Source organism: Pinus tabuliformis, chromosome 6 (assembly GCF_031772625.1).
Source record: "Pinus tabuliformis cultivar Carrire ecotype Pingquan chromosome 6, CPIR1, whole genome shotgun sequence".
NCBI lineage: Eukaryota > Viridiplantae > Streptophyta > Pinopsida > Pinales > Pinaceae > Pinus > Pinus tabuliformis.
Genome location: NC_142292.1, coordinates 917,669,765 through 917,813,943, shown reverse-complemented (window position 1 = coordinate 917,813,943; position 144,179 = coordinate 917,669,765). Strand labels below are relative to the sequence as shown.

The 144,179-nt window shown below is 38.9% G+C and overlaps 2 protein-coding genes across 2 annotated transcripts; one reads left to right on the top strand and one right to left on the bottom strand.

Annotated features, from left to right (window-relative positions):
- Positions 1-3,214: 3,214 nt before the first annotated feature.
- On the bottom strand, positions 3,215-33,013 carry LOC149261933 (ABC transporter C family member 8-like). Its single transcript, XM_089372371.1, has 4 exons — positions 32,952-33,013; positions 4,549-5,417; positions 3,621-4,363; positions 3,215-3,460 (listed from the first exon to the last, which is right to left on the bottom strand). The coding sequence occupies exons 1-4, from the start codon at positions 33,011-33,013 to the stop codon at positions 3,215-3,217; spliced, it is 1,920 nt and encodes a 639-aa protein (XP_089228497.1).
- A 34,626-nt stretch (positions 33,014-67,639) lies between these two features.
- Positions 67,640-137,152, top strand: LOC149261932 (uncharacterized). The gene is made up of 3 exons (XM_089423092.1): positions 67,640-67,896; positions 129,204-129,265; positions 136,756-137,152. Exons 1-3 carry the CDS (start codon positions 67,848-67,850, stop codon positions 136,801-136,803), a joined length of 159 nt encoding a protein of 52 aa, XP_089279218.1. The 5' UTR covers positions 67,640-67,847; the 3' UTR covers positions 136,804-137,152.
- The last annotated feature ends 7,027 nt before the right edge of the window (positions 137,153-144,179 follow it).

Genomic DNA, 144,179 nt, shown 5'->3' with positions numbered 1-144,179 from the left:
ATTTGTTTCAGAGAAAATACTATGCGAACCTGCCTGACCAGTTCAAACTTGGGCTTTTGAAACCTGAAATCTGTGAACATCGCATTGAAGTTGTGGTTTAAACTCATCGGATCATTCTCAACCTTGTTCTCATAGTCTTTTGGCAGAGCTGCTTTCGTCAGATCACAATCACTTTCCAATTGCGCAGAGAATACACAATTGTGACTCTTGATGATGAATAGATTGATATATTCTGTAGTCCAGGTCAACCAATACATTTTTCTCCCTGAGAAAATTCACAATCATAATCGATATGAATGGAACGAGGCATTATGTGACTGAATGTCGCATTCTTGAGTGATCTGACTGGAACGAGGCCGACTTAGTGATGTGAACCTCCGAGCAACGAAATAGAGATACGATGGCTAACAGTTTGAAGCAACATGAAATCGAACAATGCTATGGTGTTCAGAACCAAAATGATTCGCATTCAATGTTGCATAAAACTCCCACAATGGAAACATATGACCATCCATTATCTAATCAGCTCAAGTCATAAAAATTTTGACATACCACACACAGTCACGCCATTCTCGCAGCTCGGAGCACAACTTCAAAACCACCGGGTGCGGTGAGTGTGGAAATGGAAGCAGAGTTCAGGGCCTTCATTCAACGTAACCGGAGCATGCATCATACACTATGTCCGATATCATTCCGCTGGGCCATCACCAGAACGACCTTCAAATGAATATTCCGCGGCACTATCACCAGAACGACCTTCAAATGATTCGGTGCTCTCTCCCTACTTTAAAGCCAACCCCAACTTAGCCACAGATCCGAAGTAATTATCAAGTCACAAATAAGTAATTAAAGGAAAAGGTTTCCCAAGGGCAAAGCCAACGTCAAAACCAGGCCCATAGTTACGGCCGACGGATAGTTGGTTTCTCCTTATTTTCAAAAAGAGAACCGAGGTGAGGGCGACTGCTCTGAAATAATTATCAAGAACATTTCAATTCTAGAATTGACAGACCTAACTACAGAAAATTAATGAGCGAACCTTTTAGAGCCAAACTTGCGACTTGAGCATGACAAGTGCAAAGTTGACAGGGTTTCGACAATGCCCAGGTCTGGCCATAATGTGGAATTCCAAACACACAAAGGAAATTGGAAATCACACAACGCAGAGAAACTAGAGGAGGAGGCAATTGTAACGTATAACTCCGTGGTACCGATAATTCAGGTCAATAGGCACTCGTTTTCTCAAAAAACAGTAAGATCAAATGAACAGTTGGGTGCATATCTGAGCGGAAATTGAGACAGGGATAAAGTAGATTCCTTTCTACCTAACACAATTGGCGCAGTAGAATGTTATGTCAAGGCATAATATCTCAGGAAAAAATCGCTTCATACGAGGCTAAGGAATGATAGACTTGAGGAGGATAGGTAGGTTAGATGGCAGAACCCACATACAGAGATAGGCCAACCATTGGCTCAAATTGGAGCAGGTAGTACATCAGCTCTGATACCATGTTAAATACACACATGGCAGAAGGAGTATGAAAGATAAAACATGAGAGTACATTTTTTATTAACAAATGATATACATTTATAGTACATTGCGTGATTGTTGGGTTCCCCATCCCAAGGTCTCTTGGACTTCCTTAGTCTATTCCGCTTCCACACTAACCCATAGAGGATTAGGTGTCCAACAAATATTTTCTTACCCGGGTTAGAACTCTTCCCAGAGGGGTGGTATCAAAAAAGGTCATAGGTGCCCTGAATATTGAATTGATCATTCCAGAGAAAAAAGCCTTCGAAGCTCGCAAGCCCAACAACACAAAAAACCGAGCCCTTCCATATACAAAATCTCCACTACATAATGAAATGCTTGCATATACTCCTACCAAAAGACCACTATCAATATTTGGATTTAGTATTGCTAATGCAAGCCAATAGTTGGATGCCACTTGGCCAACAACAAAAGCTCCTTGTGATAGTACAATGCAGAGGAAGAGTAATGCCCCTCCCGCTACACGAATGTAATCACAGTATTGTTGCAATCCTATATCTCCCATTTCCTTCTCTTCTTCTGCAATTAATTGCCCTATGTTAAAGGAAATATCTTCGACAATTTCTTCTCTAACCAGGGCACTTGCACTCTTCATCCTCGAAAGTTCTAATGGGCTTATGTCAGTTTGTTGAGATCCAACTAAAGCAGGAAAATTCATTGATTTGGCAGAAGTAATGGCTTCTTTATGTGCATTTACAAGTTGCTCCTGTTGTTAATAATTGCTCATAGTTCCCGGTTCTCCACCTTTCATGACCGGTGAACAATGTCACATGGTTCGGGTTTGAGTTCGGGTTCAACAATGATTAGGTTCGGTTTGAGTTCGAATTTTTTGATGATGTTCGATGAGGTTCGCCTTTAGGTTCGTGTGTATATATATATATATATATAAAATGAACTTAGGATAAAAATTAAAATACTAAGAATATATATATAATGAATTATAGGATAAAATAGTAAGAAATCAACATCAGTGAACATCAAAAATGTTATCACTCACGGACATGGAAACTACAAGGATAAAATTACAAGTTTGAGTTGTGACATGAAGTTATGAGTTTTGATCTGTGGACTTGGTCAATGGCTATGAGGTTCGATGAGGTTCGCGGAACCTTAAAAATTTTAAGGTTCGCCAAACCTTAAAAATTCTTAAGGTTCGCCAAAATTCGAACCTCAAGATTAAAGTTCGACGAACCTTGTGACATAGCCTGTGAAGATAGATGAAATACACCACCATATTCAAAACTCTAGAAGGAAAGTAACTTGTGAGAACCCATGACATTTCTTTCGTAAACTTAATTGTCTGATTAAGGGCATACAAGATCAACTATGTGCTTACTAGGATTCTATCGACAGCAGGAAGAAATTCAACTTGATGGGTGACTAATACTACTGTTTTCCTTGCCAACGCTCCCATCAAACAGTCCTACAAGTAATTTAAAATTTAAAATGTATAAGAATCATAGATCCAATCCCTATCATTCATTGTTTCAAAACTGAATAACAAATTTGATTCCCTTTATCCATCTCAAAGAGCTAAAAATCAAGCCTCAGGGAACCAAACAATTAATTCATGGAACAGAATGGTTTCTCACATTAAATAGAGTTGAAGCTGTATGAGCATCAACTGCACCGAAGGGATCGTCCAATAGATAAATGTCGGCATCATTATATAGCTCTAGCCAACTGAATCCTCTGTTTCTGTCCTTCACTCATATTTAAGCCTCTCTCCCCAATCTCTGTTATGTCTCCATGAGAAAAACTGTCTATATCCTTGTCTAATGCACAAGCTTTTATTGCTTTCTTGCACTGAATTTTGTCCATTGATTCCCCATATAGTATGTTATCTCTGACAGTCCCACTCTGAATCCAAGCTGTTTGTGCCACATAGGCAACACTGCCATATACTTGAACCTGCATGCAGTGCAATCAAAAAGTTTTAGAAAGGAAAAAAATCCTGTATAAGTATCTGTGCTGCAAAACACACTGTAGAAAGTGAAAAAAACTGCATCTAGAATCTTGTTAAACTATTGAATGGTTATTGCTGCTTAAGATTAGTTTATGTTCAACTTACATCTCCTGAATTTTTTAGGATTTCTCCAAGAATTGCATATAGCAGAGAAGATTTCCCTGATCCCACTTTGCCACAAATTGCTACCTTTTCCCTCTTTTTAATTTGTAGATTTATTCCTTTCAATATTGGTGTTGGCAGTGGAGACTCTGGATCCCAGCTGAGTATACCTTGATCAATTTCGATGGTATACTGGGATCCAGCGAGTGATTTCCTCACAACGGCATCTGGTCCCAGCTCATCATCTTGTAAGAACTTATCCAGATGATCTAGGGAGACTTTAACCTGAATTAATATAGCCAAAACGTCGGGTAGAAGGGCCACTGGCTCTTGTATGACATGGAATGTTGCAAGCACTGTTAATATGGTTGAGGAAGTTAAGGGTGGATCACCTATGATAGCACAGGCTGCAAAAACTTTAGATGCAGTAACGATGGGTGACATCCAGTAGAGTATTACACCATACGTTCTATTAAACTGTGCATAAGACAACCATTTGAACTTGACATCTCGGAGATTTTCTATCAACTCTTTGAATTTTTCTTCCCATGCTTGTAGTTTGATTATTTTCATACCATTAAGAATTCCAGATGTTACTCTGAGTCTTTCACCCTGTGCAATCATGAACTCAGCTTGGCACTTCTGGAGGGATTTTGCCAGAGGATTATTTAGAATGACAGTGAGAACGATGATTAGCAAACCTGGAACAGTTGCCCATCCAACTATAGCAAAAAGTATGCCAATTGCTACACACATTTACAAAGGGGCAGTCCAACCCCAATGCAACTACCATGGAAACTCTCCAAAATGATATGCATCCACAGCTAAGTAGTTTAAATTTCACCAGTGGCATGTCTTTGTCTTCCTAGACTTGACAGCCGAAGATGTTTCTGATAGACAGCTGCCATCAAGGCTGAACGAATTTGCATACCCGTATGTCTTGAATTGAAGTACCAATGCCTTTGAGAGGACTCTATGAGCTTAACCACAAACAAACCTCCAACGAGAATAATTTTTTCATATTTGAAAGATTGTTTTCTACCTGCAAATTGTACAAAGGACCGCAGAAACAGAGGTCCAGAAATTGTTGCTGATGATCTCATAAATGAAAATACTCCCATGACTACTGTATCTTTCCAGTAGCATTTTGATAATGCTTTCATTATTGTCTGTTTCCTTAATGGTTCTTGGTTTCTCTGAAGTTCCCATGCTTCTGCAAATGCTCTTTGAGTTGTGAATGCTTCATCTTCAGAGGGTAAATGCGGTATATCCTTGAGTTCTAATGTTTTTGAATAGCCTAGATGTAGTAAAGGATCCAACCATTTGAAAGTCAGACGATTCAGAATGCAAGCTTTACTCAATGGAGTAACTTTAGTATCGGCTGCAATTTCCTTTAGCAGGGGATCTGATAAATCCTTAGTGCTGATGAAGGTATGGCATCTAACAGCTTTGATAGCACAGAAAAATAGAAGAAAACAGTTTACCCATGTAGTAATATCTAGGATTGTATCAGCTGAGAACGTTTGAGTTGTGAAAACTTTTGCTATAGAGAAGGAGGCTAATACTGTTCCTAAAACAAATTCAGTGGTCCACCAGGTAATGGCAAATATGGCTGGTGGTTTCTTCAGATTAAACTTTAACGAAATAGCTACCACAACCCATGTCAATCCGGGAATGCAGTACAGAACTGACTTCTGCGTTTTGTTATTCAAACTTTCAAATATAATGTGTAATGCAAAACCAAAGTTTGCGAAACCAATAATGGATAATAAAAAGAAGGCAACTTCATTTATAGCTGGTCTGTTATCATATATACAAGAATATCTCGAACAATATCTATGAGAAATGATAAATATCGTGAGAAAAATCAAGGCAAAACAGAGATTGATTGCAGTGGTAAATAAATTCTGCAGGAATCCAGTTAACCATGTGATTGTGTTTCCTTGTAAAGAGCAATTGTTGAGGCAGTAATTTCCAAGAAGGAAACGGAAGCTGTAGGCCCATGAAAAAGTCCCTGCATTAGTTAAAACTTGAAAGTTAGATCATAGAGCTGAAATTTAAGAGACATTGTTCTAACAATACCCAAGTCATGTCAAAAGTCATAAGAGGAGTCACTTTTCATTTGAAATTAGACGGATTCTTCCATAAACTTTAAAAGCAAAAGAGAATAGATTCCAAAGTATCCATCACTCGTTTATCATATAATTTTTTGTTACTGTTTCACAAATATTGCATGCAAGTGGTTTATATTGAAGACTAATGATAGAGGGAGTTTAATTTACTATTTCACAAGAAGTTTGTGGAGTATGGATTATCTCGATCAGAGAGGAAAACACACCTTTCATAATGGACCAAGCCATATCTGACAGTCTATTTCTCTCCAGAATCGGTGATCTTCTGTTGCAAAGTTGAAAAGTTATTTAGTAAACAAAAATCTATAGCCAACAGGAAGCACAGCTAAATAGATTTTATACTAGTAGAAACTATTATAATTGACTGTTATTATTCACACACACAATTAAAACCAAAGAGGAAAGGGAAGAAAGAAAAGGCCGAGCAAGCAAGCATAATCCCCTCACAACCTATCAACGTGTTGTGGCCACCAACAACCCCCCTCCTTATTTAGTATTAGCAATAACACTAGATACGTGGGGACCCTTAGTAAAAAATTCAAAAGATTCAATTAAAACTCATGTATTTTACTCCTTAAGAAAACATCACATCTCGCAAAGAATGATAGTACATTTCCTTATGAGTAAAAATGATAAACTGCGAAAGTGCGGCGCGAATTCCATCGCATCGCATGCATTAAGAAACGCTCACATTGGAAAACTTTAAAAAATCGCCGATATCCGATATGCGATAGCGGATATTGCATATCGCAATGTCGCATGAAAAACACATAACCATTTAACAATTGTAACGATCTACGATTTTGCGATAGCACGATACTGCGATCCTCGGTTTTGCGATAGCGTGATCAAGCAACCCTGCGATAACACATCTTAATGAAATTTGCGATAATGCGATATGCGATGCGAATCACAGAAACATTCCATCGCAGATTTTCCCCGGCTCAACATTCAAGAAAAGCTTTCCATAAACCAAGAACTGGATACGCGCTTTAATGATAATTAATGAATGATACGCCAGTTGTTAATGAAAGACGGTTTTGTGTTTTTCGAAGAGTCAGTTCACGTCAGGTGGCATGTTTTTGTACATCCATAGAGCTTAAAGCTTTCTTGTCGATTTTTATTATCATTACTCTCTCCTCATGTGTGAACTGCAGGAACGAAAAACAGAAGTAACACAAAAACAATGTGCAGGAAGCCATGAAGGAAAAGGGTAAAACTCCAATGCTCAGAGACAGAGAAGAGATGCCCTCATAAACGGATACCACATGCAACAGAGCCGCAGATTCACAGAGCACTGCTGAGCTATCCATTACAGATCTTTCATTCACAACCATGGTTGAATGAGTAGTTGAACAATGCTGATATCAACAGGTGGTTTAACGCTCAAGGTCAGAAGCTCACGAAAGCAATATGTTTACAAATTTTGAAGCTTATACTCAGTGAAGGAAAAGGCACTAAAGGCGAAAAACGCATCAGAGAGGCCCGGATCAAAGAACGGAGGCAGTTTCCGATGCGCGATTAGTGCTAGGCAGTTTCCGATGCGCATCGCTGAGAAAATTGCTCAAAAAGCAAAGCCTCTAACTGCTCAGTCACTTGTAAGCCCGGAAAACGCAAGAAAGCAATGGTAAAGAACAAACTGGAAACATAAAGCTGAAAGAAGAGGCAGAAGCAATTCGAGGATTAACCAAGTGGAACTTGGATTATTACTGGGCATACACAGTAAATCCACATAGCCAGAGGATGACTCTCGAGTATATCATTGATTTCGCTGAAAAGATGGTGCCAGCTCTTACCATTTCTGTTTGCTTAGCTCAACCAAAAGCGGAAGACAATCAGCCGACTCTACCCAGGAAAATATTGAATGCTCGCAACATTAAGGAGCAAATGCAGAAATAGTTAGATATTAGATTTAATTTTTAGAAATAGTTTTGCTTAGAAAAAGGGCGGTCATTTAAACCGTATCCTGAATATGTGTAATTAAGTTATTTAGTTAGTGGTATTTAAACCCTTCTCATGCATTTAGAGAAGGGTCTAGAAATTTATCAAAAACTTGTCCTCAGAACATGCACTTTTGCACCCTCAGAGGAGGTTTTGGTGAATGAATGGATCAAGATTTGTTGATGTTTGCATTTGATATCTGCTAGTGATGTTGCACTTCTGTACTCTTAGTGGATGTTAGAGCAAGGAGAGATAAATCATTGTTGCTTGAAGCTTATGAGTAGGACTAGTCATAAATGGTACTTTTATCTCTTGACCATTTCTGCTTATATGTTAAAGTGATATACAGTTTTTAATTGTTTATGTATTATTGCATGAATGCTTGAGTTATCATTTGGCACTTTTGTACGATGATAGCTATTTCTTTATGCCTAATGTATGAATAGCTCATTATGCGATATGTTGTTCACAACTGTTTCGTCTAACTTTTTATGCGAAATGGTTCATCTTGATTGATTTCCTTTTTTATAATCGCTGCATGATCTTTATTACCAGTTGTTATTTGAAATCTCTTTAGATCGCATAATAGAATAATAACATCCCGGGTTAGTATAGATTTAGATGTGTTGTTTATTAGATTACAATAGCATAGAATTAGATTAAAAGTTTGAATTAGAATATCTTAGTTAGGAACTGTTAGATCAACAACATCAAATTCTACACACACACACTCATAGATTGGGAAACTGGTCCCATTATCCCCAATCGGACCCGCTATACCAAACGGATAAGGAGCTGCCAACCAAGGTCCGGACCAGGCAGGTATCCCCCTTGTTGTCGATCTGATTTTCGGGGCTTCAACACAAAGATAATGTTAGAGGGGAGGCCACTACCTCTAAACCAGTAATACAAGTATTTAGCAAACTGATATATAACAGCCAGACATAATAATAGCACCAAGAGATGATGTTCCTGACTAAGTGTGGATATTTGTATAACTTTCATACCCAGATATGAAAAAGTTGACTTTTATATGCATAGTGATTTACACCTGGTAAGATATATATAATAACCCCAAATCTGTTAATCCTGGATTTATTCACGCCTAGAATTGTTTTATCCTCTCCACATCTGGTGTTTTTTTCCCTCTCAACGTTGCTGCTAGTTTCACATGCAACTCTAATCAAATGCCAACGAAATTTCATGTACATTGCTATTGCTAAATATAATATGCTACATGAATACACACAGATTGTCTTATAAACAATTTGCATATATTTCTATAGTTTTTCATGAAGTCTGCTACAAGAACTATCTATATAAGAGCATCCTGGGATTATACCAATTGGTCGAAGTTCGATCTTCTCGGAGAAAAACCAATGCAGCGCTCTGATTCTCAGTCCTTTAGCAGATGAACAATCATGATCTCAGGGACGAACAACTATGAGCTCACACTGGCAAATCGTTTAAAGGATGGATCAAGAGACTAAATTTGGACTCTGTTAGAACACCAAACTCCAAGTCCAAACAGTTCTCCCATAAATATTACGGTGTTTACAATTACTTTGCTAGACCTCTTGGAAAAGAGAATCAAGCCAGACTCGAGAATTAATACATTGTCTAGACTCAAGATGCCATTAGTTGCCATCGTCAGCACTTCTGTAAACCAATTTGGAGGCTTCGTTCATGGGGATTACAAGTTCCCACATAAAAGTTTAAGCTGTAAATATCTATAAAATCCAAGAGGAAACGCGAGCAATTTTTTATGTTTTGAATGGATTCCATCAGCCAATTCAGATAAGACAATGTCCTTTCAGTCTCCACTCTCCATCTCTGACTTGTGTATAAAGTTTGAAGTTCTAATAAAATAAGAATTTGTGTGAATATACATAAAAAGTTGTGCCCTAGTTTAACTAGGAGGAATTGCTCGGAAAGTTATGGAAATTCTGGTCATATTTAAAGAAAATTCGGCAAGGATTTTTGTAAATCCAAGTTATAGTGGTTAAACTTCAAAATTTTATGTATCCAAGATGTTTTTGATGGTGCTGAATCTATTTCCACCATCAAAAACACTATTCAAACACTGCTTCTACAAGAGTTTTTGAAATTTTTTGCCTGAATTCCAACCACTTTTAACGGTCGCCCGGGCAATTCCTCCGCCTTGATAGACGACTCCAAAAGTTGTGGCTTATGTCAATGAAGCAGCCTATTTCAATGAACCACTCACCAGTTTCAAGACTTTTGGACTTTTTATTATTGGAAGAGCATCTACTCTACCTGCATAATGCAGTGAGCAGGGCTGACGGACAAGTTTACCTATGAATTTTACAAGTTGATATTAACTGACAATCTTACAATAACTTGAACCCCATCCCCAATCCTGACAATGATCATGACTGTGGTGGCAAGCAGAGTGTGGCTGTTCCTGGGAGATGTGAACAAAGATTGCATTAAACCCCAAGACGACAGCCCGGGTGGGACAGACTATTAAACTCCATTTTGACAGTCGTGGTGGGACATATATTGTACCTGGTAGATTCGGACATAGATTTCATTTGGCCTGGAATTTTTTTGTTTTTTAATGATGTATTTGACCGCTTATAAAAAAAAATAGCACGTAAACAATTCCAGCGTGCTTAGTTTAAAGCAGTGTTAAATTTGCTTGGAAAATAATGGAGATTTTCTCACAATTTTGATAAATTTAGCGGAATTTTTTTGGAAATCTGGGTTATAGATATGGAGCTTCAAGATTTGGGATGTCTAAAGATTTTTGATGATGCTGAATCTATTTCCACCATCAAAAACAAGATTCAAATACTCCAATTATCAGATCTTTGAAAAAAAAAACATATCCAATTCCAATGATATTTGGTCGTCCCATAAAATTTAATCCCCGCTAGACAACGCCATTACAGAGACATATTTGCTAAAATTATCAAATGGACTTTAATATTTCCATCAAAACCATCACATTTTTTAATAGGTTTCAATACTATATGGTTTGACTGAGACTTCTGCAGTTCCTTTTCATGTGGTTCTTGTCAGGTTAAGCACCTTGGTTTGAGTATTCACTTGAGATAGCAAGGAATTTTGCATGAGGAAATCTTTTTTCAGGAATTGAAGTTGCCTCTTTTTATGTATAGATTAGTTGTTATAGAGTTCAAGCTTTAAGATTTTGGGTGTTTTAAGTATTTTTGATGGTATTGAATCTATTTTTATAATCAAAAAACAATATTTAAGCACTCTTTGTTTTATAAAAAAATTAACAGTGTTCTTACAATTTTTTACCATCAAACAAATTTGAGACTTGGTAGACCATGCCCTTTATTTTTAAAATTGTATTTGACAGCTTATTAAAAAAATGAGCACGTCAACCATTACAGATACATATTTGCTAAAAGTATCAAATCAACTCTGGATCTATAACAATCCATTGATCTCTATCCACCAACAAATCCTTTGTCTTGACCTTCCACAACTCAAAACTCTTGTCCATTGAATTTCTAGATCTCTATATTTCCACTATTCGCCATCTCCTTTCACCGCAAGAATTGATCTCGCAAATCTCCCATTGTAACAGGGTCTACCATTGATCTGGAGGATCCAAAATATGTTCAAAGTTCCAAAAAAAATCTTAAAAATCAAAGTTGTCATATGCTTTTAAAACCAGCTTCATTGCGTAGATTTTGTCGTTGTAAATCCAACACAACTTGAATGGGAAAAAAAGGATATCGTATGACTACGTTACATTCAGTCAAAGTTTAGGTCCAAGAAAGGCAAAAAGTCAAAAGTCAAGAGGTGAAAGTCAAACTCAATGCTTAGGGTTCCACCAGTCAACGATCAACTAAGGGCAAAAAGTCAAAAGTCAAGAGGTCAAAGTCAACACTTCTGTAAATATGGCCAAATATATATGTTTTCAACCGTTGGACCAAACGGGAATTAATCCCGTGACTTATGCTCTTCAAACTCTACGTCTTACCATTCAGCGACAGTGGTGGGTCTTGTTATGATTATCCCAGCACTTATATTTGAATGGGAGTCGTCTAACGAGGCGGAGGAATTGCCCGGACGGTCAAAAGTGGCCGGAATCCGGGCAAAAAAAATTCAAAAAATCTTATAGAGGCAGTGTTTGAATCATGTTTTTGATGGTGGAAATGGATTCAGCACCATCAAAAACGTCTAGGACACCTAAAATTTTGAAGTTTAACAACTATAACTTGGATTTACAAAAATCCTTGCCGAATTTTCTCTAAATATAATTGGAATTTCCATAACTTTCCAAGCAACTCCTCTACCTCATTAGACTACGCGATTTGAATGGGATAATATTTATTATAACCAAAACAAAATGGCAGAGCCCACCACACCATATCTACCTCCACGCATATCGAAAATCCATGGCAACCAATAAATCCCATGCTATCGGGCCATAAATGAACGGCGGCTGTATATGCCCACCGTTCGATTTTGCTAAGGCCGAAATCAAACGGTGGGCATATACAGCCGCCATTCATTTATGGCCCGATAGCATGGGAAATATGGCTCGCCAAAATCCATGGGCCATAAACATTAATGTGATACGTTGTATGTGGTTTGGTGTGGGGTGGCAGGTCTTTTGACCCTGTCACCATAACCTTTAAAAAAATATTATGTGCTATATATGTAAAATATAGCACCTCCCATCGTATATCAAAGAAATCACCCAATTTGTGGATTAAACCTCTAACCAAGAGATTTATAAGCAATGCACCCAAGCATTGGGCCATATATTGGTTTTTTTTACAATTTATGGTGCCCATTCCTTTTGAAGTCGCAGCCAAGAGTGTTTTTGGCCTTTTGAGGCCATTTGGAAACTTTTTTAAGCATGGGAAGAGCCTAAACGAGGGTTTTGAGGCCTTCTGAATGCACTAGTAGCATTATTTTTATGATTTGGAGCTTAGATTTTGATGTACAAGCATTTTGATATTTTTTCATAAAGAGGCCTCCCCATTAAAGACCAATCCCGGAGACGTAGGCTTGAAGATAGTCGAACTTCGTTATCCACATGCTCATGTCATTTTCTCTTATGTGGTTTGTTGTTAATGTTTGTTTGCTGCAATATCCTTTCAAGTTTCCTATGTCAGTTAAATTGAGCTCTTTTTAATGGTGATTATAATTACATGTAAACACTTTTAAAAAGTTTATGAACCAGTATCAATTTTAATAGGGATTTCAAATCAGGTAGTATCAGAGTGGGTTATTGATAGTTTGGTTTAAGTGTGCATGATCACCAGGAGCAAGTCAAGGCGTGGTGAAGGAGAACTTGTTGAAGGAGATCCAAAAGTTGGCTTGAGAAGAAGGACAACTCTAGGAGAAGTGATGGTTGAAGAAAGAAGAGGTGATCATCCTTTCGGATATGATGCAGGCTTTGTGGATGTTTTCATGACATTGTGATCCATAGTTGAGGAGATGTACCATGAATTTAAAAAGTCGAAAGAGGAAGATAAACCTAAAGATGAGGAATTCTAGGCATCATTGTTGGGTGTGGAGCCTGATTATCTTCTATATTCAAAGGTATTGCCACATTGGACCCCAGTTCGAAATGGGGGCGGCAACGCCGCCCGTAAAATATTCGCTGCAGGGGGGGTCCAGACCTTTGGGAGCCCCCCCCTGGCGGGGGGTTTCGAGGGCAGTGCCCCCGAAGCTAAAAACAACTGTAAAATTGCCTTGTAAAAGTATAGTAATTTCTAGTCAATCTGGGCCGTTCATTAGGCGGATGATCTGACAGTAGAACTTATGTTTAGTTTAGGGTTTTCTGCCCTAGAAGGCAACCCCTCTCTTTGTATGAGGGCATTGTATTTGAGGGTGCATAATAGATGTGTATTCTGTGAGCGAGAAACAGAGAGGTGAGACTGTGAGAGAAAACAGAGGATATTACAGCGGATCTGCTATAGGTTGTGTCTCTTCATTTTGCTGGATAATAGAAAGGAAGGATTGGTTGTTCGGGTGGACGTAGCCCAAACTGGGTGAACCACGTATATCTGTGTCTCTCTTGTTTTATGCATTTTCTGTGTCTATATTTCTGCAATATTTTATGTGTTCCATTGCTCCATAATATATAATTTTCTAACAATCACATTCACAAAAGCCTAAATATGAAGGACCATCTAATTCAAGGAAAAAGAGAGAAATTGATGATGATAAAAAGATCATTTCTATTCTCTTTTTGGTGGTCAACCTGAATCGTCTCCTCAAAAACCTTTGCTTAAATTGGATGTGAAATTCGACTTACCAATGTATAATGGTGAAATCGATGTTGAGAAACTTGATAACTGGATTAGACATATGGAGGTGTATTGTAGTGTGCAGTAGATTTCTGACAATGTGGTTAAGATTCGGTTGGCTTCAGTTCGTCTAGAAGGCACAACACTCATCTGGTGGCAGAGTAAGTTACAACATGGGACTCAACAGATTGGTAAGATTTTTCCATCATGGCATGATTTTGTTTTTGCACTTAGAAAGCAATTCTACCCGTTGGGATATAAGGAGAAAGCCTTAATAAAATGGAAAAGTATTAAAGTTAGGAGAGGACAATCAGTGTAGGAATACATAGATGAATTTAACAAGAAGGCGCTATTGCTTGATATTCCCTTACATACACAAGAAACTCTAATGAAATATATAGGAGGATTACATGAATATATTCACAATATTGCATTCATGTTTAGTCCTACTAACCTAGATGAAGTAGGAAAATCTAGAGTTGGTGTATCATTGGAACCAGTGTCCAAAAAAAAGCGCAAAGGAAAGGGAAAAGCCAAGAGGACAAATTCCATTAATATGGAAGAGGAGAAGCTCTCTTGTAAGCATTGCAAGAAGGAAGGGCATGATGAAGAACATTCATGGAAACTACACCCTCACAAGCGACCAAAGTGGTCTATAGGAAAGAAGGGTAAGAAAAAAGTTGCAGCCACAATAACACCAACAAATTTGGGTTCAGAATCAGGCGATGGGGCTCAAATTGCAATAGATTTGGCAACTAAATCTGATGATGGTATTGATTTTGATCATTATTGTGATAAGAAGAGATGCAAGTTATTTCACATAAGGGTCATTATGAAGAACAATATGATCGACCCTTTGATTATTAGTGGATCTCAAGTTAACTTAGTTTCTGAGGAAGTGGTTAAGCATTTGGCATTAAAAACGAAAATGAATCATAAACCTTGTACGTTGAATCAGATGAGTAAAAGTCATAAGTTGCAAGTAACTAAGCAGTGTGTGTTACAATTTGCAATTACATCTCAATTTGTGGATAAGGTAACATGTGATGTAGTACCACTAGATGCATGTGGGATGGTCTTAGGTAGTCCATATTTATATGATCAGAAAGAAATCTTCTACAGGGAACAAAATCAATATCACTTGTTTAAAAGGGGAATTGAATATATTGTGCATTCTCGTCCTATAAAGGTAAATGAATCTTTTCAAACAGTGGAACAATTAAAGAGGCAACTTATGCAATTAAAACTATGTTTGTACCATCAATGACACTTAATCAGAAAAACAAATCAGAAAAATGTGCTTAAGGAATCAAAAATTGTACAACAAGTATCGATCCATGATAAGTCGAGTTGTGTTCCAGTTATGAAGAGTCAGCAAGGTGCAATTTCATTTATGTTAGTATGTTCAATGTTGTTATTCACCCTGTTTATATTCAGCAATATGTGGTTGATAACAACAAACATGGATGTAGATATGGATGGAAAATGGAACATTGTGCTTTGCAATTTTTATGTGGTATTAATGATTGTGTTGATGAGTAACATATATAGATTCAGAACAAGTTGTTCCAATGATACCAGGCAGGTGGACAGACATTGTCTTCACCTTCAAATAGAGGAGACAACCTTTTGGTGGTCCGAAAGGTCTTAGTGGGGAGGAGTGATCTAGAGGATCCAAAATATGCTCAAAGTTCTAGAAAATGCTTAAAAATAAAAAGTTGAAAGATGCATTTAAAACTAACACCATTGTGTAGATTTCATCATTCTAAATCCAACGAAACTTGAACGAGCGAAAAATGATATCGTATGATGAAGTTACAACCAGTCAAAGTTTAGGTCCAAGCGGGGCAAAAAGTCAAAGGTCGACAGGTCAAAGTCAAAGTCAATGCTCAGGGTTTCGACAGTGAATGGTCAACTCATGGTTCCGGTGGTCAAGGTTCCAGGCTCAAAGTTTCAGCCAACACGTGGCGCTTTTAGAGCTCGATAAGTGTCACTATATGGTTGGTTGAATATAGACCCAATGCAAGGTGACACGTGGTCTTTACGGATTAGCCAAAAATATACGTGATCGACCGACGAGATTCAATCCCGTGACCTATGCTCTACAAACTCTACCCCTGATCTTTCGGCTATGGATGGTGTGTCTTGTTATGACTATCTCGTTGCTTATATTTGAAGGGGATAATGTTTTAAGTATTGGGGTTTTCACAGTGCATTATATTAGTTATCATTTTTTGGGATTCAATTGCGTTAAGTAAGTCATTCATCTATGACCATTTCCATGAGAGGTAGTCGTAATTGACTAATTTCTCATGATTTTTGAATAGTCCACTTAGCAATGAGTCAGTTATGACTACCTCTCATGGAAATGGTCATAGATGAGTGACTTACTTAACGCAGTTGAATCCCAAAAAATTATATCTAATATAATGCACTGCGAAAACCCCAATATTTAATTCAAAAGAGTGAAGGGAACTCTACTTAAATGGTTCATGAGGCACAATACTTGCTAAGGTTTTGCAAATGGGGTAGCAAGCTAAGTGGGCTTGATTGTGGGGAAAACTCCACAATTAAGTGCGCTCGAGCCAGAGGCGATCTGGGATGGGTGACCTCTTGGGAAGTCCTGGTTACTGGGTGCAAGCCCTGGAAGTGATGATTGACGCTATGTGATTTATTTCACTAGTTTCAATCCCACTTCTTCACCCCTATGAGCATCACCTGATGCAATGAGTGCTAAGTGGACTATTCAAAAATCATGAGAAATTAGTCAGTTACGACTACCTCTCATGGAAATGGTCATAGATGAATGGGATAGTGTTTGTTAACCAAAACAAATAGCGAAGCCCACCAAGATTGGCAGCCCCGCCATACATATCTACCTCTATGCATATGGAAAGGCCACGGGCCATAAACATCAATGTGATATGTTGTATGTGGTATGGTGTGGGGTGGTGGGTTTGTTGACCACCATAACCTTTAGAAAATTATTATGTGACATATATGTAAAATAACCTCCCATCGTATATCAAACAAATCGCCCGATCTGTGGATCGAACCCCCAACCAAGGGCTTTATAAGCAACGCGCCTAACCATTGGGCTATAGGTTGGTTTTGTTGTATGATCTATAGTGCCAATTCGTTTTGAAGTTGCATATGAGAGTCTTTTTGGCTTTTTGAGGCCATTTGGACACCCTTTTGAGCACGGGAAGAGCCTAAATAGGGGTTTTGAGGCCTTTTGAACACACTGGTAGCATTATTTTGACGATTTGGAGCTTAGATTTTGATGTAAAATAATTTTGAGCATTTTTAATAAAGAGGCCTCCCCACTGAAGACAAGGCTCGGAGACGTAGGCTTGAAGATAATCAAACTCCATTATCAACATGCTGGTGTCATTTTCTCTTATGTGGTTTGTTGTTAATGTTTGTTTGCTGCAATATCCTTTCAAGTTTCCTATGTAATTTAAAATTGAGCTCTTTTTAAAGGTGATTTTAAATACATGTAAATACTTTTAAAAAGTTAATGAACCTGTATTAATTTCGATCAGGATTTCAAATCAACCATAGGCCCGAATAAAACCCCTCAACAGCAAAGGCATCCCGTTGAAGACAAAATAGCTCTTATACCAAATTTAGGTTTTAACCATGTACATAAATTACCTGCAAACAATTCTTAAAACAGAAAAATATATAATGGAGAGAACATAAAATGAATATACATAGAGATTTTCCCCTGGATCCCAAAACAAGGAATACCAGATTGATTTTTCATTATATTTTTTTCAATGTTACTATATATATATATATATATATATACATGTGACGAAGCATTCATAAACCTCAAATCCATTGATTGCTACCATTACACATATGTACTATATCCTCATTATACAAGAACCAATGAATCGAAAATAAATTACTTCAAGTTTGTATTTTGTAGTTTGCATTGGCCAATTTATTGCAAATCATTCAAATAAATAAATCAATCAATCAAGAAAACAACTTACCAGTTTGCAAATTATGGTTCATTTGACCAATATCTCTGGATTGCATCCAACTCGTTGTTATTCACATGATTGTTCAATAGCAAGCTTGAAGTCCCATGAATTTGTCACATATCTGGTTATGTCCTTATTGAAAGGGTTCAAATGTTACTAAACTTTTGTTCTTGTACATGAATTCCAAAAAGGACTTCTAATTCATCTTTCTTTGTCATATATAGATATACTTTGTTGAATGCGTAAGCATAAATGAATTAAGAAATAATTCTATGGGTTTTGTGATTGCCTTTTGGTTTGATCAACAACTCCATATCTCTGGATTGCATCTAACTCGTTGTATTCGCACGATTGTTCAACAACAAGCTTCAAATCCCAAGAGTTTGGCACAAATCAGGTTATGTCCTTAGTGAAAGGGTTCAAATGTTAATAAACTTTTGTTCTTGTACAAAAATTCCAAAAAGGACTTCAAATTCATCTTTCTTTGTCATATATAGATATACTTTGTTGAATCCACAAGCATAAATGAATTAAGAAATAACACTACAGGTATTGGGATTGGGTTTTGGTTCGATCAAAAAATAGAGGTGACAACAAGCTCAATATAACTTATATTATCACTTAAAATCAAACCTCAAATGCAAATGGATTCAATTACAATTAGAAAAAAGACTTCAAACCTGTTGCACTTTAGATTATGATCAAAAAATTGCAATCTTGGAAAGTGTAATGTTAAATAGAGAATGATTCATTTGATTCTCACAGTGCACACATGCAGATCTCATTATAACTTGTGAATAATACAGTATTCAACCAAAGTCAACGATATATATACTTAAAACACTTATAATCACAATATTTCCATATTTGTAAAGTGAATTTGATCAAAATCAAATCATAGATATCTTCATCACAAGAAATCTCACACTAGCTAGCATACCCAAAAAAAAAGTATTAAAACATCAATCAACAGATTTGAAACCTAGCTAAATGAATGCATGAGAAGGAGGGGGACAACAGAGAGGACAACAAGCTAGATTGTGGGGTCCTCCCAACAAGCTGGATTGTGGGGTCCTCCCAACCAGCTTGTTACCTCTTGAAATAAATCAAATTACAAAATCACAAGTTGAATAAAAACTGAAAAGTAGAACATGGCATGAATTCTTACATTGAAAATATAGCTCAAAATTCTACATCATGGATTCTCAGGATCCAACACCAAGAAGAGAGTTGCTTCCCGCTCTAAACTAGCAACATAGTTTTTCAATAACATCCTTTCCCTCTTTGCACAAGGCTTTATAGAAATATTTACAATACAATTTTGGCTCTAGGCAAGCCAATCCATTAAAAACAAGGTGAGCAATTAAATCACAACAATTTCCCGCCAATGGAGATGTAGTACAACCATTATTTAATCAAGGAAACGCAATTTCTACAAATCTAGGAAAGATCCTAGAATTATGGAAAGATTGTTTTTTTTCACAAATTTGACCCAAAGAATCCTTCGTATCTCCTAAACCATGGAGAATTTTGAAAAATTGTTTAATGGGAGCCTAATTTTCCATATTTTTTTACAAAACCCATGTTCCAGAATTTTGAGATTTGCCTTCATCTGCATGCAAATCGAGGAGGAAGTTGGAAATTTGAAAACCGGGGTGAATTTGGGGGCTGAAGTGTTGATTAATCTCTAAAAATTCATCTGTATGACCTGGGTGTGTTTTGACTGTTGTGGGAGCATTAAAACACCATTATGAGCACAAACCAAGTGTTGGTTTCCTCCCAGAAGTTTTTTAATATGTTGATCCCCAAATTAGTGCAGAAACTGCACTTTAGTGCAGGAACAGGTCAGTGAAGGATAAGTGCACCTCCGGCTGTCAGATAGGCTCCAAAATAGTTCCAAACACATTCTTGTATTGTTAGCTAGCATTTGCCTTTGTGGCAAGCTCAAATGATAAAGCGGTCCATATATATTCTAATTCTAGTGCGGGATCTTTATGCAGTGCAGGAACATGACAATCTACATTAACAACATTTTAATGAACATTAATCCTAAGAAATGCATATAATGAAAGCTATTTTTTAGATAAAATACAAATCAAGCACAAATCTTCGTTATTGCATCAAAAGAGTGTAAAAGTTCACAAGTTGGTAAACAAGGAAATAAGTAGGTATCATATGGGTAAAAAGATGCATTAGATACAACAATTTTGGGGCCTAACAATAGTACACATCACAACAATTCCAGGAACTTGGTGACATGCACTTCTTCCAACATTTGTCCCATTTTCAACTCAGAAAATTCCTTTGCTTTGTTGTCTTAACATTGGTCTAATAAATATTTATCTTTGAAGAGTGCTTAAAATTGTCTCCAAGGCAACTCTTCTTCTCTTATTTCCTTGACATTCTTCAAATCTTCCCACCATATGTTTGCTTTCCCTTTCAAAATATATGTGTCTATCCTTGCCTTCATGTTCTCGGAATAGTTATGGATTCTGAAGAACTTCTTCATTCCGAGCACCCAAGCCTCTGCATCCTCAGATCTCTTCATTTCTCCATCAAATGTGGGTGGTTTGGCCTTCTCGAACTCTTTTGGCATATAGCCTCTTTCTCCTCTTCCCTAATTATGGATATGAGAATGATGGTGGTGATGGTGTCTTCTGGTAGTAGAGATAGAATGTCTACCAAAATGATGCCCATAAGTGCTCGTCCTTCTCTTTGGGGTGCTCAATGGTGCATTCCCCCTCACAATGTCCTCACTTTCCCTTCTGTGTCAAGTGCAAGTAGGGGATAATTCCCCTTCCTAGAATCTTGTCATGAATAATATATATATATATATATATAGTGTTGAAGAGTCATGTCTCTAAGGACATGACCATTCCTGAATGGGTACCTACCTAGTTATATAATTGGGACCCTCAGTTATAATCAAATCATCTCATATCTTCTTGTGTGTATTGTTGATGTTCTATCTGCAATTATTGTCAATGGTGATAAGATGTTGAAGTAGTTGTTGCAAGCATAGAACACACCATAAAAATTAACATGGTATTAGAGCTTTGGTGGAGAATTCCTCAACGAAGTGTTAAAATTTTGGGGTTGTTACTTGTTACAATCTTTACATACAACATATTTAATTTTTACTCCTACATAAAGAATGGAAGAATTCCATAAATTATGGTGGACAATAATTCCTGGTAAATATGTCTAATTACCCAAATATAAGGAATGCAAAGAATTCCATAAAATATGGTGGACAGTAACTACTAGTAAATATGTTATAAAGTATGTATCTACTAATAGTAATTTTTGTTTGAACACTCTTGAAGACTATATATGTGAATATGGAATAAGGAATAACTGAAAGTTTATGATTCAAGCATATGTCTTTTGAAGTTAGTTTTCTCAAATAAGACTGATTAAGACCCTCTTTCATAAACCTTAAGTGGCATTGGCAATAAAGAGGTGACAAGAATGAAAAGCTTTCAACTTGACATATTACTTGGCTCCTAGATTGATAAAGCTTTCCATCCATAACATACTATAATGTGAGAACTAAGTTTAAAGATCGATGACTTCTTGAATCATTTGAATGAGAGTTATGCATCATCACTACAATATTATTTGAAGTGTCCTTTGTATTACAACATGCACCTTAAACCAGAAAGAGTCTGATCGTATGAAAGAAAATTGTGTAGAATAGGCACTGGGCCACCTTCATGAATTAGACAAGCTTAGGCTCGTGGTCTCCTTGAGTGAGAGGGAGTAAGGTTCGCTAAATATTTTCTTTAACAAGATTTTGAAAATGTATCCTAGATGTATAGGAAACAAAGGATTGCTGCTAGAATGGCTAGTTATAAGACAATGTATTTTGAAGAAGCTCTTTAGCGAGTTGTGTACCATCATACATCTATATGCTATTGGGAGGAGCACTAAGGCTCCCATATATGGATGGTTAAGTTGTCGATATCCTCACAAAGCCTTAGGTTAGGCAAATTTCTTGGCCTTCAAAGAGCAACATTCCCTATATGAAGGGATCTTAATTGAGTTGGACATTGAGATTTGGGAGCTCCTAGGGTCCTGGGGTACTTCTTGGAGCTATATGAGCATAGGGTGAGTGGTTCACCATCCCCTATGGAACGAGCATGTGAACACAAGGTGAAGGGTTCACCTTCCCCTGTGGAGTACATGCCCTATTATATGAGCACAGGGTGAGTGGCTCACCCTCCCATGTGGACCCAACATGTGAGCAAAGGGTGAGTGGTTCAACTTCCCTTATGGAGTACATACCCCAGTATGTGAACATAGGGTGAGTGGTTCACCTTCGCCTATGGAGTACGCTATATAAGCACAAGGTGAGTGACTCACCTTCCCCTGTGGATAGCCCAACATACATCCTACCCTTACAGTATGGGACTCTTGGGAAGCACCTCTCATTTGGCCAATCAGTTGGGAAAAGTACTTAGGGTTAATTAGTACTACCGACGGACGTGTCAGGTACTACTGTATTCCCTATGACTAGGATGCATGATGTTTAATACTTGATCACTAAGGATCAAACTTGGTAGGAATTTTATCCCTGGACATGATGACTTGCCTCTATCATTTTGGTGAGGATGGCAGGGTCTTATGACACACCCTATTTCAATCCTTTCTTAGTGAACTATGATATCAATCTTCAACAAAGACGAGACAAGTTGCAGAGATGGAACATGATGGAAAAAATGTCATAGCAGCGGATGGATGTTGATAGGTGGAATTCCTCCCTAGTTGAGAGGGAGTGTTAAAGAGTGCAACTAGGGGCTAATTCCCCTTCCTAGAAGCCTGTCATGAATAAAAAATAACTATAAATAACTATAAATAATAATAATCATAAATAATGCATAATTAACTAATATTAAGTGTTGAATAGCCATGTCTCCAAGGACATGACCATCCGTGAATGGGTACCTACCTAGGTATATAATTGGGACCCTGAGTTGGAATCAAATCATCTTATATCTTCTTGTACATATTGTTGATGTTCTATCTACAATTATTTTCAATGATGATAAGATATTGAAGTAATTGTTGCAAGCATAGAACATACCATAAAAATTAACAACCATCCACCCCATTTGTTCTTTCTTCTCATTTCGAAGGGCTCTGTCTGTCTATATGACATAGCCCCTAACTCATATTACCTCTGCCTTTGCAAGTCTGAGAGGCTTTCTAGTATGACCGCATTCACCTCAACTTGATTTACATGAGCCCTTGCTAGTCTTCCATTATCTGCCTTGCAACTCCTAATTTCGACCCTTAGACTTCGCAAGGTATCCATTAACTCAGGAGAGTTTGCCCCTCCCCCTTGGCCAACTGATCTTTCTTCTTCCCCATGTTGCATATGGTCAGAATTACATCCTACCACCTTGTTGTTCATTTCTTGGTTTTCAATATTTATGGCATGCCACCCTTTTCTATTATGGGTGACATCCATCTTATGTTATCTTATGTTATGTAACGTTACACACACAAATAATTGTTAGTTTTAAGAAAACATCAACATATAACATTTGTTATTATCTTGGGTCATTGCTAGAAATCTATCAGTGAAAAACTAGTTGAACAATATGTCACAAGTTAGCACATCAAGGATAATGAATTCACAACATTCATTAATACCATGCTAATTATTCATATCACAAGGTAAGCACGACACTCATACATGCATGCAATCCACCACATACTAGATTTTAACACCTAAACATTTATTTAATTTAATTTCTAGAAATCATTATAAGGCCTTCTTGTGGAAGTTTGGTTGTTATTTGCCCCATGATAGAGCCCATCCAGTCCAAGTTTTGAACTTGGATGCTCTAATAACACTTGTAAAAACACCCCCTCCTATCCTCACTGAAACACCAATTAAAAGGAGGTGGTTACTATGCTGACCCAATATCCAATGTGCCATTATGGAGATAGGGTCTAAGAATTTTGGTGTTTCCAACTAACTTAAAACCTTCGTTATACATCATTGTTGCATTTGTCTCGTCAAGATGAGTCCAGTGATATAAAATTTACCCTAATCCGACCTTTGGATTAGAATTTATGATCCTTTGCATCTCCAAAAAGTTAGAGGGTGCCATGTCATCATCTATGTCACATGGCTAACCTCTTAGCGCCACATGGCGAGTTGTTAAAGGCTGTCAACCCATTTAATGCACACCTAATCCCAACTAGACTCTCGGTGCCACTTCTTTGGCTAAAGCTCCCAGCTCCACTACCCTGGAAATAACTCACAGGTGTTACCCAAGCTATAACTTCTACTACACCTTCATTGTTTCCTCTGGGATGGACCTTGCAGACTCATGCTTTCTTTACTCCAACTCCATTTCCCTGGCAATAACTCTTGGGCATTACCTCGGTTATAACTTCCAATACACCTCCGTCGTTTCCTCCAGGATGGATTTTTTGGGCTCATCTCTCCTTTACCTTGATTATGATTCCTGGCTCCATTTCCCTGGAAATAACTCTTGATGCACCTTTGTTGTTTCCTCCAAGGTGGAAATCCTGAGGTCAAGCCTCCCTTATCCCTAGCTAAAACTCCCAACTCTATTACCCTTACTATATTATCCCTACATTCTGAGGGTTAGCTCAGAATCACATTCATAAAGACTAATCAAAGAGCCTCATTCTTTTCATTCACAAACGTAACATGCATCATTTAAGCAATCGACTCAGTCTTAACTTAACAATTTTAACATACACATGTGTACATATTTGTTGAGTAACATAGGCTACATATACAACGACTTATCTTGGATTGATACTGGAGTTGGTAACTGAGATTAGGACTGCATCTCTCCACCCAACCATAGACAAGCTGCAACCAAGTCTTTCTTACAGTTGCCACCCCCGATCCAAACTCCAGTGCTTGAGGTGGGCTGTTTTTTAGAAAGGAAACCAAACCATACTTTCAGTTGAACATGATGTTATAAGGACGCAACACCTTCATCCACCAACTACACAAATTTCCTCTCGATCTTCTAGACTTACAACCAAGATTAACATCCTTATTAAGATATCGTACAACATAGAATTATTGACTCACTTTGAGGAGATAAGAATCGACATTTTGGGAAGTTTCTTCAGTGGATAAGCTATTGTTGGATAGAAGAATCACTTCCCCGGGAGATTCATCAGTGAGACAAACACTAGAGTTTCAACCCTAAGGCAACTCCTCGTGGTTCCTCAATCTCACAACACCAAAGTGGTTCTTCCCCAACACAATAGGTTCTTGAATTGCCAAGCTTCCGGTGGATTCCTTAAACTGTCATTCAAGCTCTACGTAGTTTCTTCCCAGCAAGCCTCTTCCTAAGGGTTCTTCAACTAGTCACTCTGTTTTTTCTTCCCAGCAAGCCTCTTCACAGGGATTCTTCAACTGGTCTTTCAATTCTTCTTTTACCCAGCGCCCTTCACAATGCTCTTCCTCCTACCCTCTTCTTTGTGCACTTCTAGTCTGTCGTGAATTAGCAATTAATATCCTCTCCTATGTTCCTCTTCAGGAGTCCTCAAATATTCTTCGTTTATGTCCCCTAACTAATAGACTTGCTTCTTCTTCTCCCAGGCTCCACACAACCCACTCCTCTTGGAAAATGCAACCATGCCACCTCCATTAAGTTTTTGTCCTATTTGCTTATTGTTAGATGGTAAGGACACTTAGGTCAGACCTTATCTCTACAGTTAGCTTTAATGCCCAGTCAACTTATTTAATTGTCTCAGCCAACAATGGCTAATGTATCTAATTTTGTTCGTTTCCTCAAGTGATCTCTACCTCAAGCAATGTGGAATCCATGTCCCATCTCATAGACTTTGTGTAATTACAATTATTTAGAATTGGGAGATAATTTCACTAGGGTTGTTACAATGAAATAAGGCAACTAGCTAGAGTAAACAAGTAGGTCAACACACTATTAACTGGTCTAGTTGTGAGAAGGGGGTCTTTGCCTTCAATAGGAGAACCATATCTATTACTTTATGGCTCATGATAACCCAAAATGGGTTCCCATCTATTTTTTCCTTGCATAGGTTCATTGATATGCTATGACTCTAAATTAGATAAAGGGACAATAAAAAAGCTATTGAATTTGGGTAAATGTAGGGCATTGGAAATGATCCAAATCCTCCACCTTTTTTGACAAAATTATTATTAAATATCAATGACCCGGTCAAAGCAAATTTTTTTTATCCAAGTTAATGTACAAGCTTTTATTCAAACAGGGATGTTATATGGAATGCAAACTTGTTCAATCTTGTACTAAGAAATTCGCTATGAAACCCAATCTTAATCATGAAACTAGTTTAAATAAACACCCCAACACAAGAATGGTGATGATACTCTTCGCTAAGTGGTTCGATATTAAAAAAAGCACATGAATTATATGAATGCAATAAATGTGCATATTTTCATATTTTTTGGTTGTGATTTATATAAATTATATGCATGCATGTTTAAAATATATTATTCTCAATGTATATCTATTTGAAATCTTGGGAAGATTTATCTATCTTATTTCTTTCTTTCTTCCTTTTTAATTTATTATATTTTAAAAGAGAATATACATGAATTTTAAAGGATTTTGTAAATGAAACTTAAAACTTACAATATCCAAGTCCAAGAAGGCTTACTCATATATGCATTTTGTCATATCATATATACCTTTATCATTAACTTAAAGCAAATTCTAGATTTTTTTTCTATCACTGAATCCACTTACATACTCGAAATACAAATAAATAAAACGAGGGTACCTTTGATAATTAAAAAACAAAAGGTATGTCTTCTATCACTTGACTATCATAAAATTCATGAGAGACCGATGGGCCATCAAGAAATGTTAAGGCTTCCATTGGGAGCATATATGTTATTTTGTTCAACTCTTGGGGAAATGTTAGTGAAGGTGGTCCATTCGAAGCCTATGCATAGACTCATGAACAAGATTCAACAAGGACTAAAGACATAACACTTGAATATTAACTTTGTCATTAACCTAGTTAATTAGTAAATTGAAGCATTATGTTGCTTTGTCGTGTAATTAAATGAAGTATAGAGATATAAAATAGTCTATTAGTTTATATAATGTTGTATGTATAAGTAATATGAGAGATATAACTTGCGTATAAATATATTTCGTTTTATTTGGTGGGTTAACTTAAGTGGTTAAGTCCCCGAGCTAACTACTTCGTAATATGTTAATACTCAATGTCCTTATCAATTATTATAGTCTATATCAATGATTTACCTAGCAACCACTAGTAAATGACAATGAATTTATTGGGGATCTCCCATATGTGATTACATATATGTATCTAGCTTGTGGAAATGGAGGAGGAAGGCCTTTATAAATGGAGGAGGAAGGCCTTTATTTATAAATGAATTTGAAACATGAATGAAAGTCTCTTCCCACATGAATGCAATAACTCAAGGGAAGTCAATGACTAAACATATTAATGGATTGACTCATTTGTAATCAATGTCGCCCAACCAAGACCCATCATGAGATGATTGAATCATAAATAGATCACATTATTTGTTGAATTCAATTTTGAACTTAGAACATCCACTTCTCGAAGGATTAAGCATGCAATAATGCACATAATAAAGGGGTAAGTGTGCAAGCCCTAATAAATACATTACATTGTTCGACTTTGGTTTTCATTTTAGGACATGTCTTTTTATCCGTGTTTTGAGCATTGTAAGTGAGTTTCTTAATGTAACACAATGTCACTAGTGTAATTTAAGACGTGTTCTGCAAAAAAACAAAACAAAAAAACATGTTTTGCAAGAAAGAGGATGAAAATGGCATGTGAACAATCATTAAAATTCCTTTTGTTGGAGATACATTCACTTTTATTAAACAAGATACTAGATGGGTATTAAAATATGTACCAAGCAAAAGGTAGGTACTAAGTAACATAAGGATTTTATCCACCTCATCACTTTTGTTTTTTATTTGTTTAATCACTGAAAATTCATAAAGCTTTGCAATATCTTCTTGAACATGTCAAGGATTGAGTGTGTCATATAAACTAGCGGATCTACATGGTACTTAGTCAAAGTGACTATGATTTTTAACATTCAATGTTTTCTGCGTTTTTTTATGGAGCGATACATGTATTTTAGGAGACACCCTTTTAGGTGGATCTCCTATTGTAATGCTTGTAAAAGTGAAGGTCAATAATAATAGGTATCTATTAAGTTTTATGGTTTGAATGTGATCAATTTGAATTAATTTGTCTTTAAAATTGTGGATCATTGTTTGTGTTATTTTTGTCAATGAGAATCTATGTTAATATTTCTGTGTGCATTGTGCTCCAATGTTGCAAAAGACATAAGATGTGTAGGTGAGTAACATTTTCATGTGAATCTCTTCTTACAACACTTGTAAGATTGAAGGTCAAGAAAAAAAGTATCCATTAAGTTTATAGTTTGAATGTGACATAAATTTTATTTCTATGATTATGGATCAATGTTCTTGCCGCTTTCATTAACAACAATCCATGTTAATATTTTTGTGTACATCGTTCTCCAACGTTGCAAAGGGCATAAGCTATGTATGTTAGCAATTCAGTTAATGATATGTTTATGATTAATCTTATAGGTTGATCAGTTTATTCGCCACATGGGTGTAGCTTGAGTGCTTATGAGGAAAATCATCGCTATCCCCATACAATTTCAACTCTCATATTGTGATATGACACTCTTTATAAACCTTTTATTAGATATCATGAGATTGTTAAGAAAGCCTCAAGCTTCGATATAATATAGTTTATATACCATCCTCTAAACAAGCAGAAGTGCTTAGTGGATATCCTTGTGAAATACATTTCAAATCATTTTTTTGTGTTTTTTAATAACTTGTTTCATTATCTTGTGAATTTGCAAAGTTTATGTGAAAGAAATTCAAATGAATTGGGTTTCATCCTCTAAACATTTGGATTAATTACATTAATTCATGGTGATACAATAAAATAATTTAATATGAGATTTGAGTGGAAGAATTAAAACGAGATAACACTAAATTAAAAGGTACAAGAGATGATGATTCTTCGTCTACCAAATATTTTTATATCATGATTCTTTTGTTTGGACACATTTTCCACCATTATTGGGACTTGGTTAATGACCAAAAGAACAAAATTATTTGGACTTTAATATTGTTGCAATCAAGACGCGATAAATGATGAAAAAATAAAAAAATAAAAAAGAACTATGGTATGGTTGCAATTGAGACCCTATTATTATTTAACAAGATGCCAATAAAGATGTTATTGATGTAAAATGTGGCATACATATTGGAGACAAAAAATACATAAATTTCTATTTAATTTTGTCCTTTTTTTTAACATAAATGAGTATTGATTTTCATTAAATATGTGCCCGGTCACAGCAAATACCTGGGAGAATTACATTAACAACATGTTCAAAAACATTTGGAGTGCCAAATTTCTTCTAGTGTCCCTTACCCAGATTACAACAAAAAGACCCAATCCTACCAACACTCTTATTAGCCTAGTAGAGTATACTCAACAAAATTGATACAAAATACATATGCATTTAAACCCAAACATGACAAAAATGTTTAATCTTTATGATCTGAGGGTCTATTGAGGTCGATGTCATGATGGTGCTCTGGAGAAGCATTGGCTGAATGAACCACCTGTAATTGAAATTCGGTGATGATGCTTCTCAGAGCATCAATTTCGTCTTCTAAGCTGGAAAATTTTTGCTGCAGGGCCAGAAGAATGTCGAGATGGTTGCATTCTAAACTTTGTTGTTGATACATCCGAACATTTAAGTCATAGACCTTCAGATTGAGAGCATCATGCTCCTTCTTACAATGATCATAGATGGAGGATGTTAAGGACTAAGTTTCAGAAGAGTTTGAATCCATGATAGGGATGGGGCAAATCTTATAACCAACAGGAGATGTTGTTGCACCAAAGTTGCAGAGAGGCAGGTACCTAGAACTACCACAAGCTAGTGTTCTGCTTGCAGAATTCCCACCCAACAGCACCCCCATCAAACAGATATAAGGGGTGGGACTTATATTCCCAAAAACGCATAAAGAGGAGTCGAACCACAACTGAATTAAAAAAAATATATATATATTAAATGATAATTGTTGACCGAGAGCTCAATTGCATTTAAAGTCAGGGAATTGGAAATTGGGAGGCTTACCTTCAATCTCAAGAGGCTGAAGCGCCACATAACCCAACGACAATTGTGTTACAACCCCACTAGATTAACCCAACAAAGGATAACCCTCAGCCAAACTCGAAGCTCATCGTAAAGCTTCCAATAATGTCAGTGACTGGACACCACCCTAAAGATGAAGGAGACCAACTCCAAAGCTTGTCGAGAGAGCTTAATTCTCAACCAACACCACCCATAGCTTACAATGAACCCAAGGCGCCTGCAACATATTTATGATCCTCGCTCCATTGAAATTGTAGTCGATCCATCATCTAAGAATGATTGTTTCTTGTATGCTTGAGCATAAAAATGTAGAAAATCATGTAGATTCACAAGCTAATGCAATTTGCTAAAGAAAGAGACAACAATCTACTTCTACTCTTTACAGCAGAAGCCCATAACCATCGAGCAAACAATAATCAATAGAGGAAGAGAATCAAAGGCACATAACATAATAAATATCCGGGGAACGCCAGAGCTCAAAACCCCACTATCTGTTTTGTATTAATCCAGAAAATCAAGCTGAAATTACAATGCTTGTTCTCTCTAGAACAATCCCAACACTCAACAAATTCAATCTCTAACTCATAAGCAAGATCAAGTCTAAAGCTTAGCCTCTTCACAAGCTCTCCAAGTCTCTATTCCAATGTGTAATTCCTATGAAGGATAGATTGTATTTTAAGGGAAATAAAGCCTCTAAAAATAGTGTAATCCCTCAAGGACCAATTCCTGAATGCATGCACTATTAGTGCAACTCAGAAAAATCTAAAACAAATAGTACACTATCCCTACACTCTAGTCTCAACTGGGTCTTTGTCATAATCAACATGCATGAGTTTCTGATGAGTAAATATTCAGTTAACTATAGTAGCATTGATGGAGTTCATTAGTGTCACCACTAACTGTTAACTCACTATTAGTTCTCTCAATCAGTTTGAGAACTAATTTAACTGAACTGACTCGTTAAACTAATTCTTCTATTTTACAACTCACACTAGACTCCTACAAAGTATGGAGAACATACACATGACTTCCAAAAGACTTCCAACTCGAATTTTCTAAGTTAAGTAAGTTTAATAAACTTAATTTAACTATTTTAAGTTGTTATGAGAATAGAATTCGAATTTAATTCACAGTTTAATTCAAGGACAAATTAGTTTGGAATTTCTTATTGTCATTTCTCAACACTCCCTCTCAACAAGAAAGGGATAATCAACTACCCCGATCTTGTCTCTATGAAACTCAAATTTACATCTTGACAATGCCTTTGTCAAGATGTCAGCATCTTGCTCCTCCGTGGGAATGTAATCTAACAACATGATCCGCCGCAATACACAATATTTGAGATGATGATATCGGATATCATTGAAGATCCCTCCTGATGTGCTCTTCCTATCGGTTGGACACCCTACCCAATCCGCGTCGATGAAGCCTTGAATCTTCACTCCCTCTATCCATTTGTACCATAACCCAAACTGAGTAGTGCCCCTGAGGTATCTCAATACATGCTTTTTCACCTTCCAATACAACTTGGTAGGCCTAGCCATTGCTTGAATAAGTTGGTTAACTACATAGCACATATCCAGTCATGTGTTCACTAAGTACATGAGTGAACCCACAAGCTACCTGTAAATAGTAGCTTCCACTACTTCCCCTAGCGTAGCATCCCCCTTCCTCCATTTACCAGCTAGAGGAGTCTCCATGGGTTTACTTCTCTCCATGCAGAATCACATGAGTATCTCATTGGCATACTTTCCCTGAGATACGAACAACTCCCCATCTCTCTGCCATACCTCCATGCCAAGAAAGTAATGCATGAGCCCCATGTCTTTCATCTCAAACTCCATTGCAAGATTTGATGAGCTTCTCATCATCTGTCAGTATAAGATCATCTACATAAAGTACAATGATCAACAACTTACCTTCCACCACTATGTGATACAAGTTCGCATCCGCTTCACTCTTCGTGAAGCCCAACCCAGTGAAGTAGCTATCTATCCTAGTGTACCAAGCATGGGATGCTTGCTTCAGCCCATACAACGCTCTTTTGAGTCGGCACACAAGCGACTCACGGTCCAAGGTTTCAAAACCTTCAGGCTACTCTATGTACTCCTCTTCCTCAATCAGGCCATTGAGGAAGGTAGTCTTCACATCCATCTAATGGATCTTCCAACCCATCTGTGTTGATAGTGCCAAAATAGATCTGATTGGCAAGTACCTTGCAATGGGAGCAAAGGTCTCATCATATTCAATACCCTCTAGCTGTGAAAAGCCATAGGCCACAAATCTGGCCTTATGCTTCTCCACACTACCATCTGCAGCTTGCTTTACCTTGTAAAGCCAATGAGAGCTCACAACTGACTTGTCCTCCAGTCTCGGGACCACATCCCAAACACTGTTTCAAACTATGGAGTCATACTCCTCCACCATCGCATCAACCCAAACCAGTTGCTACACTACTTCTTGAAAGGAAGATGACTCTGTCACAACACATGCACCCATAAGTGCCATGTATCCAATGTACCTCTCTGGTGACCTCCTATGTCTGCGCTGAGAAGAGGGTGCTCCCACATTCTCCCGTGCATCATCCAACAATCTGTCAGCCTCTCTAGTGCGCTTTCTTCCCTCTCTAGAAGACTGCTTGAGTGGATGCCTCCACTCTCTGAACCTCTGCATGTGGCTGCTCCACATCAATCTAAGGCCCCTCAACCTTAGGAGATAAAAGCTCCTCATTCGCATGTAGCTCAATCTCCCTCTCAAGGGATACTCACATGGCCTTTTCCTCATCAAACCTAATATCCCTGCGAACCACTGCCATCCGACTAGTCGGCATGTACACCCGATAGTTGTGGGGTGTATCAATGTACCCCACAAAGATCCCCAACTCTGATGTTGGCTCAAGCTTCTTCCATGCACCTTTGGTCACATGGCAATAAATCGATGACCCAAAAATGAAGTGACCAACATCTGGCCTCTTACCAGAATAAGCCTCCTCTGTGTCTTCATCTCAAGTATTCGATGTGGGCTACGGTTCTGAGCATAAATCGTTGTGTTGCATGCCTCAGACCACAAGTGTAGTGGTACGCCCTGATCATGCAACATCGCCCTTGCTGCCCCTTCTATGCTCCTGTTCTTCCTCTCAACAACCCCATTTTGTTGAGGGTTCCATCAACTCTCGTTTAATCCCTTCCGTTGCACAGAATTTCTTAAACTCATTGGAGACATACTCACCACCATTATCACTCCGTAGAGCTTTAACCTTCTTGCCAGACTCTTTCTCTACCAATGCTTTGAACTCACAAAACTTTGTGAAAGTTTGATCCTTTTTTTGCATAAAAAATACCCAACATTTACGAGAATATTCATCAACAAATATAACATAATACCTGTGTTTGGTCATGGATGTTGTTGAGAATGGTCCACACACATCTGAATGGACTCTCTCCATAATAGACTATGCTCGACTGTGTCTATCTCCAAAGGAAGACTTGGTGTATTTTCCCAAAGTATAACCCTTACATGTATCAACTTGCTCAAACGTGCCTTTGGGAAGACCAGTAGAGATTTGCTACAATATCTTCAAAGCCCCATGATGCAAGTGGCCCAATCGCCTATGCCACAACTCGTTGACGTCTCGACTCAACATCTTTTCCGCTTTTGAGCTCAAAGCAGCACAATCCTCTACCTCTATCTTCTAGAGATTCTGAACTCGAATCCCTATCTTCTTTACTTGACCCGTGGCTATGTGTTGAAGGAACGCCTTTCCTTTCGAAAATTTCACATCATAGCCTCTATCCTCAAGCATGGCAATAAATACCAAGTTCTTTGTCAGTCCAGGTACATGCATAACATTCTTCAAGGTGAGTGGAGCCGCATGGTCCCTCTGAAAAGTAATAGTGCCCACACCAGTAACAATATACTTACTGTCATCACCCATCTCAATATGCATCTTGAGATCTTTCTCCTCTAGTTCACTGAATAACTCTTTGTCGCTAGTCATGTGGAATGAAGCTCCACTGTCTAAGTACTAGACACTTCCCATCATTGAAGACACCATGCATGCAATGAGGGAAAGTCAAATTCGAATTGTGAGGCCAAAGCCTCACACGCTGCTCCTCCTAAGGACTTCTCCTTGGACTTCTTCAATGGACAATTTGTAGCAAAGTGACCCATCTTGTGACAATGAAAGAATTTAACTTTCGCCATATCCTTCTTCTTACCACCATGATAAGAATTTGATGTGGAATGGGAAATTTTACATTTCCCCTTCCTTGCCTTAATCGCTAAGGCACAATTATCTTCATCATCAGTCTTTGATGAAGATCCATCCCTGGTGTTCCTCCTGATCTCATCACGCATCAAATACGACCATAGTCGTTCCCAATCTGGCATCTTCTCCTGACCATTGACAGAGTCCTGATAACTATGCCAACTCTTTGGGAGTCCAAGAAGAGAAAGGCTCACCATATCCTCCTCGGCAACCATGATTCCAACACTTCCAAGTTCATCCTGACATTGAGTGAAATTGGTCAAGTACTTTGGAATCGTCTCACCTTTCTCCATCTTGATTTTACGAAGTTTATCCTTTAGTGCAAACTTGTTTTGATCACTGCTATTCTGATACAAGTCCGTCAATGTTTTCCACATAGCATGCAGGGTTTCCTTTCCATGGAGACTCGAGACAATATGATCTCGAACTCCATCAAGGATTATCTGCCTTGCCTTCGCCACACACTTATTCCACCCAACTAAGTTTTGTGCATCAATAGCTTTTGGATTAGAAATTGATTGTTCAACAAATTCCTTCAAGCCATTGTCCTCTAGCACAACCTCCATTTTGTCCCTCCGGTCTATGAAATTCGAGATGCCTTCCCAGGCATACTCAAGCCTCAACCCATGGACGCCATATGTTGATCATGAAGTATGTACTGAAAATTCGACTTTCACCTGTAACCCAGAAACTCAAAACTTCTAAATCTCCTCTAGAGAGTTGATTTTAAATTAGCGATATCTCCCTCATCCGAACTTCAATTCAACTGACTTTTTTTTAATTTGGGTATCTTTTCCCAAGGAATCCAGATCTGCAATTTTTTCCTGAAGATTTTGCACAGAAATTCTCATATTTTCTCTACAAACTCTCAGCCCAAAAGACAATCTTGCTTTGATACCATGTAGAAAATCCTATAGATTCACAAGCTAATGCAATTTGCTAAAGCAAGAGACAAGAATCTACTTCTACTCTTTACAGTGGAAGCCCATAAACATCGAGCAAACAATAATCAATAGAGGAAGAGAATCAAAGGCACATAACACAATAAATATCTGGGAAAAGCCACAGCTCAAAACCCCACTATCTGTTTTGCATTAATGCATAAAATCAAGATGAAATTATAATGCTTGTTCTCTCTAGAACAATCCCCAACACTCAGAAAATTCAATCTCCAACTCATAAGCAAGCTCAAGACCAAAGCTTAGACTCTTCACAAGCTCTCCAAGTCTCTATTCCAATGTGTAATTCCTATGAAGGATAGCTTGTATTTAAAGGGAAATAAAGCCTCTAAAAATAGCGCAATCCCTCAAGGACCAGTTCCTGAATGCATGCACTATCAATGCAACTCAGAAAAATCTAAAACAAATAGTACAATGTCCCTGCACTCTAGTCTCAATTGGGTTTTTCTCATAATCGACCTGCATGAGTTTCTGATGAGTAAATATTCAGTTAACTAGAGTAGCACTAATGGAGTTCATTAGTGTCACCACTGACTATTAACTCACTATTAGTTCTCTCAATCAGTTTGAGAACTAATTTAACTGAACTGACTCATGAAACTGAGTCTTCTATTTTACAACTCACATTAACTGATACTGGACTCCTACAAAATAAGGAGAACATACACATGGCTTCCAAAAGACTTCCAACTTGAACTTCCTAAGTTTCGTAAGTCTAATAAACTTAATTTAACTATTTTAAGTTGCTATGAGAATAGAATTCAAATTTAATTCACAGTTTAATTTAAGGACAAATTAAACTGGAATTTCTTATTGCCATTTCTCAACATAAATTACTCATGAAACGATCCAAGGAGATGTTTTCATAATTGTTTTGGTGATTGGGAGTGCATGAGGGTTTATTCCACATGGATGAAATAAAGGCTTGCATGGAGCAAGCGACCAGAGTGGGCCACACATACCTGACAACAAATCATCGTGGTAGGGGCGGGAGGGTTAACCAATGTCCATCTTTTATGAAATCGAGAGATAAGGGAAGGGATGAATGAGGGAAGTGGTACAAGGGTGCTAAGGGGAGGGGCAAGGGATAGGGAGACATAAGGGGGGAAACAATATAAATCATTATGGAATTAAGGCATAACCTATGGCACCATTAATCTCAGTTTGTCCTTCATGGATTTAACAATCTCTACTAGTCTGGAGATAAACTTCTGAATTAAGATTTTTGAGAATGTGGAAAGAGGAGGAATCCGAGAAATAGGAGAGAATTCTTATTATTCAATGAAATATGAGACTTAAGGTATTGTCTTTGGGGAGAGAGCCAATTCTCAAGTAGTGAATAGTTATGAAGGAGTCACCCAATATACTAATATTGTTGATGCAATAGTCTTGAGCAAGAGAAACTCCTAGGAGTAATCCATACATTTCAGGTTGGTTATTAGACTTTTGCCCAATTCCCCAAGAGAATTATTCACAATATTTCCTTATGGATTTATTAATATCCCTCCCCTCCTGCCACCCCTAATTTTGTCCTTATTTTGATGATAAAAGTAACACTAATAATAATATTGAAACCGATGCTCTCTTCATTAAAAAAAATTTAAAAAATCAACATTATCATTCAACATTTCTTTCATCCCTTACATCAAGTCTAAAAAGTGATGCAAGTTTTCATGCAACTAAAAACATGATAACAAACTCCCCAACTTCTGTTGAAATTCCATCCAAAACTAATAATAATAATACAATAATAATAATAATAATTTAAAAGTAATAATTTAAGAAATCCAATGTTAAACTCATTTGGACTCAAATCCCATAAATCTTGTAATTTGCACAATCATATTTGTGCTTTTCCTATTTTCATGCATTCTTGTTTTTAAGGAGTGGAGATTTCCACAATTATTTATATTGATTGAATCTTTTAGAGATAAATTGTGTAGATGTTTTTATTTATATTGATTGAATCTTTTAGAGATAAATTGTGTAGATGTTTTCCACGTTCAAAGTTTCGGGTGGACACCCACCCATCATTAGGGACTAGAAAGAAAATAGATTGTAAGAATGTGTGTCGTTCAAACCTTAAGTAATGAGAGCCATGAGATTATATTAACGATCACCAAAATATAAAATATTAAAATAAACTATGAACAGTGAAAATATTGTTAAATTATGAGATAAAATTATTAAGTGAAATAAGATGGTCTTGTTTTTAGTTTATTTTTCTTGTAATATTTCAAAATTATATTGATATATCAAATGTAGGTCACACATGCATTGCATACAAAAAGGTGTTGTGAAAACATGCACCACAAACTAAGGCTACAAGGAGGAACTACAAGAGTCATAATAATGCATAGTGTATGAGGTAGAAAGCAATAAACACTATTAAATAATGTAATTAGCTAGAGCAAACAAGTAGATCAACACACTATTAGAATTGTGCCAATTGTGGGAAAGGGGTCTTTGCCTTCAATAGGAAAACCATATCTATTACTTTAGGTCTCATGAAAACCAAAATGGGTTCCCTTTCATTGGTTCCTTGCATAGGTTTATTAACATGCTATGGTCTTAACATGGATGGAGAGACAATAAAAAAGTTGTTGAATTTGGATACTTGTGGGGCTTATGGAAAGATACCAATTCCTCCACCATTTTTTGACAAAATTATTATTAAATCTCAATGACTCGATCAAGCCAATTTGCTTTGATCCAATTCAATGTACAAGCTTTTGTTTGGCAATACATTGTATGCAATGCAAACTTGTTCAATCTTGTACAAATTTGCAGACTTGTTCAATCTTTTACTAAGAAATTTGTTGTGAGACTCAATCTTAATCATGAAACTAATTGAAACAAACATCCCCAACACGAGAATGGTGATGACACACTTTGCTAAGTGGTACGATATTAAAAAAACCACATGAATTATATGGATGTTATAAATATGCATATTCTCACATTTCTTTGGTTGTGATTTGTAAAAAATATATAAGTGAATGTTTTAAAATATGTTATTTTGAATGTATATCTATTTGAAATGTTAGGAAATTTTATATATCTTTCTTTTTTCTTTTTTTCTTTTTTTTAAAGAGATTATACATGAATTGTAAAGGATTGAGGAAATGAAACTTAAAACTTACAATATCTAAGTTAAAGAAGGCTTGCTCATATATGCATTTTTTCATATCATATATACCTTCATCTTTAACTTAAAGCAGATTCTAGTTTCTTTTCTATCATTGAATCCACTTACACGCTCGGAATACAAATAAATAGAACAAGAGTATCTTTGAGGGATTGATAATTAAAAAACAAAAGACAAGCCTTCTATCACTTGACCATCATAAATATCATGAGAGTGTAGTTAGCCATCAAGAAGCATGAGGGCTTCCTTTCAGAGCATATTTATTGTTATGTTCAACTCTTCGAAAATGTTGGTAAAGGTGGTCCATTGGAAGCCCCGATATAGACTCACGAACAAGTTTCAACAAAGATTGAAGACAAACCACCCAAATATTCACTTTGTTGTTGGTATAATTAATTAGTAAATTGCACCATTATGTTGCTTTGTCATGTAATTAAATGAATTATAGAGATATAAAATAGGTTAGCGGTTTATAGAATGTTGTATGTATAAGTAATATGAGATTTTTTTGTTTTTTTTCAAAGAAACAGGTAGGAATTTGTATTAAAAAAATATGGGTACTAGGCTAGAACCTTTACATATTCCAATCTTCCTTGGAGGTAAATTGAGCATAGAGGCTCAATCCGAACCCTCAAGCAAGTTGCCCATGACACAAAAATTTTAGACCCTTTCCAACTAAACATTCTCCAAAAAACTCCCAAAATCCAAACACATTTACATTCCGTTATTTGCTACTTTTGTTTTGACTTAGTCTAACTTCTTGTTTTCCTTGGCGAAATGCCTTTTCATTTCTTCCCAACCTGAGCCTAACCTGTCTTTTCTTCTATTTCCAACGAATCATTCTTCAACAAGTGAAATTTGGATTCTTCCTCATCTATGTGATTTGCCCAAGAAGATGTTTTTCCAGCTAGAATCCTTGTGGATTCAGGGGGGGATCCATTTTCCATGAGAGTTTGTTGCTTTTCCACTTTCGCTGAGTCTGGGGGATCCTCATTGGCATGTGTTTTTTCCTACTTGGTTTCTATTGTCGTTAATGCAATTTCTTTGGTTGTATCTTCTTCCTTCTTGTCTTACAAGTAATATGAGAGTTATAACTTATTTATCAATATATTTCGTTTAATTTGGTTGTTAACTTAAGTGGTCAAGTGTTATGAATTATAAATAAGGGGTCTTGAGGTTAAATCCCTAAGATGGCTACTTCATACTATGTTAATACTCAATGTCTTTATCAAGTACTATAGTCTACATCGATGATTTACCTAGCAACCACTATTTAATGATAGTGAAGTTATTAGGTATTTCCCATGTGTGAATACATATAAAATAAGTAAATGTATCTAGCTTATGGAAATAGAGGAGGAAGGATTTAATTTATAAATTAATTTGAAACATGAATGAAAGTTTTTTCCCAACCTTGAGGGTTAGCTCAGTTGGTCGAGTTTTGGTTTGTAACAACCCTGGTGAAAATTCCATGTAATAAAAGTTAATAGCAAAAATAATAACCACGGATGATGGGACACTTATTCTAAGCTAAATGTTGGGTAAAATCCTAGTGATGGGGATCACTTGTGATTGTTTAATGGCTAAGGAAGTTGGCAAAGGAAATGGTTAAGGCTTTGGAAAGGCAAAATGGTAGTTTTGGTACATTTATTTATGAAAATAATGGAAATTAGGAGAAAACGGAGGTGAAAGGTCACAGGTTGCATTTGAGGAGGAAAATGAAGGAAAATAATGGAAAATGAAGAAAATAGAGGCCTTGTTCATTTAAAGGCTTATGACGATCAGTTAGTAACCTTTTGTGAGTTCAGTGCTGGAGCTCTCTCTCATTATTCTCTCTCTCTCTTTCATACTCTTGGATACTTAGAGTTTTCTTGGAGCACTCTTGGAGGGTGTGGCATACTTAGATTCTTGGAGCAAGAAGGCATCAACATTAGGAACTACATCAGATTTGCTTGCAGGTACCGAGTTACATGTATGATTTCTTCACTAGTTTTGGCATGCATGGCATATGCATGTGGATTTTTGGTCGTGATATGTCACTGGCATGGAGGATTGCCTGGAACGACAACAGCCTAGCCTTATCATTTCCTAGATAGCCATGGTGATTATGGGTTACTTTCATTGTTTTTTTGGTTGGTTCTCATGTTCCTTAGCTGGGGTTGAGTTATTAGTCTTGGAGCCTTGGTTGGACAAACGCTCTAGAGCCCTGTATTAGCTTAGGTTGAGTTACTAGTCCTGGAACCTTGGTTGGAAAAATTCTCTGGAGCCCTTGGTGGGTTGAATTGCTAGTCCTCGAGCCTTGGTTGGACAAATGCTCTGGAGCCCTGGTTGGCTAGGATAGAGATCGATCTGATGATGGTTTGGTGATGTCCCACCGTGAGGTGGAATCATTGTTTGATGGGTTGAGGTTGATGGCCTCTGGAAGCTCTGGATGAGTTTTGATTGATGTGTTTTATGAGATCCCACATTCATGCTTGGAATATGGCATGGGGGTGAATGGATGAAGAGAGATTTGGCTCAGCCATTCTACGGTTGGGTGAAACGTGGAAGTCCCATCCTGGGTTTGTATTTTGCATAATTAATGAAAGGTTATTACTCCTTGTATTTATATGAGTATTTATATGAATTATATGTGGTCCATATGGTTGTACTTTCATGAGTATTTTCTATTGCTATTATGTTGGTTATGTACGTGTTTTATGATAGCAACCATGTGTGTCTCTCATCATTCTTTTACTTATAATTGGATGATCAATGTATATATGACCTAGTGGATGGAATGGCAATTGATGTGTTGAGGCATCAATGGTTCTTAGCGATTCTCAACTAAGTATGAGACCGACATGCTTAGAACTGTGAATTACACATCTACATTACACATTTGCAATATGTTTGACAAAATGCTTGTATTGGCTATAGGGGTTCAGTCAAGGTCTTGAACAAGTATTTGCTTTAGTACTATTATTTCCATGTTATCTTACTAATTTGAAGAGATGGATCAATTATGGGCTCTAAGCCTGAAAAAGTGGCTTAAATCCTGTGGTTGTTGGAACAACACTGGCAATTTTGGTCCACAATCGCTGGCAGGCAGGCCTATGAGAGCGACTTTAGGTTGTTGGTTGCTCCCTTACCTATAACATGAGAGCGACTATGGCCTAAGAGACCTAAAACAATAGTGGGACCTAGGGACAAGTTGTCTGAGTGGTTGAATTGTCTTCTGAGGGTTTTGTTGATGATGTTGGATGTTTGTATGGTGTGTTTTCATCGGTTCCACTTCCTTAATGTGACTCAAGAGGTCGAATCATATCATAGTGGCCTCTCGTCACATGTTTACCCTAGCTAGCCGGTTTCTTTGGTAGATGTGGGAGGAGGGTGTTACAAAATGGTATCAGAGCATGGTTCACCCCTCGCACTGCATGGTCTATGTGTTGGTCATGCATGCATGTCTCTCACCCTTACATTCCATGTGCTTGTGGTATTTGCCTGACATTGTTCATCATTACAGTGATGTCGTTATGCGAGATTTGAGGTGTTATTGTGGAATGCATCATTGTGAGTGTATGACTTGTTACATGTTGATTTACGCCGCTTACATGTGTCGTTGTAGTATGCTTGGTTACATTCTTGCATGTCTAGTTACATTCTTGTATGCTTAGTTGCATGTATCATTCTTGCGGGCTTGATTTCAAGAATTTTTCATTCACGCTTGATCATACGTGTTTATGCATATGTGTGGATGGTTATGCATCATTGATGCATGTTCATGTTTGCATGTGGTCAAGTGTATAGTGATGTAATGATGGTGGTTGTCATGCATGAGGTCGTGGTGTGCATTGTTGTTGAGGTCATGCATTGATGATTGGACCCTAGCTAGAATGACAGTTGCATGGTCGTATGCTTATGTTTTATGTTTCTATATGCTGCCATGATTTTGTTATACATGTGTCACACTGATTTGTTGAACTTACAGACAAGGTATCCTCCCCAAGCTATACTAAGGTACGTTGGTTTATAATGATTTGGTTTAGCTGACATGATATATCTTGTAGGAAGAAATATCAAATGGCTAGCAAGATGGTTGACTAAAAAGACTCTCCCTATGAATCCGAAGAGCAGTATGGTGTTGGGAACTCTTCTGAGTTGGAATAGACACTGAGAAGCTTGAAGGAAGAGATAAGGAGTTATAAGGTAGATAATGACAAAATCATACAGTCACAGGAAAAGTTAGCAGAGGTAAATGCAGTCATACTTCAGAGCTTGTCAAATTTGCAGTGGCAGGGACCGCTTTGGATCAGTCATGAGCAGGAGGAAAAAACTAATGGGGCATATGGCAGTAGATCACATGGTGGTCATCGATCAGATAGAGATGACACAATTTGAGATGGCATATTGTTGGACACTCTGGAGAGGAGAAGGGATAAACACAGGTATGATTCTAGTTCTGATTTAGGTAGGCATTATGATCATCACCGACATCATCCTTACAGGAGGAGTGATAGGGGATACTTGCCAGATGAGTTTAAGAAATCAAAGACACCCGCTTCTGATGGAGAGGTAAAGAGATCACAGGATGCAAAGGCATAGCTTCTTAGTATGAAGAAGTTCTTCAAGTTGCATGAATATTCAGAGAACATGAAATCTTGAGTAGCTACATTCAGTCTTAAAGGTAGAGCAGACATCTGGTGGGAAGATGTGAAGAATGTCAGAGATATAAATGAGGAATATTCAATTTGGAGTGAATTTGAGCAACTATTCAAGAAGAAGTATCTGTCGGAGAGATACTTTGATGACAAGGCAAAAGAATTCTATGAGCTAAAGATGGGTTCTATGACAGATGATGAGTACACTAGTAAGTTCTTGGAACTATTGAGGTATGTGCCTTACCTCAAGGAGGAGAAGGCTAAGATTCAGAGGTTCATTAGTGGGTTACCGGTTGCATTCAAGGACAAGATTGAGTTCGATGAGCCTAGATCTTTGGAGGAGGCCATTCAGAAGCTAAATCATTGTTATGAACAATCGAAGCACCGAACTGAGACTAAGCCAGACTGGAGAGGTAATGCTAAGAACAAAGGAAAATGGGACAAGAAGCGAGCAAGACCACATGACATAGGTAACAAGGAAAATGTTGCACCACCTAAGCAGTTCAATGCATCAGAGAGAGGGCAGGGACATCGGCCTGAGGAGCAGAGTAAGGAACCTGTACAGTGTTGGACTTGTGGAGGGGACCATCGTAGGAAATATTGTCCATAGTTTTAGAGTGGTAGACCCAAGATATACAGTGCACAGGAGGCATAGACTATTGGGGATGTCGGTCAGAGTATTATGTGTATCTATGCAGCAATGGACAACCGACAAGCAGAACATCAGACATCTACCATTGAGATGGATGGTAAGCTTTGTGATCAAGTTATTTCTATTTTGATTGAACCTGGATCTAATTATAGCTATGTTAGTCCTGACTTGGTGGATAAGTGTGGTTTGAGTAAGGAATTGCATGCAAAATCTTGGTTAGTGCAGTTGGCTACAAGTACGAAGAAGCGAGTTCATCATTGGGTAAGATCATGTGCATTTGATTTAAATGGTATGCTACCGCAACACATTTAAATGTATTATCATTGGGTTCATACAGTATGTTGTTGGGCATGGATTGGTTGTACCTTCGTAGAACCAAGGTAGACTATTATGACAAAGTTATTGAGTATGTTTATGACAATGGAGAACCAAGAGTATTACAAGGTAAGAAGAAGGACACATCAGTTAGGATGGTGACAACTATGCAAGCAAAGCGTAGTCGCAGGAAAGGGTGCAAGCTATTCACAATGCACATTTCTAGTGATAAGGGTAAGGAGGTTGAGGATGTAGATGTGTTGAACAAGTACTCAGTTTTATAGCAATTCAGGGATGTATTTCCTGAGGACATTACAGAGTTGCCACCTCACAGGGAAGTATATTTTTCTATTGAGTTGGTGTCAGGGGCAACTCCAACATCGAAAGCACCTTATAGGATGAGCACACATGAGTTGGTTGAGTTAAAGTTACAACTGAAGGAAATGTTGGACAAATGATACATTAGAACAAGTGTATCACTGTGGGGCACACTAGTCTTGTTTGTAAGGAAGAAAGATGGTACTCTCAGATTATGCATTGACTACAGGTAGTTGAACAAAGTGACCATCAAGAATAGGTATCTATTTTCGAGGATTGATGACTTGTTTGATCAGCTGAAGGGAGCAGTAGTGTTCTCAAAGATTGACTTGAGATCCAGATATCATTAGGTACGCATCAAGGAAGAAGACATTTACAAGACTGCATTCAGGACCAGGTATGGGAATTATGAGTTTGTTGTAGTTCCATTTGGCTTAACTAATTCTCCAACTACATTCATGTTCTTGATGAATAATGTATTGTGTCCATATTTGGATAAGTTCGTTATTGTGTTCATTGATGATATATTGGTATATTCTAAAAATGAAAAAGAGCATGCCGAGCATTTAGCAGCAGTGTTGAAATTATTGAGAGAGCATCAGTTGTATGCTAATCTCAACAAGCTTTTGGTCTTATTTTCAAGACCTCTGAGAAAGCTCATCAAAACACCCCCTTAAAGCCTTAGTGCAGTTTCTTTTAGACTAAGTTACACTACTTGGGGCATGTTGTCTCTAAGGAGGGCATTGCAGTAGATCCAGAAAATATAAGAGCCATCATGGAGTGGGTAGCTCCTACAAATGTGGATGAGGTGATATCCTTCATGGGTTTGGTAGGCTACTATAGGAGGTTCATCAGGAACTTCTCACATATTGCAAAGAAAAGGTAAGAAGTTTTAATGGACAGAGGAGTGTGAGCCTAGTTTTGAGCAGCTCAAGCAATTGTTGACACATGCATCAGTATTAAAGGTTGTAGATCTAGATGGAGAGTTTGTTATGTGCACAGATGCGTGCAAGAGAGGACTTGGTGTAGTCATTATGCAGGATGGATAGGTAGTATGCTATGAGTCACAAAAACTAAATGAGCACGAAAAGAACTATCCCACACATGATCTCGAGTTGGCAACAATGATACATGCATTGAAGATGTGGAGACACGATCTTTTGGGCATGAGGTTCACATTGATGAGTGATCACAGTGGTTTGGGGTATCTATTTGACTAACCAAATTTGAATGGTAGGCAGGCTCGGTGGTTGGCCATGATCGATGAGTTTGACTTTGAAATTAGGTACATCAAAGGTAAAGAGAATAGAGTGGTAGATGCTCTTAACAGGCAGGTGCAGGTAAATCACTTAGCAACTATGAGCTCTTATGGGAAAGATTTACAAGACAAGATCTTACGGTCAGGACAACATGATGTCAAATATATGGAGACTGTGCACAAGTTGCAGCAGAGTACAGGTACATGCACAAGTACATGTACATGTGGTAGTACATGTACAGGTGATGGTACATGTGCAGGTACATGTGCAGGTAGTGGTACAGGTACAGATGCAGGTGCATAAGATTTGAAATATTGTCTTGTAACAAATGGATTGGTCAGGTTCCGAGACAGGATATATGTGACGAATGACAGTGACCTCAAGAAGGTGATCTTGAAGGAGTTTCATGCAAAACTATATTCAGGTCACCCAGGTTACCAGAAGACACTGACAACAGTGAAGAGATCTTACTATTGGTTGAACTTTAAGAGAGATGTAGCAGATTTTGTGGCTAGATGTTTCGACTGTCAGTGAGTGAAAGCAAAATGTAAACATATAGGTGGATTGTTATAGCCAATCGCAATTCCAGGATGGAAATGGGAGGTCATTTCCATGGACTTCATCATAGGGTTGTCGAAGATAGTGAGACAACATGATTTGATCATGGTCATTGTGGATAGGTTAATAAAGGTTGCACACTTCATCCCCAGTGAAGTCTACATTCTCAGTTAGTGATGTGGCACAGGTGTTCATCAGAGATGTGGTTAGACTACATGGTGTTCCAAAGAATATTATGTCAAACATGGATGCGAAGTTCACTTCCAAGTTTTGGAAGGAGTTATTTGCAGTCTTAGGCACAGAGTTGGCCTTCAGCACAACTTATCATCCGCAGAAGGATGGACAGAGAGAGAGGGTCAACAGGATATTGGAGGACATGTTGAGGATGCATGTGATGCATCAATAATGGAAGTGGGAAGAGTATCTCCCTTTGGTAGAGTTCGCATACAACAACGGTTATCAAGAGTCGCTAAGGATGAGTCCTTTTGAGGCATTGTATGGGCAGAGTTGTAACACTCCTATCAGTTAGAGTGATCCAGTTAGCAAGGTATTGATTGGACCAGATATGTTAGCAGACATGGAACAAGAAATGCAGGTGATCAAAAAGAATCTGAAGGCAACACATGATAGGCAAAAGAGTTATGCAGATAGGAACAAGTTGTTCAAGGAGTTCCAGGTTAAAGAACAAGTGTACTTGCGCATCAAACCAAAGAAGAGATCCTTGTGGATTAGCTCATGTGCCAAGCTAACACCACAGTTTTATGGACCCTTCAACATCATTGAGAGGATTGGGCCAGTAGCCTATCGACTTGCACTGCCTCCGATAATGAAAGTCCGTGATGTTTTCCATGTATCTTTGCTTAAGAAGTATGTTAAGGATGTTGATCATGTGATTGACTGGTCTGTATTGTAGGTGGAACCAGATGAATAATTCCAGCTGGAACCTCGGTGTATATTACAGAAAAAAAGGTGCTCATGCTCTGGAACCGAGCAATACAACAAAGTGCAATGGAAGCACTTTGGGCCCGATGAAGCTACATGGGAGATGGTAGATCAAATGCGGGCTATGTATACTTCCTTGTTTATCGGTTGCAGCAAAGCAACTTGATATGGTGGTGTGGTATATGCCTTATGTTGGTTTAGTATTTGCTTATGATGGTTTGGTATTTGCTTTATGGTGGTTTGATATATGCTTTATGGTGGTTGATATATGATTTATGATGGTTTAGTATATGCTATATGATGTTTCGATATATGCTTAGACATGGTGTTTAGTATATGATTTGATATATGTTTTGGTATATGTTTTGGTATATGATTTGGCATATGTTTTGGTATACATATATTTTTATGATGTTACTATATGTACATGTGTGACTGGATGTAAATACTGTAACGAGCTGTGTTATAAAGCTCCACTATGTGGTATGGATGTCACGTTATTATGATTATGTTGTCATGTTACTATGATATCATGTGGTTATGTTATCATGATGTTATGATGTCATGTGGATTGGAACTAAGCAGTATGATCATTGTAAATACCGTAATGAGCTATGTTATAAAGCTCCAATATGTGGTATGTTGTCATGTTGTCATGATGTTTCATCTTGAGCAGGACCTTCATTGTAAATATCGTAACAAGTTGTGTTATAAAGCTCCACTATGCGGTATGTTGTCCTAGTGTCATGATGTTTTGTCTTGACTAGGTCCTTTATTGTAAATACCGCATCGAGCTGTGTTATAAAGCTCCATGAGAAATATGTCTTCTTTCAGCAGGTTGTTGAGGTATATACATGATTGAACACCAAGGACAGTGTCCCCCAAAGGGGAGAATTCTGTAATAGCCCTGGTGAAAATTCCATGTAATAAAAGTTAATAAAAGGCAAAAACAATAACCACGGATGATCGGAAACTTATTCCAAGCTGAATGTTGGGAAAATCCTAGTGATGGGGATCACTTGTGATTGTTTAATGGCTAAGGAAGTTGGCAAAGGAAATGGCTAAGGCTTTGGAAAGACAAAATGGCATTTTTGGCACATTTATTTATGAAAATAATGGAAATTAGGAGAAAAAGGAGGTGAAAAGTCACAGGTTGCATGTGAGGAGGAAAATGAAGAAAAATAATGTAAAATGAAGAAAATAGAGGCCTCATTTATAAAAAGGCTTATGAGGATCAATTGGTAACCTTTTGTCAGTTCAGTGTTGGAGTTCTCTCTCATTATTCTCTCTCTCTCTCATACTCTTGGATACTAAGAGTTTTCTTGGAGCACTATTAGAGGGCGTGGCATACTTGGATTCTTGGAGCAAGAAGGCAAAGGAAAAGTAGGAAAGTGCAAGAAGGCATCGACATCATCAACTACATCATATTTTCTTACAGGTATCGAGTTGCATGTATGATTTCTTCACTAGTTTTTGCATGCATGGCATATGCATGTGGATTTTTGGTTGTGATCTATCACTGACATGGAGGATTGCCTAGATCGGCAACATATTGCCTAGCCTTGCCATTTCTTGGATAGCCATGGTGATTGTGGGTTACTTTCATTATTTGTTTTTGGTTGGTTCTCATGTTCCTTAGCTTGGGTTGAGTTACTAGTCCTGGAGCCTTGGTTGGACAAATGCTCTAGAATCCTGTATCAACTTGGGTTGAGTTACTATTCCTGGAACCTTGGTTGGACAAATACTCTAGAGCCCTTGGTGGGTTGAGTTACTAGTCTTGGAGCCTTGGTTGGAAAAATGCTCTAGAGCTCGGTAAAAGTTGTGGGTTGAGTTACTAGTCCTGGAGCCTTGGTTGGACAAACGATCTTGAGCCCTAATTGGTTGGGATAAAGACTGATATGATGATGGTTTGGTGATGTCCGACTGCGAGGTGGAATCATTGTTTGATGGGTTGAGGTGGATGGCCTCTGGAAGCCCTAGATGAGTTTTAATTGATGTGTTTTATGAGATCTCACATTCATGCTTGGAATATGGCACAAGTGTGAATGACTAAAGAGAGATTTGGCTCAGCCATTCTACGGTCTGGTGGAACGTGGAAGTCCCATCCTGGGTTTGGATTTTGCATCATTAGTGAAAGGTTATTTCTCCTTGTATTTATATGATTATTTTGATGAATTATATTTGGTCCATGTGGTTGTACTTTCATGAGTATTTTTTGTTGCTATTATGCTGGTTATGTATGTGTTTTATGACAACAACCATGTGTGGCTCTCATCATATTTTTACTTATAATTGAATGATCAATGTATCTATGACCTAATGGATGGAATGGCAGTTGATGTGTTGAGGCATCAATGGTTCTTAACAATTTTCAACTAAGTATGAGACCCCTATGCTCAGAACTATGAATTACACCTGTAGATTACACATTTGCAATATGTTTGACGAAATGCCTGTCATGGCTAGTAGGGGTCCAGTCAAGGTCTTGAACAAGTATTTTCTTTAGTATTGTCATTTCCATGTTATCTTACTGATTTGAAGAGATGGATCAATTATGGGCTCTAAGCCTCAAAAAGTGGCTTAAATCCCGGGGTTGTTGGCACAACACTGGAAATTTTGGTCCACAGTCACCGACAGACAGCCATGTGAGAGCGACTTTAGGTTGTTGGTTGCTCCCTTGCTCATAGCATGAGAGAGACTATGGCCTAAGAGACCTAAAACAACCGTGGGACCCAGAGACAGGTTGCCTGAGTGGCTAGCTTATCTTCTGAGGGTTCTGTTGATGATGTTTGATGTCTGTATGGTGTGTTTCCATTGGTTCCACTTCCTTAATGTGACTTAGGAGGTCGAATCAAATAATAGTGGCCTCTCATCGCATGTTTACCCTGGCTAGCTGGTTGCTTGGGTAGATGTGCGAGGAGGGTGTTACATCATCATTAAAGCACCTTTGTTATTTGGAGGTCACTGGTTTAATTCTCTCGACACTCTCAGGGTCAAGCTCCATGGTTGAGCCGACAAGAAGTGATCATTCTAAGTATATATGCTTGGTAGAATTATTTCATGGATGTAGCAGTCACTAATATTCAAGGATTGTGGACCACATGGAAAAAAAAAAAAAAAAGTATTTTCCCACGTGAATGCAAAAACTCAAGGGAAGTCAAGGACTCACCAAATTTATGGATTGACTCATTTGTAATCAATGTCTTCCAACCAAGACCCATCATGGGCCGATTGAATCATAAATGAATCACATAATTTTTTTATTTCACTCTTGAACATTAAACGTCCACTTCTCAGAGGATTAAGCATGCAATAATGCACATAATAAAGGGGTAAATGTGCAAGCCATAATAAATACATTGCACTATTTGACTTCAGTTTTAATTCTATAATATGTATTTTTATCTGCATTTTGAGCTTTATAGGTGAGATTCTTAAGGTAATACAATGCTGTCATTTAGGATGCATTCTGCAAAATAAAGAAACTATGTTTGCAAGAAAGAGGATGAAAATGGCATGTTAACAATACATTCACTTGATTGAAAATGATAATAGATGGGTATTAAAATAACCAAACAAAAGGTAGGTACCAAGTAACACAAGATTTTATCCACCTCATCATCACTTTTGTCTTTTAATTATTCAATTACCATAAATTCATAGAGCTTTACAGTAGCTTCTCGAACATGTAAATGATTTAGTGTGTCATATAAACTAGTGGATCTACATGGTAGTTAGTCAAAGTGACTATGATTGTTAACATTTAATGTTTTTTTGTGTTTGTTTATAGAGTGATACACATATTTTAGGAGAACCACTTTTAGGTGGATCTCTTGTTGCAACGCTTGTAAGAATAAAGGTCAAGAATACTAATTATCTATTAAGTTTTATAGTTTGAATGTCATCAAATTGATTTAATTTGTTTTTAAAACTATGGATCAATGTTTGTGCCATTTTTTTTGCGTAAATTCAATTTGTATTACCTTTGAACATCAAATTATATCATTCTTTCCATAAACACCCCACACAATCATACATTTTCTTCCTTCCTGGGTTTAGGTCCCAAGGTTGTTCATGGGCTTTTCCTTCTTTCCTTTTCTCTTTAGAATGTTTATCCATTTCGAGGGTTATCAGGCATTGATGTAGATGAGACAATAAGGGCATTTCCTTGAGACATTTCCATTGTCGAATGCTCTGACATATTTGCTGATTCGTTGTCATTATTTAAATGATCTAATTCATGGGTATGTTTGTGCCCACTCATTGATGTTTGCCAAAATTTTGGTTGAGTCTCTTTCCATATTGATCAAAGGATGAGCTTCCTCTATTGAGGGTTGAGATGGCTCAATATGGGATGAGCTTAGTTTGAAGATGCAAATCTGGTAGTAGGTAACTTCTAGTGTGATGAGTTGTCCTACCCATGAATTGCAATGTCTTGGATCCTTTGGTTACTTTGGGATATTTCCATCCACGGTTCCTATTTTTAGCATCCGATTGTGAATATGAACCTCATGAATAAGGGCTATCATTTTGTAGGTGACCAGGTTGCTGATAAGTCCTGCAGCGAAAAGTTGTATTTTCACAATCCACCAATTGTGAATAAACCATACCTCTCCATTTAAGGAGGATTTTGTCCGACAAACCTTCATTGAGGTCCACTTCAAAGCTTAGTTTGAAGGTGCAAATCTGGTAGTAGGTAACTTCTAGTGCGACGAGTTGTCCTACCCATGAATTGCAATGTCTTGGATCCTTTGGTTACTTTGGGATATTGCCATTCATGGTTCCTCTTATTAGCATCCGATTGTGAATATGAACCTCATGAATAAGGGCTATCATTTTGTAGGTGACTAGGATGCTGACAAGTCCAGCAGCGGAAAGTTGTATTTTCACAATCCACTCGTTGTGAATAAACCATACCTCTCCATTTAAGGAGGATTTTCTCCGACAATCCTTCATTGAGGTCCACTTCAACACATATGTGAACAAATGTGATGATTCCTTTTGTAATTGTATTTGAGTCAATTTTGATGAAGTGACCTAGTAGGTTTCCCACATCTTCTAAGATATGAGTGTGTCAGATGGATGGGCAAATTGGGGAGTTTTACCCATACTGGAGTTGCCAGAGCCGACATAGAGAGAGGATTAAAATATGGAAACCAAGATTGAAAGGAGAGGCCAGATCGACCCCAAAACTAGGGTCCCCAATCAAAAACCTTTTACCAGTCTTCTAATTTATGAAAGAACACAACAAAGAATCCTTTTGAGAAAAAGTGAAGCACAATATTTCGGGACCAATTCTGGTGTACCCACTCCTAAAGAGCAAATGATGTAGGCCAAAAAACATTGAAACGACAAATAATAATTTCTTATTTATACTCTGCAAATATGAATCTACAAATAACATTATCCAATTCAAGAGGAGGGGTTTTTGTTGCCTGTTCCACCACAAATATAAGTCAAGGGAGATATTTAGGGTTTGGCAATGAAGGTCATGGTTTTGGGACATACTTGAAGGATTTGGGTTGGCCTGAGGAGGATGCACCCCCACCTCTAGATCCTTCTCATACTATTGCTACAATGTAAATTAAGGCATCCTTGGCTATGCCATACTCACTGAGGGATTACTGATCTTGAAGTTGCCAACCTCCATGTAGAAGTTGAATACAACCATGTGGAATTCTCACCCTATCTTGTATCCTTGCTACAAGTGAGGAGATAAGGTCTTAGGCTTTGACCTGCAGATAAATGGAACCACTTGAGATTGGTTTCACAAAAATCATTTTTTCTTTTTAGATTTGGATTAGTAAACTCATATTGGGAGTAAAAAGAGCTTGATAGAATGAGGGGCCTTGAGATATAAGTTTGGTTTAAGTCTAACGAGAGGCCTCCCACTCCTTTACCAAGATCGAGAAATCCAAACTTCCCATGAGCAAGAAGTGACACATGCATTCCATAGCTTGTCGCTCTGCTTGAGTTGGGGCTTGCCAAAGCTATGACATATGACTCTAGTGACTTGTCATCACTTAAATGATAGATCTGATGTCCTTTCAAGTTTCTACTAACATCTAGGTTGTTGGCATTCTATTGGTCATCCTAAGTGGCAACATCCCTCAGAAGAAAGCCGAAATGAGAGACCTCAACAAACTATCAAATGTCCAAGCTGGTATTGTAAAGCCATAAAGGGTTTTAACCCAAATCTGGTCTACCATCTAGACCCTTAACACAATGTTGTAGCATGAAGGATGCATCCTAGTCGACGACTAAGGTTTCATAGCTCGCAACCATTTCTCCGTCTTTCTCAATGTTTGTGCCACTTTCATCAACATGAATCCATGTTAATATTTTTGTGCACAATGTGATCTAATGTTGCAAAGGACATAAGATATGTATGTAAACATTTGAGTTAATGATATGTTTATGATTAATCTTATCGGTTGATTAGTCTGTTTGTCAAGTGGGTCTAGCTCGAGTACTTATAAGGGAAATCATTTATATCCCCACTCAATTTCAACTCTTATGTTGTGATATGATGCTCTTTGTAAACGTTTTGTTGGATATCATGATATCATGAGATTGTTAACAAAGCCTTGAGTTTTTGTAGAATCCAATTTACATACAATCCCGTGAATGAGAGGAAGTAATCGTTTTCCTTGTGAAATACACACACATATATGAATAACTTATTGCATTATCTTGTGAATTTACAAAGTTTATGTGAAATAAATTCAAATGAATTAGGTTTTCTCCTCTAAACAATTGTATTACATTAATTCATAATGTTAAATTAAAATAATTGAATATGAGATTTGGTAAAGCACAAGAATTAAAATAAGCTAACACTAAATAAAAAGATACAAAAGATGATGATTCTTCATCTACCAAACATTTTTTTATATCATGATTCATTTGTTTGGACACATTTGGACACAATTGCCACCATTATTTAGAATTGATTAATAACCAAATTAACAAAATTATTTTCACTTTAATATTGTTACAATTAAGCTCTCATAAATGACAAATATATATATATATAATTTAATTACAATTGAACCATAATATTAATTAACAAAAAATCAATAAAAATAACAAATACCCAAACTAGTATTAGAATTCCATCCCAAAAAAAAATGTTAAATTCATGTGAACTCAAATCCCATAAATCTTCCAATGTGCACAATCACATTTGCATTTTTCTTATTTTCATGAATGCCCATTTTTAGTTTTTATATATTGTGATTTTTTAAAATTCTAAATGTAAGTCACACGTGCATTTTTCTTATTTTCATGAATGCCCATTTTTAGTTTTATATATTGTGATTTTTCAAAATTCTATTATATATTAAATGGAAGTCACACATGCATGGTATACAAAAAGGTGTTGTGAAAACATGCACCACGAATTAAGGTTACTACCTAGCTTTTAAAAAACTATAACAAGGATAAAAATTAAAGAGTCATAATAATGCATAATGTATGAGGTAGGAAGCAGTGAGTACTACTAAGGTAATTAGCTAGAGTAAACAAGCATATCAACATGTAATTAGAACTAAGCCAATTGTGGGGAGAGGGATTTTTACTTCAATATGAAAACCATATATATTATTTTAAGGTTCATCATAGCCCAAAATGGGTTTTTATTTATTGTTTTTTTCATAGATTTATTAATATGTTATGGTTTTAACATGGATAGAAGGATAATAAAAAAGTTGTTGAATTTGGATATTTGTGGGGTATATAGGGGCTTTATTCAATGATCTTCTAGCATAGCACGTGTGTTCATTGCATAGTAAATAATATTCTTAATTTGACTATATATTGGAAAATACCTCTAAAAATCACATTATTTAACCCTCTACCAATACAAACTCGTGACACATTCCCAATTTAAAAGCCCCTACTTTCACTAGATATTGTAGGTATCCAATTTTTCAATAACATTTTTGATACCCCTTTATATTTTATCATTAGCTTTGAGCGCCATCTTTTATACCTGCCGATATAAAAATCCTTTGCCCTCTATTATATGTTCAATATATTATGTCATTTTTTCCTCAATATATATCCCCCAATATGAACACGTGGTATGGTATTGCTCCCTCATTGAAACCCTGGTGGTGGGGGATTAGAAAGGGACCAATTCCTCCACCTTTTTTGTTTACTCTCTTTTATTACTTGAGCTACCTTGTTTTTAGATTGCTAATCAAATGGACCTCTAAAGTGCTTAGAGTGAGTGGGTGAGTTCTCTTCAGGAGGTACTCTGATTATGGTACACAATGCATGTTGGGCATGGAATCCCCCCACGACATGTTTTGGGGCTCAAAGCCCAAGTTTTGAGTTGATATTGTTGTAAAGCTTCGCGAATTGCGGGCACGAAATGTATGTTAGAGTCATAGGGTTGTCCACCCTAGTTTTGAATGTAATGTCGGCCTATAAATAGAGTGAGGCTCTAAGTTGTAAAAACATCGAATAGAGAATAGGCATGAAGGGTCTTAGAGATTAAGTAAAAGTGTGAAGTGTGTCTTGGGTCATAGAGTAGGAAAAGGCTCTGCAGCTGAGTGCGCAGAGGCCTAGTAGAGTCCGCAGCTGAGTGCGTGGACCCCTGCAGCTGAGTGCGCAGGGTAGAGTTGAGTTTGTAACCGAAGAAGACACTAATAAAGAAAGGTTGTGTTACCAATTCTGTGTATCTGTTCTGAGTTATTACATGTTTGATATCATTTGCGAATATACTGTTTCTTTACTGCGCACACTTGTATGAATTGTGAATATTGTTAAGTATAACTGAAAGCATACAAATAAGCTAAGTTAATCAACTAATATTGGATTAATAGTAAGGACTTGGGTAATAACATTGTTCGGACCCCGACTAGGGCTGTGCGAAGGCAACATCTTAGGCTGCAAGGTACAGGTAAGTGCGCATAGCGACGTGCACGCAGGGTTGAACCGCAGACCACTTAAACCCATCAGACATCTCTAGGGTGCGGAAACCTGGTTCTAGCACCCTCCCATACTACTTCAGGTGAGACCTCAGTCTGCGCTCTGCGGACTGTTGCCGAAAGGGCCAGTAGTACCGGGATTTGTTTGGCTAAATCACCTCTGAACCTGGGTCAGGCCCCAACAAGCCAACAAATGGTTCCGTTGCTGGGACCAGGATCTGCATAAGGGATGTCTAATGTCGTGTCACTAGAATCCGACGAAGAAAGAAATTGAAGGGTGGTTGGACAGAAATATTCACGAGTTCGCGGTGCAGGAAAACAAGAATCCATGAGTATCAAAGGAACAGTGGTTAGAGTGCTACTTATATACGGAAATCCACGAAATTTTCTTTGCATCCTTCCCCTCTGAGTTGTATGAGTGGATTGTGAAGCTAGCAGACAGTCAAGGAAGGTGTAGGCTCAACAAACTGATTGTGTGGACTCCAGAATTGGTGCGCAGACTAGAAGCATCGGAAGATAAGATTGCACGCGCTGTGGACCATTGGCTCGATCGAATTATAGGAGGATTTATCACCGAATTCGCGGTAGATACTTCAGTCAGCTACAGTGAGGCAGAACGACGCTTCCTCAAAGGACCGCGAGGTAAGTACATTAAATCTTTGAACACTTGGATTAAAATGCTATTGTGTGAAAAGCAGGTTATGCGAATAAATTGATGTTTGGGGCTACGCGAAGTGGGAGGATCTATAGAAACGAAGGTAGCACAGAAATAGAAAATAGCCCCTTGATTTCGCCTCGACGAGAAAGTGAGGAAGAGCTCACGAAAGTTTCACCAAGAAGTGCAATCAGTCTGATAAGGCAGCGAATTCCGCACATACCACCTCCACCTACACCACCAACGGTCTCACCATCTTCACCTCCATCTCCGTCCACACCACCTTCGCCACCACCACGGTTCAATATGGCGAGCACGATAAAATTGCCGGTATTCAGAGGAGTAGGGAACGAAGATCCGAACCAATTTTGGTTCGTGGTAAAAGTTGTATGGGAAGCACAAGGAGTCGTAGATGACAATATAAAGAAGGCAATGCTAGTAAGCGTGTTGCAGGATCGCGCACTAACATGGTACATTAAGCATTCTAATGACCATCCAAACGCAGGGATCGTAGATATCCAGGCTGCGCTGAACAGGGAATTTAGCAGGCCAAAATCAAAGACACAATCGATTATCGGGTTTAAGGAAATTGTGATGCTTCTAGGCGAGACCCCATGGGATCTGGATCAAAGACCACAGAGTATGATTTGCGAAGCAAACATGACCTTGACGGATTGACAACACCGCGCATGGTTTGTAGCATCACTAACACCGCATTTAAGGATGGCGCTGTCACAGCAGAAGTTATCCACCCAGGCCAAAGCTTTGGAGATTGCAATGAGACTGCACGAGACCCCAATACAAGATCATGGCTTGGGATTCCAACAAATCCACACGCAACTGAAAAAGTTATGTTTGGAAATCTAGAGTTTGAAACAGGACAAGACAACTCGGCCAAAGGCGCACGAGGAAGTATGGTGCATAAAATGCAAAGGCCAGGGGCATGACAAGGACCATTGTCCAGTTTTTGCGAACTACTTGGTGGGAGGAGGGCCGATTCCATTAAGACCAGAGGCACAAGCAGGACTGAGCGCGGTGCCTGCATTATGGTGCGCAATTTGTTAGATAGGAGGAAAACATGCTACGGATAATTGTCATCTATTACAGAAGTATACGCAGACATCCCAACAATTCTTCTGTAATTTCTGCAGGTTGGTAGGCCACGATGAGCGCACCTGCAAAAGTTATGAACTGATGATGGATCAAACTCCTACCAACAAAGTGCAGACCAACACACGAACCCTCGATCAAAATGCAGGGATGACACGCACTAGATTTCAGGGGTGCGGATGAGGTCGAGGTGGAATGGGACCAAGAAGGGGTCGCAGATAGCTGATTTGTTACAATTGCGGAGGGCCAGGGCATTATGCCCGCGATTGTACAAATACGATGAGAGCATCATGTTTATAATTTACTTAGTTTGATCATGAGACGGAGGACTGCCCTACACTGATAGCGAAGCTGCGCAATAAAGGGATACTCTAGCCTCCCCCGACTCAGAATTTGCAAATGATGAGGTCTGAGCCACGTGAAGAGGACCCAAATGTAAACATCATACTCCGAAGCGGTATCACAATAGGAGATGATAAGGGCAAGTAACCAGAAGAAAGTTCTTAGGTTCGCAAGGCTCCTACATAGGAATCAGAGTTCGATTTGAAGCGCGCGAAGGAGACATTCATGGAAGCTAAGAAGAGATTCACGGAGGCCTCCACTTTAGGTAGCAAGGATCAACTAGAACTGAAGATGGATCCTTCAATGCTCACTACCTTTCTAGAGACATCCATGAAACTATTGCGCGACAACAAAGCAGTGAAAGGATTGCAAGAACTCATCACTAGATGTGTTGGGCCAGGGGAACCGCGCGTAGTCCATAATCTCGGAAAGCACACATCGCGAATAAGAAGGGAAATGAGATTGACTGCGCAAATCGGAGAATATGAAATGGATCAAGTGATTCTGGATTTAGGATCGGACACGAATGTACTACCAAAGTAGACATGGGAGCGCATGGGTGGGCCCACGTTGCAATGGTCCCCTATTCAATTGCGAATGGTGAACCAACAGAAGATCTTACCGATGGGAAGATTGCAGGGAATAATGGTAGATATCAAAGGTGTGAGCACACTTGCAGATTTCGAAGTAATAGAGATTATCGATGACAACAATCCCTATCCCGTGCTACTGGGAATTGATTGGGCCACTGACATGAACAGAGTGATAAACTTGAAGAAGCGCAAAACGATTTTTAAGAAAAAATCAATGCGCGTAGTGGTATCTTTAGACCCTATGGAATGATCGCGCTACACAGAGCCAGTGCGCGACGACAAGCTAGACTGTATCTACAAGATAATCGCTCAGGAACAGGATTGGGTAAATCCTACAGCAGATGGAAGGATTTCATGGGAGTGCGAAAGCTCTTGCACATCAGATTCGGATGAGGAAACAAAACAATGGCAAAACCGGTTACACGAGGTAACTACGCTCAATTGCAACATGATGGTAAGATCACTGCACTGCGTGACAACAGAGGTAAGGGATTTGCCTATGTATGACAGGTTGACAGCGGTGGATGAATTCCTGAACAAATTTGAAAGAGAAGTGCCAGAACAACAGCGTTTTGACGCTCTGAAATGGGCACTGCGTGCTACGCCTGCAAGATGGTGGGGTACGCATCAAAGAAGTTTTGAGAATTGGCGCGAATGTAGAACGGTGATGCTTATATGGTTTGGAAAGCCTTAGCTACAGATGGAAGCCCGGTACGATGGACGAAACAGCCTACGCGCCCACCTTTCCAGATGGGTATAAGCGTATGGTACACAACCTGCACGAACACACACCGTCCTCACGATGGGAAACATGAACAACAAGCAGGAGCGGGCAAGACAAGGGCGCGAACAATGAAGTTGGGCAAGACCAAGCGCAAAAATAATGATCCACGTAGAAGCCTTTGACAAGGTGTGTGAAGTGTTGAACACGGTCCACCATGTGAGATGCACTGACTGGGACCTGCATGTACCAGCGATTCTATGGGCTTATAGGACCATGTGCAAAACCCTGACCACACAAGCACTCTTGAAGTAGAAGTATGAAGCAAGGGCTGTGATCCCTATGGAGCATGCAAAGTCTAGTCCGCGCATAGCAGCATCCGTAGATACGATGGTCCACGAAGCCCGAAACGAAGGTATCACACAGCCGTGAGAAACAAAACACCCAAGACTTGAGGAAGAAATCCCACAGGGAAACCTTTGACTTCGCGAACTTGAAAAAGACTGGGTACTGCTAAGGGAGAAAAGCGCTTTGATGGATGCGCAAGTCAAGAAGCTGGAAAACGAAATAAAGGAAGCATTTCTTGTCGAAAAACCAAGGATGGTAAGGCAAGGTGTGTACGATCATATTAACAAGTTGGAGAACTATCGTCGTGAACTGGTTAGTCTGTTGCCTTGGCTTGGACCGCATATCGCCAAACATAGTGTCCAGGGTGGCATGTTGCAAGTAGTAAAGTGTGCAGTGCCGATCACCACAATGGGAGATGGGGATTCTCTGCGAACCATGGTGGAGGACAGGATGGTGCCCTGCACATGGTGTGACCACCTGACTAGTCGTAGGAAGAACAATCTTAGCGCTCCAGGTAGCTGAAAGGGAGTGTGGGACTGTAAAATATTATGCTTGGGAGCTGCGCGATATTGGAGATGCGCGTAGAATCAGAATGTCACAAGGTTTGCGATTGCACATGGAGGGTTGCGCTGCTGCACAGGTTGGTTGGGAAGTGACCGTTGAGGTCACTATTCATGATGGGATGTGTGATTTGAGGCCAAATGGAGCGGGTGACGAGCATTTAAGACGCGATTTATGGGCAAGATTTGGGAAAATCTACCGCCAAGAAAGCATTAATGGCTCGAAATTGGGGGAACGATCGAATTTGAATTCAAAAGGTGCTATAAAACACAAAGGGTTGGCCAGCGAACAACACTTGGTCATTTGAGAATTGAGTGCTTGAGCAGAGCACTAAGCATTGAGAGTCGAGCGATAATTTAGCCCCTAAGTTCGCAAGTGATAGAATATAACCTAACTACGATGACAACCACTAAGGATGGTTTAGGGATTGAAGAGGTAACGGCCGGTGAGGCCGCGCAAACCCCAATGGTAGAGGATGTTCCAGAAGGCGCCAGGGTTGTGACAGAAATCCCCAAATCACCGCGAACGTCGAGGCCCAAGAAAGATAAACAAGGAATGGCCCCCATACGCGTGTCCCCGAGGAATCCGTGGCACAACAAACTATCCATGGCTGACAAAGGGAAAGCTGTCACAATCGACACAGATGAGGAAGAAGAAGATCTGCAGGCCCTGACCATCGCCGCAGAAGAAGAATAAGAAGACATGGAGGAGGATATCCAACCATTACGCTTTGCAACAAAACTGCCCACATATGTCCCTCCACGGAAAGGGAAGACTAAAGCACCAAAGAATCTTGATGAAACCAAGAGTCCGCTCCAGACCCCGCTCCTCCCAGACGACATTGTGGTTAAAGGCACGCACCTGGGCTGCGTGCCAACCATGAAGTTCGATGACTGGGACCTCACTGACCGCGAGAAGTTCCCTCATCTGGAGACCGTGAATCTGATGAAGCATAACACTGCAGGGGGTGGTGACAACGCTCGAGCCGCGACAGTGGCTACACGGTGTGGAAAAGGCCAGATTACTGAACTTACTTTGGGTACCACATTTCCATCACACAACATTCACCATTTTCGTCATCAGCTAGCTGCTCTGCCTGGTGCATGATGGGTACCTGTGGCTGGATGAGCTTATCCCCATCACGGCCGATCTAATTCACCGCATCTCTTGGCTCCCCTGCGAAGGAAAGGACCCCGCGACCATAGCGGAGGGAAAATGTAGCGATTTGACCCTTGCAGAAGCCATGAAGACAAAATATAAGCTGGAGAAGAAGAAAAGGGGCTACGCTATCTCCAACATCAAGGACAAAGGGGTCCGCGTAGCAACCCAAATACTGGCTGGCAAAGTCATGAGAAAGTGTCACGCTGATGAGATACAGGCGCCGGTGATCGCACTGGTCGAGCAGTGTGCGGAGGGGGTCCAGTTCAACTGGTTCGAATTCCTCTGCGAAGAATTTTTTACGAACTATCGTGAAGCCCAGGAGCAGGGTAAGACCTTCCACTATTAGTGGTTGCTATTATTCATATTGCTCGTAGTGGGAGAACAGCCGGAGGACAGTCAATTCCCCAGCATTGACAGAGAATTACCAAAGGCCGCGAAGTATGCTTCACTATGGACCACCAAGGACGCGAAATGGATCTGCGACACCAAAATCTTTGGGGTGCTCATGGACATGAACATCCGGATGTGGATCAGCCAGAAGCCACACTTGTCACCCACGGTGTACAATAGTTTACAGAGTTTTGCAGACTTCAAAGCTAATATGCACAACATTTATATCAGGGCACGAAAGGATTCGATGAAATAGTGGACGAAGCTACCATTTGTAGCCACTGACGACGTAATTTTTACTGTCTTGGAAACATGGCCTCCCGAATGGCATGCCCCAGATCTCGCAAAACTGGAGAAGGTGGCAGCACAAAAGAAAAAGGATGATGCCAAGCCGCGTGCCACTCAATTGGTAGAGAAAAGGTGGAAGGAAAAAGCAGCAAGTGAGGTAAGGGCAGCACGAGAAGCGGCACAGAAAGTCGTGGAGTAGAAGAAGGCCACAGAAGCAGCAGCAACAGAGGCAGCAACAGCACAGGCAGACGAGGGCCAAGCAATGTCCTTGCAAGGGCAGGAGGCAGAGGAAACAGAAACAACAGAAGGGAGCGCGGACCCAAGGACCGCGTCCACATAGTTAAAGTGCCCACACATCACAGAGAGAGCGGGACCAAGGAAGAAGGTCAAGGCCTCGAAGTTGGCCATTGACCCGATCACCTTAACCAAAGGTGATCTCCATGACATTGGCGAGACGGTCCGCGATGTCACCAATGAAGCACTTCAGGAGTTTATGCAGGAGCATCAGATTGTGTTGGGGGCCCTTAGAGCGCAGCTACAAGAGTTACAGGTGTGCCCCCCTCAGGAAGGGACCTTGTCAACCCACGTCACAGCAGGAACTTTAGTAACAGAGCAGATGTTGCACGCAAGGATGGAAAACACAATAGTGTTGCCGGAGGGAGCTCTAATGTCGTCAAATGCGATGGATCAATTGTCGATTAGCATGATGAAAGGCCTTGGCCTTAATTTGGCTGCCCTTCCTTGGGAAACGATGTATCTTCTACAGGATGGGATAACGGTAGAGCTGCGGGCCAAGGAGAGCCGCGTGATCCAAGTTTTTAGCCAGTAGAAGATAAACAAAGAACAACTTAACTTGCAGCGCGACAAATTGGTGTCGCAAAATTAACATTTGGTGCAGACGGTAGATGACGCTTGCCGACGCGTCCTGGACTTGGCCATCGCAGTAGATCTACCGGTAGAAGTGCGGATCCACAGTTTGGCAACCAGAGTCTGCGAGGCCAGGGAAGAGACGACAAAAGTGCAGATGGAGCTGATTCTCTAGATCGCCAAGCTGCGGTTGAAGGCGCAACCTTCCACTCCCTCATAAATCAGAGAACAACGCGCTGGCGCTATTGCAGCAGGGTTGGAAGAAATTGGAGGTGCAATGCGTGACTGTACCAGCATGTTAGAATAGGCACTTGAGGTCCTCACGACTTTGCAGGAGGACCCCAACATGCAGCAACTGGAGACAGAGGCACGTGGACTCCAACAACAGTACAATAGTGTCAGAGGAACTGTGCAGACAGTAGTCCTCACTCAGCGGCTTGTGAGGATGCAACAAGCTAAGGCATTAAAGGAGCAGGTGGACGCGGCGCGCCATAAGGAAGCAGTTCTCAAAGCACGCGTTCAGCCATGGATTGATGAGGCCTTCACGATCACGACAAATATCGAAGGGAAGCTTGCGCACATACAGGGGATGCACATGCAGATGCAAGAAAGCGCGCTGACCACAGAGGTCTCAGAAGAACGGATGCAACAAGTTCAACTAGCAACAATTCAGTGCACTACAGACATCAGTACCATTCGAGAACAGTTGGAGGGACTCCGCACCAAGATTGCCACGCCGACAGAGTGACTCGAGGGCGAGTCACGATGTTTGTGTTGGGGGCCTGTTGGCCATGGAATCCCCCCACGACATGTTTTTGGGCTCAAAGCCCAAGTTTTGAGTTGATATTGTTGTAAAGCTCCGCGAATTGCGGGCGCGAAATGTATGATAGAGTCATAGGGCTGTCTGCCCTAGTTTTGAATGTAATGTTGGCCTACCCATGGTCCGTAGACCATGGGATTGTATAAATAGAGCGAGGCTCTAAGTTGTAAAAACATCGAATAAAGAATAGGCATGAAGGGTATTAGAGATTAAGTAAAAGTGAGAAGTGTGTCTTGGGTCATAGAGTAGGAAAAAGCTCTGCAGTTGAGTGCGTAGAGGCCTAATAGAGTCCGCCGCTGAGTGCGCGGACCCCTGCAGCTGAGTGCGTAGGGTAGAGTTGAGTCTGTAACCAGAGAAGAGATTAATAAAGAAAGGTTGTGTTACTAATTCTATGTATCTGTTCTGAGTTATTACATGTTTGATATCATCTGCGAATATACTGTTTCTTTACTGCGCGCACTTGTATGAATTGTGAATATTGTTAAGTATAACTGAAAGCATACAGATAAGCTAAGTTAATAAACTAATATTGGATTACTAGTAAGGACTTGGGTAATAACACTGTTCGGACCCCGAGTAGGGCTGCGTGAAGGCAACATCTCAAGCTGCAAGGTACGGGTAAGTGCGCGTAGCGACGTGTGTGTAGGGTCGAACCGTGGACGACTTGAACCCATCGAACATCTCTAGGGTGTGGAAACCTGGTTCTAGCACCCTCCCATACTACTTTGGGTGAGACCTCAACCCGCGCTCCGCGGACTATTGCCGAAAGGGCCAGTAGTACCGGGATTTGTTTGGCTAAATCACCTCTGAACCTGGGTCAGGCCCCAACAAGCCAACAATGCACTCGTTAAATAATCCATCAACTCTCGTAGATGCACATCTCTATTTCCACCTTCCATGTCTGCACCTAAATATGTAAATATGGATGGACGCATTTTAGAGAGAAATCTTACCCAACAAATTTATGCTATGCATTTGTGAAAACATACTCATTCCTTATTTACCAAAGGTGATATACAAATAAATTTTTTAATCCATTACCATTTTGTTTAAAATTTGCTATTGATGGGAGAATCTCCTAAAGGAGCATATTTAAAGGTGATACTTGAAGAGAGGAATTGGTGACAACTATTATAAAGCTATTCCTCAACAAACTAGGCCCACTTAAGTACTAGAAAATATGCTTCAAGGTTTCATTATTGCGATGAAACAAACATTTGCATTAGGGGATCTCTAAGTACTTCAAATAATGGTCAACATGGAGGCTTCTATGAAGTAGATACTAGTCCAAGCAAGTCTTTCTAGGTTTAAGATACAACTTCTAGGTGGAGTTTGACTAATAATTCCAAAGCTTTTCTTTTGACTTAATCCTTTAGACTTTATCAATTTTAGTACCCAACCTCATTCTAAATGAAAGCCAGATGTATTTATTGACCAATTTACATTTCTCGAAACCTTTCATTTGATTCCACCTCCAGTCTCCATCAAGCTAGAAACTCTAGTTGTAGGCTAAGCTTCATTAAGAGATTATTTGGAATTAGACTTCACACCTTCTCTAATATATCATTGTTAATCATGATAGGTTTGAACTCCATTTTTAGAGTCTTGTAAGACTTTAAATGTCTAGACTACTTATTTAGAGATCCTTTGTAGTATGAATGTCTTTTTTAATTAATTTATTGGTTAAAACCTGGGTAGCCTCAACTAACTAAAGGCTTATCATCCCACAACACCATTGGCGACCACTATGTATCATGATTGTTGAAGGACAACCTTGCCCTTAGAGAGGCTCTCATAGACCAAGTTGTTTTTGATTACCTCTTGGGTTCGCTAAATGCTCTTAGCTACAAAATTCCCCTTCACCTTGACAGAAGTTGGAGTGATCTATAAGGTTTGCATAATTAGATTTCTCCACACCTTGTCATTGTACAATAACACTAAGGTGATGTGATTTCTTAGCAGTCTATTATAGGTTTTGTGGCCCTAAATAACTATCGATCCATTTGGTGCACAAGCTCCACACTTGAGTTCTAATGGCAATATTTCCTATTCCTCCTTTATCACTTGGTGTACAACACAAGCTCTAATGCAAGTGTATGCCCACACAATTTTTTTGAGGAGACTTTCTAGTCTAAAATAAATTTGTGCTAAGGGAACTCAACATAAGGATTGGTATACATTGGTGGAAATAAGAAAGTTGGTGTATATTTAGAATTCGACAACAAAAGAAAAATACTTCACAATTTATCTATTAATATTCTTGGCAAGTATTTGTAATACTACGTCTCATAGATCATTGGGGGAGGTATGAAAAGCAAAGGATATTCCCATAAACTTGAATACTTGGGTACGATGAATTTAGGTCCAAGTATTGAACCTTAACAACATTCCAATTCATAAAATTACTTGAAGAAGCTTATTGGATATAACTACTAGGAAGGCTTTGTGTTTATGAGGAACCAAATGTGACGATAAAGAAGCACTTATCTTTCGGTTATGTAAGAATATCTATAAATACATATTATTATTGTTATTATTATTATTATTATTTTTTAATTTCATTTAATTAATTTTTAATTTAATTTAATTTAATTAATTAATTAATTATTATTATTTTTTTTTGTGACTAGTGGAATTCATAACATGTGCAATCTCGTACTCACGTGACAATATGTTGATTTCATTTACTAACCATAACCACTAGATACATCATGCCTACTCCTAACATGGACATAGGTTAATCATAAAGATTGAATCAAAAACCTCATAATATTTTACATAACACATTTACATACTTTGTCAAATAAACTACCCATAAATTTCAACTTTCTTTAAATAATAATTTCCATTATCATTATTGCAAACACACTTTTTTTTTTTCACAACCATTACATTGTAACTTTCTACAACATAAATAAATCACTTTAGAAAACTTTGATCCTATCCCCGAAAAATAAAAATAAAAATTGATTTCTCATAGCCTTTGTTTTACAATGTATTTGTTCCAATAAAACAATAACTTTCTAAAAATATGTCACATAGCATTTGTTTTACAATGTTTTTGTTCCAATAAAACAATAACTTTCTAAAAAGTGTTTTATTAAAAATTTAGAAAAAAATGATCACTTATTTATTGAGTTGTTTTTAGTGCCACTTTTTGGAAGCTTTTACGGTCTAATTTCTCTAAAATTTAGCAGGAATTGATTGAAATCACAAGTTTGATGGGTAACCCCTACACAATCAAAGTGCCTAAGGATTCTTGAGGGTGTTGAATCCATTTATATAATCAAAAAACCAGTTTAAATAACACAAATTAAGATTTCATCTTAAAAATTTCCATTAATTCCGACACCATAAAATCTAAAAAATCACACTAAAGACAACACACTTATTAACTTCTTTGTATATGGGTTTACATTTACCATGATAAAAAAACATTCAAAACCTCAGGGTGATTAATTAAAGTCTAATAAAAAGAAGCAATGCTAACGTGCATCCCATATGATCGTGGTTAACTGAAGTCCAATAAAACGAGACAATCCAAACCAGCGTTTGATCGGGGTTAATTGAAGAAGTCCAATAAGGCTAGTGAATTTGTTAATCAACGCCCCCAAAGTTCAACTATCCTCAGCGATAACACCCCCAGAAGTTCAACTATCCTGAGGAAAAACTAATATCAATTAGCGGCATTTTGATAGAATTTGGACTTGCTCCAAAACCCTAGCAGAGAAACAGGAGCAGCAGGGAGAGGGAGAGGGAGAGGGAGAGAAGTACTGCAATATCGGGGTATAAACCTGCGAATTGTAATACATCAATGGCGGGTCCAGGCCCCTATTCAGGAACAAGCACTCTCGCCCTGGTAGGTTTCTTTCGTGTTACTTGTTTAATGTAAAACGACTCCAACACCTGTTCAACTTCATACTGCTTTATATTAAAGAATCATACCAAAGGTACCACCATGAATACCGCAATACTTTTATTTGGCGGCGGGTGCTCTTCAAAAAATCGTAAAACATACACTATATGATATTGTCAGGGCGAATGAATTTCTTAAATTCTAGGCCTTCATGATATACTGGGTTTTTATGGCGTCTCCACGGGGTTTGAACTGCTAATCTCTCTGAAGCAGACCCCATGATGATCGACTAGATCCAAGTTTTTTTGGGGTCTAGCATTCCTGAGTTGAACGTATTAGACATGTTATTTGTTGTACATTTAAGAAAATGCAATACATTATTAGACTAGCAGAATTGCAATTAGACTGTAATCAAGTTCACGCCAATACATGTCAGCCCTACTAATTTTTCCCCAATGACAATTCATAGCTTGAAAGGCAGTAAAATTTAGCGATCTAGCCCATGGATTATGCTATATATTTGAATTTGTGCATGGTGCCTTTGGATTATATATGTGAAGTTGGCGTTGTGCCCTTGGATTATGCTTCCAAAAGTAGCGGATGAACTTAACCTTGGAGGTTGATACCTAGCAGCAACCCTCATTTGCTTAACTATGACGTAGGACGCTCATCAATAGTCTCTCCAACTTCTTGAAACATTTATTGTTTTGACTAATCCTCAAAATTGGTTTGAAAGCGCATGCATTCCTTTAGCTGCATTGTCAATCCTTATTAATTACCTAGACTCTCGCAAATATGTTTCAGGCTTTCCACTGACCTAGGAGATCAGTCTCTTACATAGAAAATTAATTAACTTATTTGCAAGTCAGAACACGATTGGCCTCCTCGTCCACTTAACTGCAAATGCATACCAGGTTTTATGGTGGGCATCTTTGACACACAAACTTGTGATTCCTTTTAACAGCTTTAAAGGAAAACATTAGAAAAATGTAGGAGACTTTCATCTTTACGGGGAACATGAATATATTAGGATTCACCAGATGGTCGGTAGCAAGTAGTTGGATGCAGCTGCGTTCATTTGTCTTCTTTCTTTCGTTCTTTTTAATTTTTTGGTTAAATGAGGCATGGTAAGCCGTGCATCCTGCGTAAAGCTGTTTTGCAAATATGCCGTAGGACGCTCATCAATAGTCTCTCCAACTTCTTGAAACATTTATTGTTTTGACTAATCCTCAAAATTGGTTTGAAAGCGCATGCATTCCTTTAGCTGCATTGTCAATCCTTATTAATTACCTAGACTCTCGCAAATATGTTTCAGGCTTTCCACTGACCTAGGAGATAAGTCTCTTACATAGAAAATTAATTAACTTATTTGCAAGTCAGAACACGATTGGCCTCCTCGTCCACTTAACTGCAAATGTATACCAGGTTTTATGGTGGTCATCTTTGACACACAAACTTGTGATTCCTTTTAACAGCTTTAAAGGAAAACATTAGAAAAATGTAGGAGACTTTCATCTTTACGGGGAACATGAATATATTAGGATTCACCAGATGGTCGGTAGCAAGTAGTTGGATGCAGCTGCGTTCTTTTGTCTTCTTTCTTTCGTTCTTTTTAATTTTTTGGTTAAATGAGGCATGGTAAGCCGTGCATCCTGCGTAAAGCTGTTTTGCAAAATCTTTTCTGCAAACCCTTTTACAGACCGACTAATATGATCTATCATGGAAAGTCATTTTCTCTTTCATCGGGAGTAATCTCAATTCTTAGACATGTATTTGTGGTATTCTAGAAATTTTCTTCATCCAATGTAGTTCAATAATTATAATAAATCTAAAATATCTTTATACTCTTCAATCTTCCATTTGTACAATTAGGTATATGCTCTATTTTATAGCCCCTACTGCCATTTCGTAGATGCTAGAATTTTTTCTATATATCTTATCTTCTACTGATCTGGTCAATCAGTTGGTTTTGATCCTTTTAGTGATGATTAGGATCATGTTTGTGAAAATAAATCTGGAAATGGTGAAATAAAGCACTAGACATAATTTACTTAAGATGATATATGTCACAAGTTATTAATCATGCAATTAATTCACACATGCACGCACACACGCATGCATACACACACATGCACATGCATGCACACACAATATGCACTCATACATTTATTGGAATAAGTTCTTTCTTTAACCATAATACTTGCAAATTATGTACATATAGGGCATTTTTACAATAGCTACAAGCCACCAAATGTAGGTTTAAAAGCCATTAAAAGTATCAAAATTTCCATAGATGATCTAGCAAAAGTATAATGCCATTTTGCCACACAACATAGAAGCCGAGTGCCTTAAAAGGGCCACATGGCCATATGATATTTAAACAAAGCGTTGCCCAAAAGATTACCATTAAGGCATGAGAAAGCATGGTATACTATGAAGGTCTAGTTACATTACTATTGGAATTAACGTTGCATTGGAAGCATTATCATCCTTGGTAGCCCTGGCCCCTAGAGGCCCCTCAACCATCATTTGTGGGCTTTGTGTCAAGGGTAACATCCAGACATAATTTCTAGGTTGTTTCTCATTTTTGAAAATTTCCAATGCAAGTGTTAAGATTTGTCATTTAATGGCCATATAGAAGGGTTGTGAGTCTAGTTGTGGTCTCACTCTCTCCTCTCATGACTCCACAAACTTTGTGTGTAGGCCTCCTTCTACTCTATTGAGATTGTTTGGATTGAGGAATCAATATGACACTCTCCTCTTAGTGATGGTGTTGCTCCTTAGTATTAGGGGTTGGTGCATCACATCTACCTCTACCCTTTAGACTTGCATCGTAATATGTAGTGGTAATATCATCACAAATTGACATTAAATTGGACTAGGAGAAAGACTTATCTGGTTGGGCACGATTATAAACAAAATTGCATTCTTTTTTTCCATGTTAAAAATAAAACTTAAATTCTAATAAGTTGCTAAATACTATGAAACTTGATGTCCTATTACAATGTAGATTCTCAAATAGGAGAGGCGAGAGCGGTTGGTCATTGAAGTTTGAGACTTGCTCCAAAGTAGGCTTGAAAAACAATAGAATGAAAAAGGATGTTTGAAGACCATAGAAAAGTCATGAATGTCGAGGTATTTTAAGATGAACACGCGTTTGGCCCTATGTCACATGGTTTGGGTTTGAGTTTGGGTTCGACAATAACTAAGTTCGATTTGAATTTGAATTTTCTAATAAGGTTTAGATGAGGTTCGTCATTAAATTTGAATACACACACACACACACTTAGTGTTGCAGGATCCTTTCACCTTGCCCCCTAAGATCTGGGCAGATTCGCTTCTCGAATGGATCCACTACTGATTCTCATGCGGAACTGTGGACTCACAAATGGATCCTTGGTTCCACCTTTTTTCGCGGTTCTTGGAAAAAGGGAACTGCGACGATCTGATGTGCGGTTCCGGAACAAATTCGTCACGAATTCCAGAGAAAGGTGGATGGTTTTGTGGAGCAATCACTTGTTTTTTGCACTTGACTTGGGTTTAGGTGAGTTGAGGGTGAATTAGGGAAAAGAAAGGATGAGATGAAAAGGCATTCCCCCCCTCTTTTCCTCATTATTTCTTCTTTGGAGAGCTTGGAGAAGAGAGGAAATACCTAGATTTTGAGATCAGACTTGTGAGAGGGTTGAGGATATTATCTCTGATATGCTTAAAAATTTGATGTATGTTTGTAATTGCTAGAATCTAGATCGTTGATGCTCTAATAATTAATCATTGATGTACAATAGATGCCATATCTATCTTGATTTATGTACAAATATGCATGTTTTCATATCTTCTACAACTAATTTGGTATTTTGGATGTGTGTGTGTGCATCTTATTTGTATGATCTTTTAAATAAAATTTAATATAAAATAAGTTATAACAAATGAAATTGTCCAATATTCATGCTGATATAAGTCACATTTTTTTGTTTCAAAATTTATATAATTAATGTATACAAGTAATACGTTTTTATTAACATAAAATTTTTATTATATTATATAAAATGATATCTAATTTTATTTTCACATATTATAAATATTAGATTTATATAATATAATAGAGATGGGAAATGGGTCTTCAAATGGTTATAAGTTTGGGCTCCCTGGGCTTGGGGACGAAACAAATATTCCTTTATTAATACTAGTCCCAAATGATTACTTTCTAATAACATCCTTGTAAATGTTGGGAAATTATAGGGTAATGATTATAGTGATTTCTCTTTACTTGATAACTGCTTGTGATGTCTTTTTACTTACTAGCTTTGTTACTTATTATTATATGTGTGTCATCAAACAACTACCAAAATCAAGAAGAACAAGAACACAAAATATAGTTTGCAAGCCAGGGCCAAAACCTCTCCACTTGAGAGGAAAACCCGCAAATCTCTTCTCTTCCTTATAAATTCTTCAATTGACGAATTCCAAGACCTTAACGCTGACTTTAGAATCCTCCAAGATCGAGACCAACCTCTCCGGATGATGTGCTAACCTTGATCTAGTCAAACCCAGTCAAATCTCTTCCAGTAGCACTTCTTCGACCTCCAGCTGCAGAATTTCAGCCTCCACTGCAGATCTGAAATTTTGGTCCCCTTAGCAGTTGCTGCTGCCACATGTGTGAGCTTCGATTTGCCTTATGAGCCTTCCTTTGACCTTTGCTTGCCTTTCCCTCACTTTTGGAGCTTGAAGATGACCCTTGGTGACCTACGCTTGACCTACTTTCCTTCTTTTCTCCAAGATCGGACTTGTAGATAGAAACCCTAGTTCTCCTTAGCACATGTGAGAGAGAAATAGCCCAAACAAAGATCTTCTTCATCCTCTTCCTTCTTCGCTGCCTTCTTCTTCCTTCTTCTTCGTTAGAATGAGAGATGAGTGAATGTGTCTCAAGGAGGACGAGTTCCCTCCTATATATAGGCTCTTCAAGGTGGACGTGGCTCTTCCTTTTAGGCCGACTTGCCAATTGCCAGACCGACTTGGTCTTGGAGGGTATTTGGACAGTTTTTAAGACAAAAATAATTTTCTTTACAAATTACAATGTGCCCGATGGGGTCTTCAACTTATGACAATGATTCTTTTGACTTCTTGACCTAGGACAAACTCTAGAAGCACACAATGAGTGCTTGACCTATAAAATAAAAGACCTTGAGCATGAAACCCATGCTCCAAAAATAATAATAATAATTTTCTCTCATTTTACACTTTACAAAATTCAAAAGTACATTTCATCTTTATGAAGACCGAACCTAGTTACACATTTTTCATCACTCCCTTTTAACTAGGGAGGTATTCATATATGGTACAAGGACATTCTTAATCTGAAGGGATCTCATAAGAAGAGTCGCATTTGTAACCCATCTGTTTTAGCATCATACCAACCAACATTGTCATATAGCAAGGCCTTGACTAACAACCCTATCTCTCCACAAGATCAAAGCACAATGATGGCTAGACCAATGATTTATAGACACCATCATCATTGTCTCTCAAGGTACATATTCCACCCAGGTGTTCATAGAGTATGACCTTCTTTGGACTATTCTTATCTTGGATAGCTAGTCCTCAAAGAATATCGGTCCATGACTACTCTCATCTTGGATGCCCTACCACATCCTCAGAGAGTATCAGATGCTAGATGCTTACCCAATCCTCCATTTTGTCTTCCCAAGTGAAGACAAGAATGATGTGCCTATCTCTCCCTCCCAACTAGGGAGGACATCAACCAAACCAAGCTTGTTTCTCAAATACACAAGCTTCTTCTTAGGAAGAGATTTTGTCAATATGTCAGCTACCTGCTTATCAGTGGAGATATATTGTAGCTGCCATACACTATCTTGTACTAGCTTCCAAATATAGTGATACTTTTTGATATGCTTTTTCTTTCCATGAAATATCGGGTCTTCAGACAATCATATACAATTGGTGTTATCACAATGTATCACTGCAGGGTTCATAAGTCTTGCAAATAAGTCGGATAGCAGCTTCCTTAACCAAACCGCTTCTCTGCTTACTTCATAGGCTCCAATATACTCAGCCTCAACACTACTCAAAGCAACTATATCTTGATTTCTGCTCATCCATGAGACCATGGAGGATCCCAAATTGAAAGATCCTCCTATAGTGCTCCTTCCATCTTGCTCACTGCCTCCCCTGTCATAATCTGTATATCCAATCAGGTGGACATCATTCCTTCTATCGTACTTCAGGCAGTAGTGGATGGTTCCTCGCAGATATCTCAGAATATATTTTGCTGCTACCCAATGATCATGCTTCAGCTCCACTTGGGATTGTCGGAGAACATTTACTGCAAAGCATTATGTCTGGTTCAATATTCACCAAGTACATCAGTGAGCCAATCAATTGTTTATACTTGGAAGGATCCACCGAGCTCGATTCGGGACTCCTAAAGCCTTTTCAAGTTTGTGATCATCGGAGTTGTCATTGGTTTGCAATCCATCATGTCAAACCTCTTCAACATCTTGATCACATACCATCATGTCAAACCTCTTCAACATCTTGATCACATACTTCCCTTGACCCAGATAAATCTCATCAGGTACTTACTAGACTTCTAGTCCCAAATAGTAATGCATTGACCCTAGATCCTTCATGTCAAATTTTGCCGCTAATTGCTTCTTACATTCTTCAATTCGACCTTTTACACTTGTTAAGATCATCTACATACAGAAGAATGATTACCAATTCACCCTTCACAACCTTAATATAAAGGTTTAGATTAGCATAACTCTCTGTGAAGCCTAATCTGTGAAGGTATGCATCCATCCTAGCATACCATGCCCTTGGTGCTTGTTTGAGGCCATATAATGCCTTCTTCAATCTGCAAACATATGCCTTTCTGTCTTTAACTTCAAATCCCAAGGGTTGTTCTATATAGACTTCCTCATCAATTGTACCATTCAGAAATGCAGTGTTAACATCCACTTGGTGGATGCTCCATCCCATCGATGCTGCCAAAGAGACCAACGAACGTATAGTTGTATACTGTGCTATCGGAGCAAATGTCTCTTCATAGTCGATGCCTTCAAGTTGAGAGAAACCCCTAGCCACAAATCTTGCCTTATACTTGTCAATACTTCCGTTTGATACGTGTTTGATCTTATAGATCCATTTGGAAGTTAACACAAGGCTGTCATCGAGCCTAGGCACGATATCCCAAACTCCATTCTTCATTATAGATTGATATTCTTCATTCATGGCATCCTTCCATTCTTGATGATTGACAACTTCTTCAAAAGTGGATGGCTCTGTTTCTATTAGTTTTGTCATGTAGGCTGCATACCCAGAATATCGTTTGGGCTTCTTGCTTTCCCTGAATGTGCCCTGAGTTGCTCCATGACCTTCTGCATCAAGTAGTGTTGACTTCAACCAATTAGGTCTCTTTCTTGATTCAGGGATGACCACAGGTTGAATAGGTTCACTGGGACCTTCATCTTCATGGTGAGATTCTTCTTCTTCCCTGTCAACTTCTTCTTCAAATAATGGAAGTTCTTCATTATCAGAGTCCATGCGTAGTTCCTTTGATTTATTGAATGCAATACTTTCATCAATTATGAAATCTCGACTGACTTCTATACGACGTCCTTCTTTTATGTAGATTCTATAGGCCTTAGAGGAGTTGCTGTAGCCAACAAATGTTCCTCTTATGCCCGATGGATCAAACTTCTTTCTTTTTTCCTTCGGTATATGAATATATACAGGACAACCAAAGGCTCAGAGATGATCTACAGTTGGTTTCTTACCAGTGAATACTTCTTTGGGAGTTTTGTTATCCAGTGACTTGTGGGGACTTCGATTTTGAATATATATAGCTGTCTTTGTGGCTTCTCCCCACAAAATTTTTGGTAGATCTTGATCATGCAACATTGCTTTTACACTTTCTTCAATGGATCGGTTCTTTCGTTCTGCAACTCCATTTTGTTCTGGATTATATGGGACTATCAGCTCCCTCTTAATCCCAGACTCCTTATAGAAAGCTATAATTTCCTTGGATGTATACTCTCCTCCATTATCGGATCTTAGTATCTTCATTTTCCTTTTTATAAGGTTCTCAATTTCAGCTTTGAATTCTTGAAATTTTGTAAATACTTCGTCCTTGGATTTCATCAAGTAAACCCAAGTTTTCCTTGAATGATCATCTATAAATGTGACATAATATAGATGACCTCCAAGTGATTTAGGAGTCATAGGACCACAAACATTGGAATGAATAAGATCCAAGATTTCTTTTGACCGTGAAGCACTGCTTCCAAATGGTCTCTTGGTATTCTTACCCAATGCACATCCTTTGCATACTCCTTCGTGATCTTCTTTCAATTCGGGGATTCCTTCTACTATAGAACTTAGAGTTGCAAGGATTTTGAAATGAAGATGGCCAAATCTTCTATGCCAAAGTTCACATGGGCTGATTTCAATGTGAACCAAAGCTTGTGCAAGAGGACATATCAACCTGTAAAGTTTTCCTTCACGAATACCAATTACTCTAGCATTCTCTATGCTTGAGTTCTTACTCCATACTACAACTCTTCCATCAATGAAAGCTACTCTATCACCCTTATCTTCTAAACTTGAAATAGAAAGTAAGTTCTTATACAAACCTGGAACAAATAGGATGTTGTTGAGATGAATGCTGCTTCCATTTTCCAACTCTATGGAGGTTGATCCAATTCCTCTTACATGATAACTCTTATTATCTCCAAGTTCCACTGAGTAAGAAGATTTCCCCTTTGATAATGTCTTCAGTTGTTTGTGATGACCAGTCATGTGTCTAGATGCACCACTATCGATTACCCAAATGTTCTCGTCTTGGAATGTGCCAGTGAGTGCTGAGAAGAGTCCTTCATCCTTTATCTTGGTTACTTCCTTCTTTGTAGTGAATAGAAGATTCCATGCTTCCTTGATGCCTTTCTTGAGATGGCTTGCTACCTTTGAACACTTCTTGAAGAACTTCTTCAATGCAGTAGAGATCTTCATAATGCCCTTAGTCAACCTTAGCTCTGATTCCATGTTGAGAAATCTATAGGGCAATGATTATAATGATTTCTCTTTACTTGATAACTGCTTGTGATGTCCTTTTACTTATTAGCTTTGTTACTTATTATTATATGTGTGTATCATCAAACAACTACCAAAATCAAGAAGAACAAAAACACAGAATATAGGCTGCAAGCCAGGGCTTGTTACCGCTCAAACTAGCAGGGGGCCTAAAATGGACTCCTTAAGGGACAACTACTAGATCAAGGGCAACAATGGAGACTTAGCCCACTGTCACCTCACCTAACGCTCCCTACTCTTTGCGAACGTTTCACCGATGGGAGGAGACCTTGTATATGGAAAGTCACTTGTGAAGGATGAACCAATAAACATATGTGAAGTGACCTTAATGATCCTTTTCCTAGAAGGAGATCAAGAATGGAGCTTGCTTGCTCTTTAAGCAAGGTACAAAGCTTTCTAGGAGAAGGAGGTGAGGATTTAAGGGCTAGATTGAGGGGATATGACTTGTAAGGGAGTTTCCCAATCCCTAAAATCCTTATTGAACTTGAATTCCCAATTGGTTCTTGAAGAATTAACTTTTCAAAGGTATGCGACCAAACGGGACCAAGTGGACCCAACCTAGGTAAAGGGGAGGGAGTTTGGCAACCAATGATGATCTTAACCCACACAAGGAAGGGGAAATGATCAAAACAAGAATTTCCACTTAAAGGTGTTAAATCAATCCTATGAGGTACTAGCCTAGGGAACACCAGGGCAAAGTTTGTTCTCAAACCTAGGGCTTGGGATATCTCACAATCCCACCTTCGGAATGGCTTCAAATTTGGAGGAGACCTTGAGGATACACCAACGCAGTAGAGGCTAGGAGATCGAACTTTTTCTATGGCTACTTTGTCGGGAAAATGATGCCCTAGATGACCCAACTTGGCTAGTCCTAGAAGAGAAAGGGAAAGGTGAAGAAAAATAGTTCTTTGAGTGACCACCTATTGGTAGATCAATGCCTAATCCCTTGGGAAGAATGGAGTGTAGGAGAATGATGAGAAAGGACTTTGTTTCTTGGTCAAGGAGGCCTCAAGGTGTTAAAATTGGCAACTAGGGCCAAACTCCATGGGTTTTCTTATTTATGGCAGCTGATATTTTTCTTGGATTCCTCTCGTCGAGAGGTGTAGGATTGATCTAAAGATCATCTGATTCCGACATGTATTCATGGAGATATGAATTTATTTGTGTTATTTGACAATTTGTCAAGGTTGGCCAGCAACCAAATTACCCTCATCTATCCTCGACGTTGCACTATAAATAGAGGTGGCTTGCAAGTCATTTTAGACACACCTCTTGTGATTTCCTCCTCTCCACTTGTTTGGGTTTTGGTGGAAGGAGAAGTCCCTAAGAGATTATGCTGCCCTAAAGGAGATGCCCTAGCTCTTAGCGCAGTCAATGGAGTATGCCCTAACGGCAGTCATGGAGGAGTCTTGTCACAGCAAGAGAATCTCCTACGCTGTCCTAAAAGAGGTTTCTCTAACGCAGCAAGAAGAGACCCCAAGGTGCTGTCCTAAGAACCCTAAATGCAGGTCTAGAAGAGACCCTATGATGTTGGTCTATGAGGCCCTAAATCCATTGTCATCATGTGCCCTAGCCGCAGGCTTATGAGGAGATCTACACGCAGAAAAGAGGGGACCTATATGCAGCTTAAAGAAACACCTATTCATTGTCCAAAGAGGGAGCTCTATCCATAGTTAAGGGTGGCCCTAATTCACTGTTAAAGAGGCCCTCATACGTTGTCCTGGGGTGTGCCCTAATCCGCAGTCTGTTGAGCCCTTATTCACAGCTAAACAATGATCCTATTCCGTAGCGACTGGGCCTTAATACGCAACTATGAGGGGGTTGTATACACAGCTAATATATGCCCTAAATGAAGGCCCTAATCCGCAGCTACAGAAGGCCTAAATCTGCTGTCTTATCCACTGCCCTAGCTACTGCTTAACTAGCCCTAGCCGCAGTCAAAGAAGGAGGTTTTAGTTACAGCAAGTGGAGGTCTCAAGCACCTGTTAAGTAGTGCCCTAAGCCGCAGTAGGAGAAGCCTCTAATCTGCAGTCAAGAGACCTTAGATGCAGTCAAGGAGAGACTCTTATCCACAGCAAGAAGGGGTCTTATCACTGCATGTATAAGCCTAGAAAGACAACACGTTTGTTGTGATGAAACAAGTTGTTTATCGTATGCATTGACCAGGTAATGAAGCTGCTGTAATAAGTTGAAAAGCTGAATAACATATGCGGATCAAATAAGTACTGACAGCGAGCCAAGTTTGATGATACTTGTGAGCTGTTCGTTGGAGGGCCATATGCCTATCTTGCTGCTGAGCTAGGCCACATGCCATAACTAGCAACATAGGATGTTCAAGAGTTGTTTAAGGGCTGCATTTAGATATCAAGTCAGTCTTGATTGCATGGCCATGATGGAATCTCCCCTCAGCCTCTGAAGAACTGTATAGTTGATGCCTTAAATCCTGAAGCAGTGCCAGCTAGTGCAGCAAGCAGTCAACAGTGTTTTGGGAGCTGTATTGGGTCAAAGGTTGACCATGTTCTGCTCAGTTTGATGAGCATCCTATTGGTGTCATATGAATGATCTTAAGAAGAAGATTCTGTATAGATTGACCAACATTAACTTCTCTGGTCAAGGGTTTTCTACTGCTGTCATAAAATCTCAGATTTATGTATTTGTACTATCTCTCTCTCTATTGAAATATTGAAGATCATAAGAAGATTTGATCAAGGGTTTTCCCACATTGGGGTTTGTCCCTGGCTGGCGCCACATCTTGTGTCCTCTTGTGTTGGCTTGTCTTCTGATGTTTATGTTTATGTTCTATCCACACTTTACTATCATGTTGATGTGATTGCTAATGTGAATATTCTCATTGGGCTAATATGAAAAATTGAAGTAAATTGCACTAAGCATAAAACATACCTAAATTTAACATGGTATCAGAGGTGAGGTGAAGACATTGCCCAAGCAAGAGTGAAAGAGCAATCACTGAAGCTAGTTGGAAAGGACAAAAGGCTCAATGGGTTCCTCATCCCACTTCAAATTCATCAAGGGTGAAGTCAAAGCGAAGAAGATTATCAGAGATTCCTTCGACAAGCGTCTGGTAGCCTACATAAAGGTCACTTCAATGAAAAGTCCGGATCCAAGGATGGAAGGAAAGGCAGGTGCCTTGCTTGTAATAAGTTTGGCCATTATGCGAGGGAGTGTCCAAAAAGAAGGGACACATCACATGATGATGATCATTCCAGGGGCATCTTCAATGATCGAAGGAATGACAGGTTCAATGGCAAAGGAAAAAGGAATGCAGGACTTCAAGGAAATGGTCGACCCTCCAAGGAAGCAAGGAACTCCAGGTATGAGGAATCAAATGTTGTTTCTAATAAGCAAAAGGAGTATTATCTTATATTGGCCCTCTCCATTACCTCTCCTTCCGACTCGTTGGGAAATTGGCTTATTGATAGTGGTGCCTCAAGGCACTTTATCGGATACAAGGAAGCGCTCTCTAATTTGATAGAGAAGGAGATAATCGTGGAGATTATTCTTGGAGACGATGCCACCTATCTCGGAAAGGGTGTAGGGAATGCTACCCTTCAATTGAATGAGGGTAGCACGATTCGGTTACAAGAAGTTCATTATGTACCTGATCTCAAGAAGAACCTGACGTTCATTTCGGCAAATGGAAGTCAAAGGTTTCAAGGTGGCATTCATCAATGGAAAGGTACATGTTTGGAAAAGAAGTTTTCAAGATGCTTTTACTCATGGGTTCAGGGTTGGCAATTTGTATCAAGTTGTAGGAAGTCTAATGGGGACCATGTCATGTGACACATCTCTTCCATGGCATCGGAGGTTTGCCCATCTTCATTGTAAGGCCCTACTCGATGTAAATCAGATGATGATAGGGATGCCTGAATTCAAGGAAGAGCATGAAGGTACATGTTTGAGATGTACCGAAGGAAATCTGTTAAGTTATGGTATGTTCTATGCTTATAACAGTTTACTTCTTTTTCTTATTATATTCCACCGATTAGCAATCACATGTACATAAAGTAAAGTGCAGATAGAACATTAAACGATCGACAGAAAACAAGCCAAGACAAGAGACACAAGATGTGGCGGCTAGCCAGGGACAAATCCCACAATGTGTGGGGAAACCCTTTGATCAAATCTTCTTTTATCTTCAATAATTCAGCAGAGAGAAATAGTACAATAAATCTGATTCATATCAGCAGTAGCAAACCCTAGATCAGTAGCATCAGCATTAGCGGTTTCATTATCAAACTAGGGCAGACCATATCTCACAAACCGACAGTCGGATTGACTTCATTCCACCACCAAAAGTTTTGGCTTCCAGAGGAGGTTCAGATGAACCTACAGTGCAGTTCAGATGAGGAGATCTTCTAGGCCACGCAAGTCAATCTTTACTTCTGCAGTTGCAGCTTCAGTTTCAGCAGTTTCCGGCTTCAAACTAGGGCAGTTGATATCTTGCAAACTGTTTGTCGGATTGACTTCATTCCACCACCAAAAGTTGCGGCTTTCAAAGGAGGTTCAGATGAACCTACAACGCAGTTCCAAAGAGATCTTCTAGGCCACGCAGGTCAATCTTTACTTCTGCAGTTGCAGCTTCAGTTTCAGCAGTTTCCGGCTTCAAACTAGGGCAGTCGATATCTTGCAAACCGTTCATCGGATTGACTTCATTCCACCACCAAAAGTTGCGGCTTTCAAAAGAGATTCAGATGAACCTACAACGCAGTTCCAAAGAGGAGATCTTCTAGGCCACGCAAGTCAATCTTTACTTCTGCAGTTGCAGCGTCAGTTTCAGCAGTTTTCGGCTTCACATGTGTGAGAGAGAGAGACCCATTTCAGCGCAGTAGAGAAGAGACTCATATTTGTGCAATAGAGAGAGAGAGATGTGATGAGATGAGTGAGTCCAAATGAGGAAAAGTCCTCTTATATTTATACACAACGTTGGTGGGTGAATAGATGTGACTGTTGGGCTTCTGAGCCTACATGAGTTGTAGGTCGGCTTGATAATAATTCCATAATCAAAATAAATTCATATCTCCATGAATACTTATCGGAATCGGATGATCTTTATATCAATCCTACACCTCTCGACGAGAGGAATCTAATAAAAATATTATCAGCCATGAATAAGATGACCCACATGAAGTTTTGCCTTGGTTGCCAATTTTAACACTCCCTCTCAACCATGGAGAACTTCATTTGCAATCTGTCTATCGGTCGTTACTATTCATCCATCAAATGCACTGCCCTGTACAGCTTGAGCCCTGCTCTGCTCTATTTTGCCTGTTCTGCTTTGTCTTGTTCTGCCTGCACTTATCTGTACTGTTTTGCTCTATTCTGCTCTGCTCTTGCATTGTTCTGTTCTGCTCTGCTTTTGTCCGAATTATGAAGAAGAAGAAATGATCGAGGATATATCATACTGACTCAAAGTCAGTCTCAGAGTATGTACCACTAGTCCCAGACCAGTTTCAACCAACCCAAAGTCAGCGTCGTAGTGAGTACAACTCCAATGGTCCCAGACCAATATCATCCTCCACTGACTCAAAGTCAGTCTCAGAGTATGTACCACTGATCCTAGACCAGTCTCAACCGACTCGAAGTCAGCGTCATAGTATGGTACAACTCCTACCACTGGTCCCAGACTAGTATCATTGATCCCAGATCAATGGAGGTCATCCTAGCGTAGGGAGTACGGTAGTTACAACGATGCGTCCATCGATACTACTATGGTCCTTAACTTCATTTCCCTGCTCATTGATCAAATGAGAGGTACTTCCCATGAGTCCCAGACTGCATGGGTAGGATGCCTCGACAAGAGAACTAATCAATCCTGTCCTCACAGGAGAACACATCAATCCTGCTACAATTGCCATGGAGAACACATCAATCCAGGCCTCACAGGAGAACACATCAATCCTGCTACAATTGCCATGGAGAACACATCAATCCAGGCCTCATAGGAGAACACATCAATCCTGCTACAATCGCCGTGGAGAACACATCAATCTAGGCTGCCATGGAGAACACATCAATCCAGGCCTCACAGGAGAACTAATCATCCTGCTACACAGGAGAGCGAATCATCCTGTTCCACAAGAGAGCGAATCATCTTGTCCCACAAGAGAGCGAATCATCTTGTTCCAGTGTGCACCACCAGGGGAGGGTGAGTCACCCTGTGGTCATATGTTGCTCCAGTAGGAACCGCAAGCCCTTAGAGCTCCCAGAGCTCAATGCAATGTATGCAACATGCAGGACCCTTGTACAAAGGTTTCTTGCCAACTCCAAGTCGTTTGGGAAAGTCACAGATTAGATCTTTCCTCGGGGCTTTGACAAGGCGTATCAACCTGTACATCATCTTAATGTGATGGAGGTTCCTTGCTCATCGACTTACCATATCCCAGATGATGTCTATCTGCTGGAGCAATTGACGAATACGGGATTCCTCAATAATCGAATCCCACCTCTGGTTGTTACAGAGAATCACAGTGGTATCCAATGTAAATCCAAACAGCTCACTGAAGAGCTTTCGCAACCAGACTGCCTCACACGAGGTTATGCTAGCAACAATATATCCTGCTTCGGCGGTGCTCAAAGCCATCGACTTCTGCTTCCTGCTCATCCAGGATATCGAAGCAGATCCCAAGGTGAAACAGTACCCGGAAGTGCTCTTATGGTCCACCACACTGCCTGATACCTGTTAAGTTTCTTACTTTGATGGAAGGTTCCTCAGGGTGCAGCATGTCCTTCAACATCATTAAGTATCCCCCTAAGCCATGAAGGCCTCTTCCTAGAAGAGGAAGGCTCATGTGAATGTGGATCAATCGGATCCATGGATTCTTCTACATCAGGCATTGATTCATCATCCTTTTCTTTCGGTTCCCTGGTGTCAGTTTCTTAAGAGCTACTCAAAGTCAGTAGATTGTCCACCTTGCTGAGAGCCATATCTTTGTCAAAGGTGACATCATGACTAATCACGACTTCCCTTTGACCGGTGGTGAACATTTCTTCAGGAGTTTAGAAACCCAATGCTTGATGAGGGCATCGATTTTGTACATATACGGCGGTGATTGTAGTTTCAGCCCATAGAAACTTTGGAAGTCTTTGCTCATGTAGCGTGGCCCGGACAACTTCCATTATCGTGTGGTTCTTCCTTCCCACCACACCATTCTGCTCAGGAGTATGTGGTGTAGTAGTCTCCCTCTTAATGCCAACCTCAGTTATGCCTGGGTAAACCAATTGTAATATATCGGAGGTCTTACTTTGGCTTGAGGGGAATGGTCCCCTTTTGAGCTTTCCTATGGCACATTCCAGACATACACCTTCTTTCTCTACTTGGAATTCAGGCAGTTACCATCTGTCTTACATCAGGTAGAGCTTTGTAATGAAGGTGGGCAAACCTCCGATGCCAAAGTTCGTACTAAAGAGTTGTGTCATAAGACATGACACCTAGCGGACTTCCATCGACCTGATATAATGAATCAACACTAAACCCAAGAGTAAATGCATCTTTAACATTATTTTTCCATATACATACCTTGCCATTGCTGAAGGTTACCTTGTAGCCTCTGTCTTCCTTGCCAAGATGGACACTAGGTTCCTTTTGAGGTCAGGTGCATTTAATACATCCTGGACTTTCTAGCCTTCTTGAATGGTTGTCCTCTTCCTCGATCCCCAGCTCTCCTCTTACCTTTGCTGTTGAATTTGTCATTCCTTTGATTTGCCATCAGAGGGATTTTGATCATTGTCCCGGTGTGAGTCCTTTCTATCAGGGCACTCCCTTGCATAGTGACCTGCTTTATCGCAGATGTAACATCATCCTTTTCTTCCACCCTTAGGTCCAGCCTTTCCTTTTGATTTAGACCCAGAATTATTTATTTTCTTAGCATGAGAAGAAAAAGTAGCAGGAGGACCTTTAGGCAAGGGCATTTCCTGCTCTTCTACCCTTGTTTGTTCTTGAATGCATCTAGCCATTAATTCCTCGAAACTAGGAATTACATTATTGTTCAGAAGAGTAGTCCTGAACACATACCATTCAGATGGTAATCCTCCGAGAGTTGTGAGTGCCATTTCTCTGTCAGTAATGGTTTCCCCAATATAGGAGATCGTTGGTGATTCTTAAGAAATATGCTTGCATACTTTCATCTTTACCCTTCTTGATTTCCCTCAACTTATTTCTAAGAAACAAAACTTGATTTGCATCATTAACTTTAAATAAACTCACCAGTTTGTCGTAGATTTCCTTGGAGGTGTCTACATCAGAGATGTAGGCCACCAAGCGCTTGTCGATAGAGTCCCGGATGATCTTCTTTGTTTTGATTTCTCCATTTTTCCATTTTTGCCAGGCAGCAGCAGATGCATTTGATGAAGGCTCAACAATATTGCCTCTTACATGGTCCAGCACTCCTTGATCTTCAAGGGTTAGATCGATAGACATCTTCCATTCGTGATAGTCCTTTCTCACGGAGCTTGTCTTCGGCAGGAAAGAGTGTTGAGGACCCCATAGTTCTTTTAGGATAGCCTTGCCAATCTTCTCTTCAATGATTGCTCTTGCTCTTGCTCGGGCTTTGTCTTCACCTCAGCTCTGATACCATGTTAAGTTATGGTATGTTCTATGCTTATAACAGTTTACTTATTTTTCTTATTATATTCCACCGATTAGCAATCACATGTACATAAAGTAAAGTGTAGATAAAACATTAAACGATCGACAGAAAACAAGCCAAGACAAGAGACACAAGATGTGGCGGCTAGCCAGGGACAAACCCCACAATGTGTGGGGAAACCCTTTGATCAAATCTTCTTTTATCTTCAATAATTCAGCAGAGAGAAATAGTACAATAAATCTGATTCATATCAGCAGTAGCAAACCCTAGATCAGTAGCATCAGCATTAGCGGTTTCATTATCAAACTAGGGCAGACCATATCTCACAAACCGACAGTCGGATTGACTTCATTCCACCACCAAAAGTTTCGGCTTCCAGAGGAGGTTCAGATGAACCTACAGTGCAGTTCAGAAGAGGAGATCTTCTAGGCCACGCAAGTCAATCTTTACTTCTGCAGTTGCAGCTTCAGTTTCAGCAATTTCCGGCTTCAAACTAGGGCAGTCGATATCTTGCAAACCGTTCGTCGGATTGACTTCATTCCACCACCAAAAGTTGTGGCTTTCAAAGGAGGTTCAGATGAACCTACAGCGCAGTTCCAAACAGGAGATCTTCTAGGCCACGCAGGTCAATCTTTACTTCTGCAGTTGCAGCTTCAGTTTCAGCAGTTTCCGGCTTCAAACTAGGGCAGTCGATATCTTGCAAACCGTTCATCGGATTGACTTCATTTCACCACCAAAAGTTGCGGCTTTCAAAGGAGATTCAGATGAACCTACAACGCAGTTCCAAAGAGGAGATCTTCTAGGCCATGCAAGTCAATCTTTACTTCTGCAGTTGCAGCTTCAGTTTCAGCAGTTTCCGGCTTCACATGTGTGAGAGAGAGAGACCCATTTCAGCGCAGTAGAGAAGAGACTCATATCTGTGCAGTAGAGAGAGAGAGATGTGATGAGATGAGTGAGTCCAAATGAGGAAAGGTCCTCTTATATTTATACACAACGTTGGTGGGTGAATAGATGCGACTGTTGGGCTTCTGAGCCTACATGAGTTGTAGGTCGGCTTGATAATAATTCCATAATCAAAATAAATTCATATCTCCATGAATACTTATCGGAATCAGATAATCTTTATATCAATCCTACACCTCTCGACGAGAGGAATCTAATAAAAATATTATCAGCCATGAATAAGATGACCCACATGAAGTTTTGCCCTGGTTGCCAATTTTAACAAAATCTTACAAGGGGACCATCCCCTCATGTAATAGCTAGAGTTCTGATGTGGAACAACCCAAGGGGTTTGAGATTCATGATCGGGAATCTCATGTATGCAAGTGGAAGAAAGCTTTCTATGATTTAAAGCAAGCACCCCGAGCTTCGTGTGAGAGGATTGATAACTATTTGATGAAGCTGAGATTCACTAGGAGTGAAGCCAATCCAAACCATTGTCTTAAGGTTGTGGATGATAAACCTCTCATACTGGTACCTTATGAGGACAACCTCTTTCTGATAGGTACAAACCCTCTCATTTGCAAAAGTAAGAGGGAGATAACTGCCGGATTTGATCTAGGAAATGCCTCAAGTTTTGTCAACTCATAATAGCATTGATGTTCTTGGTGAACTCCCATTCGGATATATGTTTTGCAGTTAGCATGTTGAGCTCATATATGGTTGAGTCTCACTGGATTGGTGCCAAAAATCATTTGAGATATCTTCAGGGCACAATCTCTCATGGATTGAGATACACTGTCAGAAATGTGAAGCTGCATGATCATTTTAATGTTGATTAGGCAGGCATTGTGGAGGATCGCAAGAGCACTTATGGGTGCTGGTTCTGCTTCGATATCCTGGATGAGCAGGAAGCTGAAGTTGGTTGTTTTGTGCACTGATGAGGCCGGATTCCAGGGGCATCTTCAATGATCGAAGGAATGACAGGTTCAATGGCAAAGGAAAAAGGAATGCAGGACTTCAAGGAAATGGTCGACCCTCCAATGAAGCAAGGAACTCCAGGTATGAAGAATCAAATGTTGTTGTTAATAAGCAAAAGGAGTATTATCTTATATTGGCCCTCTCCATTACCTCTCCTTCCGACTCGTTGGGAAATTGGCTTATTGATAGTGGTGCCTCAAGGCACTTTATCGGATACAAGGAAGTGCTCTCTAATTTGATAGAGAAGGAGACAATCCTGGAGATTATTCTTGGAGACGATGCCACCTATCTCGGAAAGGGTGTAGGGAATGCTACCCTTCAATTGAATGAGGGTAGCACGATTCAGTTACAAGAAGTTCATTATGTACCTGATCTCAAGAAGAACTTGACGTTCATTTCGGCAAATGGAAGTCAAAGGTTTCAAGGTGGCATTCATCGATGGAAAGGTACATGTTTGGAAAAGAAATTTTCAAGATGCTTTTACTCATGGGTTCAGGGTTGGCGATTTGTATCAAGTTGTAGGAAGTCCATTGGGGACCATGTCATGTGACACATCTCTTCCATGGCATCGAAGGTTTGCCCATCTTCATTGTAAGGCCCTACCGGATGTAAATCACATGATGATAGGGATGCTTGAATTCAAGGAAGAGCATGAAGGTACATGTTTGAGATGTACTGAAGGAAATCTTACAAGGGGACCATTCCCCTCATGTAATAGCAAGACCTCTGATGTGGAACAACCCGAGGGGTTTGAGATTCATGATCGAGAATCTCATGTATGCAGGTGGAAGAAAGCTCTCTATGATTTAAAGCAAGCACCCCGAGCTTCGTGTGAGAGGATTGATAGCTATTTGATGAAGCTGAGATTCACTAGGAGTGAAGCCAATCCAAACCATTGTCTTAAGGTTGTGGATGATAAACCTCTCATACTGGTACCTTATGAGGACAACCTCTTTTTGACAGGTACAAACCCTCTCATTTGCAAAAGTAAGAGGGAGATGGATTCTAGATTTGGAATGGTGAACTGCAAGCCCATGAATACCTTGATGAAGTTTAACTTTAAGAAGTTATGTGGTAGTACTGCCGGACCTGATCTAGGAAATGCCTCTAAGTTTCGTCAACTCATAATAGCATTGATGTTCTTGGTGAACTCCCATCCGGATATATGTTTTACAGTTAGCATGTTGAGCTCATGTATGGTTGAGTCTCACTGGATTGGTGCCAAAAATCATTTGAGATATCTTCCGGGCACAATCTCTCATGGATTGAGATACACTGTCGGAAATGTGAAGCTGCATGATCATTCTAATGTTGATTAGGCAGGCAGTGTGGAGGATCGCAAGAGCACTTATGGGTGTTGGTTTTGCTTCGATATCCTGGATGAGCAGGAAGCTGAAGTTGGTTGTTTTGTGCACCGATGAGGCCGGATACATAGCTGTGAGTATGGCCTCCTGCAAAGCTATTTGGTTGTGGAAGCTCTTCTGTGAGCTGTTTAGACACGTGCTGGATACCATCGTGATCTTCTGTGACAACCAGAGGGGTATTCGATGGTTGAGGAATCTCGTGTTCTATGATCGCTCCAAGCATGCAGGCATCAGGTACCATTTTATCTAGGATATGGTACAATGGGGAGCAAGAAGGCTCCATCACTTTGGGACTGATGTGTAGGTCACTGATATTCAGATGAAGCCCCTGGGAAAGGTCAAATTCTTGACTTTCCGAGAACGACTAGGAGTCGTGGAGAGACTCTCTCCTGAAGGTCCAATGTAATATGGACATTGAGCTTTGGGAGCTCCGGGGGGTTTGGGGGTACTTCTTGGAGCGATGAACAACCATAGGGTGAGTGGTTCAGCCTTCCCTTAATGGTCTGCTATGTAGGCAGGGTGAGTGGTTCAGCCTCCCCCTAGTGATTTGTTGTGTACAGGGTGAGTGGTTCAACCTTCCCCTGGGATACCCCTAGCGACATGTAGGCAGGATGAGTGGTTCATCCTTCTCCTGCTGAGACATCCTACCCATGCAGTCTGGGACTCATGGGAAGTACCTCTTATCTGGCCAATGTGTAGGGAAATGAGGATAGGGACCATAGTAGTATCGATGGACGCATCGTGTAACTACCGTACTCCTTATGCTAGGATGATATTTATCTGGGATCAATTGGCACTGACTTCGGGTCAGTAAGAGTTGTATGACACACTCTATTTATTGAAATTGATTTCAGATCAGAGTGGTATGACACACTCTCTTTATTGGGATTGATTTTGGATCAGTAAGAGTGGTATGACACACTTTCTTTATTGAAACCGATTTCGGATTAGTAAGAGTGGTATGATACACTCTCTTTATTTGGAACTGATTTCGGATCAGTAAGAGTGGTATGAGACACTCTATTTGGGACTGATTTTGGGTCAATAGAGAATGGTATGATACATTCTTGATCACTTCTTCTTTTTTATAGTACAACAGAACAGAGCAGTGCAAGGCACTGATGGCAGGAATAGTACAGTTTGGCAGATGGATTAGCAGATGGAGTTCTCCCTAGTTGAGAGGGAGTGTTAAAATTGGCAACTAGGGTCAAACTCCATGTTGGTCTTCTTATTTAAGGCAGCTGATATTTTTCTTGGATTCCTCTTGTTGAGAGGTGTAGGATTGATCTAAAGATCATCCGATTACGACATGTATTCATGGAGATATGAATTTATTTGTGTTATGTGACAATTCGTCAAGGTCAACCAACAACCAAATTACCTCCATCTATCCTCAACGTTGCACTATAAATAGAGGTGGCTTGCAAGTCATTTTAGACACACCTCTTGTGGTTTCCTTCTATCCACTTGTTTGGGTTTTGTTGGAAGGAGAAGTCCCTAGGAGATTACGTTGCCCTAAAGGAGATGCCCTAGCTCTTAGCGCAGTCAATGGAGTATGCCCTAGCTGCAGTCATGGAGGAATCTTGTCACAGCAAGAGAATCTCCTACGCTGTCCTAAAGGAGGTTTCTCTAATGCAGCAAGAAGAGACCCCAAGGTGCTGTCCTAAGAACCCTAAATGTAGGTCTATAAGAGACCTTATGATGTTGATCTACGAGGCCCTAAATCTGCTGTCATCATGTGTCCTAGCCGTAGGCTTATGAGGAGATCTACACGCAAAAATAGGGGACCTATATGCAGCTTAAAGAAGCACCTATTCGTTGTCCAAAGAGGGAGCTCTATCCATAGTTAAGGGTGGCCCTAATTCACTGTTAAAGAGGCCCTCATACGCTGTCCTGGGTGCCCTAATCTGCAGTCTGTTGAGCCCTTATTCACAGCTAAACAATGATCCTATTCCGCAACAACTGGGCCTTAATACGCAACTATGAGGAGGGCCTATACACAACTAATATAGGCCCTAATCCGCAACTACAGAAGGCCTAAATCTGCAGTGTTATCCACTGCCCTAGCTGCTGCTTAAGTAGCCCTAACCGCAGTCAAAGGAGGTTTTAGTTACAACAAGTGGAATTCTCAAGCACCTGTTAAGTAGTGCCCTAAGCCACAGTAGGAGAAGCCTCTAATATGTAGTCAAGAGACCTTAGATGCAGTCAAGGAGAGACTCTTATCCACAACAAGAAGGGGTCTTATCACTGCATGTATAACCTTGGAAGGACAACATGTTTGTTGTGATGAAACAAGTTGTTTATCGTATGCATTGACCAGGTAATGAAGCCGCTGTAATAAGTTGAAAAGTTGAATAACATATGCGGATCAAATAAGTACTGACAGCTAGCCAAGTTTGATGATGCTTGTGAGCTGTTCGTTGGAGGGCCATATGCCTATCTTGTTGCTGAGCTAGGCCACAGGCTATAGCTAGCAGCATAGGATGTTCAAGAGTTGTCTAAGGGTTGAATTTAGATATCAAGTCAGCCTTGACTGCATGGCCATGATGGAGTCTCCTCTCAGCCTCTGAAGAACTATATAGTTGATGCCTTGAATCCTGAAGCAGTGCCAGCTAGTGCAGCAAGCAGTCAACAGTGTTTTGGGAGCTGTATTGGGTCAAAGGTTGACCATGTTCGACTCAGTTTGATGAGCATCCTATTGGTGTCATATGAATGATCTTAAGAAGAAGATTCTGTCTAGATTGACCAGCATTGACTTCTCTGGTCAAGGGTTTTCTACTGCTGTCTACTATCTCTCTCTGTTGAACTATTGAAGATCATAAGAAGATTTGATCAAGGGTTTCCCCACATTGGGGTTTGTCCTTGGCTGGTGCCACATCTTGTGTCCTCTTTTCTTGGCTTGTCTTTTGATGTTTATGTTTATGTTCTATCTGCACTTTACTATCATGCTGATGTGATTGCTAATTTGAATATTGTCATTGGGCTAATATGAAAAATTGAAGTAAATTGTGCTAAGCATAGAACATACGTAAATTTAACACAAGGACTACTTCACTTGGCCCTTAGGACAAGAAGACATGACTTCAAAGCTTTATACTTCGCTTTGCAAAAAGAGATGGCTTATTGAGATAAAATTCAATGGTAGAATTCTCCCTAGGAGATTTCATTCAACATACATGGCCCATACATTGAGAGATGCTATATAGAAACAATAATTCCACAATTTCGCAATTATGCAATGCAACAATTAGCCCTATTATTGCGAAAATCCCATTAAATGTGTGTACTTACATGTAAGAGAACATATCCAACCATCAATAATTTGACAATAAAGAAGCTCCAAGATAGCATAATCCAATCCAAACATCAAAATTCATCCATGCTCCAATTCATCATCCAAGAAAGAAGTGCGAAATTCTCAAGAGAGAAGAATGATCCAAAGTGATGATACAAATGAATTCATGTCTCTCCTATTTATACACTCATTAGGAGTTCGAATTACCTAAATTGAGCCTCCATTAGCCCATCAACTAAAATAATGTGCAAATAATTATCTATTGGAGACAAGCCCACCAAACTAGATCAAAAATAAAATAATAATTCTCCCAAGAGGTTGAATGATCAATAACGCATGTCGTTGGGCTCTCTAAGAGGCCTGATGAAGTCCATAAATGCCAAAATGATGAGTTGGACTTCCCAAAAGTAATGGACAAGGTGTTGGCCCCTTATTCTCCACATAATAAACCTATGGTGCTCCCAATAGCTGTTAGGGCACACAAGTGACTTCATGGGTCTCCAAGTAAGTCGAAGATGCTTGTAGACCATCTGTAAGGGCTCAAATGATGGTGTAAGTGATGCCACATCAGCATACAAGTCTTGGGCCATTTGCCAAGTGCATGGTACAACTGTGGGGTAGGTTGGGCAAAGGTGAACCAGGTGCATCTTCTTCGTCCAATAGGTGAATCTCGAGCAATCTCTGAACATCTCTGGGGATCCATGGAGTGTTGTTTACTGCTGTGGAGGCCCATGGTTCTCAACACACACTCTGCATGTGCCAATGTAGCCCTCTGGAGGGTTAGGACCTCGTATAGGGAGACCAAACCCAAGATGGAGACCACCTGCATTCTTGTATAAGATCCAATGCATCGCCTAGCCTTCCAGTACAAGTCATCAAGGAAATCGAGTAAAAGAGCTTACAAACCATGGGCCACAAGTGGGGACTTCATAATGGTCCGCTCTTCCATGATGGGCTTTAGCAACTGCTAGTGTCTCTAAGTTCCAAATGGGGTTAACCAAGTATCTTATTAAGCGGTTTCTACTTCTAAAGGGGATAATATGTCCAAGTTACATCCCTTCAAAAAGGTGGTGGCATGTGGTAGAGGGATGAATGGACTAGGGCATGAAAAGGGGCAGCCCTCGGCCACATGTTGGGGTACAAGGGTAGCTAGTAAAGGGGAAGCCCACACTTGGGTATATAATGTATAGGAGGGAGCAATCATGGTACATGAGGTGCCCTGGCCTTGATTTTTCCACCCTTCTTTATATGCATTTTGCCTTTTATGATTTTTCTTTAATTAATTGCTCGGGGCTCAAGGGGTAAGAGCATGATGTGTGAGATATAACAGTGGATATCCATTTTTAAGGTAGGATGGTTCATTGCTCACCAGGGGTTGGGACAATCATGGGTTCCTATATGAAGGAGGCTCGTAGACCCTGTAGGAACCAGGGTGATGGCCATTATGATGGGGTAAAGCTCATGTATTGGCTTTTGCCCACGTGTTAAATGTGTTTGTCTCGACCATATTTTGCATTTTGTGGTACATTTTCCTGTTGAATGTGGCCAATTATGCTTTTACTTTTCTTTTTAATTGCATCTCCCTCTGGGGCATCATTCCAGGCCTGACCCAAGGTGTGGGCAAGGGGAAGGGGAGAGCTAGCCCTATGTGGACCCAGGTGGGAGAAATGATGAATGGGGCTATAATGAGTGGGAAGGGGGCAATATATGTGGATGAGGGAGCGGGACCACACAACCAAAATTAGGGTACTTCCCATGAAGTGCCATCTTTAAAGCCAAATGGTTAGTAAAAGAGATCCCACGGGACTAGAATCCAAGGTTAACATCCAAAAAGGGGTCTAGGGGACAAGAGCACAAACCTAGCCCATTCCTTTTGCCGAATCCCCCTATTAATCCATGCCCAAAAGTGTTGTCCATGATAAGCAAACTATAGTGCTCAATTACCAAATGATAAGGCATACCTTTAGGTTTGGGAGGCCTAGCTTCAAACATACGATCATGGCAGATGAGTGAGGGACCACATAGTTGGCTCAGGTGGCGGAGAAATAACACAACGAGCTAGTTGATCGCTGCAAGGGGTTGTCGACTGAGGACCATCTTGGAGAAATTTTTTCTCCTAGGCATATCACCCAAAAAATGTTGGGTAACAGGGCCAAAACCTCTCCACTTGAGAAGAAAACCCGCAAATCTCTTCTCTTCCTTATAGATTCTTCAATTGACGAATTCCAAGACCTTAATACTGACTTAAAAACCCTCCAAGACCAAGACCAACCTCTCTGGATGATGTGCTAACCTTAATCCAGTTAAACCCAGTCAAATATCTTCCAGTAGCACTTCTTCGATCTCCAACTGCAAAATCTCGGGCTCCATTGCAGATCTGAAATTTCGGCCCCCCCAACAATTGTTGCTGCCACACGTGTGAGCTTCGATTTGCCTTTTGAGCCTTCCTTTGACCTTCGCTTGCCTTTCCCTCACTTCTGGAGCTTGAGGATGACCCTTGGTGACCTTCGCTTGACCTACTTTCCTTCTTTTCTCCAAGATCGAACTTGTAGATAGAAACCCTAGATCTGTTGCAGAAACCCTAGTTCTCCTTAGCACGTGTGAGAGAGAAATAGCCCAAACAAAGATCTTCTTTGTCCTCTTCCTTCTTTGCTGCCTTCTTCTTCCTTCTTCTTCGCTAGAATGAGAGATGAGTGAATGTGTCTCAAGGAGGACGAGTTCCCTCCTATATATAGGCTCTTCAAGGTGGACGTGGCTCTTCCTTTTAGGCCGACTTGCTAGCTGCTAGGCCAACTTGGTCTTGGAGGGTATCTGGACACTTTTTAAGACAAAAATAATTTTCTTTACAAGTTACAATGTGCCCAATGGGGTCTTCAACTTATGACAATGAATCTTTTGACTTATTGACCTAGGACAAACCCTAGAAGCACTCAATGGGTGCTTGACCTATAAAATAAAAGACCTTGAGCATGAAACCCATGCTCCAAAAATAATAAGAATAATTTTCTTTCATTTTACACTTTACAAGAATCAGAAATACATTTCATATTTATGAAGACTGAACCTAGTTACACATTTTTCAACAGTAGACTTAGAGTAACTATAGGTCAACAAAATCCTAGGTCACCTTGTAGAATTTCCATGGAAAATAGTTTATTTTAGGCGATTGACACATATCCATATTCACAAGGTAGTTGTCAAATTATCCAAAGTTTGTAGAAATTCCACGAAATTTTGATCTCCTAATATGAACAATCTGAAAGACGCTTTCTTTTCATACAAACACAAAATTTCTCTATGAAAATTTGCAGTGGAATAGGAACATAAATAAACACAATCACATGATAAAAGATACATTGTCTTTCTATGGAACCCGACTGGGAAAACACTCTGCTTGATGAGATTTTTTTTTTTTAAACAATATTGGCTATTGATATTTCTATTCCAAAAAGAAAAAAAAAGAGGGAGCATGCTCCTATAACATCAAAGCATTCTGGAGGTAGGCATTCAAAAAGGAAAGGAGAGGGAGCATAGTCCTTGAATTCCATGCCTCACCTCCATTGTTTCTTGGATTTCCTAGTACATTTTTCTTGTATATTCGAACAAACTGGTTTAACATATATTTACATTTACAGTGCATATATAACTTTTAAAGGCTGTGATATAGAGCTGAAGGAAGGCTTGATCTTGAGTCTTCTAATATTATGCTTGATGAGAATTTTTTTGATAGCAAAAACTAAGCAATTGATCTCTTACAAAATACAAATGTTTCAATTTGAAAGACACACTTGTCTATCTTGCTTGAAACCTTTACAAGACTACTGATCTCTGCTGCCCTCTACCAACCTATGCACAAGCTTGTCTTGCACACTCTTTCTCTCACAAGCTCACACACACAAACCTGTGCAACTTGCTCACAAACCCGTGAGTTCTATTATCTTGTCTCACCAACTCGTGCTCACAAGACAATGAATAAATTGTACCTTCGTTCCTCCTTTTAAAGAATTCGAATGGCTAAGTTTAGCAAATTTCTAATTTAGGAATGATTTTTTGATTGATTGAGTTAGCATGAGTTAACTCATGCAACTCGTCCTATCTCTTGAGATTCAACCACAAGTTCTTTTCCTCAATTAAGTCGCACTAGAACACTGATAACTCGACCTTCCACTTTGACACATCAGTTAACTACTTCATGAAAACTTCTTAAATTTTAGGAGTTCACTCTAAACTTTAAAAACACATCCTACTTTTTAGGAATTAGCCCCTAATTCATAGTGACTCGTGCATGCTCAAGGAGAAACTCGTTGTGATTCCTTTGATTAAGGCACAAATCATGGAACCCTTTCTCGTTATTTTTTTCAACACTCTCTCTTAGCGAGGACGGTGTTCTTGGAAGAACCTCGTCCACTTGGTTCTGTCTCCAACACTATCTTGTTTTCCACTGTTGTGGCTACTCCCTCTGAACTAGAAGACTTCCCTTTCGCGGAACCTGATTTGAAGACTTGTTCTTTCCCACCATGCTTTGCGAGTTTATCACTTCAGTCATAAGTGCCATGTTCCCTGTGTACCTTTGTGGCTGCTTCCTTTGGCTAGAAGTGATACTGGAAGATTCAAATCTCTTATGATCTCCCTTAACCAAATCCTCTATTTACATGGCTTGAACTCTCCCTATACTAGAAGTCTTTCACTGAGTGGATGACTCCACTCGCCCTAGGCTATGGTCATCATCATCTTGCTAGTTAGCCCAATTACCAAATAACTTAGAACGAAATTGAGATAGTGGCTGGAGCTCCATCTTGAGAGCTCTATCTTGCTCTTGCTCAACCACCACTTCTCTACTCTGTGCATTCTCTGACTTGCTGCTCAAGGCCGCACCTGTCTCTACCTGCAACTTGTAGAGATTTTTCACCCTCACACGTATTTGCTTCTTACATCCAGAAGCTGAGTGTTGGAGGTATGCCTTACCTCTGCTGAAGATGATATCATATCCCTTGTCCTCAAGAGTAGCTACTGAAACAAGATTATGCCTCAATCCTGGAACATAGAGAACGCCACCTCTGAGATGAAGAGGATTACTTGAATCCCTTTGCAAGGAAAATTTTAAGAACCCCCCTAAATTTATAAATATAATAAATGGGCGAATCTCCATGGTATATAGGAAAAATGGAAGGCGATTTTATCAATAATATAATATGTATATATAATTTTTTGGCGAATCTCTCACCAGGCATGGCGAATATTTTACTCAATTATAAAATATTGTAAGATCTTGGCGAGTCTTTCACTAAATAATAAAAATTTGTAAAGTCCTAGTGAATCTTAGCATAGGCTACATGCTGGTTTAATTCCCCCATTTAAATAGGCTACATTCGAGGTGAATACCATGGGTCAATACCATGTGCCATTTTGGTGAATACCATGGGTCAATACCATGTGCCATTTTTATTTTTATTAATTCTAATATTAGGGTTAATAATGGTTTTTTGCATGGTATTAATAACAATCTAGTCCATGGTATTTGTCCCATAGTATTTTGGCCATAGGTTTCACCTAAATATAACCCATTTTTTGAGTGTTCGTAAATATAAGGTGACTTATGGAGTAAATATAATTTTTTTTTTTATTTGTTTACCATACCTCTCGTTTATTTATATTTTTATTAATTTACCATACCTCTTTTACAAATATGGTATTTGGCCCATAGGATTCACTTAAATAAAACCTCTTTCTTGAGCCTTCATAAATAGAATGAGGGTTATGGACTAAATATAAAAAGAGGTTTTATTTATTTACGATACGTCTAGTTTATTTATATTTTTATTTATTTACCATACCTTTTGAGTATCTATAAAAAGACGTTTTATTTATTTACGATACCTCCACTTTACTTATATTTTTATTTGTTTACACCCTTACATGTATGTAAGGTGACTTATGGAGTAAATATAAAAAATGTTTTATTTATTTACCATACCTCTCATTTATTTATATTTTTGTTAATTTACCGTACCTCTTTTATAAATATGGTATTTGGCCCATAGGATTCACTTAAATAAAACCTATTCTTGAAAATGGGCGAATGGATTCACTTAAATAAAACCTATTCTTGAAAATGGGCGAATGGAAGGTTGTAAGTCCTAATTTCAAGGGCTAAATTTACATTTTTTACCCTCTCCCTTAAAATAAGGTGGGCTATTTGAGGTGATTTGTAAAAATGTACTATGATACAAAATATTCGCCCACTAAAAATTTAAAACCCCTTAATTTTGCCAAAGGGCGAACATTCGCCCCTAAAATTATCCTTGTCCCTTTGAAAGCTGGCAGTACCAACTTCTCTAGCTGCATACATGCCATCATCTCCTAGCTCGATTTGAATTTGCATGTCCTTCTCCTTCAAGTGGCTAAAACTCTTCTTCTTCTCGGTCATGTAGAAGGAAGCTCCTGAATCAATATATTGTATATTGCTATCTATTGGGCTTGCGATGCAAGCAATCAATGAGAAATCTTTCTCAAACCGGGCAGAAAATGCATCTACCTCCCCTGATGCAGCAACATGATCCTTACTGGACTCCTTCCTTCGATTAGGACACTTAGAAGCATAGTGCCCAAACTCATGCCAATGGAAGCACTTGATCTTGCTCAGAGTCTTCTTCTTGCCCTTCTGACTAGACTTGACCTTTCCTTTGCCTTCCTTGCTCCTGGCCTTGCTACTCTTGCTTGCCAGGGCACAGTTCTCCTCGTCCTCTGTCATAACTAATCTCCCTTCTATGGTTCCTCTTCGGATCCCTTCTTGTATGCAGTCAATCCAAAACCTTTTCCAATTTGGGAAGTTCTCTCTCCCACTAAGAGTATCTTGGAACTCTTTCCATTACTTGTGAAGTCTAAGTAAGGCCAAACTCGCAAGATCATGATCAGATACAACCATGCTCACCCCACCTAGTTCATCTCGTACCTGAGTGGACTTTGACAAATATGGGACAATGGGGCTCATCCTTGCTCATCTGGATACTCCTCATCTTCTCCTTAAGAGCAAGCTTCCTGGTATCACTAGTACTTTGTTACAGCTTCAAGATTGTATCGTACATCTCAAATGCTGTCTTCTTCTCATGGATATAAGGCACTATATGATCTTTGACCCCTTCTATAATGATCCTCCTTGCTTTGATATCATTCTTATCATGCTGGGCCAATTGCTGGGGGCCTTGAGGTGGCACTATCGCCTGCTTGATATACTTTCTCACCCCATTATCTTCCAACACTATTGTGATCCTCCCTTTCCATGGAACAAAGTTCGATGCTCCCTCTAAACAATGATCTGCTCTCAACCCTTGGTAAGCCATCCTGCTTCCCCTGAGAGCTCTCTAAAACCTGCCCACTAACAACCTGTAATCCTTCACAAAAGACTGTACTTAGGGCTTGGAGGCTGCCCACTTCACTGCTCCTTTAGTCCTTCAAAGTCTGCAAACTCTAGGGCTTGTTCATAAACCCACTTGGCTGGTCCTTAGTCCTTCAAGAACTAGCCCTTAGGGCTTCTCTGCTTTTTCCCTTCTAATAGTCCTTAATTTCCTTTATAAGTGACTGTACTTAGGGCTCCCTTGGCACCTACTACAACCCTCCTTACTGTCCTTAAGATGCCAATCCAATACTGTCCTAAACTGGACAATCACCTAGCAAAACCATCCACCATAGAAGGACATATGCACCTCAGAAAGAGTCCTTCTTTCTGCCTTTGAAACACTTCAGCCTGTGCACTTTCCTCAGGATTTTTGGCCCTCTGGTTAGGGCACACTGTGATACTACAGGTTTGCTTCTTTCCTAGTTGAAAATCCCTTTCATCTGAGCTAACCCTCCTCAATAGTCCCAAACTTCTGCATTATTGCTCCATGATAATGAAACCCCTTTTTCTGCTGATCCAACCCTGAAACAAACTTCAATTAGGTCTCTTTTCCACCTGCAATAACTCAGAATTTCTGCGGCCTATTTGAAGAGAATTTCCAGCCCTAACCATGCACAAAAACTACCCTTAAATCTACCAACAGACTCCTCTAACTCGGCCTGCTCCAACACATAAATAAACCAAGAAAACTCGTCTTTCTTCTTTTGGATAGACTCCTATAGAGGCTGCAACTCTCCTGGCTAAGACGTCCTCCCTCTTGTTATTTGATCTTAAATCTGTTCGAGGAGCTCTGTACCATGTAGAAATTCCATGAAATTTTGATCTGCTAATATGAACAATTTGAAAGACATTTTCTTTTCATACAAACACATAATTTCTCTACGAAAATTTGTAGAGGAATAGGAACAAAAATAAACACAATCACACAATAAAAGACACTGTTTTTCTAGGGAACTCAACTGGGAAAATCCTCTGCTTGATGAGAATTTTATTGATAGCAAAAACTGAGCAATTGATCTCTTACAAAATACAACTGTTTCAATCTGAAAGACACATTTGTCTTTCTTGCTTGATCTAAGCTTGAAACCTTTGCAAGACTGTTGATCTCTGCTGCCCTCTACCAACCTGTGCACAAGCTTGTCTTGCACACTCTTTCTCTCACAATTTCACACACAAACTTATGCAGCCTGCTCACAAACCTGTGAGCTCCATTATCTTGTCTCACCAACTTGTTCTCACAAGACAATGAATAAATTGTGCCTTCGTTCCTGCTTTTAAAGCAATTTGAATGGCTAAGTTTAGCAGATTTCTAATTAAGGAATGATATTGTGATTGATTGATGTAGCATGATTTAACTGTTTATGCAACTCGGCCCATCTCTTGAGACTCAACCACAAGTTCTTTTCCTCAATTAACTCGCACTAAAAGATTGATAACTTGACCTTCCACTTTGACACATCAGTTAACTGCTTCATGAATGTTTCCTAAATTTTAGGAACACGTCCTATTTTTTAGGAATTAGATCCCAACTCATAGGAACTCGTGCATTCTCAAGGAGAAACTCATTGTGGTTCCTTCGATTAAGGCATAAATCAAGGAACCCTTTCTTGCTATTATTTTCAACAATGTTATCTAATAACGAGTTATTGCATAACGTTGCTTGAGATTTTAAAAGTCTACAAGGGCTCATAGCTAAACATTTTTGCATTCCTACCCTATGTTCATTGACAAAGGCATGTGATTGAAAAGTAGTTGATGAACTTTCTTTCTGTTGAACAATGTGTAGCTATGGTTAGTCTTCGTAATTATCATTGTAATTGAGAAGAACAAAATTATTAGTGTCTAGCTTGTTCTTCATGCTTTTGATTTGGTCAAAACGTATTTTTGGAAAGAAGAAAATTATTTTTTATTTATATTTTAAAGTGGCTCCATTAGTGCTAAGTTGGATCACATGATGGCTAGAAACTCATTAAGTCAGATTACATGATGGCTAGTTGGCTTGCCTAGAAACTTACTCATTTAGATTAGATTAGCCCTTCTAGATGGTCAAGTCGGTTTGCCTAGAAAGACACAGGTTAATTTGCTCTCCTTTAAAAGACAATTCGATCACACATATATTACTCATTTGTTTTCCTTTGTGAAGTGGTCTGAGATATGCTTATTATCATTGTGATGTGAACACTGGTATTCAAGATATGCTTATTATCATTGTGATCTGAAGTCTGGTATTCGAGATCTGCTTATTATCATTGTGATCTGAAGTCTGATTTTTGAGATCTGCTTATTATCATTGTGATCTGAAGACTGGTATTCGAGATCTGCTTATTATCATTGTGATCTGAAGACTGGTATTCGAGATCTGCTTATTATCATTGTGATCTGAAGTCTGGTAATTGAGACCTGCTTATTATCTTTACGATCTCAAGTCTGGTATTCGAGATCTTCTTGTAAATATAGTGATCTAAAGTCTGGGTTCGAGATTTGAGGCTAGATCCGAGTTCTAATCTGACTGTGATACTATTCAATGTCTGAGATTCAGGAGGACTATCATCCAAGCCTTGTCTTTTGTGATATGATGAGAGGATCAACCTCTTGGTGTTGAACTCATTGGACACTTTATTGGACAACTTGTTGACATTGAATTGCAAACATTTACATTGGAGACTTAGCACTTGTGGACGCCATCTTGTGGTCATATTGTCTGTGTCTTGATGTACTGTTGAAGGATCTCTCTAAGGAATAGCTTGGTTGGGTTTGCTCCTTTGTGGGGTTTTGCCTTGGTCTCTGACCTAAACATTGGTGTCTTGTTATTTGTGCACTGTGATCTCTTCTTCTTTTCTTTACTGCTATTGGTTGAATTTCTGAAGTGTAATTATTTGATGAAGAAGAATAAAATTGTAAAGAAGATCTAATAAATTCGCGAATAATTATTAGTAGTTCAGAAATAATGCTAGTACGCTTTGTCCTCAATTTCTCAACACCTTCCAATATCTTCTTATTTCCTAAGCCACTTGTTTGGGGTTTTGATAGCAAAATTTTTCTCTGTTGCCTATTTTGAAGCTAGAGTATTAAAAAAGTCTTTCATTAGCCAATGGAGTCTAGCTTGTTGCTAGACTCCCTTGGCTTGTGGATTTCATCTATTTTTAGATGGTGCCAAAGGTTGGTAGCCGTGGTTTGTACAACCTTTTCTTTGGTTGCCTTATGTTGCTTTTGTATAAGCTTTTCTTTGGTTGCCTTGTCTTGCTTTTGGTTGGATTGAAGCGAGTTTCCTATCACAACCCCTAATATACATGGTGGTCTGGGTGATGGCATTATTCGACCATTCAATCCAACCATCTTTTTCTCTTAGCCTTGGTATAAGATTCCATTTCTTTTGATACAATTCAGACAACCTTGATTCTTCAAATGGGGAACATTCATGTTGTAATGGATGGTAGACATATGCATCTTGGCAATTTCATAAGAGATGGAGAAATAGATAGGCTAGTGGTCTATCAAGGTATGTCTATGGTTTTACTAGGTGGCATCCCATGGGTTTCCTTGTGAGGATTAAAAATCAAGTACCATTTGGACCCTTTATGGCATTGTTAATTGCTTATAGTTTTTGTTAAGAAATTTTGTTTTGCCTTTTTTGGCTCGAATTGTGTGTTTATATGATTGAAACATTTTTTTTGGTGTTGGTTTCTCGTTTCTAATATGTGGTACAAATTTACAATATTTCTGAAATATTGATACAAATTGGCAATGTTTCAACAAATTTTTGGTGTTGAAAACATTGAACAATATTTTAGTCCTCATCTCAATACATTTTCGCTAACACAATGTTTAACAAAGAGTTGTGTATGTTGAAAATTGGCAGCTCCAGGATGAATTTATAAAAATAGAATTTATAAAAATAGAAAGTCTAAAAATAGAATTTCTAAAAATAGAGTCTAAAAATAGAAAGCCTCAACTATGATTTTCCAAAAATAGTAAATCACCTTGCATCAATTGGTAATCAAGCATTGTTGATGGGAAATCTCTTTTAACCTTTAATCATTCTTAATAGTTCAATTTCGACTTAATCATCAATATTATTATTCTTCTGCTTCTTATGATATTATTATATTATTATTAAAAAGAAATTCTATTCCCTCAATCATGTCATATGTAACTCCCCTCAATTAATGCATATGCTATTCTCTCTCTCTCTCTCTTAATGGATTCATTCCTCTTTCTCTTTAATGCTCTTACGCACCTCTTACACTCTTTTACACAATTTAATGATTTTGTCATAAAAAGGTTCCTCTTACACTTCTTTAATGCATAAGTTACACTTCTCTCCTAAATGCATAAGTTACACTCCTCTCCTTTATGGCATAAGTTATAATCCTATTTTGGCATATGTAACACTTCCTCATGGCATGTGTATTTCTCTTCCTCTATGTCAATAATTGTTAAAATTGGCAACTAGGGCCAAACTCCACATGGGTCATCTTATTTGTGACAGGTTGACAACTGATATTTTTCTTGGATTCCTCTCTCCGAGAGGTGTAGGATTGATCTAAAGATCATCCGATTCCGACATGTACAAATGAAGATATGAATTTATTTATATTATGGACAAATTGTCAAGGTCGGCCAACAAGCAAAACAGGGATTCAAACCCCTAGCTCATCCTCAACGTTGCATATAAAAGGAGACCTCAAGTCATTTTGTCATCATCTCATCTCATCATCTCTCTCTCTCTTGTGATTGGGTATGCAAATCTGGGCAGTTGTCTCTCACACATGAGAAGGAAGGAGGATGATTTTTTGTTTCATTGTTTGACTGCATTGACCAACGTTGACCTCTAGTGTTGACCTGTTTTGATTGCGGATTAGGTGAGGTATCGTCTTCCTAGCAGGCCGCAAGTTTGGGCACTGAAATTGAGGCAATCTAACCTCTCATTTGACCAGCGTTGACTGCCCTAGGGCTGGTCGTAGTTTGACTTTTGTTGACCAGCTTTTGACCAGACTTTTTTCAGACTGATTGGGCTTGCTGGTGGAGGTTGAAGTTGACTGGGTTTGACCGAGTTGTTTAGAGGAAGAATTCTGCCCTGTTTGACCAGCGTTGACTTTTCTTGTTAGGGCTTCTTGCTGCTGTCATAAATTCCTAGATTTGTAATTTGTACTGTCTCTCTCTTTGCTGAACTATTGAAGAATATAAGAATAATTGATCAAGGGTTTCCCCACATTGGGGTTTGTCCCTTGGTTGGTGCCACATCTTGTGTCCTCTTGTCTTGGCTTGTCTTCTACTCTTTATGTTTATGTTCTATCTGCATTTTACTATCATGCTGATGTGATTACTAAATTGGATATTAATATTGGGCTAATAAAGAAATTGAAGTAAATTGCTCTTAAGCATAGAACATACCAGTGTTACCTAAAATTAACATGGTATCAAAGCTGAGGTGAAGACAAAGCCCAAGCAAGAGTGAAAGAACAATCACCAAAGACAGTTGGACAAGGACTAAAGGCTCAATGGGTTCTTCATCCCACTTCCTGAAGACAAGCTCCGTGAAATGTCTGACTATCATGGATGGAAGATGTCTCTTGATTTGACCTTGAAAGAACAAGAAGTGTTGGATTATGTGAAGGGTAAAATCCCTGAGCCTCCTTCAAATGCATCGGCTACTGCAAAGACCAAGTACAATAAGGTTGAAGTCAAAGCAAAGAAGATTATCAGAGATTCCATTGACAAGCATCTGGTGGCCTACATCTCCGATTTGAACACCTCCAAGGAGATCTATGACAGGTTGGTCAGCATGTTCAAGGTTAGTGATGCAAATCAAATTTTATTTCTCAAAAATAAATTGAAGGATATTAAGAAGGGCAAGGACGAGGATATTCAATCCTACTTCTTAAGGATCACTGAGATCAAGAATGATCTACTTTCAATTAGAGAGGTCATTCCTGACAGGGAACTTACTATCACTACCCTTGGAGGACTCCCACCCGAGTGGTATATATTTAGAACCACTATTCTCAATAATGATCGAATTCCAGGGTTTGAAGAATTGATGTCGAGATGCATTCAAGAAGAAACAAGAATGGTGGAGCAAGAAATGCCTTCTAATAGAAGCAACCCCACTGCTTTCTCCGCTCATGCCAAAAGGAGAAATAATGCAGGGTCTAAAGGTCATTTCAATGGAAAGCCTGGATCTAAGGGTGGAAGGAAGGGCAGGTGCTTTGTTTGCAATAAGTTTGGCCACTATGCAAGGGAGTGTCCAAATAGAAGGGACACATCACATGATGATGATCACAATCATTCTAGGGGCAACTTCAACCACAACAATCAAAGGAATGGTAGGTACTTGGTAAAGGAAAAAGGAATGCGGGACATCAAATAAATGGTCAACCCTCCAAGAAAGTAATCTCTACAATCTGAACTATGGCACCGGAGGTTTGCCCATCTTCATTATAAGGCTCTACCTAATGTGAGACAGATGGTGACAGGTATGCTCGAGTTCAAAGTAGAGCATGAAGGTGTATGTCCAGGATGTGCTGAAGGAAAACTCACAAGGGAACCATTCTCCTCAAGTAATAGCAAGACCACAGATATATTGCAGTTGATCCACTCCAACATATCTGGTATGATGCCTGTAAACTCTTTGGGAGGATACTTATACTATCTCACCTTTACGGATGATTATTCTCGCAAGACTTGGATCTACTTCTTGAAAAAGAAGGATGAAGTGTTCACCTGATTTCGTTACTAAAAAGTCATGATCGAAAACCAATCCGAGAAGAAAATCAAGATATTGAGGACTGATAATGGGGCCGAGTATGAATCCAATGAATTCCATGATTAATGCATAGAAGCTGGCATTAAGAGGGAGACTACAACACCATACACTCTCGAGCATAATGGTGTGGCTGAAAGGAAGAATCGTACTATTGTAAAAGCTGTTCGTGCCATGCTTCATGATCAAGGGCTTCCGAAGTTTCTATGGGCGAAGCTGCAAATACCGCCATCTTTGTTCAAAACCGATGCCCTCATCAAGCATTGGATTCCAAGACTCTCGAAGAAATGTTCATTGGTAAGAAACCCGATGTCTCTCATTTTAGAATTTTTGGAAGTCCCATATATTTTCATGTGCCGAAAGAGAAAAGAAGCAAATTGGGTGCATCAGGAAAGAAAAGAATCTTTGTGGGCTATAGCGAAAATTCTAAGGGTTATAGAATTTATGTGGCTGGTCAAAGGGAAGTTGAGATAAGTCATGATGTCACCTTTGACGAAGATATGGCTCTCAGCAAGATCAACAACCTTCCTATCCCAAGGAAGGACAAAGAAGATGACACCGGAAAACAAGATGAAAAAGAGGACGAGACGATGCTTGATGTTGATGAACCTATGGATCCTATTGATCCTCCTCCCCAAGAGCCCTCCTCCTCCAAGAGGAGACCCTCATGGCTTAGGGAGACTCTCGAAGATGCTGAGAGACATATTGCACCAAGGGGGACTTTCCGTGAGAGCAAGAAGCCGAACAAGTGTCAAGGATACTTGACCATCATGAGCACTATCATTCAAAATGAGCCTTCATCATTTGAAGAAGCCGTGAAGCAACAAGTATGGAAGGATGCTATGAATGAAGAACTTGAGTCAATTATGAAGAATGATGTATGGGATGTGGTCCCTAGACCCTAGGACAAATTAGTTGTCACCTCTAAGTGACTCTACAAAATCAAGCATGGCGCTGATGGAAGTGCAGAAAAGTTCAAGGCTCGCTTTGTTGCTTGAGGCTTCTCTCAAAAGGAAGGTGTAGATTACGATGAGATATTTGCACCTGTTGCCCAATACACCACCATTCGCTCGATCATAGCCCTTGTTGCCTCGCAAGGATGGAACTTACATCAGATGGATGTCAAGACTGCTTTCTTGCATGGTTCGTTCAAAGAGGAAGTCTAAGTGGAACAACCCGAGGGGTTTGAGGTTCATGATCGGGAATCTCATGTATGCAGGTTGAAGAAAGCTCTCTATGGCTTGAAGCAAGCACTCCGGGCTTGGTATGAGAGGATTGATAACTATCTGATGAAGTTGAGATTCACTAGAAGTGAAGCCAATCTGAACCTTTACTTTAAGGTTGAAAATGATAAACCTCTCATATTGGTATTTTATGTGGATGACCTCTTTCTAACAGGTGCAGACTCTCTTATTCACAAATATAAGAGGGAGTTGGCTTCTGAATTTGAGATGAAGGACCTAGGATTGATGCACTACTTCCTAGGGTTGGAGGTCTGGCAAAAGCTAGGAGAAATTTTCCTATCTCAAGGAAAATATGTTGTGAAGATATTGGAAAGATTTGGGATGGTGGACTGCAAGCCTGTGACTACCCCGATGGAACTTAACTTCAAGAAGTTATGTGGTAGTGCTGCCGGACCTGAATTAGGAAATGCTTCTGAGTATCGTCAACTCATAGGAGCACTGATGTTCTTGGTGAACTCCCGTCCAGACATATGTTTTGCAGTTAATACGTTGAGCCAATATATGGTTGAGCCTCATCATATACATTGGATTGGTGCCAAGAATCTTCTGAGATATCTTCGGGGCACAATCACTCATGGACTGAGATACACTGCTGGAGATGTGAGGCTGCATGGTTATTCTGATGTTGATTGGGCTGGCAGTGTGGTGGATCGCAAGAGCACTTCTGGATGCCATTTTTCTTTGGGTTCTGCTTCAATATCTTGGATGAGCAAGAAGCAGAAATCAGTTGCCTTGAGCACCGCTGAGGCTGAATACATAGCTACTAGTATGGCCTCTTGTGAAGCTGTCTGGTTGAGGAAGCTCTTCAGTGAGCTGTTTGGACATGTGTTGGATACCACCGTGATCCTCTGCGACAATCAGAGTGGGATCCGATTATCAGAGAATCCCGTGTTTCATGATCGCTCCAAGTATATAGATATCAGGTACCACTTTATCTGGGATACGGTACAACAAGGAGCAATAAGGCTCCATCACATTGGGACCGATGAGCAGGTCGCCAATATTCTGACAAAGGCCCTGGGGAAGGTCAAGTTCTTAGCCTTCTGAGAACGACTTGGAGTCATGGAGAGACCCTCTTATGAGGGTCCTGTATGATATGGACATTGAGCTCTGGGAGCTCCGGGGGGCTTGGGGTACTTCTTGGAGCGATGAGCAACCATAGTGTGAGTGGTTCAACCTTCCTCTAGTGGTTTGCTGTGTACAAGGTGAGTGGTTTAGCCTTCCCCTGTGATACCTCGTGGCGACATGTAGGCAGGATGAGTGGTTCAAACTTCATCCTTCTCCTGCTGAGACATCCTACCCATGCAGTCTGGGACTCATGGGAAGTACCTCTCATTTGGCCAAAGAGTAGGGAAATAAGGATAGGGACCATAGTACTATTGATGGACGCATCATGTACTACCGTACTCCCTATGCTAAGATGAGCGATATTGATTTGGGATCAATTGGAATTGACTTCGGGTTAGTAAGAGTGGTATGAGACACTCCCTTTTGATTGGAACTGACTTCGGGTCAGTAAGAGTGGTATGAGACACTCTCTTTTGATTGGAACTGACTTCGGGTTAGTAAGAGTGGTATGAGACACTCTCTTTTGATTGGAACTGACTTCGGGTCAGTAAGAGTGGTATGAAACACTCTCTTTTATCTGGGACTGACTTCGGGTCAGTAGAGAATGGTATGATACATTCTGGATCACTTCTTCTTCTTCATAGTTCAACAGAGAAGAGTGGAGCAGTGCATTGATGGTAGATATAGTACCGACTGGCAGATGGATTAGCGGATGGAGTTCTCCCTAGTTGAGAGGGAGTGTTAAAATTGGCAACTACGGCCAAACTCCACATGGGTTATCTTATTTGTGACAACTGATATTTTTCTTGGATTCCTCTCTCCGAGAGGTGTACGATTAATCTAAAGATCATCCGATTCCAACATGTACAAATGAAGATATGAATTTATTTATATTATGGACAAATTGTCAAGGTCGGCCAGCAAACAAAACAGGCATTCAAACCCCCGCTCATCCTCAACGTTGCATATAAAAGGAGGAAACCTCAATTCATTTTATCATCATCTCATCTCATCATCTCTCTCTCCCCTCTTGTGATTGGGTACGCAAATTTGGGCAGCTGTCTCACACATGCGAAGGAAGGAGGACGATTTTCTGTTTCACTGTGTTGACCAGTGTTGAACGAACTGCAGGATTGTTGTTTGATTGCGTTGACTTGTTTTGATTGCGGATTGGGTGAGGCATCTTCTCCCAAGTAGGCCATAGATCTGGGCACTGAAATCGAGGCAATCTGAGTTCTCATTTGACCAGCATTGGCTGACCTAGGGCTGGCTGTAGTTTGACTTTCGTTGACCAGATTTTGATTGGACTTTTTCGGACTGTTTTGGGTTGATTGGGCTTGCTTTTGGAGGCCGAAGTTGATTGGGTTTGACCGAGCTGTTTAGAGGAATAATTCTGCTTTGTTTGACCAACGCTGATTTTTCTGGTTAGGGCTTCTTGCTGCTGTCATAAATTCTTAGATTTGTAATTTGTACTATCTCTCTCTGGTGAACTATTGAAGAATATAAGAAGAATTGATCAAGGGTTTCCCCACATTGGGGTTTGTCCTTGGCTGATGCCACAACTCGTGTCCTCTTGTCTTGGGTTGTCTTCTACTGTTTATGTTCTATCTACATTTTACTATCATGTTGATGTGATTGCTAAACTGGATATTGATATTGGGCTAATAAACTAATTAAAGTAAATTGCTCTTAAGCATTAAACATACCATTGTTACCTAAAATTAACAATAATTCATTGCCCCTCCTATATATATGTGTCTCATGTCATCTCACCTCACTTGTGCATTGTGAATTCGAACTTGAGAGAGAGTTGGAGAGACTTGAAGGAGATTGTGAGAGAGAGAGACTTGGAGAGTAAGAGCAGATCTTGGAGAGCCAAAGTGATTCAGTGTTTGCATCAGCTACTGCTATTAGAGATATTCTTCATATTTGGGTGAACTTCTTCATTCTCTCATTGTACTTTGTATCTCTATTGAACAATTGATTTCTAATAGAAGAAAAATTTGGCTGGGTTTTCCCCTTGTGGGTTTTGCCCTGTCCATTGACCTAACTTCTTTGTGTTTCATTGAGTTTTTGGTTGTCTTTCCTTGTGCATATGGTTTATGTTATATCTACAATTATTTAACTTATTTTGCAAAATAAAGAAGTTCTAGATTAAGTGATTGTAACAACATAGAACATTAAAATTTCAACAGTGTATTATCTCCATATCAACCATGATATGTGATAGTTTGAAAAGGTCAAAATTGGATATCATTAGCACATATGTCTTTATTAGGACTGAAAGAAAAAATGTATAGCCAAATGTTGTTAGACTCTTAACTCAATGAAAAGTTTTGAAACAAAAATTGCTTACAAATGCCTTTTCATTTTCATGGTTGGTTAGGCAGATGGGACTACTCACAGGTTTTGAACCGACGACGTGACCATCAAGGAGTGCGTTAACAATACACCCAATGACTAGCTATTTAAAGCCTTGTGGCCCATATGCTATTTCATTTTACAATTATTTAGTCTCAATGTTTTGATTTTGTTGTTTGATGCAAGCCAACTTGAATAATTTGAAGGACACAAGATATTTGATAAACAAATCAACTCTTGGTTTGTCATCATTGTGCCAAATATTTTTCATGGTTTCATCTATTCATGTACTGAGATCCATAACATGAGTTTAATCTTTAAAAATTGGTTGAGGCCTATGTTGACCACTCCGCGTCAAACTACCCTATAGCAGTGTACATTTTCACAAGAAGATTCCATCATGATCGAGCAGTGAGATCATCCAGATTTCATCATCATCATCAATCATCATTTTGCATAAGTTGTAAACCCATTTTGCATGTTTATAATGTAAATGATCCTAGTAAGACCGTTTGTGTATGTAATAACCTAGGTAAGCCTACCTTTTTGGTGATGATTTCTATCTTAGGAGGTTTTTCGTTTCACCGATTCATGTGTGTTTCTAAACACAAATGATCGACAGAGTTTTTCCGTCCAACCTCACCCAAAAGCTAGGGCGGATTTTGTCGTCAAGATCTTAGGTAAGTCCTAATGTTCTAGTCGAGTCTTCTGTAAAGTGATTTGTTGTTGTCCCAAAGGTTTGATCATTGCTTATTGGACGCAATTGGAGCATAAAGGAATTGCATTTGTTGTTTAGAATTGAGTTGCTTTGACAATTGGTAAAATATCTTAAGAAAATACTAACTTTGATTATTTTGCACTAATAGCATCACTGATCCCTTTACTAATCGCATCTTGCATCTTTTTTCATCATAATAACATTTTCCTTAGCAACGGTTGTCAATCATGTACTTGGTCCTAAATTTCTTAGCAAGATAGTTGACTCCACAAGACACTGGTATCAATTGTCTAAATCAAATCATTTAAGTCTTGCTAGATCAAAACAAGTATTTGGTTGCTCAACTGTGTCTCTTAGACTGCTTGGTTCCCAACTAGTCCTCCATTCCATTTCTGTAGGGTCTACCCCCTTTAGTTTGCTGATTGGGTCTCACCTTAAATGAAGAGATTGGGGATCATGGTGACAGCCCCAGATCCGAGCCGTTGTCGCGGTACTTAGACATTCTGTGTAACAACATTTTTTGGCGCCGTTGTCGGGGGTAAATTTATTGGACCTTGGCTTTACAACATTCATCTCATTCATTTTTTCAAACTCTTATCATTTTTTGTCCCATCAACGCCACATTTTCTGGCGCCATTTCATCTCTTCATCTTTTCATCATCGTATCTTTCGTCATCTCATTAATCCTTTCATCTACACCTTTAGCACCTCGACATTTCAATTGATTTCTTGTTTGGGTGGCGACTCCACGTAATCATCCATTTACTCCTAGACAAGAAACCCTCCCTGATATCCATCTGCTTTTCTCGACTGACCTTTCGGTTTCTGCCTTTGGAATCTTAAAGTTAGATTCATGCTCATGTGATTACTCCATTTCTTTCATTTCTTACAAGAATTTCTGCTAGAAGCTCGCTTCTTGTGGATCTTTTTGATTTTATTGAGCAAAGATCTATCTCTCAAGCATCCATTTAGTTGTTCCCTTTCCCCCCTTTAAGTAAGTCATTGTGGATAACACTCTTCATGTTATGCCGGAAGATACCATTCATAAATTGCCTTTGTTCTTGGGTGGTGATTCAACCACTGCTAGAAAGCATCTCCGCAAGGTTACTGATATAATAACTAGATATTGTCCTCCTTCACAATATAATCATGAAGATGTCAAGATATGTCTCTTTGCCTTTTCCTTAGAAGGTGATGCTATGGATTGGTTTCATACTTGTCCTGAGGATTCTTTCGCTTCTTTACAATACATCATCAATGCTTTTAAGGATAGATATATGAAACGAGGTGACTCGCCTTGTGCCCCTAGTACTATGCAAAAGAGTTTCCCTTTCCCCCCTTTAAGCAAGTCATTGTGGATAACACTCTTCATGTTATGCCGGAAGATGCCATTCATAAATTGCCTTTGTTCTCGGGTGGTGATTCAACCACTGCTAGAAAGCATCTCCACAAGGTTACTGATATAATAACTAGATATTGTCCTCCTTCACAATATAATCATGAAGATGTCAAGATATGTCTCTTTGCCTTTGCCTTAGAAGGTGATGCTATGGATTGGTTTTGTAATTGTCCTGAGGATTCTTTCGCTTCTTTACAATACATCATCAATGCTTTTAAGGATAGATATATGAAACGAGGTGACTCGCCTTGTGCCCCTAGTATTATGCAAAAGAGTGAAAGAGATTTTGTAACGTATTCAATTATCAACAGAAGATTTCAAGACAATTCTCATGATGAATCCACTTGTACCATTGCAAGACAAATCCATGATAGTGGAGAAGCATAAACAAATTGTCAAATCGGTGTTGACAATGATAAACATTTTGTTAAGGAATTGATGCTATGGATTGGTTTCGTAATTGTCTTGAGGATTCTTTCACTTCTTTACAATACATCATCAATGCTTTAAAGGATAGATATATGAAACGAGGTGACTCGCCTTGTGCCCCTAGTACTGTGCAAAAGAGTGAAAGAGATTTTGTAAATAACTCAATTATCAACAGAAGATTTCAAGACAATTCTCATGATGAATCCACTTGTACCATTGCAAGACAATTCCATGAAAGTGGAGAAGCAGAAACAAATTTTCAAATCGGTGTTGACAACGATAAACATCTTGTTAAGGAATTGATTCAGATGGTTAAAGACATACAATTAAATCAAGCTCACTAATCAAGAATACAAAGGTTAATCAGGCTCAACTTATTAAAGATATAGAACTAAACCAAGCAAGATTAACAACTGATCATGCCAGGGAAATTGATTCTATATAGAACAAGTTATTAGCCTTAGAGGAAAAGATAACGATCATGGAATTCAATCACCCGAATCAAATAACTGCCATGGAAGAAAGACATGATGAAGGAATGGCCATCATGGAATTTGATCACAACATCCAGTTAGCTACCATGCAAGCAAACCATAAGAAAGAGATAAACTATATGCAAAATTGCTTCATGGGCATGAAAGCGAAGAATGATAAAATTATGAAGGACATGGAAGTTGGTCAAATATCTCTTCAGAATAGATTATTGGCCATAGAGAAAAAACAAGCACCATGTGTTATAAATATGGAAGAAATGGATACCATTGAAAATAGATTAAAGATAATGGAAGTTAATCATTCTAATAAGATGTCCATTATTCAGAATCATATGATTGCAATGGAAGCAAAGCACACTCGGGAAATGAAAACTATGGAGGCCAATCATAACACTTTGCAAGACAGATTCATGAAAACTGAGTTCAATCAAGCGAAATTAATGGTAAGGCATGAGAGGTTGGAGGAAAGGAAATCACAGGTACAGAAGTTTTAGTCTGATACAGATGATAGATGGCAAAAAATCAAGGAGCTTTCAACAAATCATAATTCTCCCAATCCATTAATGTAGGTCCCATCTTGTTGTGAATATCCTGAGAAAGTTGCTGGCCCCATTAACGAAGATTTAGCTGAGGATGACATGATCAGAGAAGAAATTGAAAACGATCAAGTTGTAACTCATAACACTTGTGAAACTGATCCATCATTTATCACATAATAGATGCAGAATGAAGAGAGGCATGTCACAAATATCTTAAATACTTTGTCCGAAAGTTCTCAAGAAGAATGTTCCACATCGTCAACGATATAGCATGACACGAAGATAAACTTGAAGCTAAAAAAAAAGAATAAGGAAGCGGTTTGATGCATTTGATGGCCGTGAGCAACTTGATTTTCGGATAGGACAAAGTCCTACAGTATGCAGGATTGGTCATGGCACAATCCCATCAAACAACCCACATATTTGGCTGAAAGCAGCAAATGCCCAATATGCACTATATTGAACACATCTGATGCCACAATGCATCTTTTGTATTGTATTTCTAACCCTAAAGTTCTCAAGAAGAATGTTCCACATCATCAACGATACAGCGTGACACGAAGATAAACCTGAAGCGAAGAAAAAAAGAAAAGGAAGCGGTTTGATGCATCCGATGGCCGCAAGTAACTCGATTTTCGGATAGGACAAAGTCCTTCCGTATGCAGGATTGGACGTGGCACATTCAACAAACAACCCACAGATTTGGCTAAAAGCAACAAATGCTCAGTATGCACCATATTGAACACATCTGATGCCACAAGGCATCCTTTGTATTGTATTTCTAACCCTACACCTTGTCATTTCAGCATTCCATTTTTGTCTTTAGATTAGATTTATATTTCGTATTAGAGCTTCTATTTCATGCATTTAATGTTATATGATGATTTTTTGGATTACATTTGAATGGATGCTACTTATGTGATTTTGTATGTTGCCTGAGTGCAAATTCTGGATTCTCACATTCCTTCATTGAAGCAACGTGTCCCCAAGTATAGCTAGATGTTGACCACTCCACGTCAACTACCCTATAGCAGTGTACATTTTCGCAAGAAGATTCCATCATGATCGAGCAATGAGATGATCTGAATTTCATCATCATCACCAGTCATCATTTTGTAGAAGTTACAAACCCATTATACATGTTCATAATGTAAATGATCTTAGTAAGACCGTTTGTGTATGTAATAACTTAGGTAAGCCTACCTTTTTGGTGATGATTTCTATCCTAGGAGGTTTTTTGTCTCAACAATTCATGTGTGTTTCTAAACACGGATAATTGGTGGAGTTTTTCCCTCCAACCTCACACCAAAGCTAAGGTGGATTTTGTCGCCAAGATTTTGGGTAAGTCCCAGTGTTTTAGTCAAGTCTTCTGTAAAGTGATTTGTTGATGTCCCAAAGGTTTGATCATTGCTTATTGGATGTAATTGGAGCATAAAGGAATTGCGTATGTTGTTTACAATTGAGTTGCTTTGACAATTGGTAAAATATCTTAAGAAAATACTAACTTTGATTATTTTGCACTAATAGCCTCACTAATCCCTTTACTAATCACATCTTGCATCTCTTTTCATCATAATAACATTTTCCTTAGCAATAGTTGCCCATCATGTACTCGGTCCTAAATTTCTTAGCAAGATAGTTGACTCCACAAGGCACTGGTATCAATTGTCTAAATCGAATCATTTAAGTCTTGCTAGATCTAAACAAGTATTGGGTCGCTCAACTGTGTCTCTTGGACTGGTTGGTTCTCAATTAGTCCTCCTTCATTCCATTTTCGTAGGGTCTACCCCCCATAGTCTGCTGATTGGGAGATAGCTTAAATGAAGAGATTGGGGATCAGGGTGACAACCCTCGATTTGAGTCCTTGTCGCGGTACCTACACATTCTGTGCGACAACAACCTTTCTACATATTAATTTGATCCTGAAACATGGAAAATCTTCAGGATTAAGCACACTGTTTTAGGGGCTTGTTGTTGTGTCTTTCTATTTGCTAGCTACCTCAAATACACTTATGTGTTAGTTTTATTCTTGGTCAATCATGTCAATGCAAAGACTATCAAGGAGATGTTAAAGATAAAAACACACACAAACACACATCTCATATGAAATTTAAATGAGGAGTTTGTTTTGTCACTTAATATCTTTAGTTGTTACTTAATAGCATTACTTTTTAATCTTGGGAAATATAGATACAGATGGTTGTGTAGCTTTATAATACATCGAAGAATTGTGGGATGATTTTAATGATTAATTTATCTCACTATTTGAGTGAGATAATTGAAGTCTCATGTTGGTTATATATTCAAAAATACCAACTTTTTGATTGAGATAACTCAGGCTTCATTTTGTTTATATTTTCAAACATACCTTTAATTATTGGCAAACTGATTGTCTAAAACATAATAATTCAGTCTATGCTTCTCTATGTAAAGAATTGCCTTTTTTCCTTATAATATTAGTTGCATAAATTGCAAGATATGTGAAATGCATTTGGAGCAAAAAGCGATTGTAATGTATCAATTAGATAGAGACACTGCTACCACAAATAGGAAAGAGAGAGTGAAGTCACCACTCAAGCTGGGTGCAAAATTGAGAAATCCTAATAGGGTAAGAGGTGAAAAGAAGAGATAGAGAAAAGGATATTATATTCCTTAGGATCTGAGAGTTAATTATGTTATCTAGTGCCCTAGATTCACTAGGGTAGTTCATTTAGGGTTTGAGAACAAATAAGAAAGGGTAACAAATCAACAAAGGAAGTCAAACTAACCAGGGTAACAAATTAACAGAGGAAAACTAACTAGGGTTTATATGGGTTCCTTTGGTGAGCTGAAAGAGAGGGAAAAGGAAAAATGGACTTGGAAAAAACATTGTTGTATGTGTTGAAGTTGCATTCAGAGAAGATGAGAGATGTGATAGACCTCCAATAGTGCGTTACTCTACTCTAATGGACCTACGCATGCTACTACACCTTTCGGAAAACATACTAGTTCTTGATTTCCAACACAATGTAATAAAGCACAATGGATCTACCATGTAAAATAATGAAACAAGGCAGTGTTTGATGGTATACTTAACATGCCCTCGAAAGGGTGATACCTCCCTTACCCTTGCTGTGTTGCAACCTTCCTTGAGGTAGAAGAGCTGGATTGTCTAGACTCTAAAGTGTCAAATGGGACAAAGCCAACGCAGATGCACTAGCACAAGACAACAAGCCATTTAGGAAGAAACCAACCAGTAGCAAGAGATGATTGTAGAGGTTTTGGGGATGACAAGCTCAAGTGGCCTAGAGAGTGGAGGAGTTAGATCAAGATTTTGTCACTAATTGGAAGCATTCCTACGAGATAACAAGAAGAGAGAGGCAAATAAATCCAAGAGGAGTTGAAAACACTTTACGAAGAGGAGAGTGATGGAAATGACCTCAAGACATAAGTGGATGATTGCTTGACCGTCGAGCAACATAGTCTATCTGTTTGAAGTGTACCATGGGTGTTGACTATGTACGTTGGATTTAATCCCTATATTTGATGTATTTCCTTTGAAGAGTGTACTTTGTTCTATAAGCTGCATTTTACATATGCAGTATGGCTTAAGAAACCTTTGGATCACTCAATGCAAAGAAATGAGAAAGGGACAAATGTATGACTTGGTGGAAAAACCCCCTTTTTAGTGTGTGCCCAAATGGATTTAGGTCATTAAGGTTTTGAAATGAAGCACTCCAACATATCATGGGCTAGATTAGGGGCACATAGTATGTTACCTCATAGGGAGGTACCTTATTACTTTTCTTGGAAACACCATTTTAAGTTCAGAGAGATGCAATCCTAGGCCTATGATAGTTGGCCATGTTTGGTTCTTTTAGCCTCTATTCTTAGGTTCCTTTGTCCTAAATAGGATTGGAGGCCTTGGGATGGATATACTTAGACACATGGTTTATAAGAGCCATGAATTCTTGTAGGGGTGATCTCACTATGTAGGGCTAGTCCAACGCATGTCTTGAGCACACCTATATCTTTTTAATATGGCCATGTGTCATAGAGTCCATATGCATCCATGTGTCATAGAATTTGGATGCATATTTTTGGCCATGGTACAATATAATTTAGTTACTCCACATGGTAGTTTCACAATTCATAGTTCACAATTCATTCCATATTCTATGGGGCATTACACATGTTCCAATGCATAGCGCTCTTGGGGTCAAAATTCAACAATGGTGCAAAATGCCGTCACGATGCCTACTTGACGTGCTACATTGAAATTTTGGCAAAAAGAAGTTCCTTCAAGTGAAATTCAGCTTTAAAGAGGGATGTTGGCATATAACATGTGAATAAAAACATGGAAAGGGGGCCACGTGGAAGTCTTACGTACTAGATCAAAGTATGGTTTAAAGCTAATGTTGCCCATCAATGGTGAATGTTGGGGTCCCTAGGTTCAAAATCATCTTCACCAAATTCAATGCTATTCTCCAAATATAAAATGACTACCTTCAAGTCAACACGTGAGGTTTCTTTTATGAAGGTCGTAGCACATATGGAAGCCATAACACATTTTTATTTGGCTGAAAAATAAAAGTTAAGCATTTGAGCTAAAGAGCAAGGCGTTAGGGTTAAAGGTGAACGATGACCATCCAAAAAGTGAATTTTGAGTCCCTTTTCTTTCACCTAGCAATATTATAAGTTAAATCAACTCTAATACAGGTGAAACAAGCCCTCATCAAATATGTTGTAAGCTCATAAATTTTGTTGTCTACCCACACGTTGCAAAGTCAAAGCTTACATCAACGAATCATGGGGTCTTCAAGTGAGTCGTAATGCATTCCAACAAAGCCATGACCCTCCAATCAAGTCGTGGGAGCAATTTGGGCCAATTTGTAGCATATCCACAGGGAGCCATGGGCATTCCTAGCCACACATGCGATGCCATTCAAGTTGTTGGATTAACTCAAGCTAGATGTTCGACATTATGGGTCAAGTCAAGAGGGATGTTGCACTCCCAAGTCAAATCAATGGTCAACTAAGCAAGGTGAACCCCCCTTGTGGGCAAGTTTGTAATGTAAAAAATATTTTTTGATGAAGTGATGTAGTCTTTGGAATGTGGATGACAAGTCAAGTGATTATATATTTGGGAGATATTTTTCAAGTGGCCATTATAAGAAAAACTATATAAGGCTAGGCTCTCCACCCATGTTGGTTGTTGTTGCACCGTGCGATCATTATGTCATAATCATAGTTCTAAAACTCCGACTCCGAAACGGTAATGACTCGGCCAGCTCGATTTCAATGACTCGGTCATTGTAAAAAATACAATAATATTTTTTTTTTTTTATAAAAAAACATAATTTTAAAGATTTTAAACATAATTTTAAAGATTTTCATTCATGTTTCCAAACACACAACATTATAATATAGATGAAAGACAACATATGATCAAAGTAGGCTCATGAACCAATCCATTATATCAAAATGGTACCCAATGGCAATACATAGTCAACTGTCATACATGATCAAAGACTCAAAACAAAATACACATAACCAAGGAGGCTAGAAATGGCCTCTACAACAAAAGTAAACCGTGACGGTGACTAGACTCCAATACTAGTACTACTGGCTAGTAGCTACTGCCAGAGGAGCCAAGATCATGTCGATCAATCTCTGGATCATCATCATCAGAGTCAGACAGGGGGCCCCATGGCTCCTCCTCCTCATCATCATCTCCAACTGCAACTGTAGAAGTGGTACCAGTACCACTAGCAGGCTGTGCAACTGCAGCAGATGCAAGCTGAGATAGAGTAGATATGCGGCTGCGCTTCTGTCGTGGCTGAGCAGAGGAAGCACCTACAACTGGAGTCCTTGCTGGCTGTGAGACTGAGGCTGGTGGATTGGGATCTGCATTCAATTGAACCAGAACAGCTTGTTCAAGTTCAATTGATGTCTCAATATCTAAATCTAAATCAAGATCCTCATCAGGATCAAACTCTGCTGGACAACTCTCCACTACCCAATCTGATGTTGGATCAATGTCTTCCAACACAATGGGATCTGAATCAGGTCTTTTGTTCAGCAAATGGTTTCGTCTGAGCCGGAGGTTGTATTGGACATAAACAAGATCATTTAACCGTTTTTGATCCAAACGGTTTCTCTTCTTTGTGTGAATCCTCTCAAAGACAGACCAATTGCGCTCACACCCAGATGCACTGCAAGTTTGACTCAAAATACGAATTGCAAACTTTTGCAATTCAGGACAATGGCCACCAAAGGCCTCCCACCATTGTGCTGCAAAAAACATAGGAGTGTAATGAGTTAGCTCAACAAAATTACAAATTAGATCTAACTTTCAAATTATAAACGATTTAACAAACTTAAAAAAAAAGTAAAACTATTAAGAATTTGAAAATTGAAATTTTTGTTTACCTGGCTCATCTGATTCTCTTGCAATCTTTGCTAGGTTCTTCCCAAAGGTACTTGATGCATTGCTGAAGGTATTGGCCTGTTGGTGTATCTCCAGCTGATCAGACTCCAATGGGATCATGCGATCAATGCAATCAATGAGTCCATCTCTGACCTCCCCCCTCAAAGCTCCTGACTCCTTAGCTTTATAATGATATCGTGGGTTCAAAAAATACCCAGCTGCATGTATAGGGCGATGGAGTTGATTGTTCCATCTTTCATCAATGATTGCCCAAATGGGCCCATACTTTGCCACTCTATCCTTGTACACTGTCTTTATTTGCTCCTTTGCTTGATCTATAGCCTCATAAATGAAGCCCATAGCCAACCTTTCCCCATCCACCAACCGCAACACCTTAACTAGTGGCTCAGCAAGCTTCACAATCTCTGCTGCCTTTCTCCAAAAAGTTTCTTCATAGACTTTCCTTTTCAGTTCTTTGCCTTCTGGTTTCTTAGACCAATTGCTTTGATTCCATTCATCACTAGAAAACATCTTTTGCAAGTTTCTATGTTGGGAAAGCATAGATCGCAATGTCAAAAAATGTGTAGCAAATCTAGTGATGGCAGGCCTAATAATATCCTTGCCCCCAGTGTGTTTCCTCATGAGGCTCAAAATCAATGTATGATTGTAGATAAATTTTGTGGTGCTTTTGGCATGATCTATAGTGTTTTTGACCCAGTCTATTTTTCCAATATCCTCAAGCATGAGGTCTATGCAATGTGCAACACATGGGGTCCAAAAGATGGTCTTGTGTTTTTCCTCTAACATTTTACCAGCAAGAACATAGTTAGAGGCATTATCTGTGATGACTTGAACAATATTAGCCACCCCCACCTCCTCAACAACCTGATCCAATAGCTGAAACAACAATTGCCCATATTTTACCTTATCAGATGCATCAACTGATTTTAAAAACATGGTTCCCCGTGGGCAGAAGACAAGAAAGTTTATGATGGTGCGGTTTCTTTGATCAGTCCATCCATCTGACATGATGGTACATCCCGTTCTTGCCCATGAGTCCTTGAACTCTTTCAAATACTCATTAATGGATTCAATTTCTCTCTGCAAACGATACCCCCTTAGCTCATGCATAGTAGGGCCTTTGAAGCCTTTTCCAGCAGCATGTATGGCATCAAACATAGGCTCATAATATGGTGAACGAGCAGCATTAAAGGGGATATCAGCATCATACCACTAGCTAGCTATGTACTCACAAGCAGTCTCCCTCAATTCTTTCTTCCAGTGGTCATCTAAAGTGGGCTGCATTTGACTTTTACTAACTCCAGGACCATGTGCATCTGATGGAGAGGAGGGAGTGAAATAACTTTTGATAGTCACATCACCCTTTGTCATTCTACCCTTTCCCTTATCTTGAACAGAACCAAAAGAGGGAGGAACATATCGGAAAGGGTTGGATGTATCAGTTTGAGGGATAGAGGAAGAACCCTCAAAATCATAATGAAGGTTGGTAGCCATCATTTTTTGTATCTCCCTCTTCCTCCCAATTTCAGCCTATATGTCTTTTTGCCTAGCCTTATCTTCTTTAAATTTCTCAAAGCTGGCCAACAAATTCTTCCTAATCTCCCCAATTTCTGGTGAGGTACATGGGGTAATTTGGCCTCTAATCCCTGCCAAGTGTTGTTTCAGTCTATTAATGCCCCCAGGACCTTCCTTAATTTTCCTATAGCAAAATTTGCAGTGCATTTGACTATCAACCATTTCAACATATGCCCAAGCAGGATCTCTTGCTCTAGGTGCCATTTTTTGACTAGGAAATGAAAGCAAACAATCTGAAAATGAAAAAAAAAAAAAACATTGATTCAATGTTCATTTCTTGGACAAAAAACACTCTCTAAGCTTTCTAAATATGCACCTAAAATTTACTAAGCAAAAACAGATTTATAGAGGTGAAAAAAAATACCTCCAGGCACAAACTGCCTCCTGAAGCTTGCTCCAAGAATCAGCTCCTCAATGCTGCTCCAAATGGCTGCCCAAGAAGCTCCTCACTCCAGCTACAATGCTCCTCCAAGACTCCTCACTACTGCTCCAAAAACAAGCTCAAGAACTGCTCACCAACTCTCAAAGAAGACTCTCACTCAAATGCACAAGATTGTTGTGAGAGAATGAGAGCACTTGAGTGTGTTAAATAGGGTTTGGGAGGGGGAAATGGACCCCAAATTACATTTAACTTATTCACACCACAGCTTGGAGTCCAAACCAATCAGCATTCACCCAAAAAAATCATTAAAAAAATTAGAAATCGCCGTTTTTTATGTGGTTACGGGCCGCTGTTATGACTCGGCCGAGTCAATACAGAAATGGCCGAGTTGGCCGAGTCAGCCATGACTCGGCCAACCGAGCCGTTTCATAGCCCGAGTCATAACAGCCGCCTCCAACTCGGATCAACTCGGCTGTTTCGGTTTCGAAACGACCGTTTTTTAAAACTACGGTCATAATAGAACTATCATTTTCAAGTGCTAACATTTTCTTGTGGGTTGAATTTTCTATTCTTCTTCCCCTTATTTATCCTTGATATAACACTTAATAAGATATATACAGGTATACCAAGTTACTATAAGGTGATTGGGTTGATCCATTGGTGGACAATGGTCACAGGAAAAGGCGATGAGGGTGTTAGACCTCATCTTGCCCTTTGTTGGCATCAAAGGTTAATCAATCCCAAGTGTTGGATAGACCCTTATCGAGGGTCCCTTCTGTAAGGGTGAGATCTAGCTTGGTACCATAGTTGGCCCAATGTTTGAAGACATCTCAAAGGAGAAGATCTTTCTAGTAGGATTGGGAGCTGGTACAACTATGTTAGACTAGAGTCGGTGCGATAGTCCCTTTGAATCCAATCTCCCTTCCTAGTCCAAATCATAAGGCTGATTTAGAAGGGGTTGTGATTGCGATCCAACAGTTAGAAAAGGTAAATTGCTTGGCCAAGGTAAGCCTCACCACAACAACCAATACATTTAAAATCCACAACTCTTATATTTTCTGTTTTATAAAAATAAAAACACCAAAAATATTATTACTAGCGTGTACATCAAATTTTTATCTTAAGTTTGTTAGTTTTCTTATGTAATTAGTTCCAAGCAGAATTTACATCTACTGAATAAAAACATAGCTAGGGCATTAACCAAAATAATTACAACAAAAGCAAATTTACTAATTTCAATCTACATCTACTGAATAAAAACACAACTAGGGTATCAACCAAAATAATTGCAACGAAAGCAAATTGGATTAATACAATTTTCTTTCACTGTAATTATTTTGGTTAATACCCTAGCTGTGTTTTTACTTAGTAGATATAATTTTGCTTGGAACTAGTTACTTGATTGCTCTAGGGTAAGAAAACTAACATGGTATCAAAGCTGGAACTCTGAAAAGAGTTGATCTTGGAATCACAGGCAATAGGTTCGTATTGGATAACTGGGGCCAAGTTTGACTGCGATTGTTCGAGCAAATTTTGTTTTGAAGGAGGCTGAAGAAGTTGGCCTACAACCAAGTTGCCTCTGAAGCAATTTTTAAGGATGATTTAAAATAATAAAAATTAATTTGAAAAAAAGGAGAACATGGCTTTGATTGCAAAAGGCAAAGCAAAGAGCTTGAGCAGGAGTGAGGAGTCAACCTCACAGTCGAAGAAGAAGGACTTGACTAAGGTCAAGTGTTTCTCCTATCATAAGGTAGGACACTATGCTTCACAGTGTCTAGAGAGGAAGAAGGGAGGAAAAGGCACACAGTCAAATGTAGCTGTGTCAGCAACAACTTAGGAGGAGTTTTCCAGGAAGTTTGGATAGAATTTTGCACTTGTTTCCTACGTTTCCTCTAGCACCTTACCATTTAGTGTGTGGCTACGAGATAGTGGAGCCACAAGACATATGATAGGGGCACAAGAATAGTTCACCACCCTGACCGAGTGGGAATTAGAATTGGATGTGAAGTTAGGTGTTGATATGAATAATGTAGTAAAGGGGATTGGAACAATGGTATTCCAACTTGGGGCAGGAGGCAGGATGGAAGTGAAGGACATTGTATGGGTGTCAGAACTCAGGTGGAGTTTTCTCTCGGTCTTGATGATTGAGAAGAAAGGGTTTGGTGTAGCGTTCCAGGATGTACAGACACTGATCAGATGGTGTCCACATCACTGGAGTTAAAGAGAGCAACATGTACGGAACACCCTTGTTTTCATTCTAGAATTGTATTTATACCATGTCATTAGTATTCTGGAGTTAGTATAGACATATACCAGCTACCGCTAGTCTTAATTACTTGCTGGAATAAAATTCTGGGTTTTTACCCAAAGGGATTGGATTGTGAATTTCTGCAAGGAGTTTTCAATTTTTTTTTTTTTTTAATAAATTTCCATAGAAAAAACCTGTAATTTTTATTAAAGCAAATAGAAATTACATTTTGTAGACACATGGTGCGTGTATCAATCCTGATCCAATCAATGTCCGATACAAATTACAAAATACAGGGCACGTAGGCCTGTTGAATAGCCCCATGAATAGACACCACAAAAGGCCCAACAATAGGCATCCATTACAATAAAAAATCTATCAACAAAACCTAGCAAGTAATGGGTTGATAACAGACCAGACTGAAACCCTGAAAAGAGCAGAGGCAAGGCTCCGAAAATAAATATGCGGCAACACCCAAGGAAGGTTCGGCGAACCCCATCGCCAACACCTGAGAGAAGATGCTGGAAAAAATACAAAAATTGAAAAAGGGCGCTATGCCCAAAAGGAGACTACAACAGCCACAAAGGAAGTCACCAGGAACAAAGATGAGCCTTCGAGTAGGAGAACCCTAATCACTACTTCATTAATTCTTTTAAAAAGGAACTTCAATGAATTCATTAATTCTTTTAAAAAACTTCAATGGCTACACTTCATTAATTCTCTTAAAATGGCTACACAACTTCATTAACTCTTTTAGAAAACAAAAAAAACAAAAAATGTCTTCCATAAACTTAAAAACCCAACTACAAACAACATCCACAAACTATATCTCGGAGTTTTGGATTAGTAAAGATGAAATGTTATTCACCACTATTTAACCCTTACAAGAATTTTAGCGTCGAATATTTAAAAAAAGGAACGTATGAGCACTGCTATAAGATCAACTCTGATTTCTTCTCCAGTTGCTTCAATGACCATGCTTTTTGGAGGAGGCAGGAGCTACAACTATAGACTCTTGGTTCCAAGCTCCTGCAATACTTCAACGTGCAGTTTAAATATTCCTTCTTCAAGTCTCGTTCTCACACGTGACAATGCAGCAATCTCGACTTTCAGCAATTTCTCACATTGGTTGCACACCGATTTCTCTGCAACACACCCTCTCTGCCACACAACGGTCTCTCTGAGACTTCTCTGCAGCACAATGGTCTCCCAAACTCACATGATGGTCTCTCTGAGACTTTTCTGCAACACAACAGTCTCTCCGAGACTTTTCTGCAACACAACGGTCTCCCAAACTCACACAGTGGTTTCTCACACTCGCTCACAGAAAAAAACTCACACTCTCAGCGCTCAACCTCGCTCTAATACCAAAGCAGAGAACGCAGACTACACAATGACTTGGATTTTACATTAGCAAATAAGGATTTTTGTACATGATGAGGAAGCTTCTGGACTGTCTGGATTGTCGGTGACAATGGCTTCTTTAGGAAGCTAGCTGAACTCCAGAAGACACGAGACTTCCTCCTGAACTCTCCATAAGATACGAGACTTCCTATGTAACACATTTAATGCAGGTCAGTTGGAATTAATGTTTTCCAACAGACCTTCACTCGCTACTTTTCAACAATATGCTCATTCGTTTGGAGGAATCTAGCCCTAACATGACAATAGTCATCGGGGTTAGATAGGGCAATTTATGTAGGTTGAAGGGTAAGCTTGTTCATGCCTTGGTACATGACAATGACAACATGTGTGAGTTAGGGCATAGGAGGATGGGACACCTCCGCTGCAGGGCACTACCAATTCTAAGGGAGATTGTTAGTGGTCTCCCATATTTTCATATTGTGCCACATGACATGTGCAGAGGGTGTGCACTTGGCAAGAATGTCAAGGTTGCTTTTCCATGCAGTGAGAGCAAGTCCAAGGGTATCTTGGAATTTATACATTCATATGTGTGTGGATTGATGTCAGTGGCATATGTGCAGAGAGCATTGTCTTATGTGACATTCCTTGATGACTACTCTAAGAAGACGTGGATCTTATTCATGAAGACTGAGGCTCTCATGGAGAACCAGATAGGAAGTAAGATCAAAGTCTGAGGTTAGATAATGGGGTTGAGTACACATTCAAGGATTTCTGCAAGGAGGCAGGGATCAAGAGGGAGTTGATAATCGCATACAACCCATGGGTTGTAGAGAGAAAGAACTGGTCCATCATCAGAGCTGCTAAGGCTATGATTCATGATCGGGATTTACCTGTGTTTCTTTGGGCAGAGGCATGCAATACAACAATTGATATGCAGAATAAGAGTCATCATAGGATCTTGAGTGACAAGACTCCAGAATCTTTGAAGATCTTTGGTTTTCCAGTATACATCCATGTCCTTGTAGAGAATAGGACAAAGCTGGAATCTTCAAGAGAGAAGGGCATATTTGTGGGGTACAACAAGACTTCAAAGGCTTACAGGATCTTTATTCAAGTGTAGAGGAAGACAATTGTGAGTAGAGATGTGATGTTTGAGGAGAACATGGCAGCTAGAAAGTCTGATGAACGACTACTAGTCACAAAAGACAAGTGCAGGAGGCTTCAAAGGGTAAATAATGTATAGAAGCTTCCAGTTCAGTGGTCAACTTTAGGTAACATCATTAAAGAGGCAGCAAACCAACAGGTTTGGAGGAAAGCCATGGTGAAGGATGATGCATGGGATATTGTGCCAGGATTTGGGAGGGAAAGCTAGTTCTAGGTGGCTCTTTAAGTTCCTTCCTCGCTAAGAGGGAGTGTTGATTTTGTAGCATCAGATAGGAACTTTTGCATAGGTCTATGTGTCAAGATGTGTGGAAGTCGTCCAAAGCCTTCAACCTCAACAAATCCACTTTAATTAAAAGAATTATTAACGTGAAGTGCTTTCTATAAAAAGTGAGTTTAATGTTACGAAATGTAAAAATTTTTGCATTCGTGAATTAGCTGAATCTTAACAATTGATCTCAAGTGAGGTGGGATCTAATTTCGTTTGTCAATCACTTTGGAGATTAGGGTTATGGATTCAGTCAATAACTCAAGCTTATAAAAGCAAGGCTAGGTGAAGGAAAATACATAAGAGATATTGAGTGTTTGAGTCATGAAGGACAGTGATTCAAGGAGATCTCAACAATGGTGGAGGACTTTCATCTAGAGATCAAGTCCAAAGGAGGAGAGTGCAAAGGAGCATCAAAGGGAGAAAACCCAGTCGAGTTTGGAGGACAGTTCTGGGCAGCTGTACAACAAGAAAGGAGTGCAGAGGAGCAGTTGGATAGGAGCCAGGTTGCAAGGCCATATAGGGGCAGAGTTGTTGGGCTGTATAGCGAGCAGATAGCAGCCATACAGGCCACACTGTACATACTGCAGGCCATGCTGTATAGTACAGCCACAGGCTGTACAGCAGCCGCAGGCACCCAGGGCAGGGTTGCAGGCCATACAGCAGCTGCAGGCAGCAAGGTACAGGGCACAGACAGCAGTAGGAAGACATGGGCAGGGCTTTACATGCCATATGGGCAATCTATTTTCTAGGTTGGAAAAGCCCTTGTATGCTGTAAAATTTTATATAATGAACAACAGATTTGAAGGGCAGTAAGTTTTGGGTGCATGTGTGAAATTGGTTTCTAATTTGCTTCTGCTGAACTCTATTTTATTTACCAGTTAAAACCTCTGCAGTGCATTTTATTCAATAAACTGTTGTTTAAGTTAATTTACAGCAAGTGATTTACTAGGAATTAACTTGCCAGTTGCTGGGGTTGAGGAAATTTAACAGCTTTAACCTTAAATTTAGTGTGAAACATAACTTATGCTAGCTTGAGATGCCATGATCTTATATATACGTATTTGATATGTTTTACTTTTGTAGAGAACCCCACGAAGCATCATTAGAATTTGAAAGAACAAATATTGATATTTTTAGATCAACTGGATTCTTAGTGTATTTTCAATTGCAGGTAGCACGTGTCTCTGCTTTCACATTGGGAGTTGTGTATGGAAGCATGAAACTTTCTTATCTCAAGGTATAATAGCTGTGAGCCGGTATTTTAAGGTTTCAGATTTACATTTCTAAATCTTAAGCAGTAACTTATCATAATGTCTGTCTTTTTTCATTCTTTCAAAATTTATTTTGTTTTGTGAGTCACTATTGTAAGGTTTCTGATTATCTCAATGTCTGTCTTTTACAGTCTTTCAAAATTTAGCATTTCTTCAATTGCTGTTGGAGCTTTTGTTCCTAACAGGTCCTAGAATATTGGGTTTTAACATGTGATCATAACTTCCCCCCCTGACCCAGGGTACCGTGTGTTAGAACTTAGGAACATTTGAAATTGTTTCTGGCAAATCCACAAGGTATTTATTGTATATTTGATAAATAAGGTATATCGGAATATCCACACAGCTTGTACTAAGGCAACTGTTCACACAAACAGATCAAAGATCAGTGCACCAATGTATTACTTGGTTAAAACTTTCAAAGAGGGAAACAGTCCACATCCCTAGCTAATGCAGCCACTTGAGCCAATATTTAATGCAAAAGGATAATAGTTTACATATGAATCTCTCACAATCAATCATTAGCAAATGATTCTTAATGCCTTTTAAATAGAGATCGTGGACCAATCGGGTGTTCAGGCCATCCATCAGGTGTCAGTAGTACGGAGGAGAAGATGAAACCATCAGATCACTTTATGTCTAGAACATGTTTGTGATGGTTGGATTAGATAATTGGAAAATTCCACTAAAGAATACACTTTACCTGAATACACGTGAGACCAAGTTGATCCTAACTAACTCCTAAATGTCTGAATATCCTGACATTGCCCCTTAATAACAACTTGGGATAGGATTGAAAGATTTACAAAGGTGACACAATAGGAGCAGGGAGGCGTTGGTAAGAAAGCTGTAATTGGCCGGATGTAGAATCAATTGTCTGCTGGAAGCACTGGAAAGAAAGCTGTAATCAGCAGGATATTGAAAATGTGCACACAGATACATGAAGACAAATACAATTATTAAAGACTATTGGATGGAGTCATTGATACAGTATCCCTGATGCATATTTATTCATGTTTTTGGTAATTAGACTATTGGACCCTACTAAGTACCAACATATTAAGCTAGCATGTCCCTTGACTCTTAATGTTCCCTTTGTTACAAACCCAAACCCTTATTTATCTTTGTGTTATTTGTCCAAACCAAACTTAACATGGAAATTATATGTTCAGATTTATTGGGCATAGTCAATCTAGTTGGTTTATATTAGAGGCCGAATTTATTTGTTGGCGCTGATTTTATTTGTTGGGCCAAGTTTATTAGCTGGAGCCCAGTTAATTTGTTGGGGCCGAATTTATCTGTTAGGGTTGAGCTTATTTGTGGGGCCGAGTTTATTTGCTGGGGCCGAATTTATCTGCTGGGGTTGAGTTTATTTGTCGGAGCCTAGTTTATTTGCTGAGGCTGAGATTATTTGATGGAAATCTTTATTTGTTGGGGCAGAGATTATTTGCTGGAGATCTTTATTTGCTGGGACCGAGATTATTCGCTGGGGTCGAGATTATTTGCTGGCTCTGGTCTTATTTGTTGAGGCCAAATTCATCATTATATGAGGGCCGAGTTGCTGACTATAGCAGTGCCGCATTGATTGAGTTATTTGTTGGAGTTGTATTACAGTTTCTCAGATTAATATTCTTTGTGTAAATCTCTTGATCAAATTAATAAAAGTCTGGTTGTGCCTTAAGATATTTCTGCTGTAAGTGTTTATTTGTTTTGCATACAAAGTGTTTGAAGAAAAGCTTGCACAAAAAGTGTTTGTCAAAATTCCTAAAAGACAAAATTTAATATTTTTGCAAGTTTTGCTAGCATATTTCAGATACGGGATATTACAAAGACATTGTCATGGGTGACTTGGAGTAGAATTCAAGTTGCAAAAATAGGACTTTCTTGATCTGCAAGTAACTCCAAAATAGAACAATATTAGTTTTCTCCAAGAAAGATGTGAATTAGGTCCAATTAGTTTGCACCCCAAGTTTGAGAATAGAATAATCTGTGCCTCCTTTAGATGAGCTCTGTGCTTTCACTGAATAGATTTTACTTCAAGGCCAAGGTACTCCAACAATAGCCTATGCATGAGTTGAAAGGAACTGAAGTGCAATTCAAACTTTTAAACAGAATGACTCCCTTGGTAGGGCATTCATAGCACTGGCAATAGATAATTTTGAACGAAAAATAGAAGGCAAAAGAACTTGAAGTGACTGACACTGCTAGAATTGCTACTGCTTGGTCCACAAGTCAACCCGGGAAAACCTTGCGTCAAGTGAAAGCTGTGAAATTGAAGAAAACTTGTGAAAGCTGTGAAATTGAAGAAACCTTGGAGTACAAGGTGAGTTAACACAAGTATGTGACGTGCAAGAGTTGGTACCACATGTTAGTGTCTTGGGCAGCAAGTAACTTGTTCTGTAAGCAAATTTTCAACTGGTGCTCACTACTTATCTGGTCAACTCTGAACTAATTGTCAAGAAAGGCACGGATTATTAGCTCAAATTATCAGCATGGAAATATCACATGGGCAATCCCAGTATCACTGCTGCTTCTAGAATGGACAAAACCCCTAACTTTGACCTAATTTTCTGATTTCATGGAATGACTTGAGATTTGATCTAATGTTGTTCATCATAAAGGGTATCCAAAAAAATGATGACTAAATGTTGAAATGCAGAAACCTTAATTTTGACCTAATTTATCATAGTCTCAGATCACCACCAAATTTTCTCCCCCTGCTGTACTCAGTAAAGAGTATCTAAAACTGTAACTATTTTTGGAAAGTGCAGAAACCATAATTTGGAGCAACTTTGACCAAAATTTTGACTCTCCTATTGGCAGCAAAACTGAAACATGAACTCATCCTCCATAGAAGGTATTGAAAAATGTGATCAGATTACAGGAAAGCTTGAAATCTGATTTTATCCTTTTGGAGTCTCCACCTTCTGGAAATATCCCTGAACTGAAGCAATGAACATGGTGTCCCCTAGTATGAACTCTGATACACTCTTGAAAAGAAACTTAGCTTTATCTTGAACAGTGGAATCAGAAGGGTATATTCATGAATGTACTGGATTTTAACACTTGAACTTGCATGGGAAAATTTGGTGTCAACAGAACCCAAGTTCAGATCTGACTGCTGCCTTAACTTTGCCATCCAAAGACATGAGAAAAGAGTGGTATTCGGAATTTTCACTGAATGAATGTTTGCTGGACCTCAAAAGGACATGGAATATGGTGGAATTTCCCAGCTTCCACACCTAGTCTAAAGCTTTCTATTTATAAACATCAGACTCTAACCTCTTTAGTCCGGGCATCTGGAGCATCAGGGTAACTCCAGGACACCTCTGGTGCTTGGGGATGTCAATCCCAAGTACATGGGCATCCCATTTCTGCAGGGGACTTCCCCACGTATGGGGAGTGTGGGGGAGCAAACAGTTTTCATAAAGAGCCAAATGATGCAATGGGTTTTCCATCTTGTTCATTCTGTAACTATTCCTTTGATTTCATTATAAAATCTTTCTTCTGAGGTCTGTTTTTGCAATAATAAGATCCTTCACAATTCTACATGTTTGTCTTGCTCTTTTGCATGAGTAACATCCTCCATGCTATCCATGCTACCAAACACGTAACCCGGGCAGGGTGCTAATGTGTGAGAGCAGCAGATTATGGATAACAGTGTCTCAGAAAACTTCAGGAGATAATCCACCGTAGCACATTTTGATCATGTTAATTAAAGTATTGTTTCTTGCATCTGGTCTATCAGGAAAAAGGAAAGGCAACCTTGGGAATATGCTATGAAACTTAAACCAGCTCTAAATATTTTCCTCATTTTTACCCAACAAATTGGTAAGGATCTTCTCTAATCCAGGGATATTATATCCTTTTTGTCGTTCTTTGGTTCCCTAACCATATTTTTCGAATAAGGGGATTGGAGTAAATCACATAACCTATGCAAAGTGCTTAAGTGTGAGGGTAAACATATTACTAATTATGGACATTAGTGTCTCAGAAAGTTCAGGAGATAATCCACAACACATTTAATCATGTGAATCAAAGTTTTGTTTCTTGCGTGTGGTCCATCAGAAATGAAAACAACCTTGGAATATGGAACCAGCTCTAATGACTGTTCAATATTTTCCTCATCTTTACCCAACAAAGTGGTGAGAATCTTTTCTTATTTAGGGCCTTTATATCCTTTTTGTCTTTTGGTTGGTGTCGTAAATCATATTTTTCCAACGAGGGGATTGGAGCAGATTAAAAGGGGAACCCATTTGCATGCATGTAGTGAGCCACAAATGCATCAACTTTCACCCAACCCCGAATATTAAGATATAAAATCCTTTCTTTCTGGGAACCCATTTGCATGCATGTAGTGAGCCACAAGTGCATCAACTTTCACCCAACCCCGAATATTAAGATATAAAATCCTTTTTAGAAAGATCCATAACAGTTCTCTTTGAGACTGTCAATATCTTTCCTGCTTTTAAGAGGCTTTGATGTGATTCTTTTAGCTGCCTTGCAAATCGAAAAGGGTCTGTTCTTTGAAGAAAGGAAATCTACATTGCAGATATTTTTAGCATGTTCGTTTCTTTCTTTTTCTTTTAGTCTGGGTCAAGCTGTACTAACTATCTGATATGAATAATATCACAAAGATGGGCTTTGATCCTGGTGTATGAGCCTTTGTATTTCTTGTCCACTCTTCCCAAAGCTATCTACAGGTTGCTCCACAATCTTTCCCCTCATGATGACATACTTCCAAAGTTGGAGATACTCTGTCAACCTGGCTCTGTTATTATCAGGTGTCTTGGTCAGAAATTAAGATGAAACCATGTTCTACAGACTGGGAAAACTCAGGAAAAAGAGCACAATAGGAAGAATGAAAATCTGCTTTCTTGAACTTGGGGCTTCAAATCTCAGGTCTGCTGATGGGAGAACTAAGAATTCAGAAAATAAAAAATGCTGTTCTCTCAGTGTTATAGTGTTTGGAAATGTTGTCTGAAAAAACCTGCTGTTTTATGAAAAAGTCTACGAAGCCTGTTAAATCTCTTTGAAAGTTTAAATATTGAAAAGGCCTGTTGCAATCTCTTCTAAGTATATCTATTCTCCAAAATTTGTTAATTTCTCTCAGAATTTTCTGCAAGATGGGATAAAATACCCTGTCTTCAAAAGAGTGGGAAAGCTTGGGAAAAAAGAGTGCAATAGGAAGAAGTGAAAATCTGCTTTCTTGAACTTGGGGTGTCAAATCTCAGGTCTGCTGATGGGAGAACTGAGAAATCAGAAAATAAAAAATGCTCTCCTCTCAATATTTGTGTTTGGAAATGTTGTCTGAAAAAATCTGCTATTGTATGAAAATGTCTTCAAAACCTGTTAAATCTCTCTTTAAACACTGGAAAAGCCTGTAGCCTCTCTTCTATCTGTTCTCCATGCTGAAAAATGTAACTAAGTTTGGTCTTCATAAAATGTATTTGTCAAAAGAATTTTTGTTATTGTTACAATGACTTATTAAAGCATGGGTTTCATTCTTGGGTCATCATTTTATTAGTCAAAGTCCCCGTTGTGGACTCCTTGAATTAATAAAGAGTCATTAGAGTCATTGTATATTAATGAGACCCTTCTTGGGCTTATGTAAAAGTAATAATTTTTGAGTCAAAAATGAATTATGTAACCTCCACGCCAAGTCGGCCTCAAGGAAGGCTATACATACAAGCCAGTCGACTTCATTTGTGCATCTCACCTTTCTCACACATAGTTCGATATCTGGAAGCCGGGAAAAAGTGCGAAGTTGAAGGAAGAGTCTAAAAGGAGTGCAAGTTTGCTCGAGGAGGAAGGGAAGAAGAAAATTGAAGTTTTGTTGTCTCTCTCTCTCTCTCTCTCTCTCTCTCTTGTGGGCTAGTTTAGGAGATCGAAGTTTCCTTGTCCAAGTTGAAGCTGCTGCTGATGCCGGAAGCTGCCAAATCGAAGTTGCTAGGGTCGAAGTGCTGCTACTAGGTTGAAGGTTGGATTGAAGAAGGAGAGTCTGGCTTGGTATGGAGGAGGTCTTTGTCTAGGTTGAAGAGTGCTGCTACTAGGTTGAAGGTTGGATTGAAGAAGGAGAGGCTGGCTTGGTATGGAGGTGGTCTTTGTTTAGGTTGAAGAGTCTCAAGGAAAATTATTGAAGGAAGAGATTTTGACTAGGTTTTCCCCTAGATAGAGGGTTGCGTTTTTGTGATCTTCATGCACACATAATTTGGTAATTGCGTGATGAAAGATAATATAACAAATAAGTAAACCAAGCCAACATAATTCACAAGTGATTATCAAGAAAGAGAAATCCAACCCTAATCCTACTAGCATTGATTTCTCAACACTCCAAACCTTTTTAATTTTTCTCAGAAGTCTACAAGATGGGATAAAATGCCCTGTCTTGAAAAAAATAATTGTTACAAAAAGGTGAAAATCTGCTGCATCCTCCAAGAAGTTGCCGCTCATGCCTTTCATCCTCTGCTGTAATCTCTCCCAAAGTATATGTGTCCTCTAAACCTTGTTAATTAAAAATTTCTCTCAGTAATGTCAAGAAAATGGTATAAAAATGCCTCCGAGAGTGCGAAAAACATTATTAGTAAAGGATGAAAATCTGCTATCTGTTCTCAAAGAAATTGCTGCTCTTGCTTGTCATCCCCCAGCAAGTGGTGAAAAGATTTAGGAGGTAAATTTCTTCTTATCAAGAGTGCATTTTTTGGATCCATCATGGGATGGTGTCCTAGATAGATCTGTGATGTTTACGATATAAATCCTGTATGGGTCTCTGTCCTCTCACTGTTTGAGATATGAATCAATGATAGAAATCGATCATTGGTATCCAAAACAGTTATGACATGATTTGATATGCAGCAGGGGTGCGGGATCTGGCATCATAGTTATATCTTATTATCTGATTGTAAGTTGTGGTTAATATAATTTCGAAAAACGAAAACTGGTAATGGAAGGCCACTGCTATTTTCCTAAAATTTGAGATCAACTAGCTTCTATCTTTTATTTTATGTATTAATAAGCAAGCATATTCCCTGTTTATTTTAACAATTTAGGAGGTTCAATTTATTGCAGATAATACTCAAAAATAGATGTTACAGATTCCAGTTGATGATTACAAGATGGCATGCTTCCTAAGGCATGTTTAAATTCTATATACAGCTAAGCGTGGTCCAAATTTCGTAAAAAAATGTTGTGTTTGGAAGTAGGACAGCCTTTTTAAACAGCTTTAAAGTTCTAAACTCTTTGTTTTTCACCACGTATAATTAGCAATTGTTTGTATATTTGTTTTTTTATTTTTATAAAAGTATTAAGAGTTTGGATTAGTCAATTATTTGGATGTATATTTGAAATATCGTGGACTGCTCAAAGATTGTCTGCATTATATTACTCGTGACAAGTTGATTGTTTTCAAATAGTCATTAAAAATTTGTAAAATCTAAAATGTCTGCTCTGGTTTTTGCAGTCAAAGGCAAAATCTCACAAAATAACTGAAGCGAAGGGGCACCATTGAGATTATCATTGTTAAAGATGAATGGGGTCATTCACATGGACTCTTTCAACTTTCAGTTATATTTTTTGGATGTTACTCAGTTTAATCGAATGCCTTGAATTGACTAGTTTTTTCAACATGATTTTTCTAACTTAGTTGTATATTGGCCGTTATCCATGTTTTTCTGACTCGTTGTTTTATTATTTGCCTTGTATACCTGGATAACAGCCTGAACAGCCTCTGAAGATTGTTGAGATCATCATTTTTTTCTGAATGTGTTTTATCACAACCTTTTTTTAAACCATTTTCAAGTATTTGCTAACATCCGTTTACCCAAATAAATGCATAACTGGAAATATTTCTATGTTTATTCCTCTCATTGCACTTGGGGCTGTCTTTATTCTGAATTGCTTATTAGTTATGTTATATAATTTTTCACTTTTATCCTGCAAATAGAATCTGCACATTTAGGAGAGACCACTCTTATTCTATCTCAACACCTTTTCAAATGGATGGGACTGTGATGACAAGGGGCAGTTGTTAAACTTCACCACCGGTACTTGCCTTTCGAATAGGCAGATTTATGGAGAGTATTTGATATTTAGATATGGAAGTACCACCTGTTATCATTAATTACTTTCAGTTATTGTTCTGATGTCCTTACATATGTACTTTTCCAAGCTAACGAAAATATTGCATGACTAATCTCCTTTTCATTTACTTTACGGTACTGTCCTTTTAAGCCTATAATATCAGGTTTTTTACTTTGATGAGCAAGAGATCACCTGAATGATTATAACTTCTACGGGTATCCACAACGTGGTTTTATCATGTGAGATCGTAAACTCTTGAATTAATATCATTTTGCTGTCTTTCTAGAGATGCATTTTAGTCAGAGGAATACAAGAACTGAAAATATACTGGCCTCAATGGATATAAATTGCCTCAATGGATATAAATTGGTGCATATTTGTGTTCATTTACACTGCAACACTTTCAATACTGGCAACTATTCCGCAAAAAACACATCTAGCAATCACCACTTTATTGGAATTTCTTGCAACAAAGAGTTGGATATTTTTGTGAAAACTTTTTTGATATATTTATTGATAACATGTCCTTGTATATCTACTTTTGTCAAGCTTATAAAAAATCTGCATGACTAATCTCCCTTTTCAATTATCTTATATTGCCGCCCTTTTTAGCCTATAATATAATATTAAGTTTCTTTTAGTCCAATAAACTATACTTTTCTTAATTGACCTCTAGGGTATGTGCAAAGTTGTTTTAGTGTTAATCTGAAACTCTTGAATGAAATAGAAAATATTATGTCATCTCTGGGTATAAATTCAGCACATTTGTCCTTATTTATACTTTAGCATTCCAATGCTAGTAAATATTCTGTATTTTGTTGATCAAAATAAGTTTTTATATAGATGAAATGCTCATAATAGGACCCAAATACATCTAGGTTAAAAAAAAAATGATACGACCCAAATACATCTAAGTTTAAAAAAAATGATACTGAAGTAGGCTTCTCTGGTTTTTGAATGCCATATGCAAACTCTAAAAATATTTATCCTTACCGACTGTCCATACACCAAAAACCACATAACCCTAGACTAACAGAGCATTGTCTAAGCAAAACATGATTCATGTATATGCCTTATGTGTGACAGAAATGACATTTGTCATATAACATCACAAGAAACTTATTCAGCCACTCTACATGAATGGTTCCTTCACACTACACTTGTTAAGGGTTGAACTTCATCAACAACATTTGGAACAACTTTTCTATTACAATTGGGGGATAGGGGATCCTCATAATCTTGTCCATCTTAATATCTAAACAAGCATGCATTTTCTTTATAAATTCAAATTTTCTTGCTCTTCTCAAGCATGCCAGGAGGGGGAATTTGCTTACGCTTCTTTAGGCATTGAGCAAAATTGACAAAGCATCATACAAAACATGATTTCATTCTGTTGTTTCTTCTTTTCTGTAGACTTCGATTAAACTTTAGATGAGTTGGCATCCTTTTTCTGCTGCTGCGAAACTGATTTGGCATGGAATTGCCAAATCAATTCTGGTTCTTTCCTCTTTGTTTCGGATACCGTGGATTTGTAACTATACCACAATTTCCAATGCATGTCATGCACCTCAACTTGAAAGAACTGAGTTAAATATAAAGTAGAAGACAAGAATTCATAGTTGTGAGCTTGTTCTATCCCTAAAACATCTAAAACCACCTAAGTTACAGAAAACACAATTAGTTTTGAGATCATGATGTAGTATAAACATTCAATGTTTTAGACCATATTTGGTCATATTTATTAACAAATTTTGCCTAAATCCAGTTAGAAATTGTTGGAATTGCAGCGCTCAGCTGATGAATCCACACAGCTCCAGTGTTTTAGGGGTTTTTCATGGAGCCAAATCTATTTATGCATTCAAAAAGAAAACCTGCAATTTCACGAACAATTGTATAGCCAGATTCCAGTGATGATTGCCAGAAATAGTCAGACAGAACTTGTAGACTAGAGTGATTGTTAGGTAGCTAAACCCAACATTAGCATTGGGCAAAACATTGAAGAGCCTCCAATAACATGTTGGTATTATAAATCCAGATTTGTCCTAGGCGTGAGGCTAGCAAAAGCACCTCCATTGTGAGGTGAGACATCCCAAACCTCTCTACCATAGCCATAATCAAACTCACCTTGCTCATATAAGGGTGGCTTAAGCTACCTTGATTTGTGATTAATCCCAATAAAGCATTTCATTCTCCCATGAAAAAGGATTTTGTCATTTTTGGAAGACAAAATTGAAGATGGTGACAAAGTTGCAATGTGATTTAATGTCTCCCCCCTTATTAGTGATTAATCCCATTGAAGCTTTCCATTCTCCTTGAAACAAGGTTTCTTAATCATTTTTCAAAAGCCACAATGAATAAGATGGTGACAAAGCTGCAATCCAGTAGACACACGAGGGAGGTAGTGAATGTGTTTGAAATCTTTTTAGGGCCTTAATCAGTGACATGTTGACATTGAGGGAGGTAGTGAATGTGTTTGAAATCTTTTGAGGCTTAATCGGGAACATGTTGACATAGTGGAATTAGGGTTTGGTACAATCACAATTCACATATAACTTCTTTGTGAAACATCAACAAGGTTTGGCCTTTAAAATTCTTATAATGGACTCAATCCAAGAATAGCAAATTTAATAAATTTGTTGGTTGACATGCAAAGGAGTGGTGATTTTGGAGGAATTAACAACACATGGGGAATAGGGTGCCTGCACAAGACCATGACATATTGAAAGAGAAGGGCACATTATATACATAGTGCATTGATACATAGGAGATTTATGTCTTTTAAAATCAGAGATATGGTTATGGTACATTTGAGAAAAAAAGACCTATTCCGAAGGTGCGTATAAGAAGTTGCATGGGAAGAAGATAAGATGTGTATAATCAAATAGAAGTTTGGAAAGCATGCATATGAGCTATAGTTTTTTTGAGGAATTTGATATCTCACCCATGTTCAACGTTGTAGATTTATAAAAGTATAGAAAAGGTTATTTTTTGGGAAGCTAACAAAGCTACTAAAGAAGAAAGCACAAAGATGGGAAGAAACTTATGTGAAGGGAAAAGTTGGGTGAGATTGAGAAGATGCCAAATGTAGACAAAAAATATTGCAGAAGTCAAAGAAAATGTTAAATATAGAGTTCTTGGATTTTAGAGATATAAAGTACTAGAAAATTCTCGAGGTGAAAGGTGTTAGAAGGGATGTTGACAATGCAAAGATCAACATGAGCATGCACATATATTTATTTACAAGGGTAATTTGATTTAAGGGGATCCAAGATATTATAAAAATGAAGGATCCGATAAATTGGATACTACAGATGGAACAATATTTTGATCTACATGATGTACAACTATTACAAAAGGTACATATTGCATCTTTATATTTAGGATCGAATAAATTTTTATGGTATAAAGGGCTTTGTTCTCGTAAACCACTTGTCACTTTGTCAATTCTCACTGAGGAAATGATAGCACATTATGAGGATACAAAGAGCAGCACTTTCTTTAGCCAATTGATAAATCTCAAACAAAAGGGTTCAATGGTAGAGCACATTGAGGAATTCCAAAAATTGAATATAAAGGTCAATGATATTCTAGAGAAGCAAATGATTGATGTTTTCATAGGGAATTTAAATGATAACATTCAACATGAGGTTCGTCTTTGGGAATTTGATTCATTAGAGAAGACATTCACGTTGGCAAAAAAAATTGAAAGCAGAATTATGGAAATAAGGAATCCCACCACTCAGAACTATAAATATGGAAGTGTTTTCTCTCCTAGCCTTCCCCAACCTACAAGGTTTACACCACAACAATTGGAATAAAAAAGAGCAAAAGGGCTTTGTTACAATTGTGATAACAAATACATTAAAGGTCATAAGTGTGCTGAGAAGAAATTATTTTATATAGATTGTGAAGATGCGGAAGAAAAGGATCAATAAATGTCAAAAGAAGAGGTTATAAACCAGGAACCAACCCCGGAGAAAAAAGAAATGAATCCGACCATATCTTGTAAAGCATTGGCAAAAATTACCACTCCTCAAACTCTCAAGATAGAAGGACGTATCAAGAAGCAAATGGTTCAATAAGTGAAAGATCACATCGAACATTAAGAAATGAATCCGACAATATATTGTAATGCATTGGCTAGAATTACCACTTCTCAAACTATCAAGATAAAAGAACATATCAAGAAGAAAAATGTAATAGTGTTGATTGATTCGGGCAGTACCCATATTTTTATTCATTGTAAGAGTGTCAAGTGATGGTTGTAAGTGGAGGAACCATAAATTGCTCTGGAAAGTGCCATAATATCAAGCTATCCATGAGAGAATATGTATTGAATAGCCCAATGCTTTCCATTCCAATGGGTGGTGATGATGTTGGACTAGGAGTCTAATGGCTACAATCCTTGTGTACAATAGCTTTTAATTTTCATGAACTTTTCATGAAATTTTCTGCGTAAGGAAAGGAAGTTGAATTAAGGGGTATCACAGGGAATCCAGGAGAGATAATCATCTCTAACGGAATGACAAAGCTTCTAAAGAAAGAAAAAAGAAGCGTAATTGCAAAATTATGTTTGCAAGACGTTCCCACATCGAAATAATTTGTCTCCAGATCTCCAAAAAGTCTTGGACAATAATTCCAAGGTATTTGAGACTCCCAAAGGCCTCCCACCTATTCATGATCATGATCATGCTAATTAGTTTATTCCAGGAAGTGTTCCTCCAAACATCAGGCCTTACAAATATCCATATGCTCAGACAAGTGAAATTGAAAGTATGGTTGCTGAAATGCTAGAGGTTGGTATAATTATCCAACCAAATTCGATAAATGAAGCAAGGGATGAATGGAAGAATGACGAAGCAGGGTGGGAACTCATTCAAAAGTTGAAAAATATCCCAGTTCAACAATATTGCGAGAACTTGACAAGGAAGGAAAAATCATATTGGACCCTGAAGCAGTGACAGAACCGAGAAATCGACAGCTGCGAAATCGATCAATTTCAGAGTATCTCATCAAAAGGAAGAATTTACCTGATGAAGATTCCACATGGAAGGATGATAATTTTATACAAAAGCATCCATAACTACTCAAGCATTGAGGACAACACTTTTTGATGGAGAGGGGCATGTTAGGTCCCTATACTTCTATTGTAACCCTTTATTGTTATTAGTGCAACCCCTTTATTATATTGTTGTGTCCATGTAGTATCCATATTGTTATTATTGTGCTCCATAGAAGCCCACTATTGTCATTGTTGTGCCCTTACATTATTATTGTTATGTTGGCTCTGATTATATTATGACCCCTTAGAATCTTATATATAGAAATGATGTATTGTCATTTATATCATCCAAGAATTTTTCATTTATGTAATGCAAATGAGGTTTCCCCCTCGAAGAGGCTTATTTCTAAGGCGTTGATCTATATTTTCTATCTTTTTATGAGATGGTTTCATAATAGACACATAATTGAAGAAACCCTGGTTGTCTTCGGGTTTTCTGACTATTGGTAACCACTCATAGGAATGCAACAAAGTATTTTTCTCATCCACCATCTTTGGCTTTAGGTGTTCTAAGTGAAAATATTGTTGGTTGATGAATAGGTGAACCAGGTAGGCTTGGTAATAGGAAGGATCTTCCTTCTCCAAATTCTACCATTTTGGAGTGAATTACATTAGACAAAAATTGTGGAAAGTAAAACCTTATAAAGGGCTTGGTGGTTGGATGACATAAGGAGGTTAAGAGACCTAAATTTGTTTAGGTTACATAAATATGGGTATCGTGGTCAAGAACTTGGGCAACCATGGAAAATGATAACTTGGGCATAGAATAAAAAATTGTGATGTGGTAGGTAGGGTGACTAAAAGGGGAAACCACTCCCTCTTTTACATATCGAGTGACCATTTCTTGTTGTACCTATAGAATAAGAACATTCCAATTTTCTTCTAATGTCTCTTTATCCATCCTTTGTAAACTTGTTTTATCTGGGAAAGATAACATGTATGTAATGGCGTCCAGTGTCACTTTGATGATTACCTTGTTCCCTTGAGATGAGAAAATTACTCTTTGATTTGGAAAATACGGGCTTACGCACTTGGATACAATCTCTGGAAAATGATATACCTATGGGATTAGTGCTAGGACCAAGTTTGATGTAGATAGGTTTTTATGGTCTCCTATCATATCACATGTACTTTGAACCACTTGAATGGGTTTTCTCATATCATAAGTGGTTATCAGTGGATACCTAATATATGCATCACCATCATAAAAATCAAGTTCTTTGTTTTTCTCCTTAATCCAGGCATCAACATAGCTTTTGGCAGATGAGGTGGCCATCCTAAAGGAATATATTTTTAAAAGGGCTAGTTGATTGAGGAGGGAGAAAAGAAAAAAATGAAGTTTCTTGAAGGGATCAAACAACCAATGAGGATGTGCCACGTGGCCATAGGATATTGCCCTGTGAGGTGGAGGGAGAATCTTTTAAATTTATGAACTATGAAATTAGCCAACACACACAAATGGTTGAATTTAGGTCTTTTTGAGAAAATTGAGTTGGAATTTAGCAAATGTTGAGGTGAACTTAGCTTGTGAATGTAGTTAGAAGGTTAATTGGATGAAATGAATCTTTTTTGCCAAAATGAAGGATTTATGGTTCTAAGGCACAAGCTTCTTCATGGGAAAAGGGCTAGGGTTTGGTTTACAACTCAAATTTTGAAAATTCAGAATGAGCAGGGTCTTAACAGGTAAAATTCATGGATATAAGTAAAAATCGCAGGTTAAATTTGCAAATTTGGTCTTAAAA

What these genes read in the sequence shown, in the direction of transcription:
- LOC149261933 (XM_089372371.1), bottom strand. Translation starts at nt 33,013, where the DNA reads ATGCCGACTAGTCGGATGGCAGTGGTTCGCAGGGATATTAGGTTTGAT. An exon ending in CTTCAATTCAAGACATACGG is followed by an intron (nt 4,364 to 4,548) that starts GTATGCAAATTC and finishes AAATGTGTGTAG; the next exon opens with CAATTGGCATACTTTTTGCT. An exon ending in TCCTAAAAAATTCAGGAGAT is followed by an intron (nt 3,461 to 3,620) that starts GTAAGTTGAACA and finishes CACTGCATGCAG; the next exon opens with GTTCAAGTATATGGCAGTGT.
- LOC149261932 (XM_089423092.1), top strand. Translation starts at nt 67,848, where the DNA reads ATGGCGGGTCCAGGCCCCTATTCAGGAACAAGCACTCTCGCCCTGGTA. An exon ending in AAGCACTCTCGCCCTGGTAG is followed by an intron (nt 67,897 to 129,203) that starts GTTTCTTTCGTG and finishes AATTGCAGGTAG; the next exon opens with CACGTGTCTCTGCTTTCACA. An exon ending in TGAAACTTTCTTATCTCAAG is followed by an intron (nt 129,266 to 136,755) that starts GTATAATAGCTG and finishes TGGTTTTTGCAG; the next exon opens with TCAAAGGCAAAATCTCACAA.